This window comes from Mirounga leonina, unplaced genomic scaffold (assembly GCF_011800145.1).
Source record: "Mirounga leonina isolate KUSES-001 unplaced genomic scaffold, KU_Mleo_1.0 Mir_125, whole genome shotgun sequence".
NCBI classification, from domain to species: domain Eukaryota; kingdom Metazoa; phylum Chordata; class Mammalia; order Carnivora; family Phocidae; genus Mirounga; species Mirounga leonina.
In genome coordinates this window covers 64,424,178-64,568,356 of record NW_023270305.1, presented here as the reverse complement: position 1 = coordinate 64,568,356, position 144,179 = coordinate 64,424,178, and the positions used below count along the sequence as shown (strand labels likewise).

Genomic DNA, 144,179 nt, shown 5'->3' with positions numbered 1-144,179 from the left:
ACTAACATCTCATGGATAGAGGCCCCCACAACAAGCAGTGATCCAGCCCCAAATATCAATAGTGCTGAGGTTTGATACATGAATTTTTCAGTATTTTGAGCATGTGGACTTGCCTGCTGCACGATGCTGAGGCTAGAAAATATGCGATCACAGGAGTTGGGGCTCCTAAAGAATGACCCAGAGTAACTGCTTCTAGAAAAATGGATCAACACCAACAGAAAAACAGCTTTATGGTGAACCTGTGACTGTACTATCAGCCTCAACAAATGGACTTGCGGCCCATACCAAGATCTGCTAACACCAACTAGTCCTGAACCATCAACCCCTTTTCCTTGTGCACCTTGCCACACACCACCCACATCACCTCCACCGTCCCCTAGTCTTTGTTCTTCACAGGGGCAGCTCTCCAACTAAAACTCTAATGCTTAAACTGAGTTTTCTTTGCAACTTAATACCATGCCTCACAATGTCTACTTTTCTTTTATCAGGCTATATAACTCAGGACCCAGGCAAAATTTGGACTTAGGTCTATGTGGTCAACTGAGCAATCAGTCCTAGTTCCCCAGAGCAGCCAGGGGTCCGGGAGGGATGCTTTGGGCGACATTTCACCAAATGTTTTTGGCCTCCCTCTAGCCAGAGCAGAAAGTGGCAGTCAGGACATTCTGAACAACAACCCGTCTTCTACCCCCACCGCAGGTTCATGATGAGCCGGCAGGGCCAAGTCCAAGATCATACCCCCTCTTCTTCATAAGGCCTGGGATCCCAGCAGTTCTGGGATCTAAAAGTTCTTCAGGCTCCTAAACTTTCCAATAATGTTTTCCAATAATTTCCAGTGATGTTTTCCTCAAAAAATTTCCCCAATAATAAGCTAAGAAAAAAGGAAAACATGTTATTTTTATTGACTCCGTCAATTCTTGTTTATTCTGGGAGGAATTCTCCCATGTGAGAAATCCCCAGCTTCTCCTTTTCTCCCAGACTGTTCTTCATTCATTCCTTCATACATCTTTATCTGGCATCTACTAGATACCTTGGCATGCGTGTGTAAGGAGCTTGAGAGTAGAGGCTGTATATTTTCCTGTATAACATCACACAGGCTGATTCCCAGATTTACCATCTCAGTCTGGAAAGAAAGAAAAGTGTTTAATGAAATACTTGCCATGCAATTTCACCAGAGTAAAAAAATCCCAGGAAATAATTCCTGATACTTCAGTTATTTGAGGGCTCTGTAAAGGAGTCTTTAAAAAGGTGGTATCGGAGAAAGGAAAGGAAAAGAAGTTTCTGAGAGACTTTTTAAAAGCACCTTCGCTTGGTCTGGTGCTTTTCCTACAAATAAATAGTACACCCATCTTTCAAGATCTGAAAAGTGCTGGTGAGCATCAGTTTTAGGGAGAAATAAAACAAAAGAGCTTCCTTTGTGCTGTAAGAATATATTAGCTTAACTTTTCTTTTCTTTTTTTTTTTTTCACTGACCTTAAAAACATTGAAATCTAAGAAACTGGATTCTGGAGCTTGAGGTGGGGGGAATCCCAGGGTTGTGGGCACACAACCACATCAACAACAAAAACAAAAGGGAAAAGAAAAAGTGGGGGCAGCCGCCCGAAACCCTAGCAAGCCTGGTCCCAGCAGGGAGCCCAGGGGACTGCCAGGAGCTCGGCCCCATTCGAGCCACGTGATTCCCCTCTCGGCCGGTCCCTGGGGCCTGGGGACGCAGGAGGGGCGGAGACTCGGGGACAAAGAGCAGAGCTGTAGAAACCAGCCTGAGGGTGAGGCTGCCACTGTCCCCGGTCGGAGTTTCTGCCTTTGTTTTTTACCTCACCCAAGGGAAGTTTAAAATTCACCCGAGCTTGTAAAAGGACTCCTGCAGTAAAGGTACCTGTAGGGGCCTCTAAGAATACCTGCTCGTCCGGTCTGTTCGCCGTGCTGAGGCTAGAGCACAGAGGGGAGGGCTTTGGCAGAGACCCGAGCCCCCAAACCCCACCCCCCACCCCTCAGGGCCTTCCCCCCCCGGCCCCCCACCCCTTGGCCCCCCTGGGATCTCTGAGCAAACCTCCGGCTTCTGCCTCCATATTAGCAGCTGTGCGTGCCGGCGCCCAGGCCCAAGCCACCTGCCGGGTGGGAGAGGACTCTGTGCACCCCGAGATTGAGGCGCACCCACACAGCCGAGCGGCGTGAACGAGCTTTTTGTTGTTGTTATTGGTGATGTTCCGAGAAACGCAAACAGCACGATGAGGAGGCCAGTCTGGAAGACACTAGGGGTTCGGGTGCTGGCGTGGCTGTGGAGTCCATGTCTTCTGGGCTCAGGGAAACGGGGTCCTCTAGCTTCAGGATTCCCATGATCTCCGTTATTTGAAATGTGTGTGTGTGTCTCTCTCTCACACACACACAATGAGAGCTAGATGAGGGTTTAGAAATCAAATATCTGTTGAATGGTGAATTTAAGTTTTGGAGAAAAGGAAAGAAAATCCCAGCTCTACAGTTCAGCCCTGAGTTTATCTGCCTAGTCTCTTTATTGGGAGTTCTGGCTCCTACTTGCTTCTCTCCTCTGATTTCTCTCCTGGCTGAAGGTGAGGAATGGTGGAGTCGCAGGCTCTGCCAACCTTTTTCCCATCAAAGGGCAAGGATGTGCTTCGATGGGAGTAGTCTCTTGAAAGTGGCCCGGACACAGATATAAGGAAACAGCACGTAATGTTTTCCTTGGTTGCTTATCAGTCTGCCCTTAGCTCTCAGGGCACCATTTTTCTTTACTTTAATTTTGTAAAAAACTGAGATATAACTTACATAAAATAAAATGCACAGATGTTAGGGCGTGGTTCGGAGAGTTTTGACAAGTGCATGTGCTTGTGTAACTTACAGCTCTATCAAAATAGCAAACATTTCCATTACCCCCCACCCCCCAAAATTTCCTTATGCCCTTTGCCAGTCTCTCCCCTCCCAGTCCCACCCCAGCCCCAGGCAACTTTGTTCTGATTTCTATCACCCTAGGTTAGCTGGAATTCCATATAAATGGAATCATACAATAAGTACTCTTTTTATCGGGCTTTTATTGCTTAGCATAATGTTCTTGAGATGCATCCATGTTGTTGCAGGTATCCGTAATTTGTGTCTATCTCCCCGTATATTCCAGGCAAGTGTTGGCTACAAGAGAAATGTGTGTGGTATTTGGAAGATGCACATCAACCATGATTTTAAGGGTCTAAAGGCAGGTGCAGGGCACCAGGCACTGATGCAGTCAGTGTGCTCAGCTAGTTCACCGGCAAGAGGCAGCACCAGGACCCACCGCACTTTCTGCTCCCACCAGAACTCCTTTAGCTTCTCTGTGGGCTGGGTCAAGTGTGTGTGGCTCCCGGGAAAGGTGCCAGGATCTCCTGGAGGGCACCCATAGCATCTAGGTTAGAAGGGGTAAAATATCACCTGGGTTTCAGTTTGTCCTCATGAGTCCCCATCTGTCCTCGCTCTCAGTCAAATCCAGCTTTCTTTCCTGGCAGCCGGTGTGGTGACCTATAGTGACTTCAGGCCAAACATTAGATCCAAAGGCAGCAGCTTTGCTGTGCTGTCTTCTACCAGGTCCCACAGTTGTGTAATTCTAAATAATCCCTGTAATAAATCCTTTATTCTATACCATTCATAAAGTTTCTGCTTCTCTGGGCAAACCCCGACTGATTCAGGAAGGACTAGAAGTCGAGATCCATGTGGACAATGCATCCAACATGAAACCTATGCTCCCAGCTCCTCGGATTTGGAACCCAGCAGTCCACTTCACCAGGCTTCTGCCGTGGACCCTGAGCTCTGAGAGCCCCTGGAATGTGCCACCTCTTCAGCTCCCAGCACACATTCTTGTTCTTCCTGTCTTCTCACTCTCCTTCCCTAACTACACCTGCTCCTGGACCTCATCTAGTCAGCCTGCTCTTGACCCCTCCTTTCTTTTATCTCCAGCCCTCAGCTTCCTCTGACTCCCCTTTTCTCTGCTCCATTCTACACCTCCTAGGACCACCTGGACCACTTTCTTGTCAGCAGCTTCAGTGCTATTAAGAAAAATTATCCAAATGTGGAAATAAAGCAAGACAACGCCTGCCCTTTCAGTGTTTAGCACTGTTTAACAGGCTCACTTAAGATGATTTCTTTATCTAGAAGAAAGAATCCAAGTTCGACTTTGCTATTTACTATTGATTACAGCCCAGACACTGTGAAGTTACATGTTAGCTTACAGATTTTTATCCAATAGAGATGCAAATTATTTCTGTCCAATGGGAAGGATAAACTACAGTTGTGTTGTCCTGTAGGACATCAACCAGTTTTATATCTAACTTAGCAAATGTATTCTAACATTCCTTTTCTTTGCCTATAAATACCCAGTTTCTCAGTGCTCTTGGAACAGGCTTTGCTGTCTTACTGGTTTACTCATTAATTGATGAATCTTTAATGTGTGTTCATTTCATATTTGTATCAGAATCACATTTTTAAATTTTTGAAAATTATACTTTTAAAAAAAGATTTTATTTATTTTATTGGCAGGGGAGGGACAGAGGGAGAGAGAAAATAAGCAGACTCAGTGCAGAGCCCAATGTGGGGCTCGACTCACAAGCCTGAGACCATGCCCTGAGCCAAAATCAAGAGTCAGTGGCTCAACCAACTGAACCACCCAGGCGCCCCGAAAATTATACTTTGACAACACCTTCACCTCTTGCACATTTGGAGCATCAGCTCTACAAACCACCAACCCTGGGTGCATGCAGCCTTTTGTAGCAGGCTGTTCTGTGATGTGGTTTCCTCCAACTGTGTCCAGCAAAGCCAGATGTGGGTGAGGCTAATTATGGTCGCTCTCTAGGAGCTTCATTGACTATGTCTCTTTCCTATATCTTCACCTTCTTTCCTGACTCCTTCCCCTCAGCTGACAAATGGGCTCAAATTTTGCCCACCCTGAAAAACATATCTCCTTTGACCTGAGAACCTGCAAGCACAGGAACAAACATCATGGTTCTGCTTAGGTTATCACACTCTTGAATCACTGGCCCTTCTGCTCCGCCAGAGCGGGAAGAGCCAAGATTCAGGTGAGAAATGAGGAGAGAAGAAGGAAATGCAGGTCTGTTTGGGTTCTTGGCTTTAGGTCTCCCGTACCCCATGCAGAAGTGGTTCCTCATATGGTCTACTTTCCCAAAACCTGGGTTTTGAGGCCAAAGCCTCACTGACAACATATTTATTGTCTACATAAACAATGCATTGCATTACTTACTGAAGATATAATGGACAACAAAGACCTGGTCCTTGCTCTACAGAACTTAGTGTGATAGGAGAGATGGACATTTTTCAAATACTCCCCGAAATACAAAATTACATTGGGAAAAAGTACAACAAAAGATAGCTACTAGGGACTCTAGGAGGATCAGACCTGTCTAGTAGGGTCAGTAGAGGTTTCTTTGAGGAAACAGTGATCATGCTGATGTCTGAAGAATAAGTAGGTATTGATTAGACAAAACGAAGGGGACAGAACATTTCAGACTGGAGGGGTGGGCAAAGCATGGTCAAAGCCCTACAGGGGTTGGGAGGGGCAAGGGGGAGCACAGCGTGCTGGAGGAGCAGAGGGAAGAATAGGACTAGAGCAGCAAGGGCCCCAGGGAGGCTGGACAGGGAGCAGGGACCACACCATGAGGGCCTTGGTGGTGTTAGGAATTAGGGTTTTGTCCTTAGAACAACAGGAAGCCACTGGAAAGGGAATGGGGTAATGGGATTTGGGTTTTGGAAGATTCCTCTGAGTGTTGTGTAAAGAATGAGTTGGAGGGGGACCTGAGTGGAGGTAGGAAGGGGTGGCTCGTTGGGACCAGGATGCAGATGTTGCTGGGTACCCTGATTAAATGCATCTTCATCTCACACCATTCATTCCCATGCACCTTCATCCTTCCTCTGTTCCTCCTTGGTGGTTTCACCCCTACCTCGGTGCTTATTTTAGTGTATTGTTGTTGTCTCATTAGCATGAGCACTTCACCATGGCAGTCTCCTTCACTCCTCTCCCTTCCTCAGCCCCCCAGTGTTTTCAGCCTGATGACTGATGCATAGTAGCTTCTCAAATAAATGTTTGTAGACCTGAAGAGTATCTTCCTCCAGTTTTCACTCCAAGGTGAGGGAGAGGCCGTATTCCCTGCCTCCACCTCTTCATGTCCCACTCATTCCCACCTACTCAGTATTCTGCCCCCAACATTCCACTGAAACTTCTCTCGCTAAGATCACCACAGCCTCCTGGTGGCCAAACACAATGGACAATTTTAGTTCTTGCCTTAGCTTGACCTCTGCCTATCAGTTTCTTTTAACTGTTCCATAGCTCGACTGTCCTCTGCTAGTTTAACCCTCCCATTGTTTCTTCTCGATATTCCTTAAGGGCTCTAGTTCCTCCAAATATCAGTGTTCCCAGAGATCCACTGTCAGCTTTCTTTTCTTGTCTTCCTGGCTGATTAATTCACATGTACTTACAATTCCAATTATGACCTTAGATTCTGAGGACTCTAGTATCTATCCATGTACCTATCCCAAAACTTTCTTCTTAGCCCCAGACATGTGCTTTTAAATATACTAGATATCTGTGCCTACTTGTATAATGAGCACCTCAGACTCAGATATGGACTCATTTTCTCCTTGGTATCTACCACCAAACCTGCTCCCTCCCCTTCACTCCTTGCCTTTGTAAATAGGACAACCATTTACCTCATTACCAAGTCCCCAAGTCCCCAGAGTAGAATCATCCTAAATTGCTCCTCTTTTTTTTTTTTAATCTCCTACATCCTATTGGTTCTACCTCCCAAGCCCCTCACGGGTTTACACTTTCTTCTCCAGGACCTCCTCTCCGCCAACATCAGTTCAGGCCTCTGTTTGCTCTCTACTCTGATAGGGTCTCTCTCGTCTCAGTCCTCTGCCCCTCCAATCTGTCTTCTGTATCGCTAGCAAAGGAATTTCTCCCCATCTCTGACCACATCACTCCCTGGATTACTCATCACTTGGATAAAATCCAAACTCCCCAATCATCTGGCTCTTACCTTCAGCCCTATCCCCACCATCTCCCTGGATGCCCCCTGTGATCTAGCTCTATGCAACTACTTTTGGCTTCCCAAACTTGTCACACAGCTTCCCCATTTTTCAGCCTCTGTGTCAACTGTCCCCTCTGTTCCAAATGCCCTTCCCCACTTGCTTGCCTGACAAATTCCTGTTCGCCTCCTGGACCGTTCGAGTAGCCCCTTCTCTGTAAAGCCATCTCTGCTCTCCTAGCACCCTGACATTTCTATACCATACCCCTTATCTTTCCTGTAGTCCGCTCAACCTGCCCGAGTCCTGAGCTGTGAATTCCCTGAGCAGATTGACCCTGTCTTGTCCCTCTGAAGATCCCCAGTGCCCAGCACTGCAGATAATCCAGTAGACAGTGATTAGAAAGACAGGTGACTAAGTAAAAAGAAACCCTCTTTAGTCAAGAAGTTCACTATTGGGTAAATAAAGCTAATGTATAAATAAAAGGGGGGAAAGAATGTAGAGCTATATACAAGTGAATGGAAATTAATAAAATGCCATTAGACTAAGACCAGAACTTACTGATGAGACAAGTATCATGATTCCTTTTTTTTTTTTTTTAAGATTTTATTTATTTATTTGACAGAGAAAGACACAGCGAGAGAGGGAATACAAGCAGGGGGGAGTGGGAGAGGGAGAAGCAGGCTCCCCGCCGAGCAGGGAGCCCGATGCGGGACTCGATCCAGGGACTCCAGGATCATGACCTGAGCCGAAGGCAGTCGCTTAACCAACTGAGCCACCCATGCGCCCCAAGTATCATGATTCTATTGGAAAGGGATGGATACTTCATTAAATGATATTGGGAAAATGGGTTATTTTTTAATGTATTACTTTAAATCCTGACCTCATGCCATGCCCCAAGATTAAGTCCATATGAATTAAAGAATTACTGCAAATATAATATCATTTTTAAGAACTAGGAGAAAAATTTATCAAATAGTTATGTGCTTTCTGGATGAGAAATCTGTTTCTAAGCATAACAGTCATGGAAGAAAAAACCTTAAAAAGGCTGATAGATGTGACCATATGAAAATAGAAATCTTCTGTAAATCCAAAAAATAAGAATATGAGTCAAACAACAAGCTGGGAAAAACACTTGTCAATAAATATGACAAAGTATTGTCACATAGCTGCTTATAAAAATTGATTTTAAAAACCATTAAGATTTTGGGGCACCTTGGTGGCTCAGTTGGTTAAACGTCTGCCTTCCACTCAGGTCATGATCCCAGGGTCCTGGGATAGAACCCTGCAGGGTGGAGGGGGCCTTCTCAGCAGGGAGCCTGCTTCTCCCTCTGCCTCTGCCCCTCCCCCCACTTGTGCTCTCGCTCACTCTTGATCTATCTCAAATAAATAAATAAAATCTTTTAAAAATAAATAAAAACCATTGAGATTTCAATAGAAAGTAAGCAAAGGACACCTACACATAATTTAAAGGAAAGAAAGTGTCATGATTAATAAAAAATTAACATCATTAATTATCAAGGATATACAAATTATAATAATGGTCAGATAGTTTTGGTTTTTTTTGGTTTTGTTTTGTTTTGTTTTTTTGCCTATCACGCTGACAAAGATTTACAAGATGATAATAGTCAGTGGAAACAAGGGTCCAAGGAGGCACACACTCATGCTGAGCAGGGGGGAGCTTAAACAGAATCACTTTCAGAAGAGCAAAGCACAAATAAGGAACAAAAGGCTAAAAATGCATCCGACTGAGCCACCCAGGTGCCCCTGATTATGGTTTTCTTCTTTACGCTTCTAGATATTCTTCCAAACCGGCACAATTTTTATAATTACAAATCAGTTTTAGGGTTTTTTGATACATGTAGGTTTGAGGGGAACCTGAAGTCCATGTGGAGACGAGGTCCATCCAGTAAAGCTGACTGCCCTGCAGGGGTTTGAGGTGATGCCTTCCCCTGCCCTAGAGATTCATAAGTTACCAGCCTCAGAAAACTGTGCTTCTGGGGTGCCTGGGTGGCTCAGTCCGTGAAGCATCTGCCTTTGGCTCGGGTCATGATCTGAGGGTCCTGGGAGCCCTCTTCTTCATCTGCCTCTGCCTTTGCGCCTGCTCACACTCTCTTGCTCACTTTCTCTCTAAAAAAAAAAAAAAAGAACTTTAAAAAAAGAAAGAAAACTGTGCTTCTACCAACCAGACATGGATTTTGGGTAGAGCTAGCTTTGGGGGGAAGTGGTATTTCTCTACCTACTGCCTCTACTCTTGGGAAACTACCTGACTATCCTCCGTGTATTTATAAAATGGAGGCAATAAGGCTAATACCCATTTCAAAGAATGAAGGTTCCTGTAAAGATGAGCACCCAGTTACAAGCTCCTTTTAGAATTAATTAGAAGTTATTAAGTGCCAGAGTTTATCTGAAACACAAACATTTCTCTCCATTTTCATGACTAAGACAAACACTTTAGGGCTGACAACAGCATTCGATGAGTTAATGCATATATGCTAGTTATGATTTCACAAATTATTGAAATGTTATCGCTTACGGTCCAAATTGTTACCATTTGTTAGAACTGGACTTGCATGAGAAATTAAAATATAATAATAACAAGCTTATTTTTTTTTAAGATTTTATTTATTTATTTGACAGAGAGAGAGACAGCGAGAGAGGGAACACAAGCAGGGGGAGTGGGAGAGGGAGAAGCAGGCTTCCCGCCGAGCAGGGAGCCTGATGCAGGGCTCAATCCCAGGACCCCGAGATCATGACCCGAGCCGAAGGCAGTCGCTTAACCAACTGAGCCACCCAGGCGCCCCAACATGCTTAATTTTTAACCAAAGTGTTCTCTTAGCTAAATGCTTTCTTGTCGGTCTGCCATAAATATGTTCAAATAATAATCATTTTCCTTGGTGTTCAGGAGATCAATATTCAGACATAACTTTGGAGCCTAAAGAAAAGCAATTAACATTCCCTGAAAGATTCTTCTGGAGATTAGTTTATGGACTCCCCAGACCCCAGTCTCATGATGGATTTGGACACCATGACTTATCTTTCTTCTGGAAAGCTCAGTGCTGTACTCTAGTTTTATTGTCTGTTGTTAATATGTAGCCGTTTATTTTTTAACTTCACATGTTTCTGATCTCTCTCAACTGGGCTGGAGTTCTTGAGAACAGAGCCTATGTCTTTTACTTCTTGGATACAAATAATGCTTAGCATAGAGTTGCATAGCTTAAATTAAGTAACTTATAAGTGCTCAGTAAATATGTATTAAGTAAACAAGTCACAAATTAATCCCCAGCCAGCCCTGTGCTTCAGAGGGGTGATCTGACAGGTAGCAAAGGACCCTACTGCCTCAAACACCTCCCTCAAAACCAACTTCTGTGCCTCTTTTGGATGAAACATTGTCTCCAAGAAAACTGTATTAAAATGGAAATATCTAACCTGGGAGGTTTCCATCACTAGTACATTGTCTTTATCATTTCCTAGCAGGGAGCTTGGGCCTAGGATTGAGTCTGGGGAAAGGGCCAGAGAACCTAGGGTCCCGTTTGGGGTTGTGAATTAGGTGGAGCCGTGCAAGGGCATCAGTCACAGATGAGGGAGGGAGCATAGAGCTGGAGTCCACTGGGCTGGGTCTCTGTGGGGTGGGGCAGGGAATACCTAACTGGGTTAGAGTTTATCTCCACACAACCAGAACTGATCTGTAGTAGAGAGCCTTCAATGAGAACCAAAGTGGGGCAACAGAGGAGAAAGAATTTCTGGGGGATCAGAGGGTTTTATTAACTCAAGTTTCCATCTGGAATTGCCCTCAAAAATGATGAGAGGAGGGGCACCTGGCTGGCACAGTCTGTTGAGCCTCTGATTCTTGGTTTCAGCTTAGGTCCTGATCTCAGGATTGGGAGATAGAACCCCACATCAGGCTCTGAGCTCAGAGTAGAGTCTGCTTGGGTTTCTCTCTCCCGTTCCCTCTGCCTCTCTCTCTCTTGAAAATAAATAAATCTTTTTTAAAAATAATGGGGGGGCGCCCTGGGTGGCTCAGTCAGTTAAGCATCTGCTTTCGGCTCAGGTCATGATCTTGAGGTCCTGGGATGGAGCCTCTTGTTGGGCTCCCTGCTCAGCGGGTAGTCTGCTTCTCCCTCTCCCTCTGATCCTCCTCCTCACTTGTGCTCTCTCTCTCTGTCTCAAATAAATAAATAAAATCTTTAAAAAAAAATGGTGGGAGGATGGGTCAATATAGTATGGCTCTTGACCCACAACCAACACAGCTTCTGAATTCTGAGCAATCTGGATGCAAACATACCTACATCCACGCACAACATACCTATGCTTCAGTGCTTCCATGGATATAAATCCAGGATATTTTTTCTATGAATCGTTTGCTAGGAGTCAGAAGTCAGCATCATCCCAAAGTGAGTGGGGAATCATGGATACCAGGCAGGGTCCCCTCTCCACTACCAACCCCCAGTAGGAAGCAGACAGGGAAGGTTCCTATGGTTACAAAGCCTTGGCTGCTTTATTGCTTTCATTCTTCTGGGTGTTTTTACAAGAAGTAAGCAAAGTACAAATATTTTATAGCCCTTTGGTTGGAAAGTATGATATCCCATCTCAAAGAATGAAGGCCCCTATAAAGGTGAGCCCCTAACTACAAGCTTCTTTGGGAATCAATCAGAAATTATTAAGTACCAGAGCTTATCTCATATACAAATAAATATTTCTCTAGGTTTATGACTGCAAAGACCTAACCCTGAGGGCTGATAGCACTGAAACTGTATGGGGAAAGCATATGGGTTTTGGAGCTGTATAGCTTAGGGTCAGGCCTTAGCGCCGCCATTCTCGGATTGATCATTCAGCCCATCTTGGGCATTCCCTTACTGTGCCTAACCAGTCCTCTCGTTTGTAAAATGGAAATAAGAAAAACAGTCTCCGTGAAGATTAAATAAGATAATGTGAAAAAAGCACATTGGGAGTGCTTACCAAATATTCGTTTTCCCTTCTCTTCCTTTCTTAGCTGGTCAGCTGAATGAACTACGTGGTGAGGAAGATCTCTGATCAGTAGCCAAATAAGGCTCTGAAAACCCTCGAGGGTAAGAAGAATCTAAAAAATAAGCTGCAAAAAAGAAAGTAATCTGTTTCATAAACATTTTTAATAATTTAAAGAGAGAGCAGCTAGACCAGTCCTGATTCTATTAATCCTGGGCACTGAGTTCTCTGTGTGGGTATCTGTCTCACCCCTGAAGCTAGACACTCCTCAAGGGAATGCATGAGAACCTTGAACCCTAAGAGCCCTGTCTTGTTGAACCTGAATCTCCACAGAACTAGTGTGGAGCCTCCCAGTTTGATTGTTGATTAAAACGGAATCATTTTATCTCCCCTCCCTGCCAGTTGGTTCTGAAATACGATTCTCCTTAGGTAATTTTGGGGCCCCTTGAGTCTTACTTATAGGCCAGCTTTCACATTTTTGCCCCCATTTTATGCCCAATAACATGCATCAAATAAATTTACCTGTGCTTTTCAACAGATGATTTCTATAGGAGTGAGCCAGCTTGGGTGATGTACAAACCAAGCTATGCCTGTGTTCTCCTATACTCCTATAATTCCACTGCTTAGCCGCTGCCATCCAAAGGGGCCACTGCTTTCCCTTACAAAGCCTTTTGCACCCAAGGATAGAAGCAAAATGTGATGTCCTCCATGTCAAGATGGCTTACTAACCCACTGGTCTGAGATATTCTATGAGTTATTGTAGCATTTAGACCCACATCCTATTTTTTTTCTGGGCTTTTTTTTTTTTTTAAGATTTTATTTATTTATTTGACACAGAGAGAGTATAAGCAGGGGGAGTGGCAGGGAGAGGGAGAAGCAGGCTCCTGCTGAGCAGAGAGCTGGATGTGGGGCTTGATCCCAGGACCCTGGAATCATGACCTGAGCGGAAGGCAGACGCTTAATGACTGAGCCACCCAGGTGCCCCCTGGCTATCTTTTTGACATAATAAATCCTGCATGGAAGTGGAAATGTGATAATTACTTTATTGGTTCATACTCTTCTCTACAGATTTCTGGAAGTTTCCTTTTTTTTTCTTTTTAACAAAGAGGGAACCAAATAAGATATGACATATCCTCCTTCCTCCTCTACTCACATTCCTTTATGTCCTTCTTCTTTCACATTCTTCTACCAATTCATGGCCATAATTCTCCCTCTAATGCACCCAGTCCTCAATGACTGCTGATCCTTAGCACTGCGCCTGGGGACAGCCTGGAATTTCCCAGGAACATTATCAAACTGGGTACATTCTGAGTCAGTATTGTACACGGTGATGTATGTTATGAGAGGTTCATCTGGGCCATGACACTTGATAACCCACTCCCCTGAATAGCAGTGCCAGTGAAATTAAGTTTATGATACTTTTACCTCATTCTTATCACACACCTTGATTTTCTAGGAAATCTCAGGAGGCCCTATGAGGACAGATAATTCCAGAAAGGAAAGCCATGTATTTGTGTATTTTTCCTTTGTTGTTTCTTTCTCGTGCCTTGCAAGCTGCCAGTGTGTTCCTTCTCAACCAGCAATGTGAGAACCCAGGTGGCAGTCCTGTTTGACCCCGTCCAGTTACTGGGACAGGGAACTTCCTCAGAATCATGAATGTACACCTGGTTGCTTTGGAGATGTCATTAAACTTGAACGCTGTCTGAAATAAGCTCTCAGGTTCATCAGGGCTCTTGCATACACTGTATATGACCATCATAAAGATCCCGCCCCTCTCTGATTCTGATAAGGCGAGGGTAAAGGTCCATCTCTGTTTGCCACACTCTAGTTCCTTCCGTCCAGGCCACTCTCAGAACACTGTTGGTGTTGAATGGTTAAGTCATCCACAAAGTAAATGCACGGTACTTATTAATGATCATGACTCAATCATTCAGGTGGTTAGTAAGCTAAGACTGGTCACCCCACAGCCCCTACTTCAACTTTATCCTCCCCGAGAGAGCACCTCCACCCCTCCCTCCAGGATTGCCACCACCTGCCGTGATACTCTTCAGGGCAGGGCAGTCATCCTGAAGTTACTCGACCTTTGTATTAACATTCAAACTCTGCACCTCAGGCTGATTTCCCATCTCCCTCCAACAGCCTGTCAGGCTAGTCAGACCATGCCTTATATCCCATTTGCCTCGGTCACTGCCAGAAGAGCGAGACTTTTAGGTCACCCAACGTCACGTTGGCCATTCATCCCGGGACCACTGAGCTCCTCACCTAATCTTATCCAGTCCCCCTGTGCCCTCCCCACACTCTCCCGTGGCACTCTTACTGACTCCTGCTCTGTCACCATCAAACACCCTGGTAGCCTCCTCTTCCTTGAATATCCCTTCCGCCTCCAGACGGTGAATGAACCTGGCTCCCCCAACACGTGGAAGCTGCTTTTACTTTTCCCCTCACCTCCCAGGCACCTCAGGGCCAGGGGGTGTCCTAGGTGTTCTGCTTGTCATGTCCAAACTATTTCTTTACTCCCGTCCTTCTAAACAGCCAGCTCCTTCAAATCCCCTGCTGTCACCCCTTGTCCTTTCAGCTCCTCGCTTATGAGCCCTGTTGTTGTCGTTCTTCTCTTTTGTCTGACAGACACTTCTGTCACCTCTCGTCCTTACTTCCGAACCCTGCTTAGGTGCCATGGCCCGCCATTGTCATCCCACTTCTGCAAACACCTTCCACACTCATCTGGTCTTTCTCTTATTTGTCCTGTTGGCCTGGAATATCCCATTCTGTTGACCCCAACTCCCTGGCTCTCCGAACTTGTACCTGAGCAACTGGTTATTGCTAGAGGAAGTCGCACAATGTAGCTGATGGATTTCACTTTGTTTTTTTGGTTTTTTTTAAAGATTTTATTTATTTATTTGACAGAGAGAGACACAGTGAGAGAGGGAACACAAGCAGGGGAGTGGGAGAGGGAGAAGCAGGCTTCCTGCTGAGCAGGGAGCCTGACCTGGGGCTGGATCCCGGGATTCTAGGATCATGACCTGAACCGAAGGCAGACACTTAACTGACTGAGCCATCCAGCCCGCAGGGATTTCACTTGGAATTGTGACCTAAAACCTCAGAGGAACACTCACACTGCCTGGCAAATTACTATCACGTTTTCCAGGAAAGTTCACTGTCCCACTCTAAAATGACACTCTCGGGGCGCCTGGGTGGCTCAGATGGTTAAGCGTCTGCCTCCGGCTCAGGTCATGATCCCAGGGTCCTGGGATCGAGCCCCACATCGGGCTCCTGGCTCAGCGGGGAGTCTGCTTCTCCCTCTTCCTCTGCTTCTCCCACTGCTCATGCTCTCTCTGTATATATATCTCTGTGTCTCAAATGAATAAATAAAATCTTTAAAAAATAAATAAATAAAATGACACTCTCAGGGGCACTTGAATGGCTCAGTCTGAAGAGCTTGTGACTCTTAATGTCGAGTTCATGGGTTCAAGCCCCACATTGGGTGTACATTAGTAAAATAAGTAAATAAATTTGTCAGAGATTTTGCTTTAAAAGCTTTTTAGGGCGCCTGGGTGGCTCAGTTGGTTAAGCGACTGCCTTCGGCTCAGGTCATGATCCTGGAGTCCCTGGATCGAGTCCCGCATCGGGCTCCCTGCTCAGCAGGGAGTCTGCTTCTCCCTCTGACCCTCCTCCCTCTCATGCTCTCTGTCTCTCATTCTCTCTCTCTCAAATAAATAAATAAAATCTTTAAAAAAAGAAGTTTTTAAATCATCTTTGTTTAAGTTTTATTTATTTAAGTAATCTCTATACCCAAAATGGGGCTCAAACTCACAACCCCGAGATCAAGAGTCACTTGCTCCTCCAACTGAGCAAATGGGGCACCCCTAAAAAAAGTTTTTTAAATAAAAAAATAAAATGAAGAGGGCGCCTGGGTGGCACAGTAGGTTAAGTAACTGCCTTCAGCTCAGGTTGTGATCCCAGGGTCCTGGGTTCGAGCCCTGCTTTGGGTAGGGAGCCTGCTTCTCCGTCTGCCTCTGCCTCTCCCCCACACTTGTGCACTCCCTCTCTCTCTCTCTCAAATAAGTAAAATCTTAAAAAAAAGAAAAGAAGATATCACACAAACCTCAACTGACGGACATTCCACAAAACTGTACTATACTCAAGAGTACTGGGCGCCTGGGTGGCTCAGTTGGTTGGGCGACTGCCTTCAGCTCAGGTCATGATCCTGGAGTCCCTGGATCGAGTCCCGCATCAGGCTCCCTGCTCGGCAGGGAGTCTGCTTCTCCCTCTGACCCTCCCCCCTCTCATGTGCTCTCTCTCTCATTCTCTCTGTCTCAAATAAATAAATAAAATCTTTAAAAATTAAAAAAAAAAAAGAGTACTGACTAGTAGATTTTTTTTTTAAATGATTTTATTTATTTATTTTTAGAGAGAGAGAGCAGGTGAAAGGGCAGAAAGAGAATCTTGAGCAGGCTCTGCATTGAGAGCAGGGCTGGACACAGGGCTCAATCTCACGACCCTGGGATCATGACCTGAGCCGACCAAAAGTCGGATGCTTAACTGACTGAGCCACCAAGGTGCCCCTGACTAGTAGTACTTTTTATTTTTATTTATTTTTTTTTTTTTAAGATTTTGTTTATTTTTTGACAGAGAGAGACAGCAAGAGAGGGAACACAAGCAGGGGGAGTGTGAGAGGGAGAAGCAGGCTTCCCGCCTAACAGGGAGTCCGACGTGAGCCTTGATCCCAGGACCCTGGAATCATGACCTGAGCCAAAGGCAGACGTTTAATGAGTGAGCCACCCAGGTGCCCCATAGTAGTACTTTTTAAAAGTGTCAAGGTCATGAGAGAAAAGGAAAGACAGAAATGGTCACAGATTGAAGGAGACTAACGACATATGATGATTAAATGCAATATGAGATCTTAGATCAGAACCTGGAACAGTAAAAGATCATTAGTGGAAAACCTGGGAAATCCTGAATAAAGTCTATAGCTTAGCTAATAATATTGTACCAATGTTTAGTTCTTATGGGCCTATAAGGTGTTAACACTAGGAGAAACTGGGTACAGGGCACTGAGGACTCTGTGCTACATCTTCAACTCTTCTGTAAATCTAAAATTATGTCAAAATAAAAACATAAACTAATAATTTTCCCATCTCATCTTCATACCCTTCTTTCAGCCAGTGACCTCACCTCATACATCCGTGATCAAATAGAAGAGTGGGAATGGAACTTTCATTCTCCCACCACCACATTAGCTGGTGTACCTGCATCTGCCTCCATCCTTCTGGAAGAAGAGCAAAGCTGCCCCTGCTCTTCTCCAGGGCTACCCCTTCCTCTCCGGGTCCCATTCCCTTTCCCTTCTCCCTTTCTCAAGGATGCCCCTTCCTCAACTACTCCTCTTCTGTCCTGCATCAGTGACCCCTCCCTCCTGGGTCACTCCCATCACCATGTACATGTGTTGTGCTGTCTCAGATTAAGAAGACCCTTCCCTGTCTCTGTCTCCCATTGTGCTACCCCATTTTCCTCGTCCCCTTGGAAAACATTTTGCAAGACTTATCTGCACATGTTCTCTCCTCAATTGCTATTTTCTGTCAATTTCTCTCCATGCTTGCTGTGACTCTACCAAAATTACCAAAATCCAATGGACTCCTCTATGTCATCTCATTGATTTCTCAGTGGCATTCAGCACAGTTGACCATTAACTGTATTTTGAAAACCCTTCTCTCTTGGCTTCTGTGACGCTCCTTCTCCTAGCTTATTCCTACTTCATTGGCCACTGCTCCTCAATGTTCTTCCCCGGCTCCTCCTCTTCAGCTCAACTTCTAAATGATGGAGTACCTTAAGGTTCCTTCCTCTTTTTTCTACCTACACTCTCCTTAGTTACTTGGTATACTGGCTTAGCTTTAAAATACCATCTTTATACAGATCACTCTGTATGAATTTAGACTTCCATATGCCATGCCCTACTTGACATCTCTGCTTGGATGATTAATGGGCCACTTGGACATTTCCCCCCCAAGTACTCCTCCCCAGTCTTCCCCTTGTCAGCAAATGGCACCATTATCTTCCTCAGCTGCTGAAGCTAAGAGCCAAGGAGTGATCTTTGATTCTTTACTTACCCTCATGTCCTGCATTGGCATTAGTAAGTCCTATCTGCTCTAACTCCAAAAATGCATCCCTTACGTATTGGTACTTCTCTCCACCTTCATGGCCACTAGTCTTGTCCAGGTTAACATAATTTCTCACAGAGACTACTGCAATGGCTTCTAAATTCATCTTCCTTCTTACACTCTACACACCATGTATCTCTACAAAGCATTCAGAAGTGATCTTTCTACAGCATAACCCATGTTTGTCCCCTGCTTCTCTCCCTACAATAGAATAAAATCCTTCCCATGCCTCAAGGCTTTGCCTGAGCTGACTCCTGCCCTCAAGCCTTTCCCCTCTCAACCACAAAATTCTAGTCCCATTGACCTCATTTCTGTTCTTCCAGCATACCTTTTGTGTAGTCCACTTTCTCTTTTGTTGTTGTTTTGCTTTAAAATATTTTATTGGAATCCTTTTGATAAAAACAGGTATTTATGTTAAAGAAGTCGAATTGGTCTAAAAATATTTAAGTGTCTCAAAATTTCTTTTTTTAAAAAGATTTTATTTATTTATTGACAGAGAGAGACAGCCAGAGAGGAAACACAAGCAGGGGGAGTTGGAGAAGCAGGCTCCCCACTGAGCAGGGAGCCTGATGCGGGGCTCGATCCCAGGACCCTGGGACCATGACCTGAGCCGAAGGCAGATGTTCAACGACTGAGCCCCCCAGGCGCCCCCATCTCAAAATTTCTGGGCAGTTTCTTTCCTCCAGTAAGTTGACAGCTGCTCACATATGTTGATGCAGGAAAGCTGGATGGAAAGTCCTAGGATCTGCCCACCAGCAGACAGGAGATATCCTCTGCCTTAACATGGTCTACTTTTTCTATCTTATCTTATAGCAGTACTGAATTAAATAAAATATCTTGCTGAAACCAAGGTGTGCTGTAATTTAAGGCTGTAGCTCTTAGAAGTGGTACTGCCTTGCCCAAAGGGCTGGAAATGTATGGAGGCCTTTTTTGAGTTGTCTAAATGACTGAGTAGATTAAGTGGGTGGAGGCTAATCTCCTTGAAATATTTTGAAGAATATCCCATCCAAAAGTCCAATATAGTGCCTCATGTTAAGACAGCTACTCTAAGGCATTCTTGTGTCCATAAAATACTTGTAACAGTAATGTTTATAGCAACTTTATTCATAATAGCACCAAACTGGAAACATCCCACCTGTCCACCCATAGCAGAATGGATTAAAGAAATTGTGGCATGTTCATACAGTTCAATACTTCTCAGCAATAAAAGAGAACAAATTGTCAACACATGCAGCATGATGAGTTTCAAAAAATTTTTATGCTGAGCAAAAGAAGCTTTGCACAAAAAATGACATATGGTTTGATTCCATTTGTATGACAGTTCTAGTGAGACCAGCTACATAAATTCCAGGGCCCGTTACAAAATGAAAATGTGGACTCCTTGTTAGAATATTGAGAATTTCAAGATTGTTACAGCTCGCATTATGCAAAGTATGTTACCCTTCTAAGCATGGGGTCCTGTGCGATTGTACGGGTTGCATGTCCATGAAGCTGCTCTTCAGTGCTGGAGTAGGCAAACTAATGTATACTGGAAAACAAATCAAAATTGGGATTGCATCTGCAGGGAGCTGGGATTGACTAGGAAAGGAAAAATAGAACTTTTTGGAAATGATGGTTAGTTTTTTTTTTTTTAAGTAGGGTCCTGACCCAGTGTAGAGTTCAATGTGGAGCTTGAGCTCACAACCCTGAGATCAACACCTGAGCTGAGATCAAGAGTCAGATGCTTGGGGCGCCTGGGTGGGCTCAGTGAGTTAAGAATCTGACTCTTGGTTTCAGCTCAAGTCATGATCTCAGGGTTGTGGATTGAGCCCCAAGTCAGGCTCCATGCTCAGTGCAGAGTGTGTTTAAGATTTTGTCTCTCTCTCCCTCTGCCCCTCTCTCCCTCCCTGTCTCTTTCTCTCTCTTAAATGAACAAATATATCTTAAAAAAAAAAAAAAATTAAAGAGTCAGATGTTTAACTGACTGAGCCACCCAGGCACCCCAGTTATATTTATCTTGATAAGAGTCTATATCACAAGTGTATGTATTTGTCAAACTTAAATTTTTTTCTTCTTCTTGTTTTACTGAAAAAAAAGAACAAGCTCTAAGTGAACATTGATCTTCAATTAACGGTACACATATTGAAGCAGTTAGAGAAAAATGTATACAAAGTTTTCAATTAACTTGGAAATGCATCAGAATAATGACAGATGGGCAGATAGATAGATAGGTATGTGATAAAACAAGTACAGTAAAGCATTAATGGTATAATCTAAGTTTGGGTATTTCAATACTCTTCTCTCAATAACTGAAAGTAGTGGACACAAAATCAGAAGGAATAGACAAGACCTGAAAAACACCACCAACCAACTTGAACACTCCACCTAACAAAATTATTTTCAAGAGCACATACAACATTCACCAAGATAGACCACGGGCTGGGTTTTGAAACAAGTCTTGATAAATTTAGAATTGACATCACCCAGAGTTTATTCTCTGACCCCACTAAAATTAAATTAGAAATCAATAATAAAAACGTATCTAGAAAATCTTTAAATATTTGGAAATTAAACAACACACTGCTTAATAATTATGGGCCAATAAAAAAATCATAAGGGAAACTAGAAAATATTTTTAATTGAATGATAATTATAACAGTATAAAATGTGTGGAATGCAGCTGAAGCTGTGCTTAGAAGGGATATTATAGGTTTAAATGCTTATGTTATAAGAGAAGAAAAGTCTAAAATCACTGACCTAAGCTTTTACATTAGGAAGTTAGAAAAGGGAGAGCAAATTAAATCCAAAATAAGTGGAAGAAAGGAGATTATAAAAATAAGAGAGAAAACCAATGAAATAGAAAACAGACAAGCAATAAAGCAACATCAGTAAAAACGAAGTTTGGCTTTTTGAAAATAGCAATATAATTCATAAATCTCTAGCTAGATTGGTCATTTTAAAGAAGGAAGAGGCAAATTACCCATAACAGGAATAAAAGAAAGACATCTCTAAGTATTCTACAAATATTAAAAAGATATAAGGAAATGTTATAAATAACTTTATGCCAATAAATTGGATAATGTAGATGAAACAAAAATTTCTTAAAAGACACAAGTATTAAAACAGACACAAAAAATAGAAGATCTAAATTGCCTTCCATTTATTAAAATACTGAACTTGTAATTAAAATTTTTCCTACTGGGACACCTGGGTGACTCAGTTGGTTAAGCATCTGCCTTTGGCTCAGGTCATGATCCCAGGGTCCTGGAATTGAGCCCCGCATCAGGCTCTTGGCTCAGTGGGGAGCCTGCTTCTCCCACTGCCTGCCATTCCCTCGGCTTGTGCTCTCTCTCTTTCTCTCTGACAAATAAATAAATAAAATCTTTTTTTATTTAAAGATTTTTATTATTATTATTTATTTGTGTACCTGAGCCAAAGGCAGACACCTAACTGACTGAGCCACCAGGCATCCCAAATAAATAAAATATTTTTTAAAAAATTTGTTTTCCTACAAAGAACCTCCAGACCCAGATGGCTTCATTGGTGAATGCCAACAAACATTCAAGAAAGAAATATATGCATCTATAAAAACTCTTTCAGAAATTAGAGGAAGAAAGAATACTTTCCATCTCATTTTAAGAGGCCAGCCTTGGGTGCCTGGCTGGCTCAGTCAGTGGAGCCTGTGACTCTTGATTTGGGGTTTTGAGTTCGAGCCTCACATTGGGTGTGGAGATTACTTAAAAATAAAATCTTTAAGGGGCACCTGGGTGGCTCAGTCAGTTATGCATCTGACTCTTGATTTCGCATCAGGTCATGATCTGAGGGTTGTGAAATCAAGCCCCATGTTGGGAATCCGCACTCAGCAAGGAGTTTGCTTGAGATTCTCTCTCTCCCTCTGCCCTTCCTCCCACTCACATGCATGCTCTCTCTCTCAAATAAATAAATCTTTTAAAAAATAAAATCTTAAAAAAAAGAGGCCAACATTAACCAAAGTGACAGGAAAACTATAGACAAATATCCTTGATGAACATTGTTACAAAACTCTTTAACAAAATATTAGCAAGTAGAATTCTAATTTATAACAAAAATAGTACATTATGATGAAGTGAGATTTATCCCAGGAATGCCAGGTTAGATTAACATTCAAAAATCAATGTAATTTAAAAAAAAAATCAGTGTTGGATGGAGCTGGAGTGTATAATGCTAAGCAAAATAAGTCAGTCAGAGAAAGACAAATACCATATGATTTCACTTATATGTGGAATTTAGGAAACAGAACAGAAGAACATGTTGGGGGGTAATAAAAGGAAAGACAGGGACGCAAACTATAAAAACTCTCAATGATAGAGAACAAACGAGGGTTGATGGAGGGTGGTGGGTGGAGGATGGGTTAAATGGGTGATGGGTATTAAGGAGGACACTTGTTATGATGAGCACTGGGTGTTACATGTAAGTGATGAATCACTCAATTCTACTCCTGAAACCAGTATTAAGTATAATGTTAACTAACTAGAATTTAAATAAAAATTTGAAAGAAAAAAAAATTTTTAATTTAAAAAAAATCTATGTAATTTGCCAAAAAATAGAAAACAGAAGAAAAATCGTATGATTATCTCAATAGAAGCAGAAAAAGCATTTAATGAAATTTAACCCCCCCAAAAAAATAGGGTGCCTGACTGGCTCATTCGGTAGATTGTGCAACTTTTGATCCCAGGGTTGTGAGTTCAAGGCCCCCGTTGGGTGAAGAGATTACTTAAAGTCTTTAAAAAAAAATTTAACACCTGTTTATGATATTCCCAGGAAACTAGAATTTTTTAAAGTGTTTCAACCTGAAAAGGCATCCATAATAAAAAACCTGCAGCTAATATAATACTTATATTTGTTAAGATTCATTTATTTGAGAGAGAGAAAGAGAGATCATGTGGTGGGGGAGTGGGCAAAGGGAGAGGGAGAGAGAATCTCAAGCAGACTCCTCACTGAACACAGAGCCTTACCAACCAAGAATTGGACGATCAACCGACTGCACCACCCAGGCACCCCAATATAATACTTAATAGTAAACAATTGAATGTTTTCTCTCTAGGATCAGGAATAAAGCGAGAAGTCTACTTTCATCACTTCCGTTCAATATTATACTGGAGATTCTAGTCAGTGCAATAAATAAGATTTAAAAGAAAGAAGTAAAACTTTCTTTGACATGATTGTGGGGCTCCCGGGTGACTCAGTTGGTTAAGCATCTGACTCTTAATTTCAGCTCAGGTCATGATTTCAGGGTCCTGGGATCAAGCCCGTTTGGGGCTCCATGCTCAGCAGGGAGTCTGAGGATTTCTCTCCCTCTCTCTCTGTCCCTCCCCCCCAGCATGTGCTCTCTCTCTCTCTCTCTCTAAAATAAATAAATCTTAAAAAGAAAAAGATGACATGATTGTGTACATATCAGATCCTAAGAAATCTTCAAAAAAAAAAAAAAGCTGCTAGAACTACTAATGAATTTAGCAAGTTTGAAGGATATAAGTCAATATATAAAAATGCATTGTATTTATATATACCAGTAATGAACAACTGGAAAATGAATTTACAATACAATTGACCCTTCAATAGTACAAGTATGAACTGCACAGGTCCACTTATAATGTGGATTCTTTTATAGTACAGTACTTTATTATTTTATTTATTTATTTGACAGAGAGAGAGAGCCCAAGCAGGGGGAGCGGCAGGCAGAGGGAGAGGGAGAAGCAGGCTCCCCGGCTGGGCAAGGAGCCCGATACGGGGTTCGGTCCCAGGGTCCTGGGGTCATGACCTGAGCCCAAGACAGATGCTTAACTGACTGAACCACCCAGGCACCCCCCCTTATGACTTTCTTAATAACATTTCTTTCCTCTAGCTTACTTTATTGTGAGAATACAATATCTAATACATATAACACACAAAATTTGGTTAATCAACTGTTTATGCTATTGATAAGGCTTCCTGTCAACAGTAGGCTATTAGTAGTTAAGTTTTGGGGGTGTCAAAAGTTACACGGGGGATTTTTGACTGTTGGGGGTCACACCCCTAAACCTTGTGTTGTTCAAGGGTTAGTCATAGCACCAAAAGCTGAAATGCTTATGGTTAAATTTAACAAAATATGTGTGAGATCGCTACACTGAAAATGAAAAAACACTTTGAGAGAAATTAAAGTGAGATACAAATAAAAGGATAGACCATGAACATAGGCTAGAAAACTCAATATTACTTAAATGTTAATTCTCCCTAAATTTGATATGTAGATTTTTTTTTTAAGGTTTTATTTATTTATTTGACAGAGACACAGCGAGAGAGGGAACACAAAGCATGGGGAGTGGGAGAGGGAGAAGAAGGCTTCCCGTGGAGCAGGGAGCCCGATGCGGGCTCAATCCCAGGACCCTGGGATCATGACCTGAGCCGAAGGCAGACACTTAACATCTGAGCCACCCAGGTGCCCCTGATATGTAGATTTAATATGATCCCAATCAAAGTCCCAGGAGTCTTCTTTATAGAAACTGACAAGCCTACACTAAGATGTATATGGAAATGCAAAGGAGCAAGAGTAGCTGAAACATCTTCATAACATTGGAGGACTTCTGCTTCTTGATGTCAGGATTGCCTTAATTAAGACAGTGCAGTCCTGGAGCAAGGTTGGGCACATAGATCAAGGAAACAGGAGAGTTCAGAAATAGACCCCACTCACTATGGCTAACTGAGTTTTGGTAAGCAGCAGGTAATTCAGGGGAGAAAGAGTAGTTTTTTCACTGTATGATGCTGGAACGGCTAGCCAGACATCGAAGTTAAAAAACAAAACAGGAGCTCCTGGGTGGCTGGGTCGGTTAAGTGTCTGTCTTGGGCTCAAGTCATCTCCAAGGGTCCTGGGATCGATCCCACCATCGATCCCCCCATTGGGCTCCCTGCTCAGTGGGGAGCCTGCTTCTCCCTCTGCCTGCCGCTCCCCCGGCTTGTGCTGTCAAATAAATAAAATATTAAACACACGCACACGTGTGCACACACACACACACACACAAACCTTAACTTTTTTTTTTAAACATAAATTAACCTATTGATTATTGGTTAGCAATGTTTCAAATGGTGTAGCTTCTACTGGTCTTTCAATTCCTTCAGTCTCCTGATAGCAGATTTTACTGTGATGGCAAAAATGGTGTCATAGGTGCAGGCACTACCAGCCACTGTTTTCATGAAAGAACCACAATGCCAGATTCCCCAGAGCTGGTCTTTTCATCTGGGTTTTTCTACAGAAGGAGCAAGTGTACTCAGTGTGCCGGCTTATTTCAATTTTCTTCACCATTTTCCTGAGGGAGGCACTATAATGGGTCTGCTATTTACTGAGGGCTCCGACCTTCTTGGTGCGTTTGGCCATGTCGCCCCAAACTAGGTCCCAGCCCAGGGAGTCAAAAATTTTGACTCTTACATCATACACAAAAATTGACTTGAAACAGATTATAGATCTAAACTTAAAAGCTAAAACTATAGGGCGGCTGGGTGGCTCAGTCGGTTAAGCGTCTGCCTTCGGCTCAGGTCATGATCCCGGGGTCCTGGGATGGAGTCCTTCCCTGGGCTCCCTACTCAGCAGGACGTCAGCTTTTCCCTCACCCTCTGTGCCTCCCCGCCCGCCCGCCCCCACCCCCGCTCATGCACACTCTCTCTCTTGCAAAAATAAAATCTTTCTTTTAAAAAAAGCTAAAACTGGGGCACCTGGTTGGCTCAGTTGGTTAAGCAACTACCTTCAGCTCAGGTCATGATCCCAGGGTCCTGGGATCTAGTCCCACATGGGGCTCCCCCTGCTCAGCAGGGAGCCTGCTTCTCCCTGTCCCTCTGCCTGCCACTCCCCCTGCTTGTGCGCTTTCTGTCAAATAAATAAAATCTTTAAAAAAATAAAATAAAAATAAAAAATAAACAAGCCAAAACTATGAAAGTTCTAGAAGAAAATGATAAGACAACAAAACGTGGGATGATTTCCACATAATAATGGAGAGATGTGGGTAAGGGGCTTTGTAAGAGAGGAATAGTCTTCTACCGTGGAATATGAATAGATACCACATGAAACGGGAGAAAAAGCAGCTAAACAAAGTGGTTGCCTCTAGTGGAACTAGAATCGGGATGGTGAAGGGAGCTCCTATTTTTTATTTTAAATTTGTAGGACTACTTGACCTTTATACTATGTACATGCATTTCTTTGTTAAAAGTAAAAAAATCTACTGTATTATTTTTAATTACAATAGATATCACCTAATAAGCATCTGCATATTAATGTACTAAACAGTGTACTAAGTATTTATTATGTAGCGCTTTATATGTTATAAAAGAATTTCAAGGGTCCAAAGATATGAAAAAGGGTTTTTTTGTGGTTAGGGGTTAAAAGTTTTGCTTTGGAAACAAAGTTAATTTTTTTTAATGACAGATAAAATGACACTTGATAAAAATTATACCCATACATATATGTATATATTAAGGGGGACTCTAAATATACAAATGCAAACTCGTTTTATAAACCTAAACCAAACTAAGTAATATCCTCCATTTTACAAAGAGTAAATCCTATGAACCTGATTCTTTAGGATATGTGAGTAGAATTAATGAACAGGTAGAATGAATACCAAACCATTAACAATGATTATCTGGGATTTCCTTTTCTGGATAGTGGTCAAGAATAACTTTCATTCTTCATTCTTTTTTTTTCTTTTCTTAAAGATTTTATTATTTTCATTTATTTATTTTTTTTAAGATTTTATTTATTTATTTGACAGAGAGAGACACAGCGAGAGATGGAACAGAAGCAGGGGGAGTGGGAGAGGGAGAAGCAGGCTTCCTGCCGAGCAGGGAGCCCGATGAGGGGCTCTATCCCAGGATCCTGGGATCATGACCTGAGCGGAAGGCAGACGCTTAATGACCAAGCCACCAGGCGCCCCTAAAGGTTTTATTTTTTTAAGTAGTCCCTACACCTAACATGGGGCTCAAACTTACAATTCCCAGATCAAGAGTTGCCTGCTCTACTGATTGAGCCAGCCAGGTGCCCCTCATTCTTCATTTTATATAATGTACTTTTGTTTTCTACCAATATATTACTCATGAAATAACAACAAAAAAATTTTTAAGAGAGGGAGGCGAGAAGCAGAGGGAGAGGCAGAGAGAGAGAATCTTAAGCAGGCTCCACCCCCAGTGCAAGCCAGACACTGGGCTCTATCTCACAACCCTAAGATCATGACCTGAGCTGAAATGGAGTCTGACAAACAGACTAAGCTACCCGGGTGCCCCAAAATAAAAAAAAATTTAAGAACTAGCAATCCTTTACAGTAAATGTTTACACATTACACTTCCCTTTAGCCATTTTCAAGAATAACATTTATCCCATTTAAGGTTTCATTAAATTCACATATTGTAAGTACGCACAGGCACGCATGTGCACACACACTCTAAAATCTGTGTGAAGAAACTAACTATAGGATATTAACTAGGTAATTTTCTTTTTTTTTTTTAAGGTTTTATTTATTTATCTGAGAGAGAATGGGAGACAGAGAGCATGAGAGGGGGAGGGTCAGAGGGAGAAGCAGACTCCCTGCCGAGCAGGGAGCCCGATGCAGGACTCGATCCCAGGACTCCAGGATCATGACCTGAGCCGAAGGCAGTCGCTTAACCGACTGAGCCACCCAGGCGCCCCTTAACTAGGTAATTTTCTTAAAGAAAAATTAGGTAGTAGTTAGGTAACTAGGTAATTTTTCTTAAATTTTCTAATTGTTTTTTAAGCAACGTGATTCTTTTCTGCAATGCTGATTATATGTAATATGATATAGTTTTACTTTAGAAGTATCCCTGGGGCGCCTAGGTGGCTCAGTTGATTAAATGTCAGACTCGGATCTCAGCTCAGGTCTTAATCTCATGGTTGTGAGTTCAAGCCCAGTGTTGGGCTCCATGCTGGGCATGGAGTCTACTTAAAAGAAAAAAAAAGTTTCCCTTACATAGTCAAGAAAAAGTCATAACCAAAATCCCTATTCAATCAATATTTTGTACTACCCATATATATACATTGTACTACATATATATATATATTTTAAGATTTTATTTGTCAGAGAGAGACAGAACACAAGCAGGGGGAGTGGCAGGCAGAGGGAGAAGCAGGCTCCCCGCTGAGCAAGGAGCCTGATGCGGGATTGGATCTCAGGACCCTGGGATCATGACCTGAACCACAGGCAGACACTTAACAGACTAAGGCACCCAGGTGTCCCTTTTTTTTTTAAGTGAGCTAAACAGGTGTGACCCTCACGACCCTGAGATCAAGACCTGGGCTGATATCAAGAGTCAGATACTTAACTAACTGAGCCACCAGGTGCCCCTGTACTACCCATTGTATTTTTATTAACTAGTTTCCCTTCATTTCCATCTATTCTTTGGCTTTGATGTTGGTTTTTTAATTTGGTTCTTATTTGATGGCCTGCAGGAGTTTGGTCAGAAAAGTTTGATTTTTAATCTTGTCATATTTCTTTTTTTATTTATTCATTTGAGAGAAAGAGAGAGGGAGAGAGCGAGCATGAGCAAGGGGAGGGGCAAAGGGAGAGGGATAAGTAGACTCCCCAGTGAGCAGGGAGCCAGATGTGGGCTCCATTCCAGGATCCCAGGATCATGACCTGAGCCAAAGGCAGATGCTTAACCGACTGAGCCACCCAGGTGCACCCCCCCTTTTTTTTTTTAAGATTTTTTTTTTTACAGATATTATTTATTCATTTGACAGAGAGAGAGAGAGAAAGCACAAGCAAGGGGAGTAGCAGGCAGAGGGAGAGACAGAAAGGTAGGCTCCCTGCTTAGCAGGGAGCCCGATGTGGGGCTCAATCCCAGGATGCCAGGATCATGACCTGAACCAAAGGCAGCCGTTTATCCAACTAAGCCACCCAGGTCCTTCCGACGTGGACCCTAAAGATTTTATTTATTTGAGAGAGAGAGGGAGAGAGAGAGCACAAGCAGGGGGAGGGGCAGAGGGAGACAGGCTCCCCGCTGAGCAGGGAGTCCAATGTGGGGCTATCTTGTCGTATTTCTTTGTCAAATATTATATAGCAAACTGGCTACTGTCAAATTTTTTTTTAAATTTTATTATGTTATGTTAGTCACCATACATCATTAGTTTTTGATGTGGTGGTCCACGATCCATTGTTTTCGTATAACACCCAGTGCTCCATGCAGTACGTGCCCTCCTTAATATCCATCGCCGGGCTAACCAATCTCCCCTCCCTACTGTCAAAATTTGAAAGCAACATCTGTAAAATTTGAGAATAGTTTTAAGAATATACTTGGGTATGAAAACTTATAAAAATATTAAGATATGTTCTTCAATATGGCACTGGTACCCAAAAAGATTCATAATCAAAGCATAAAATGAGAGTGATTTTGAGCAGTAAGTGACAAGCTGCAGAGGTGTTAAAGCGCTATAAAAATAAACAATATCTTGGATGTATACTCAGATACAGTGAGTCAGAGATTAGTGTGGTATTTTGTCATTTAATAATCATGTTTACTCAATTCACTTTATTGTGATGAACAATTTAATAAACATTCTTCAAGTTGTAAGAAGACAAGAAGACAAGTTTCTTTTTGATTAGGTAATAGACCTGGCAATGGAACATTTTGCAAATAAAGCCACAAAAATCAGTGAGATTATTCTTGGGAAAAGTATGTATGGTTTGGGGGTTGGCAGTGTGTAACATCCAAATGCAAACACAACAAAAATCGGGTTGATAACTTGTTCCTGATTTGATGCTACTATTCTTTTCACTTAAATTGCTGAATAGATTGCCAAGTTCCAAAACCAGGTCTAGCAACTCAGATTTACAGGTTTAAAAGACTGATAGGATTTCCTTACAAAGTCAACCATCAAATAGTTAAATAGCTTATTTAATGTTCAAGTAAAACTCAAATTTTACAGTTACTCACTGTAACGTTACTATTTACATTAATCAACTGGCAACAGGACTACAACTTGTATTATTGCTCAATAATTACTGCTCATAATTTTTTACTTGATATACACTTGTAAAAATTAATCAAATTTAGTTGAATCTTAAAATTGCTTTTTCACCTTTCCTCTTCTGAACTCTTACTGATGATTTCTTTTTCTTTTCTTTAAGATTTTATTTGACAGAGAGAGACACAGTGAGAGAGGGAACACAAGCAGGGGGAGTGGGAGAGGGAGAAGCAGGCTTCCCGCCGAGCAGGGAACCAGATGCGGGGCTCAGTCCCAGGACCCTGGGATCATGACCTGAGCCGAAAGCAGACGCTTAACTCACTGAGCCACCCAGGCGCCCCTTACTGATGATTTCTAAAACAGAAAAAAAAAAAAACCTTTTAAAAACAGGTTATCCTATTACAGCTAGTCAAAATAACATTAAAAACACTTAATACTTAGAAAGCCTCAAGTCATTACAATTATTTTAAGACTGTAATAATAGCGTGTTGTAATTTGAATTCATTTGCACTGAAACAAATTATTGTCCTTCGTTTCTACTTCAAAGGACTCATCAACATTGTTCTGCAATATTAATCGAAGCCCAAATCGTCTCAGTTCTCAGCATTTGGCTCTATGGGAACATCTTTTCTTACATCCTCAAGTGCTGAAAGTGCTTATAAAAAAGGTAGAAGAATGAGAATAATTATAAAGAACATGAATTTGTCATCCCCAGAAAGCCAGGGAGAGTTCTCTTTTTCTAGTTTCAAAGGAGTATGACTGCCAGGTGAAGCTCAAAGGTCTACTTTTTTTTTTTTTAAGATTTTTATCTATTTGAGAGAGAGAGCGCGCGCACAAGCAGGGGCAGAGGGAGAGGGAGAAGCAGACTCCCCGTTGATCAGGGAGCCCAATCCAGGGCTCGATCCCAGGACCTCGGGATCATGACCTCGGCCGAAGGCACTTGCTTAACCGACTGAGCCACCAGGCGCGCCCGTCAACTTTTTTTTTATTGTGGTTTGGACGGTACTCCTGCTTTCCTTGGTATTCCATTTTAGCTTCCACCTTCCTCTTCCCAGACCTCTCACTCTTTCCTTCAGGCCCCATTTCTTCCAGGTTTCAGCATCGTGCTCCCTCTAGTAAAAGGAAGACTCGGTTTTTCTCCGTGGCCACCAAGGGTCCTTGCCAACTGTCACGGCCGCCGCCCACCGCCCTTCCAGCCCGCACGGGCTGCCTCGGGAAGAAGCGCCTGCTGCCGCGCGGGGTTGGGCACCGCCCGCGAACACCTGGGGAGGGGGTGGCGCCCCAGCGGCCGCGCCGGGTGTGGGGGAAGGGCGCTTGCTCCCTCGCGCCCGCCCCCAGGCGGTGACTCACCGCCGGGGACCTGCGGACAGAGGTGAGCCGCCCGGGCAGGGTCCGGGAGGCGGGGCCGCCAGGTCAGGCAGGTCTGCTCCGCCCCGCCGCGCCCGCGGAGTGCGCAGTCCCTCGGCGAGCTCGCGCCGTCCTCCCGCCACACTCGCCGCGGTCCTTCCGACGCGGACCCGCGCGTCCCAGGCCTCGCGTCCCCGGCCGGCCAGCGGGCCCCCGGCGCCCGGCTCCCTCCACGCGCCTTCCCGCGAGCCCCCAGCCCGCCTCGCGCCCCTCTCGCCGACGCGCGCGCACTATGGCGCGCCCCCAGCGCCTCGCGTTCGGGCTCCTGTTCGCGGCGGCCACCTTCGCGGTGGCCGTGGCTCAGAAACGTAAGGAGCAGAGCTGTGGGCTTGGGCCGGGCGGGGGCGTCCCTCGGCGTCCGAGACGGAGATGGTGGTGAAGGGGCTGCCGCAGCCCGGGCCCTCCGCGCAGGAGGCGGCGGGAAAGCGCGAGCGAGCCGCCTCGCTTCGCCGCTTGGCCCCGCTCTCCAGGAAAATGGCCCGGAGCAGCGGCGGGAGGCAGGCGGGGAACGGAGTGGCCACGTCCGGGGACTTTTCGGCCTCGGGACGGGCCAGGAGGGCCTGCGGCGGCGCGGGGGCCGCGTGCCGTCTGGGCGCGCCCACCTCCTCCGGCCGGGCGCGCGCTTGGGGTCCTAGCGTGGCGGAAACTAGTAGCCGCCAGCCGCGGGCCCCCCTCTCCCCCTGGGCACCTGTGGGTCTCGGGCGGGGACAGGTGGCTGCAGGGAGGCCGCCGGGGCCGCCACGCACCTGCGCGCGGGAGCGAGTCCTCCTGGGCCTTCACGACCTCGCGTGTGAGTGTGGGTGTTTCCCCTTTTTTAAGGATCGTGTAGCTAATGCCAAGTTTATTGTAGGGAACCCAGAAATACCGATACCTGTACGGAGTAAAAACAAAACAAATCCACAATCCCAACACTTCCAAGAGAATCCCATTATTAATCCCAGTATATTTTTCTTTTAGACATTGCTGTAAACATTGCCCTAAACCGAAGCACAGTTTTATATCTTGTGTGTGTATATGTGTTTTTACTCCCACATAACATCCAGAGTTTTCCATTTCTTTTAGTCTTGGAAACCGCGATATAAGTGGTGAGGGAACAATCTCTGGTGTGGAAGGTCGCGCCCTTATCCATATATTGGGCATGTGGTTTGATTACAGTTTTCTTAGTTCGGAATAAACATCTTGTCTGCCATCTCTTGATTTTTTGTAAGAAAGTGGCAGTTGGCCAGAGCTTTCTGGAAAGGAAACCTTCACCAACAGCGCATGGGCCAAATTCATTACACTTTCAAAATAATGCAGTTTAATCAGCTCCTGTTTTTCTAGCTCCAGTCCAAGGCTAAGTACTTAATCTTAAATTGCTTTAAAGTGATGAAAGCTGCTATAGGTTCAGAAAAATCTGTACCTGATTGGTCTGTTTTAAATTTCACATCCCTTGGGCACGGAAAGGTGCTTTTGAGCCTCGGTACTCCAAGGCTTTAACTCCTTGAGGACAGCCACTATCCCCTTTTGTGATCCCAATACTGAGTTGAGTGCTGGACGGATTATAGAGGTGGTTCATATTAATTATAACTTAAACAGGGAATAACTAAAGCCAACTTGAGATATGAAGGAGCAATACAGAAATTCTTTGTTTTGTCACTGTTTTTTGTTAATGATTGGGTTCTCTTAGCTAGACAATTAAAAGGAATTAGAGGGGCTTGCCAATTTGAAGTTAAAACAGCTTTTGAGATAGTCAAAGATACAACTGTTTTTTCAAAGATTTATTTATTTGAGAGAGAGCGCACACGGGAGAGAGAGAGAGGAGCAGGCGGAAGGGCAGAGGGAGAGGGAGAAGTAGACTCCCCCCCTGAGCTGGGAGCCTGATGTGTGGGACTCAATCCCAGGACTCAGCCCAAGGCAGTTGCTTAACCAAGTGAGCCACCCAGGTGCCCAAAGATAAAACTATTAAACTGGCATTAATATCCAGGATAAGCTGTGTAATCTCACTTTCAAAGTTGGGTGCTAGAATTTAATTTGGTTAGGAAGGCCACAAACAAAACAGCCCCCAAGTTCATGTGAAAGTATTAATTTTTCCAAGATACAAAATTGTCCAAGGGTTGACTGTGTTACCAGTAAGCTCAAAAGCAAGCATCTCTTTTTAAGAAAATGGGCTGGGAGGAGGGAGGAAATGTGAGTTATTCCAGATCCTAGAATTGGAATTGTTGTTTTTCGGGAAAAGAATCAGTAGCTAACAAGCAAGGTTTTGTCTAGCAGTACCCGGGGAGGGAAGGATCTGAGACTGGGAGTAGTATCATCACGGAGGCAAAGCTGAATATGATGTTTAGAGGGCTGTATTATTGGCTTAAAAAAATCAAAATGGGAATGCATGCAAATTAGACTATGTATAATATATAAACTATTCACCATAGTATCAGCCACTCAAATTACAGCTGAAAAATAAGACAAATTGCAGCTGAAAAATAAAACATTTTAAGGCTTTGTGGCCCTGTAACTTAGGCATTATTGTTAGAGTATGTATAATTTAGCTAAGACACCAGAGTTGCATAGTCGGATTCACATTTTAAAATGGGATTTTGTTTTTTTGATTTATCTAGCATGTGTCTGTGAAAACTACAAACTGACCACAAACTGCTCTTGGAACACAAATGATCAGTGCGAGTGTACTTCACTCGGTGCACAGAATTCCGTCATTTGCTCAAAACGTGAGTAGAATTATCCTCATTGCCTTTAAGTTGTATTTTGACTTAGCCTTCTTTAATTGATGTGTCTCGAGTCGGGAGGTGTTTTTTGGGCTCAAATTTGAATCGTGTTGTTTTGTCAAAATTGTCTCATAGCTGAAGCTTCTTAAAATTTAGAAAGTGAATGTGGGAACACGTAAGTCTGCAATAATCTTTGGCTCTGGGAGTTTGGAGTTAAATTAAAATTTTTTTCCTTAAGCATAAAACTGCAGTTATTTTTCAGTGTGACATTAAGCTTTCTTTACAGTGGCAACCAAATGTTTGGTGATGAAAGCAGAAATGACCCGCTCAAAGTCTGGGAGAAGAGTGAGACCTGAGGGGGCTTTCCAGAATAATGATGGGCTCTATGATCCCGACTGTGATGAGAAGGGGCTCTTTAAAGCCAAGCAGTGCAATGGCACCACCACGTGCTGGTGTGTGAACACTGCGGGGGTCCGAAGAACAGATAAGGATAATGACGATGAAATCTCCTGCTCCGAGCGAGTGAGGACCTAGTGAGTTGGGCTGCCCATGGTCTTGTTTTCATGCTTTTCAGTTTCATTTAAGTACATCTATTTTTGAATCTGTAATACGATTTGGTGGTTTAGAATTCAAAAGAGAGGAAAGGGTATGTAAACAGTGCAAAGTTTCCATTTTATCTCACCCCCCCATACCCAGTTTACCTCCACAGAACTGGTCACCAGTTTATTATAGAACCTTCCAGAGATATCTAATGAATTCACTAGCAATATGTTTTTCTTATTTAAAAAATTTTTCCTTGTGGTAGCATACTAAACATGGTTTTCCTCTTCAGTTTTTCCTTAACACTGATCAGATTTGAAAGTTGGATTAGTGTTGAATGTATATGAAAAATTTAAGTTGTTTATATATTTGCTCATTTATTGTTTTAAAATGAGGTATGGTTACTCCTGAAACCATTATTGCACTCTATGTTAACTAACTAGAATTTAATTAAAAATAAAAATAATAAAACCAAAGTATGGTTGTCTCAGATTTATACAGTAAAAAGGAACAGAAACACACTCAAGCTAGCTTAAGCAAAAGAGGTTTTATTAAAAGTCACTAGAGCTGAAAAGTCATCCAGACCAAGGCAGGCACTCTCTCCTTTGGTCTTCTGGAGCCTCATGGTCACTTTTCTGTTTCTCTCTGCCTTTTTGTCTCTTCCCTTGAATGTGGCCTAGCATGACCAGCTAAGCCTTGGCTTTACATGACCTTGAGTATTGTGGCCCAAAGCCAGAGGTTGACCTGTTGGAAAGGGTGTTTTCTTCTGGATGAGTGCTTTATGAGCAATGTGTGGGGGCCAAAGAAGAAATGAAGGGCAAACCTATTGCATGAATCCTTTTCCGTTGACTGTACTGTAGTTCCACTTGGGAATTTTGCTGTTAGCTTATTAGGAAAATACTGTAAAAGGCTGAGTTATAGTCAGTCATTAAATACTGTCTTTTTACTTTACAGCTGGATAATCATTGAACTAAAGCACAAAACAAGAGAAACACCTTATGATACGGAGAGTTTGAGGACGTACGTACTGTTAAGTGCATTATATTTGCACAGTTGGTACTTAGGTCTTCATTCTAAGCCATTAGAAAAACTAAAACAAGTCTCAATGCTTTTTTATATTTGTAAAAAAATAAAATACTATAATGTTTTAACCTTATTTTGAAGTAGAGTTGCAAGAATAGTAGATTCCTGTTAATACTCTTCACTCAGATTCACCAATGAACATTTTGCCCCATTTTCTTTTTATGTGTGTGTGTACTTTATATATCTACCTGAACATGTATAGATATTTTTTCCCAGAACCATTTGAGAGCAAGATGTAGATGTCATGCCCCTTTACCCCTAAATACTTCAGTCTGTCTTTTCCTAGGAATAAAAGTCATTCTCTTTTTTTCTTTAATTTCTTTCATTCTCTTTCTTGTAATCTCTATGCCCAATGTGGGATTTGAACTCATGACCCCAAGATAAGAATCGCATGCTCTACCAGCTGAGCCAGCCAGGCTCCCCAAAAGGCACTTTGTTGTGTAACCACTCTACAGTTACCAAATTCAGGAAATTTAATGTTACACCATATTGTGCCAGTTTGCCCAATGTTGATCTTTATGGTAATTTTTTTTTCCCCTTTCACCCAGAACCCAATCTAAGATCATGTATTGCATTTAGCTGTTGTGATGCTTTAGTCTCTTTTAAGTGGCTACTTAAAAGACAGTGGAACACTGTCTTGGCCTTTCTTGGTCCTTCATGATGTTGATATTTTTGAAGAGTATAGGCAAATTATTTCATAAAATGTCGCTCAGATTTGGATTTACCTGATGTTTCCTCATAATTAAATCCAGGTTAAGCATTTTTTTTTTTTTTGAAGATTTTATTTGAGAGAGAGAGAGTACACGAGAGGGGGTAGGGTCAGAGGGAGAAGCAAACTCCCTGCTAAGCAGGGAGCCCAATGCAGGACTCGATCCCGGGACTCCAGGATCATGACCTGAGCTGAAGGCAGTCGCTAAACCACCTGAGCCACCCAGGCACCCCAGGTTAAGCATTTTTGACAGAAAAACTACATAAGTGATCCTATGTCCTTCTCAGTACCTCACATCAGGAAGCACATGATGTCTTCTTCTTGTCTCTTTATTAGTGATGTTAACTCTGATTCAGGGGATATCTATCAGGTTTGTAATGTAGAGTTACTGGTTACCTCTTTGTAATAATTCTTTTTTAATTTTTTAAAAAGGTTTTATTTATTTGAGAGAAAGAAAGAGTGCACAAGCAGGGGGAGGGGCAGAGGGAGAAGCAGACACCCCGCTGAGCAGGGAGCCCAACACAGGGGTCAATCCCAGGACCCTGGGATCATGACCCGAACTGAAGGCAGAGGTTTAGCCAACTGAGCCACTCAGGTGCCCCACCTCTTTGTAATTGATAAATATAATCTGTGGGCAGATACTGGGATCCTGCATAAATATCCTGTTTCTAATCAAACTAGAACTGAACAGTTTTAGGATCAATGGATGATTCCAGCATGAATCAATTATTATGATAGTTGCAAAATGGCATAACATTTTTAAAACAAGTTTGATTAATGACAGTTCTAGAGCTTGAACTACCTGCTTAGTTAAAAAGTAGTGCTTCCTAAAAAAATAGTGCTGCTTAATGTTGTGTAGTACACTTCTTTTTTAAACACAGATTTTTAATTATTTACAGTGCACTTAGGAAGACAATCACAACTCGTTATCAGCTGGATCCAAAATATATCACAAATATTCTGGTAAGATTTTTGTTTTTAATAAATGAGCTCTAGCAGAAAGTTAGTGGGATAGAATGGTTTGGGTATGACTTTTGGTAGTGCTTAAACTGCATTTGAATACAGTTTAAACCCTGGACACTTAATAATTCAAATTTCCTTGAATTTTGTTGTTTTCCTTCCATAGCCTTTGAAAACCTCAGTTTTACCCTTAAGGAAAATGTAGTATCTCTGGTTGAAAAATACTTGAATAATGTGATAGAACTTTTTTAAGGCAGAAATTTTTTTTTTTTTTTTTAAGATTTTGTTTATTTATTTGCGAGAGAGAATGAGAGACAGAGAACGTGAGAGGGAGGAGGGTCAGAGGGAGAAGCAGACTCCCCGCTGAGCAGGGAGCCCGATGCGGGACTCGATCCCGGGACTCCAGGATCATGACCTGAGCCGAAGGCAGTCGCTTAACCAACTGAGCCACCCAGGTACCCCTTAAGGCAGAAAATTAATGTCATTTTTAAGGACAGGAGGGAGTATACTTTTTTGCTCCTTAAAAGCAGAACATGGTAAATGCATATTGCATTTTGGATTGCATTTCTTTAGCACTTTTTTTTTTTTAACATTTTATTTATTTTTTGAGAGAGAGAGAGAGTGTGCAGCGAACACAGGGAGAAGCAAGACTCCCCACTAAGCGGGGAGCCCAACGTTGGGCTCCATCCCACGACCCTGAGATCATGACCTAAGCTGAAGGCAGGTGCTTATCCGACTGAGCCACCCAGGTGCCCCTAGCTTTTTATTTTTAAAGTAGTTCTAACCAAATAAGATACATTTTTTTGTGTGTGTTTTCTTTTGTTTTTTTAAAAGTAAGCTCTACAGGGATGCCTGGGTGGCTCAGTTGGTTAAGCATCTGCCTTCGGCTCAGGTCATGATCCCAGGGTCCTGGGATCAAGTCCTGCATCAGGCTCCTTGCTCAGCAGGGAGTCTGCTTCTCCATCTGCCTGCCTCTCTCTCTCTCTCTCTCTCTCTCTCCCTCTGACAAATAAATAAAATCTTTAAAATAAATAAATAAATAAATAAATAAATAAAAATAAAAGTAAGCTCTACAACCGATGTGAGGCTTGAACTCACGACCCTGAGGTCAAGAGTCGTATGCTCTAGGGACTGAGCCAGCCAGGCACCCTCAACTAAAATGTTTGGTTTTTTTTCTAATAAGATACTTTATTTTTAAAAAAAAAAAGATTTTATTATTTATTTGACAGCACAAGCAAGGGGAGTGACAGGCAGAAGAGAGGGAGAAGTAGGCTCCCCGCTTAGTAGGGAGCCCGATGCGGGGGGCTCCATCCCAGGACCCTGGGATCATGACCTGAGCCCAAGGCAGACGCTTACCTGACTGAGCCACCCAGGCACCCTCAAATAAGATATTTTAATACCTTGTTTTAAATTTTTTTTCAAGGGAAGAAAATACTTTTTTGAAAAGAAAATGTACATCATCATTACCTTTAGTTGCATTGCTGTCTTATTTCCCTTGGATAGATTTTAAAACCTCCCAAAGATTTGTAAATTATTTGTACCAAGTGGAAAGGAACACTGACACATGTAGATTACAGAAAATCAAAAACTGAATATTCTGATTTTTGAACCATGATATTTTTACATGATTTTGGTTGTATTGATATTAATTTGTATTTTTTATTTTTCACCCAGTATGAAAATGATCTTATCACTATTGATCTGAAGCAAAATTCATCTCAGAAAACTCAGAATGATGTGGACATAGCTGACGTGGCTTACTATTTTGAAAAAGATGTGAGTATAATCTTCCTCATTTTATTCCTGTGTTTAGAAATGTAATGTCTGTCATGCCTCGATGGATTTAAGATCTTTCATCATCTTTTTCTCCACTTACACATCAACCACACCTCTGTTCTCCAGGTGGTTCTTGTGCTGCAATGAACTTTGTCCTCATCCCTCCCATGCGTCTTTCTCACCCACCTTTCTGACCTGTTTGTTGTATATTTATGCCTTTTTTTCTTTTGTTCTTTTACCTAGAATATTTTCTCTCATAATTCTTACCTATTGCATCCTTGATAGTTACTTAGGGTGTGTGTATAGCCTTCCCCATTATAATGTCCATGAACAAGAAGTTATGTAAGAAATGCTGTGTAACTAGTGTGATTAAAATAATTTGTTTCTACTTTAATATATTATCAAAAAAATAAATAAACTTTAGGGGCGCCTGGGTGGCTCAGTCCATTGGGCATCTGCCTTCGGCTCAGGTCATGATCCCAGGGTCCTGGGATCAAGCCCCACATCGGGCTCCCTGCCCAGCGGGAAGTCTGCTCTCCCTCTCTCACTCCCCCTGCTTGTGTTCCCTCTTTCGCTGTCTCTCTCTCTCTCTCTGTCAAATAAATAAAATCTTTAAAAAACAACAACAAGTAAATAAATAAACTTTAATATGTTCTAGTGAGCCATTTTCTGATGAAGCCTGGAATTTTCTTCAAAATAACTGGCCCAGGGGGAGGGGGAAGGGAGGAAGGATGAAACCAAGAATGGATTGAAGAAGGTTGGCCATGCATTTATATTGTTGAATCCGGGATGATAGGGATAATGGGACTTCATTATACTATTCTTTCTACTTTCATATATGTTTGAAAACTTGCCACAATAAAGTTTTTTTAAAGTTTGAGCGCGTGAGAGTGTTACCATTGAAACCACAAAGATCCTTGACAGCGGTTCTTTCAGTGTACAATTGACAAGTAATTCTGTGTGGCCATGGTGGGTTTTCTTTTTCTTTTTCTTTTTCTTTTTCTTTTTTTTTTAAGATTTTATTTATTCATTTTGAGAGAGAGAGAGACAGAGAGCACAAGCAGAGGGAGAGGGAGAAGCCGATTCCCCGCTGAGCCCTATGTGGGGTTCGATCCCAGGGGATCATGACCTGAGCCGAAGGCAGATGCTTAACTGACTGAGCCACCCAGGCATCCCATGGTGGGTTTTCTTAAATATTTTAAATTGCTTTTCTCCTTCTCAATACAGGTTAAAGACGAATCCTTGTTCCATTCCAATAGAATGGACCTGAGAGTAAATGGGGAACAATTGGATCTGGATCCTGGTCGAACTGCAATTTACTATGTTGATGAAAAACCACCTGAATTTTCAATGCAGGGTCTACAAGCCGGTATTATTGCTGTCATTGTGGTTGTGACCCTAGCAGTTATTGCTGGAATCGTTGTGCTGGTGGGTATAGAACTAGTCAACTTTCCCTTGAGGGCATATTCTTCCAAGAAAAGGCTACAGCATGAGAGAGCTACGTTCTGGAACATATTAATGAAACAAAAGCTTCATTTTTTATAATTCGGTATAGTGAACAAATCTCTTGCATCTGGTCCTTTTTTATAAAACAGTCATTTTCTGAAGCAAGAAAGGATACTAATCTGAGAAAAGCTCGTAGCCAAGCCCCTCAGGTCAGTTACGTGGCCATTAGGCGACAAATGTCCATCAGTTCTCTCGCTGCAAACAGTCTACCAGTCCTGCCAGCGTCAGTGCAAAATCCCTGAACTCCCAAACTATTCAACGAAATGCAACAACAGAACCCAATTAACGTTAGCATGGAAAGGATTGAAAGTGGTAAATGTGAAGAGCAACTCTAAACAAAAGATTCGCAAATCGAATTTAGCAGTGCTTCAGCAGAACAAGGTACTACCTGAACAGACAGGGTTTATTTTAGATGTAAGGATGCTCGAGCATTAGAAATCTTAACAACATAGCAGAATTCAGAAATATATTTGATGGTATGTGGGAACTTAGATTTTCGGTTCAATGGAATTATATTTGACTCTCCATCTGGAAGAAAAAAAATGTTCCATTCCTATTTCACCCCACCACAGTGGGCCATATTGCCCACCTGTGTGAATGGCACGTTACGGAGCTGTGCACCCACTTTCAAACCCAAATTCCAGGTGGATTATAGTCCAAAATGTTAAAAAACTAGAACAAATATCAAAATTAATTTAGGAAATATTTGTACAACCTTGTGGTAAAGGGAACCAAGTAAGGCAAGAAATCTGGAATCCATGAATGAAAAGATACATATTTGACTGAGTTGAAATTAAATATTTCGTATGGCAAAGATACTGTAAAGCGAAAAATGTCAGTGCTCGGCTGGGGGAAAATCTCCATGATACATAAAACAAAAAAGGTTGTTATGTATAATACGTAATTAGTTCTTACAAATTGATGAGAAAATTAAACAGTAGCAAAAGGCATGGATAGATGATTTACAGAAGAAATCCAGATGGGAAATAAGCATGAGAGAATCATAGAAATCAAACTGTTCTGTAGAAACAAAAGCACAGGTTCATAAGAAGCATGGTCAAGGTTATGTACTCTGATGTTGCTGGTAAGGATAAATCTGGAAAACAACTTGTGTACATCTGTAGGAGAACGGATGAGTGGATTGTGGAATATCCATGGTATCGAGTAAAGTTATTAAAAAGAATGAGTACAATCTATAGTTTTTGATCTGGAAAGGTTCCTGTGATGTGGATACAGGCTGTGCAAAGAGAGAAATGATACTGTATTATCCCATTTTTTTAGACTGCCCCCCCTTTCCCAAAACTCATGCACGTATGTTTTTGTGTATATTTGTATGAGGATGGAACAAAATGTGGAAGGCTGCATACCAGGCTGTTAGATTTTATTAAAGATTATTCATGGTTTTCTCAGTGCAACTTTTTTTGTTTCACTGGTTGTGTTAGGCTTTTTGTTGTTGTTCCAAAAGATTTTGGTTTAGCAGGGGAGGAGGTCTTGAAAGTTTTTTTGATTTTTTTTTTTTAATATAATATTCAGTGTTACATTAGTTTCAGGTGTACAACGTAGTGATTCAACAATTCTATACATTACTCAGTGCACCTCAGGATAGGTGTAGGCTTTTTTTTTCTTTTAGTTTAGTAGAGAAATTTTATTTAAGAAATAACATCTGTGGATAGATTTGTAAGTTAAATTTGTTCAGATAGGAATTATGTCCATTAAAAGCATTTATGTGTCAATTTGGATCAGCTTTTTCTTTCGATAGCAGTTCTAAAATAGTAATCATTTTTCTTCCATTCAGGTTATTTCCAGAAAGAACAGAATGGCAAAGTATGAGAAGGCTGAGGTAAATGGATTACTTTATAAAAAGCCCCTCTTTTAATCTCCTACTCCTGATAATCACTGTACCTTCCAAGACACTGATGGGACTCAATTATACTGGAGCCCCTTTATAGCGTAGTTCTTAGGGTCTGTCTTTCAAAGCTCCCTTACTTACATTCCTTTTTTTTTTTTTTTTAAGATTTTATTTATTGAGAGAGCAAACAGTGGAGGGGGAGGGGCAGAGGGAGAAGCAGACTCCCCGCTGAGGGGAGACAGGACGCGGGGCCCGATCCCAGGACCCTGAGATCATGACGTGAACCAAAAGCAGACACTTAACCAGCTGAGCCCCCCAGGCGTCCCTTAAATGCATTCTCTTGCATGAGATCCACAGCAGGCCAGCTGATACTGAGTTCTGTCTCAGAGTAGTGGGATAGGAAGCCTGAGATTTTTGTTTGATGAAGTGTCATCTTTTAGTGGGGTCTTTTAGAGGCATACTCTATAGATTGACGTTAGAGAAACTCCATGGGACTGAAGACCCGATTCACTGTCTCTGTGCCAGTGAAATCATCATTAAAAAAGACCTTAGTTTATGTCCTAGTGGGTCAGTTGCATGCTAACTAGTCATGTACATTAGTGTGGAAACAAACTGTCAGATCGTTAGTGTGTCAGCCACTTGGAATTGGATGTGAAACATAGTTGTTCCTGAACCCTGTCAGTAACATTTTCAGTACACCCACCAATTTTTACATATTTATGTATTTATTTGTAATTGTATATGTACTTTTTACTAATATTTTACCAAGAAACACAGAAATGTAAAAGAATATTGAAAACAACCCAATAGAACTAGAAAGTTGTAAATTTTTTTCCCATACCATAGTTGATTATCTGGCTTACCTGGTTTGGTGACCACAGGTCTAGGGGATAGACTCTCCCTGAACTGAAGCATAACAGAAAGGTGGAATGACAATGTACTATATGGTTAAGAGCAATTTAGATGGGGGTTTGACCACTTGTTAGCTGGGTAGGCAAGTTATTTAACTTCTTTAAGTCTCCATGTTTCCTTATCTATAAACTGGGGATAATATTACAGACCCATTATAAGGATTAAAGTAGAGTGTATAAAGTACTGGTCCCATGCATGCCACATAGTAGAATGTTTGCCAGCGTTGGTAGTTTCCATCATCTTGTCTCAGCTCTGCCCGTAACTAATTGTGTGATCTGGGACAAGTCACTTAATTCTGAACTTCAGTTTCCTCATCTATAAAATTAAAAGATTGATGATAGAAAATAAGATTCTTACTGGATATAAAAATGGCATACATTTAATAAAGACCTTATCCATTCTTACAGATCTAGCTCACCTGCTACTTCCCCCATCACTTTGACCATCTTACCTCCAAATAGCAGTTTGGGTCATGCATTCAGTGTGTGCTTCCTTGTACTACATTTTTTTCTTTTTCCAAATAAGGCTCATAAATGTGGGAGATAATCATCTTGCTTTCCTTTTTTTTTTTTTAACTATTTTCAGGATGAACAAAAGGTTGGAAAATTATTTAAAATTTTTTTCTCTTTTTCTTCTATTGCAGATAAAGGAGATGGGTGAGATGCATAGGGAACTCAATACATAATGACTATAAATTGAAGAGTACTACAAGAAGGGAAATTAGCAGATTGCAAGTGTATGAGCATGGGACAAAGAGATCTTTGAGGACTACTATTTTGTTAGTTAACATCTCCTATTTGTAATAGTGAAACCTGTACTGAATATATAAACAGCTTCAAATTGACTCTACCAGTCTTAAAATGTGACCATAGGGTCCTATCTTTGCAGATCTGATATAAAACCCAGAACTTGGACTGCATAGTTAAAATTTTTTATGCCTAACATTGAGGTTTGTGCCTTAAGTATGCTTCCACAGTAGAGTTTGAATGACGACTGTCTCATCCATTTGTGATTGAAAGCTGCCTGTCTATTTACTTTGAGTCTTGTACATATAAACTTTTTTTACAAACTGTGAAATAAAACATTTTAAAACTGAATTTCCTAACTTTGAACCATTGAATCAAATTTCATAGTATACACATAAGGTTAACAATGTGAACTACAAATTAGAGTTTTGTATGAGTACTTATAATCATGTGTATTTAATAGAAAATGTATAACCTAAAATATGTAACTTCTAACAGGAAAATCAAACAATTTTATTCTGAATGAATCGAAGTTTCTGTTTTAAACAAATCAGCACTTTGGCAAACACTTAAGCCTTGGGGCGGAACTGATGGAGAATGTTGTAAACCATGAATGCTGTGCTTGGTTGAATTAAAGCACCAGTCATTCAACCTCTTACGTAATGAGTAATTGTAGTACAAACACATTTTACATGAAGTTAAGTATCCTGAAGTATTTTGCTTTCAATAGGAAATTCTTTAAAACACTTTGAAAAGAACAACATTAAAGAAAATGTAAAAGCTAGATTGAATAAAAATTTTTATCCCTTCTGTAGTAGGCAGAATTCTAGGATGGCCCACAAGATTTCTTATCTCTGATGAATATGCCCTATATAATCCCCTCCCCTAGAGTGTGGGTAGGGCCTGTGCATGTGATGAACTGCCACTCCCAAGATGAAGTTACCCTTTATGGCAAAGGCCAGGAGATTTTTAGGTGTAGTTGTGATTAAGATCCCTAATAATTCGACTGAATTAAAAGGGAGTTACAAAAGAGTGCCCAAAGGTAGGAGACAAGTAGAAACTGTAGATGTGTTCTGTTAGCCTTAAAGCAAACTGCCATGTTGTGGGAAGGGTCACCTACCAGCAAACCCCAGGCTGGCTGAGGGGAGGGCCTCAGTCCCACAACCTCAAGAACTGAATTCTGCCAACAACGAGGTTAACTTGGAAAAGGACCCCAGCTCCAGGTGAGATCACAGCCCTGGCCAACATCACTGTAATCTCGAGACCCTGAGAAAAGGATCCACTTACATAATGCCTAGGCTCCTGGCCCATGGGAACGGAGATAATAAAGGTTTATGGTCATCAGATGCTAACTTTGTGGTAATTTGTTAGGCAGCAATAGAAATTGATACAGCTAGTAGGAAGTAAAGAGAATGGGAAAAAATAACAAGGAGCAACCATGACCCCTAGGGCTGAGAGAGCACCCAAGGAAGAGCTCTACTTTCTCCTAAACCCCACACCCTGGGCTGAGATCCGGACCTTGTGGGAGGGCACCGGGGCTCCCTGAAGAGCAGGGAAGTGGCAGTGAGGCTTCACTGGAGGGGCTCAGCTGAAAACCTGCTGGCTAGGACAGGAGTCCTCAAACTACAGCCTGGCCCACCACCTGTTTTTACATAGTCTGGGAGGTAAGCATGGTTTTGCATTTTCAAATGTTTGAAAGGAATGTTCCCTGGTATGTGCAAGTGACATGACACAAAAATGTCAGTGTCTATTAACAAAGTTCTGTTGGAGCAGAGCCGCGCTCACTTATTGTGTGTGGCTGGTCTGCGCTACAGCGAGAAGAGTTGAGTCGTGTCAGACCCCGTGGCCGGCGCAACCTAAAATACTCATCCTGGTCCTTTACGGGATGAGCTTGTGACCCTTGCTGTAGGGTGCTGGGGACAAGCTGTTCATGAGGAGGTGTCCTCCCAGACACCAAAGGCCCTCCATAAAGCTGCCTTCTATAACTTGGGCGTGGGAGCAGGTACTCAGGGAAGCTGCTGACTACCGTCCCCTGCAGGAGCAGCTGTGTGCTGGAGAAGCCCTGAGGGCTGTGCACTGCGGAGATAGCAGGTGTTGCCAGGGGAGCGAACTACCCTTTCTTCTTGCACGGTCTGTCCTGCGCCCTCCACTGACAAAGCTTCAGGTGCATTTTTACAGAGCAGGCGAAAAGAGTGAGTTTGCAGGTAAGAGGCAATAAATCGATAAGGACACGTTCTTCAACTCCATGCCCTCAAGTTTCTGTCCTATCTCTTCTGAAGACAACACTGACCTACTAATTGACAATGGCCCTTTTTCCACAGTGTTTAATCATGTGATCTCTCCACAGCTTATCATGATGACTCTCCCATTTCCTACCCCAGTATGTTGTTTACAGATTTTCTTCTTTGGCATGACTGGCATTAGTCTCCCATGATTGTTTCCCTCTTCCACTGACTCTGAAACACTGATGTTCTCAGGATTTGGCCTTATTACTATTTTCTACTACTGTGGATATAGTATTACTAAAAACTGTGCCTTTTCTTCTGTTAATCTGCCTTCTGTCAGTTTAATTCACATACTCCCAGTAACTGAACCTAAGAGGGTAGAGGAAAGTTTGTCCTCTACAAATAAAACACTTCTGTAGATAAAACATAATTTCGTAACTCTTTTCCGTCATCCTAAAACATGCCCCCAAACTCCTCTAAAAATTCCCACTGGGTGCCTGGGTGGCTCAGTTGGTTAAGCGATTGCCTTCGGCTCAGGTCATGATCCTGGAGTCCCTGGATCGAGTCCCGCATCGGGCTCCCTGCTCGGCAGGGAGTCTGCTTCTCCCTCTCCCACTCCCCGTTTGTGTTCCCTCTCTCGCTATGTCTTTCTCTGTCAAATAAATAAATAAAATCTTAAAAAAAAAAAAAAAATTCCCACTGACCTCCCTAACAAACTACCATTCCTTTGTCCTTTCTTATCAAACTTTTAATTTTTTTAAATTTTAATTCCAGTATAGTTCACATACAGTGTTATATTAGTTTCAGGTGTACTATAATTCTGTACATTACTCTGCTCACCACAATAAACGTACTCTTTATTTTTATGTAATCTCCACACCGAACGTGGGGCTCAAACTCACAACTCTGAGATCAAGAGCCACACACTCTTCTGACTGAGCCAGCCAGGTGTCCCATTTCTTGTGTTTTTTATTTTAGCCATTCTGACAGGTGTGAGATGATATCTGATTGTTTTGATTTGCATTTATCTGATGATAAGTGATGTTGAGTATCATTTCCTATGTCTGTTGGCCATCTGTATGTCTTCTTTGGAGAAATAAATGTCTGTTCATGTCTTCTGCCCACTCTTAAATTGGATTGTTTGGTTTTCTGGTGTTGAGTTATATAAGTTCTCTATATATTTTGGATACTAACCCTTTATTGGATATCATTTGCAAATATCTTCTCCTATTCAGTAGGCTGTCTTTTAGTTTTGTTGATAGTTTCCTTTGCTGTGCAGAAGCTTTTTATTTTGAGGTATAGTCCCAATAGTTTATTTTTGCTTTTGTTTACCTTGCCTGAGGAGATGCTTCTAGAAAAATGTTATTACAGCTGATGTCGGAGAAATTACTGCTTGTGTTCTCTTCTGGAATTTTTATGGTTTCAGGTCTCATATTTAGGTTTTTAATCCATCTTGAGTTATTTTTGTGTATAGTGTAAGAAATTGGTCCAGTTTCATTCTTTTGCATATAGCTGTCCAATTTTCCCAATACCATTTGTTGAAGAGACTGTCTTTTTCTCATTGGATATTCTTGCCTCCTTTGTCGAAGATTGACTATATAATTATGGGTTTATTTCTGGACTTTCTATTCTGTTCCACAGATCTATGTGTATTTTTGTGCTAGTACCATACTGTTTTGATTACTATAGCTTTGTAGTATAACTTGAAATCTGGAATTGTGATACCTCCAGCTTTGTTTTTCTTTTTCAAGATTGCTTTGGCTATTCAGGGTTTTTTGTGGTTATATACAAATTTTAGGATTGTTTATTGTAGTTCTGTGAAAAATGATGTTGGTATTTTGTTAGGGATTGCATTAAATTGCTTTGGGTAGTATGGACATTTTAACAATATTTGTTCTTCCAATCCATGAACATGGAATATCCTTCCATTTGTGTTATCTTGAATTTCTTTCATCAGTGTTTGATAGCTTTTTTTTTTTTAAGATTTTATTTATTTATTTGAGAGAGAGAATGAGAGACAGAGAGCATGAGAGGGAAGAGGGTCAGAGGGAGAAGTAGACCCCCCGCCGAGCAGGGAGCCCGATGTGGGACTCGATCCTGGGACTCCAGGATCATGACCTGAGCCGAAGGCAGTCACTTAACCAACTGAGCCACCCAGGCGCCCCTGATAGCTTTTTTAAAAAAAGGTTTTATTTACTTATTTATTTGAGACAGAAGGAGAGAGAGTGAGGGAGCAAACACGAGCAGGAGGGGCAGAGGGAGACAGAGAATCTCGAGCAGACTCTATGCTGAGTGGTGTCCAACAAGGAGCTCAATCTCATGACCCTGAGATCATGACCTGAGCTGAAACCAAGGGTCAGACACTTAACCAACTGAACCACCCAGGTGCCCCCATTCCCTGATAGTTTTTAAAGTACGGGTCTTTCACCTCTTTGGTTAGGTTTATTTCTAAGTATTTTATTATTTTTGGTGTAATTATAAATGGGATTGGTTTCTTAATTTCTCTTTCTGCTGCTTTATTAGGACATAGAAATGCAATGGATTTATGTACATTGATTTTGTATCCTGCAACCTTACTGAATTAATTTATCAGTTCTAGTAGTTATTTTTGGTGGGGTCTTTAGGGTTTTCTGTATGTAGTATTATGCCATCTGCAAATAGTGAAAGTTTTATTTCTTCCTTACCAATTTTGATGCCTTTTATTCCTTTTTCTTGTCCAGTTGCTGTGGCTGGGACTTCTAGTGAGGGAATAAAAGTGGTGACAGTGGACATCCTTGTCTTGTTCCTGACCTTAGGGGAAAAGCTCTCAGTTTTTCACCATTGAGTATGATGTTAGCTATGGGTTTTTTCATATGTGGCCTTTATTGTGTTGAGGTATTTCCCTCTAAGCCTACTTTGTTGAGGGTTTGTATCATGGAATGGATGTTGTACTTTGTCAAACATTTTATCACGCATCTATTCCAATGATCACATGGTTCTTACCCTTTCTCTTATTGATGTGATATATCATGTTGAATGATTTGCAAATATTGAACCACTCTTGCATCCCAAGAATAAATCCACTTGATCATAGTGAATGATTTTTTTTTGAAGATTTTATTTATTTATTTATTTTCCAGAGAGAGAGTGAGCAAGCACAAGCAGGGTGAGTGGCAGGCAGAGGGAGAAGCAGGTTCCCTGCCGAGCAGGGAGCCTGATGTGGTGCTCGACCCCAGGACCCTGGGTTCATGACCTGAGCCAAAGGCAGATGCTTAAGTGAGCCACCCAGGTGTTCTGAATGAATTTTTAAAATGTATTGTTGCATTCTGTTTGCTAGTATTTTGTTGAGGATTTTTTGCATCTATGTTCATCAGAGATACTGGCCTCTAGTTCTCTTTTTTGTAGTGCCTTTATCTGGTTTTGGTTTCTGGGTAATGCTGGCCTCATAGAATGTATTTGGAAGTTTTCCTTCCTCTTCTACTTTTTGGAATAGTTTGAGAAGAATAGGTATTAACTCTTTAAATGTTTTGTAGAATTCACCTGTGAAACTGTATGGTTCTGGACTTTTATTTGTTGGGAGAGTTGTTTTGTTTTGTTTTGTTTTTTAATGTAGGCTCCACATCCAGTGTAAAGCTTTAATTCAAACCCTGAGATCAAGAGTCACATGCTCTGCTCACTGAGCCAGTCAGGTGCCCAAGTTGGGAGTTTTTGATTACTGATTCAATTTCATTGCTGGTAATCAGTCTGTTCAAATTTTCTATCTCGTCCTGATTCAGTCTGGGGAGGTTATATATTTCTAGGAATTTATCTATTTCTTTTAGGTTGTCCAATTTGCTCCCATATAATTTTTCATAATATTCTCTCATAATCCTTTGTATTTCTGTGGTGTCAGTTATTTCTCCTCTCTCATTTCTGATTTTGTTTGAGTTATCTTTCTTTTTCTGATGAGTCTGGCTAATGGTTTATCAATTTTGTTGATCTTTTCATAGAATTAGCTCTTGGTTTCATTAATCCGTTCTATTGTTTTTTTCAGTTTCCATTTCATTTATTTCTGCTCTAATCTTTATTATTTCCTCCGTTCTCCTGGTTTTAGGTTTTGTTTGTTCTTTTTTTTTTTTTTTCTAGCTCCACTAGGTGTAAGGTTAGGTTGTTTGAGATTTTTCTTGCTTCTTGTGATAGGCTTGTATTGCTATAAATATCCCTCTTAGACATCTTTGGCTGCATCCTAAAGATTTTGTACCATTTCATTTCTATTTGTCTCTATGTATTTTTTGGTTTCCTCTTTGATTTCTCGATTTCATTGTTTAGTAATATGTTATTTACCCTCCTTGTATTTGTCCTCTTTCCAGATTTTTTCCTTGTGGTTGATTCCTAGTTTCATGGTATTGTGGTCAGAAAAGATGCATGGGGGGCACCTGGGTGGCTCAGTTGGTTAAGCAGCTGCCTTTGGATCTTAGGAGCCTGGGATTGAGCCCCACATCAGGCTCCCTGCTCAGCGAGGACTCTGCTTCTCCCTCTGCCCCTCATCCCACTCATGCTCTCTCTCTCTCTCTCAAATAAATAAAATCTTAAAGATGCATGGTATAACTTCAATCTTCTTGAATTTGTTGAGTTTGTTTTGTGGCCTAATATTTGATCTACTTTGGAAAATGTTCCATGTTCACTTAAAAAGAATATGTATTCTGCTGTTTTAGGATGGAATGTTCTGAATATATCTGTTAAATCCATCTGGTCCAATGTGTCATTCAAATCCACTGTTTCCTTGTTGATTTTCGTGTGAATGATCAGTCTATTGATGTAAGTGGGGTGTTAAGGTCCACTACTATTGTATTACTATCAATTACTTCCTTTATGTTTGTTACTAGACTATTAAGTACTTTATGTATTTGGGTAATCCCATGTTGGGTGCATAAATGTGTATAATTTTTATATCTTCTTGGATTGTTCTGTTTATGATTATATAATGCCTTCTTTGTCCCTTGTTGTAGTCTTTGTTTTAAAGTCTATTTTGTCCAGTATAAGTATTGCTACCCTGGCTTTCTTTTCACTTCTATTTGCATAACAAACGCATCTCCCTCCCTTCACTTTCAATCTGCATGTGTCTAGATTTCCGATGAGTCCGTTGGAGGCAGCATATACATAGGCCTTACTTTTTTAAAAAAGATTTTATTTATTGGGATGCATGGGTGGCTCAGTCAGTTAAGCGTCTGCCTTCGGCTCAGGTCATGATCCTGGGATCCTAGAATCAGTCCTGCATCAGGTTCCTTGCTCAGCTGTTTACAAAAGATTACAAAATATAAAGATTTTGTTTATTTTATTTTATTTATTTATTTTTAAAAGATTTTATTTATTTATTTGAGAGAGAGAATGAGAGACAGCACGAGAGGGAAGAGGATTAGAGGGAGAAGCAGACCCCCCGCTGAGCAGGGAGCCCAATGCAGGACTTGATCCTGGGACTCCAGGATCATGACCTGAACCGAAGGCAGTCGCTTAACCAACTGAGCCACCCAGGCGCCCTGATTTTGTTTATTTTATAGAGAGAGATGGAGAGACATGCAGGAGGTGGGGGTGGGGAAGGGGCAGAGGGAGAGAAGGAGAGAATCCTGAGCAGACTCTGCACTGAGCATGGAACCTAACACTGGGCTTGATCCCATGACTCGGAGACCATGACCCAAGCAGAAATCAAGAGTCAGACACTTAACCGACTGAGCTACCCAGATGCTCCAAGATTACAAAATATTTTCAAAGCTATTACCTCCTTTAATCCTCACATCAACCCTGGAGGTAGATATTATTATTACCATGCTGCCTTCCTCTGAACTATTTAGAATGTGAACTAGGAAAGGGGAGAGATGAGATGACACTCAAAGCCAAATTATATAGAAGCAGTTATTGTGAGCCATAGTTCATTCATTTATAAACATTTTCTGCACACCCAATAGGTGCCAGGCCTTATGGTATACATGATGTGGGAAACAAAGGCAGAGGGAAACGGAGATAAAATTAAACGTCCTTATAACCTGCAATCCATTGACAGATGCTTGAGATAGACAGATTATAACATTCCTCCAGGATCCTGAGTCTTCTTTAGCATATGAAAAGCCTTTGGGAACTTCCCTTCTCTTTACTCCCTTCAGCCCCGAGGTATATAATCAGTTTCCCGCCACAATCCCTCTTTCTGCCCACGGGTCCTGTCCCGTGCTTTCATAAAACCACCTTTTTGCACCAAAGACATCTCAAGAATTCTTTCTTGGCTGTCAGCTCCAGACCCCACCAACACACCAACATTTAAAAAAATGACATCACACAGATGGTTAAGCATACAGAATCTGGAGCAAGACAGAACTCTAGCTCTACCACTTACTACCAACTCTGTAATCTTGGGCAAGTTCTTCACATCTCCAAGTTTCAATTTCTTCATTGTCGAATAACAATAGTACCTAATACCAAGAGTTTTGAAGATTAAAACAGTAAACACATGTAAAACAAAGGAAAACACCTGACAGTCCATGAATGCTGATGAACAGTAGCCATTATAATTAACTATAAACACCCATTGGTGTCCTCTCCAAGTGCTTAGTCCAAGAGGTGAGCAGGTATCTCTAAAACAATGCAGCAAATATTGTTATAATATGAATATGAATAAGGTGGTACTCCAGAAGATAATGCAACTAATTATACCTGTGGAAACTGGGCAGGTTTGACTGAGGAGACATTTGGGCCTGGAAGACAGAATGATAACTAGCAGTTTGCTAGACAAAGAGCAGGAAAGGGCCATTCCAGAAGAGGGCCAAGTTTGTGTCGGAGCCACAAGTGTTGAAAGGGAAGGGGAATTTATTTTAATTATAATTATTATCTTTCAGTAAGCTCTCGGCCCAGCATGGGGCTTGAACTCAGGACCGGAGATCAATAGTCTTATGCTCTATGGACTGAGCCAGCCAGGTGCCAGGGAAGGGGAATTTACTGGCCCAGATCCCAGAGCTGCAGTGAGAGGCTAGAAGTACTGCAGGCTGCGGGAGCTCTAAGTCTGTTGCAAAGTAGTCTGCAGTTGGATGATCCACTTCCTCTGCTTCCCAAGGTATTTGAATTTTAACTTGCAGGCCAGTGGTTTCAGAGCTGAGCTGATTGTCAGGACTACCCAAGGAGGTTTTTAAAAACATCCCAACACCCCACCCTCAGAAATTCCAAGCCTTTATATGTGGGTGGGGCCCAGGAATACCTTTGAAAAGCCCCCCAGGGTAATTCTGCAGCTGAGTCCAGGTTGCGGCTGCTTCCATGGGTTAAGGGTGAGCTTAACAGGAGCGCACAATACTATTCCTAAGGCAGCTAACTGCAGGACACATCCTCACCTGCAGGTTTTTGCTCAATATTAAAAAAAAAAATTCATCCTACCTTTGTTTTTCACCTGAACAGTTATCTTCTAACAGTTTACTTACTATACATTTACTTACTGTATCATCTGAATTCATTCACTAGAATGCAAACTGAACATTACTAGTGATCCTCAGATTCTAGAAGAGGCTGGCACATAGAAGGCCATATAAATGTTTTTGAATGTGGGCTCCTGGGTGGCTCATTCGTTAAGCATCTGCCTTCCGCTCAGGTCATGATCCCCGCGTCCTAGGATCGAGGCCCACATCAGGCTCCCTGCTCTGCCGGAGGCCTGAGTCTTCCTCTCCCACTCGCCCTGCTTGTGTTCCCTCTCTCTCTGTCAAATAAATAAACAAAATCTTTAAAAAAAAAAGTTTTTGAATGAGTCAGAGTGGAGGAAACGGGAATGTGGCTAGTATAGAGCAATAAGGAGGTTATGGAAAAACCTATAATCCTGATGTTGGCAGTTGGTTAAAAAGGAAAAGGAAAGGCTGTTAGGGAGAGAGGGGTGCAGTTTTATTTTTTTAATTCCAGTATTAACGTACAGTGTTATGTTACTTACAGGGGTACAATATAGTGATTCAACGATTGTATACATTACTCAGTGCTCAGAGAGGAGGTGAAGTTTAAAAAAAAATGTAGTGATGGGGAAAAAGGCTGGTTTTTCCTTGTTCTCGAGGTTCTTTCTGATTTCACTCTCATGCTTCCGAGTACTAAACTCAAAACCGCCAGAGCGGCCCACCTGGCCGCCTTCCCTAACTACCTCTCCACCCGGATTCCACCCGAGCACTGCAGAAACACCTGGACCTGAAATCTTTCAAGGATGTCCGTCTGCCAGGGTCGGCGCGCGACCTAGGTTTACGCGTGCGCAGTAGACAGAATTACCAGCGTGCGCGGGAAGCTGGGCCGCGTCCGCCTATGATTGGCTGCCGAGGCGGACTCCCACCCACCGAAACGCAGCGGTGGTTGTGATTGGGTGTCTCAGCAAAGGCCGGACGCCGCACGGGAGGGAGGGAAGGGAGGCGGGAAACAGCTTAGGGGGTGCGGGGTCGCGCAGTTCCTTGTGGCAGGCGGGGAAGAGGTTCCGAAATGGCGGTGCAGCCGAAGGAAACGCTGCAGCTGGAGAGCGCGGCCGAGGTCGGCTTCGTGCGCTTCTTCCAGGCCATGCCGGAGAAGCCGACCACCACGGTGCGGCTCTTCGACCGGGGCGACTTCTACACGGCGCACCACGAGGACGCGCTGCTGGCTGCCCGAGAAGTGTTCAAGACCCAGGGGGTAGTCAAGTACATAGGGCCGGCAGGTGAGGGCCGGGACGGCGTGGGCTCCCCTCAGGCCGCGGGTGGCGAGCGGGCTCTCGGGCGAGGAGGCACGGGGGCGGGGACGTCGGTGCCTCCCAGGGATGGCGCTTTCGCCGGCCGCTGCCCGGCCAGGTGGGGCGCCATCCGCCCCTGCCCTGCCCCCGCCCTGAGTGTGTCCCTCTGCAGCGGCCCCAGACCTGAACTAACAGCGGACACGGAGGGAGCGTCCACTCTGGCAGGCGTTTTAATATACTGTTCTTTTTAATTGCACAGCAGTCGCGTGGGTGTCTGCCCGCGGCCCCGCCTTGGCCCTGTAGATCTCCCCCGCAAACCCCGGTCCGGGAGTGAGATTTGAAATAGGGGGTTTGGGAGACCATTTCATGTCACCAATGTGGTTTTGCCCACACTCCACTTAACACCTCTGGTTCAGTGTGGGGATCTGGAACGGGTTGCTGTTAGACCTCGGACTTGGAGCCAGATTTCTCGGATTCACGTCGCGGCGCCTCCAGTTAATAGCTGTGTGGCTTTGGGCTACTCACGTGTGTCTTTGCCTCAGCTCGGCATTGCGTGCCCTCCGTAATCCGACCCCATCTCCCCCGCATCATCTCTCCCTGTAAGGCTACAAACTTCTCACCCTAGGTGAGCTAGATGTTCTAGATGTTTTATGTTGATTGCTTTACTGCCCGGCATCGTTGGGATGATGGAAAGAGCATTGTGGGGGGAGTGAGGAGTCGTGGGTCTTAGTCCTGCCTTTGACACATGCAGGTGGAATGTTAATATTTCATTCATCAGACAAAAATTTGTTGAGTGCTGCTGTGTCAGGGTTATGGACACTGGGAAAGACCGTATCCCTGCCTTCACAGAGCTCACTCTAGTGGAGAGCAAGGCAGAAATAAACAATAATTGAAGGTGAAGAACTGTGGAGGTGTGCACCATAGCAAGTTGTTGGAAGAGGCATAGAAACAGGAATGGCAACAATTGGAGACCACAGAAGCAGCATTGGATGAGAAGCTAAATTCCACTTGAGTCTTGAAGGACTAGACGTTTGCTGGGGAGAGGGCCTGAAAGGGGGCAGATTGGTGTCTCTGGAGCAGAGAACCTGGAGGAGGGTAGCCCAGATGGATGGGGTCAGAGGATGAAAGGCTTTTTGTTGTTGTTGTACTGAGTTGAAATTTTATGCTGTAGGCCCAGAGGTTGGATGACAAGGTGGAGTGGTGTGTTGGATGTTTGGCTGTAAGATGGGGGATGGGTTAGAAGGGGCAAGAGGAGAGAGATTAGGATCAGTGAAGACCAGCCAGAAGTAGTGAGGGATGGCTTCATAGTTGATGATGGTCTAAGTTCCTTTCCAGTTTTAAACTTATTCAAGGTTAGTGCACTTAGCTCTCCTATTTTTGTATTATGCAGTTTAGAATAACTTAAGTATTTAATATGATGTAAAAAGTTATAAACGTCCTTGTATGTTTGTGTAAATTGAATCACTGATTTTTCTAAGCACCTGTTAATGATTCTAATGCTTTTATTTTTCTAATTTAGATTATGAAAGGAATAATGGATGCTAAGCATTACACCCATTTATTGGGAAGGAAATTTAGTATGAATATCCAGAATCTTCTATACTGGAGTATAGACTTTTAAAAAACAAAAATTTTCCTTTCATTGCTCTTGAAGGTTAAAATGTAGGTGTTTACTGGGCACATTTCTAAGAATAATCTAGACAGTCACCTCCTATTCATGTTGAGAATAGTGTTAAAGGTGAATTTAACTTTTCAGAGATTAGCAAGTAAATGTGAGTTATTCCTAAGCATGTAGTTCTTAGGTTAGACGTTTATGCCAAACACACATTTTAGGTAGAAGATTGTCCTAATATGTGTTTGGGTAGGATAATAACAGTAAAAAAAATTTTTTTTTTTAAAAGATTTTATTTATTCATTTGAGAGAGAGAGAGCACAAGCAGGGGGAGAAGCAGAGGGAGAGGGAGAAGCAGACTCCCCTGCTGAGCTGGGAGCCCAACATGGGGCTGGATCCCAGGACCTGGTGATCGTGACTTGAGCCGAAGGCAGACACTTAACCATTTGAGCCACCCAGTTGCCCTGGATAATAACAGTTATAAAAAGATTGATCATTTGTTACTAGAAATTGGCTGAAATAAATGAAAGAAGGAGGGACTCAAAAATGTCCCAGGGATTCCCAAAGTGGGTGTCTTGAAGTTTTCACTGTGCAAGGTGCAGTGTAACTGAGCATCTTTTTAAATAATGTAAGGCTGCCAATACTTGTTTCTTGGGAGGAATTTTCCTTCATTTTATTATTTTACCATTTAGGTAAAGGGTTAACAAAACCTTTTCCTGTGCTTCTCTATTCCACCTGGAAACCGTGATCAAGTTAAGAAGGTTAGTTACGTTTCTAGGCAGCATTGCTTATTGCAGAAATGACCCTAGATTGGTAAATTATATCTGGACTGTAGCGCCTGATGAACTATAAATACCTGATGAGGATCCCATGCACTTGCGCTTGAGGCAAATCTCGGAGCCTGTGACCTTTCCAGCATTCTTTAGCATTCAAACTTGTCTCTGACTATAGAAAGCAGAAATTGTTAGAACTCCCTCAGTTTCCTGTCCTCAAACCTATACTTTTTATTTTTTTAATATAACTGGTTTGTTGAGGTATTATTCACATATAATATGATTCACACATTTATTTATTTTTGATTCACACATATAAAGTATACATTTCAGTGTTTTGTTTTATAATTCAGGGGTTTTTAGTATATTCACAAAGTTAAGCAACCATCATCACAGTACATCTTTTTTTTTTAAGATTTTATTTATTTGAGAGAGGGAATGAGCGAGAGAGAGCATGAGAGAGGGGGGAGGGTCAGAGGGAGAAGCAGACTCCTTCCTCAGCAGGGAGCCTGATGTGGGACTCGATCCCGGGACTCTAGGATCATGACCTGAGCCACCAGGCGCCCCATTTTTTTTTTTTTTAAAGTAGGCTCCATGCCCGGTGTGGAGCCCAACATGGGGCTTGAACTCAACGACCCTGAGATCAAGACCTGAGCTGAGATAAGATTTGGACACTCAACTGACTGAGCCACCCAAGTGCCCCACCACAGTGCATCTTATTTATTTATTTTTATTTATTTTTTTAAGTAATCTCTATACCCAACATGGGGCTCAACCTCGACCCTGAGATCAAGAGTTGGATGGATGCTCTACTGACTGAGCCAGCCAGGTACCCCCACAGTAAATTTTTAAAACATTTTTGTCCCCAAAAGAAACCGTGTACCCATTAGCAGTCACCCCCCCCCCCCCCCCGTCCCCCCAATGCTAGGCAACCACTAACTTGCCATCTCTCTAGATTTGCTTATTCTGGACATTTCATAAAAATGGAATCATAAGGGCGCCTGGGTGGCTCAGTTTGTTAAGCATCTGCCTTCGGCTCAGGTCATGATCCCAGGGTCTTGGGATCAAGTCCCACATTGGGCTCCCTGCTCAGCGGGAAGTATGCTTCTCCCTCTACCTCTGCCCCTCCCCCTGCTCATGCGTGCATGCGTGCACTCTCAAATAAATAAAAATTAAAAAAAAAAATGGAATCATAAAATATGTGGTCTTTCATGACTGGCTTCTTTAACTTTTCAAGATTTATCTCTGCTATCAGTACTTTATTCCTTTTTATTGCCAAATAATATTCTACTGTATGGATATACCATATCTTGGTTTTATCCATTTTCCAGTTCACAGACATTTGGGTTATTTCCTGAACCTATACTTTCTAATTTCATCTGTACCCATTCTTTCCTCCCTGTTGTGCCAGTGAAGAGATGAGCCTTTTGCTTTGGTCTGGATCCCAATCCTGTCTTCTCAGAGGTAGCTTTCTGTTTCCTCTATCTATCTGGCTCATTCTGTTCGCATTTAGACTTACATCTTTTTAGCTACTTTTAATCTTCAACTTCTAGTGCTCACAGTGTTATAAAAAAGCCCTGTGAGATGGGTTAGTACCTAGCTCCAATTTATAAATAAGGAATGTGAGTCACTGAAAAAGAAAGTTACTTGGTTTGTGCATCTTTTGTTGTCAAAACTCAACTTAGAAAGCATCTCCATTTGGAAGCCTTTGTTAATTCCCATGTTAAGACTGCCTGGTTAGCTGCCCTGCCCCTCTTAGGTATTCCCTGCTCTTGGATCTTCTCCTTACCTTAGACACAGCATTTATTCTACCTATTGCCTGTCTATCCCAATAGACTGAAAGCTCTTAGAGAGCAGGATCTATGTTTTAACTAATGTCTGCCTCTGAACCCTAGCCCCTGGGACAACGTCCACATGTAGCAGGCACATGGTAATTGTCAGGTGAATGATGTTGGGGTCTCCAAATTATTCTTGAAGAGAAGAATCTTGTATGAACCTGAGGCTATTCCTTCTGCTGTACCCCAGGTGGAGGCTGGGTAGCTTTCTGTTCCTGTTCCCCTTATTTCACACCAGGAGGTCAGTTTTACTTCCTAGCTGGTTAGACAAAGCCTACAATGCCAGTCTCTTCACCAGCAACATAGAGTAGCTATACTTTAGGTGCTTGTCAGTAAATAAGACTTAATGCACTGCCACCCAGTATGTCACAGAAACTCCTTTGAGAGAAATAGTATCTTTGGAGGATAACCTTGGCAGCTGGGCAGCCTGATTGTACATTAGCAATGGAGATAGGGGAGGCCATGGAGGGAGGGGAATCACCTCATTTGTCTCTTCACCCCACCCACTCTTAAGAAATCACCACTGTTATGAATCTGTGTTCCTGTTGTTGAAAGCGTCAGTATTAAAGAGACCAGATTGCTCTGGATTCTTCTATCTAGAACCAGGTAGATAACATTGATGTGCAAAGTAGTTGGGTATAAGAGGGAGTGGTGGGCCTTGTGGATCTGAGAGTGCTTGTTCATCCTGTGATGGCATTCAGTTTCAGGTACTTTAAAAACCATGTGCTGTTAAGACAGTTCTCCAGGCACATCCTACTGGTTTAATGACTTAAGAGCTATTTCAGAATTTTGCCAGACTAATGTTTTTTTTTCCCTCTCAGATTTGTTTTTGCTGAGTTGGACTTTACATTTTGCCTTTTAATTTAAAAGATGATGTGAAAAACAGTGGGGTTTTTTTTGTTTTGTTTTGTTTTTGTTTTTTGTTTTGTTTTGTTTTTAAAGATTTATTTGACAGAGAGAGAGAGCGAGAGAAGGAACACAAGCAGGGGGAGTGGGAGAGGGAGAAGCAGGCTGCCCGCAGCGCAGGGAGCCCGATGTGGGGCTCGATCCCAGGACTCCGGGATCATGACCTGAGCCGAAGGCAGACGCTTAATGAGTGAGCCACCCAGGCGCCCTGTTTTCTTTTTTTAAAGATTTTATTTATTTATTTGATGGAGAGAGACACAGCGAGAGAGGGAACACAAGCAGGGGGAGTGGGAAAGGGAGAAGCAAATTTCTCACAGAGCAGGGAGCCCGATGCGGGGCTCGATCCCAGGACCCTGGGATCATGACCTGAGCCGAAGGCAGACGCTTAACAACTGAGCCACCCAGGTGCCCCTGAGAAACAGTGTTTTTGAACTCTTGTGTTTACTGGAAGTTGCTGGTAATACAGTGGTGTTTATCAGTGCCTTTAGGAGAAATTCTCTGATTTTGTATTAACTCTAGTGTGCTGCTTTTCCTTTCCTTTCCTTTCCTTTCCTTTTCTTTTTCTTTTTTTTTTTTTAAAGATTTTATTTGTTAGACCCCGCCCTAGCAGGGGTAAGGGGCAGAGGGAGAGAGAGAATCTAAAGTGGACTCCACACAGAACCCAGCTTGGGGCTCGATCTCACAACCATGAGATCATGGCCTCAGCCAAAACCAAGAGTTGGAAACTTAACTGACTGAGCCACCCAGGTGCTTCTGCTGCTTTTCTTGAGCAAGTTTTTTTTCCCTTCATTTTTATTTTTATGACATCTTTATAATGAATAATGTTACTCATGTCGAATTCAACTGGATGGATTGGTAGGGTGACCGACCGGTCATTCTGATTTGCTTGGGACCCAGGGGGCTCCTGGGACATTGGACTTTGAGTATTAAAACTAAAAGAGGCTCGGGCAAAATGGGATGAGTGCTAGGCAAAACCAGGAAATTATTTATTAATTATTTTTAAAGATTTTATTTATTTGACAGAGGGAGAGAGCACAAGCAGGGGGAGCGGCAGGCAGAGGAGAAGCAGGCTTCCCGCTGAGCAGGGAGCCTGATGTGGGGCTTGATCCCAGGACCCCGGGATCATGACCCGAGCCGAAAGTAGATGCGTAACCTACTGACCACCCAGGCGCCCCCAAACCAGGAAATAATTTAGATAGGGCCGACCATTCCACTCAGGTTCTGATCCTGAGTGAGTGTTAGTTGGGAGATAAAAGTCTGTTGTAGGCTGGAGGCCTTCGGTCTCGCACATGCTTCTGAGAATGTGAGTACAGGCCTTGTTGAATGGGATTCTAGAGTAAACATAATTTTCATATAACTTGCTTTCTAAATGCAAGCTAAAAAAATAAAAAAAGCTAAAAAAAATGCAAGCTAAAGAAACAGCAGTCTATTCAAGTTTCTAAGAAAATGACTGTTAAACATACTGAGTTGAAAACTGGTGGCCTACATAGTATTTTGCTCTAAGTTTGAACTGATTGCCTGTATTTTAAAGATGGGGAGATTTCAGGGAAAAAATTCATATTTTGAGCTGCTTCTGGAAAATCTGCACAGTTGAAAACTCGGGGTGTAAATATCCCTGCAGTTCAGCAACGGGTTTGGAGCTGAGTGGCTGCTCTCTCTGACATAGTCTAGATTCCTCCTTTACCCTGATGTGCTTTCCTTCTTTTGTCACTGTTTCCACCACTTCATATGGTCTCTTTTGAAGCCACTTGTCATGTCAGCTCTGTTGTTGCTCTTCTTTTGGCTTCCTTTGCTTGTTTGGTACCTGCCCGGTCCCTGTAGATATTTGTTTGCCAGTCCTGGGTGAGGTAATGAGGAATGTTCTAGGGAAGAACCTTAGGCAAGAAGTGAGCCCTTTTTCAGGGTGTCTGACAGTGGGAATTCTTGCTAGTACTTGTAACTAATGAAAGGGATATTGGAAGTCTCAGCTGTCCTTAGCTGTACAAAACAATTGCCTTATGTCATTTATTTATTTATTTATTTATTTATTTATTTATTTATTTATTTAAAGATTTTATTTATTTATTTGAGACAGAATGAGAGGGAGGAGGGTCAGAGGGAGAAGCAGACTCCCTGCCAAGCAGGGAGCCCGATGCGGGACTCGATCCGGGGACTCCAGGATCATGACCTGAGCTGAAGGCAGTCGCCCAACCGACTGAGCCACCCAGGCGCCCCGCCTTATGTCATTTAATTAATCTTTATGCTTGTTTATGTTTGATATGTGTACTTGGCATGATCTGTTATTAAATTTAGGTTACAGGAGCACCTGGGTGACTCAGTTGTTAAACGTCTGCCTTAGGCTCAGGTTATGATCCCGGGTTTCAGGAATCGAGCCCTGCATCGGGCTCCTTGCTTCGTGGGAAGCCTGCTTCTCCCTCTCCCACTCCCACTCCCCCTGCTTGTGTTCCCTTTCTCACTGTGTCTCTTTCTGTCAGATAAATAAATAAAATCTTTTAAAAAATTCAGGTTACATCTTTTTTATTTTTTATTTTTCAAAGATTTATTTATTTGACAGAGAGTATGTGAGCACTCACACAGGTAGGCCAAGCAGCAGGCAGAGGGAGAGGGAGAAGCAGACTCCCTGCAGATCAGGGAGCCCGATGTGGGACTCAATCACAGGACCCTGGGATCATGACCTGAGCCAAAGGCAGATGCTTAACCACCTGAGCCACCCAGACGCCCCTTAGATTAAATCTTTAATAAGATCCAGAATTGTCAGCATAATCTACAAGTATCACCTTTATTTTTATTTATTTTAAAATATTTATTAGAGAACAAGCGAGAGCACAAGCAGGGGGAGAGGGAGAAGCAGGCTCTCCCCGCTGAGCAGAGAGCCCGATGTGGGGCTGGATCCCAGGATCCTGGGATCATGACCGGAACTGAAGGCAGCTACTTAATTGACTGAGCCACCCAGAACCTCCAAGTATTACCTTTAAATGAATAATTGGTATTACCTCTCCTGTATGAAAACTGAGTTTTTATTCCATTTGGTGGTATGGGTGATTTTATTAATTTTGTAGGAAATTGATAATTGCAAATCAAAACTAAGGTGGGACACTTCCCTATCTAATAAGAGTTCTTGACCTTGGCACTATTGATATTTTGGACTGAATAATTTGTTGTTGTAAGGGGCTATCCTGTGCATGTTTAACAGCAACTCTGCCTCACCATTAGATTCCATTAGTACTCCCCTTTCCTCCGTCCCCCAGTTGTGACAACCCAAATGTTCCCAGACATTGGCAAATGTCTGCTCGAGAAGCAAGATTGTTCCCAGTTGAGTAGTGATCTAAGATAAAGACCAGGAAGTTTTAAAACTCTTGTTGATTGGATAGGGGAAATAGATGCACTCATACTTATGGATGATAGTATTAATTGCCACAGCCAACCAAGGAGAATAGTCTGGCAATATTTATCAAAATTACTCATATTCTTTGATAATTTCCAGTTTTGGGGCTTTATCTTACAGATGTACTCACATGTTTGGAGAGTGAAGCATGTACAAGATTATTTATGCAGCATTGTTGTAATAGCAGAGACTGGAAACAACCTATATGTCCATCAGTAAGACTAAATTATAGAACATCCTCAGAGTCATTGGAATGTTTGCAGCTGTAAACAGAAAGGAGCTGATTGTACTGATGAACAACCTCCAGAATATATTAAAATTAAAAAAAGCCAAGATATAGAACAGTGTTTGTAGTATGCATTTACTGATATAAGAGAGGAACAAAGTAATGCTTGTGTGCACAGCTTGTGTTTGGGAATATATTTTATAAACTTGATAGCACTTGGCTGGTGAATTGGATGTGTAGGCTATTGGTGAAAGGGAAGTCTCCTTTGCTGTACTTTTTTGAACCTTTGAATTTTGATCTGTGTTGCTTAGAACATTTTGCAGTGAATAATGACTAATTCATTTTTATGGATTTTTTGGAAAAAGCTTAATTCTGTACAAGTACTAATATAGTTACAAGACTTTTATTCAGACTTCTGAGAAACTAATTATAAGAAAGGACAAGTAAGTTTAGCTATATATGTATATATTCATTCTTTTATCTTTGTATCTTCTTAATTTTTTAATTTGATGTGTAGGTTCCACAGAAGGGGGCCGAGTGGGGTGCTACATCTCTTCACCTTTTTATACCTTTCAACTGGGACGAGTAATAAGTTCTTTTTTTTAAAGATTTTATTTATTTATTTGAGAGAGAGAGAATGAGAGAGAGCGAGTACATGAGAGGGGGGGAGGGTCAGAGGGAGAAGCAGACTCCCTGCCGAGCAGGGAGCCCGATGCGGGACTCAATCCAGGGACTCCAGGATCATGACCTGAGCCGAAGGCAGTTGCTTAACCAACTGAGCCACCCAGGCGCCCCAATAAGTTCTTGATAAATAGTTTATTGAAGGAATGAATTACTGAGAGAAGAATTTAGCTTCAGGGGAGCCATTGTTTTGAGTACTTGAACACTTACTACTTTAAATCCTCAAATCTGTAACATGTATTTTTAATATTTTTCTTTAGGAACAAAGACTCTGGAGAGTGTTGTGCTTAGTAAAATGAATTTTGAATCTTTTGTAAAAGATCTTCTTCTAGTTCGACAGTACAGAGTTGAAGTTTATAAGAATAGAGCTGGAAATAAGGCCTCAAAGGAGAATGATTGGTATTTGGCATTTAAGGTAATTATCTTCCTCTTTAATTTGGTTATGATTTTTAAGAGTAGAAAAAATAATGATGTGGGGGAATTCTATTGTGTGTTTTAATATTTTAACCAGGTTGTGATAATAAAATGTTTTGAGAAATAAATATTCTTTAGCATGTGGTTTTTAAAATCACAGTTTAATAGCAATTTAGAAATTCAGTAAATCCATATTATGAAAATGTGAGCTTAGTCAGTATCCCTGAAACCTAAATAAAATAGACTTTATATAAAATTGAATACCAGCATTAAACAAAGATTTGATTTTACTGTTTTTAAAGTAGTATCACACAGATTTACTGTATCCCAAATATCTCATTTATACACATTTGTTTTTTAAGATTAAAAAAAAAGTTTTTTTGAAGATTTTATTTCTTTATTTGCAAGAGACAGACAGCATGAGTGGGAGGGGCAGAGGGAGAGGGAGAGAGAGAATCTCAAGCAGACTCCACGTTGAGCATGGAGCCAGACGTGGGGCTCTATCCCAGTACCCTTAGATCATGACCTAATCAAGAGTCAGACGCTTAACAGACTGAGCCACCCAGGCACCCTATTTTTATTTTTAAAGGTTTATTTATTTGAGGGGCGCCTGGGTGGCTCAGTCAGTTAAGCGTCTGCCTTCAGCTCAGGACATGATCCCAGGGTCCTGGGATCGAGCCCCACGTTGGGCTCCTGCTTGTGCTTTCTCCCTATCCCGTTCTCTTTCTCTCTCTCTCAAATAAAATCTTTTAAAAAAAAAAAAAGATTTTTTTATTTGAGAAAGAGCTCGAGAGCAAGTTAGGGGAGGGACAGAGGGAGAGATTTTCAAGCAGACTCCCCACTGAGCAGGAGCCCCAAGGCCCCCTCAATCTCATAACCTTGAGATCATGACCTGAGCAGAAATCAAGAGTCTGGCACTTAACCGGCTAAGCCACCCAGGCATCCCCCCTTTTTTATTATCAAATTTTTTTTATTTTTTAAACTTTATTAATTTTTTTTTTAAAGATGTTATTTATTTGAGAGAGAGAGAATGAGAGACAGAGAGCATGAGAGGGAGGAGGGTCAGAGGGAGAAGCAGACTCCCTGCCGAGCAGGGAGCCCAATGCAGGACTCGATCCAGGGACTCCAGGGTCATGACCTGAGCCGAAGGCAGTCGCCCAACCAACTGAGCCACCCAGGTGCCCCTAAACTTTATGAATTTAAAATAATCTCTGCACCCAAGGTGGGGCTTGAATTTACAATCGAGTCACGTGCCAGCCAGGCGCCCCTCATTTGTACACATTTGTAATGTGTTTGTATCTTTGTATGTCCTTTCTCTTCCATTAACTTTATAATTTTTTATAAGTCAGGGACTTTAATGGTGATCATATTTCTTGGTGTCCCTAGAAAGGCTCATTGACATGAATGCTTCTATGCCTTCATGGACCATACTAGTGCTATTTTGTTTTGTATAATGATACCTTCATAGTTAGTCTGTAAGGTCCTGTGTTTGATGTTCAAAGGCAGTGCCTGCAGAGTAGGTTCCCAGTAGTAGGTTCCCAATAATACTGGAATAAATTAATGGTTAGAATGTAGTTGGGGAGGCGAGATTTATTCTCGAAAGGGAGTAAATGTGTGATAAGGGAGACAGTGCTCTGGGCTTATAGTCAGCATATGTTCTTTTCTCAGCTGTCCCTCTGGGTGTCCTTGGCAATTTTCCCAACCTTCTCTTGGATCTGTTTCTCCATAAACAGTAAAATTAGAAGGTTTTTTTTTTTTTTTATGTTTTCCAATTAGAAAGTCCTTTGATTTTTTTTTTTTTTTTCTTGTGAGGTTTAATAGAATACTTAAACATTTGATCTTGGTACTACCCCAAATATAATTTTTATTTCTTTTTTAAGATTTATTTATTTATTTGTCAGAGAGAAAGAATGCAACAGGGGGAACAGCAGGCAGATGGAGAAACAGGCACCCTGCTGAGCAGGGAGCCCGATGCAGGACTCATTCCCAGGACCCTGGGACCATGACCGGAGCTGAAGACAAATGTTTAACCAACTGAGTCACCCAGGCATCCCCAAATATAATCTTCTTCAATCTTTGTTCCATAGTGTGTCCTTCTCCCCTTGCCCACCTTTGTAAATGTGGACATTTACTGAAGATTATATCTGGGTGGGAGAATTTAGCATTTAACATTATAGTTTCCTGGGGATTTTCATTGGTGTTTCCCTGAGAATGGTGGGGCTTTTATTTAGAGTTTTAGCCTATGTCTTTAAAGATTTTAGTAGAAAATTGAGGGTACCACAAAGTGATGTTTTCTATCTCATTCTTCACAGAACTCAGTAACACCAAAATGTGGAATCTTAAGTTTAAGAGATTACCTTGATTATCAGCCCATCACACCTCACTCTGACATATCAGAATCCTTCAAGATGAATTCTCCTTAACCCCTACCTTTTAGGTTGGGGAAATTTTTTCAAATATTTATTTTTATCAGATTAAAAAGGTGGTATCTTCATCCTGACATGTTAAGTTCAGATCTAAAACTGCAAAAACTGATTTATCATTACATTTTTTAGCCTATTGATTCTATGATAAAGTTTAGTGATATTTAAAATAGTTGATCTCTATGATTGGTTTTTTTCTCATGTTCTCAGTGGTATGTTCAGAGCAGGAAAAAATCTTGGATACCATTTAGTTCACAGGTTACCAGTCTTAATCATTTTTAAGCACCCTCAAGAACCCAATTTTATTAGCTACTTGTTCCCTTTTGAGAGTTTTTTAAAGGTGTGCTTCATAATCTGTGCAAATCCAAAGTATACATGTAAAAGTATGATGTTTACATTTGCAATTGAATCTGCTTTTAAAATTTGAGTGCAAGATAATGCTTTTTCCATTTCAGTAAAAAAAAATTTTTTTAAAGGGTGCCTGGCTGGCTCAGTTGGTAGAGCATGCAACTCTTGATCTCAGGATCATGAGTTCAAGCGTTGGGCATGGAGCCTACTTTAAGAAAAAATAATAAAATAAAAAATTTTAAAAAGATTTTAAGTAATTTTTACACCCAACATGGGGCTCAGACTCACGACCCTGAGATCAAGAGTCCCATACTCTTATGACTGAGCCAACCAGGTGCCCCCTTCCATTTCATTTTTGATCCAGATTTTAATCAACAATCCATAGTTATAAGATATTTAGAATCATGTTATAAAAAATAAATGATTGTCATGATTATGACGCTAAACACCTTCAGGAACTATTGAACTGTTGATGGCTGTTGGTTGCTTAAGATTGGCTGTCACCATGGTCATTTGGACAATTTGTGACTATCTCCTGTTTCATAGCATGGGCCGTCAGTTGCCCCCCAAAATGCCATATGCTACCAGCATATTTCAGCTTCTGATCAGGTTGAAATATGTAGTGTCACCCACTGACCTGACACAAGTTCAGCCAAAAGCAAAGAAACTTGAACCTTTAGTTGACTTGTGTAGTCTTAGAAGATTAGTCTTAGGGATTTCTAATCTTTTTGAAATATTGAAAATAGGTCAAGGACCCTGTATTTGGAAATCACTGATATAGAACAATCTCTGCCTTTTACAGATAAATATATTGATAGGGAATTGACTTTCCAAGGTCAGCATTTTTAGCTAATTTTACTGGTCTCCTGTGTGGTATAGTCAGTGAAAATACTGTATGTGCAACTAATAGGTAGATATTTTCACAGGATATAGAAATCTAAGCATACCACTGATAGGATTATCACTTTGGACACCTTAATGATTATGTGTATAAATCCAGTGCCAAATTTCAAATTGAAAATCTCTTTTGATACGTTTATTTTTAGATATGACCAAGTGTCCTGAAAATAATTGGAAAAATAGGGAGGATACTTTATAGAAAATGAGGTAATAATAATTGGAATATATTGTTATAAGCAGTTTTTTGTAAGAGAAAATTTTGTTAATAAAATTGGTCAGGGTTGGGTAATGCTTGTTTACTAGTAAAATTTTAAAGTACAGTCAACAGTTCTTAAAATTTTTCTTTATCTTTGTTAAGGCTTCTCCAGGTAATCTTTCTCAGTTTGAAGACATTCTCTTTGGTAACAATGATATGTCAGCTTCCATTGGTGTCGTGGGTGTTAAAATATCTACAGTTGATGGCCAAAGACAGGTCGGAGTTGGGTATGTTGACTCCATACAGCGGAAGCTAGGACTTTGTGAGTTCCCCGACAATGATCAGTTCTCCAATTTGGAGGCTCTGCTGATTCAGATTGGACCAAAGGAATGTGTTTTACCAGGAGGAGAGACTGCTGGAGACATGGGAAAACTGAGGCAGGTAAGGGAATCAAGTTAGTGATGGAGGAAAATCTAAGCCTAGGAAAGACTAACATGATCGACACTGTTTTATTTAAAAAAAACAACAAAAACTTCAAAAGTCCATTTTTTGTATCTAAATACAGTAACGTATTTTCAGGAAAATCTTTTTTTTTTTTTTAAAGATTTTTATTTATTTATTTGAGAGAGAGAGAATGAGAGACAGCACGAGAGGGAGAGGGCAGAGGGGGAAGCAGACCCCCTGCTGAGCAGGGAGCCCGATGTGGGACTCGATCCCGGGACTCCAGGATCATGACCCGAGCCAAAGGCAGTCGCTTAACCAACTGAGCCACCCAGGCGCCCCGTATTTTCAGGAAAATCTTGATGTTCATCTTTCACAGGAACTTTGTATCTTCCCCCCCCCCCCTTTTTTTTAAGATTTTATTTATTTGACAGAGAGAGACACAGTGAGAGAGGGAATACAAGCAGTGGGAGAGGGAGAAGCAGGCTTCCCGCGGAGCAGGGATCCCAATCCGGGGTTCGATCCCAGGACCCGATGATCATGACCTGAGCTGAAGGCAGACGTTTAATGACTAAGCCACCCAGGCGCCTCCTTTTTTTCCCGAAAAAGATTATATTTATTTATTTGACAGAGAGGGAGAGCAGGAACACAAGCAGGGGGAGTGGGAGAGGGAGAAGCAGGCTTCCTGCGGAGCAGGGAGCCCGATGTGGGGCTCAATCCCAGGACCCTGGGATCATGACCTGAGCCAAAGGCAGATGCCTAATGACTGAGGCACCCAGGCGCCCCAGGAACTTTGTATCTTTAAAAGGACGTTAGAACAGGCTGTTTCTTGTTGAAGACTTGTTCTGCTTCAGATCATTTCCCCCTCTCCTTCCTTCCTTCCTTCCTTCCTAAAAAAGTAACAGAATATCATCTTCAGGGGATCACAACTGATAAAAAGTAATGCTTTCACAGTTGGGGTGGGGGGAGGTTATTCAGGCCCATTAAAAAACCACCAATTTATTACTGTATTTAGCATGGGTTTATCAAATAAATAAGATGTAGGTCTTCAGGGTTGTTATTTGATAGTTCAAGTGGGACGTTTAACCTCTTATTTTACCAAGTCTTTTTAAAAAATTCTGATTATACTGATTGTGTATGTGTGTGCTTTATTTAGGTATTTAAGCAATGTTGTATCCCCTAAGGATTCTTTTCTTTTTGTGGGCCTCAAATGCCATACAGACTGCTTGGGAAAGAACAAATCTATGATGGGCATTGTTAGCATAGATAGTATCTAAGCAACATTCTACAGGTATTATTATTCTGTTAAGAGTTTTTACTATTGGGACTATTTTTTGAAAGCTTTATGTGAACTTAATTTTAAATTTTCATGGAAACTTAGCTTATAGATTTTAAAAATACTTGTTTATATGTTACCAATGTCTTGCACATTATATACAAATTTAATGTGGGTTAATAATTGGTTAAGCTGTTGCTACTGTATTTGTGGTATAGTTTTTTCTCATTTCTTTTTTAAATCCTTTTCTTGAAGTAATTTAAATTATTCCTTGTAAAATAGGTTATTCAGAGAGGAGGAATTCTGATCACAGAAAGAAAAAGAGCTGACTTTTTTACAAAAGATATTTATCAGGACCTCAACCGGTTGTTGAAAGGCAAAAAGGGAGAGCAGGTGAATAGTGCTGTCTTGCCAGAAATGGAGAATCAGGTATGTGGATTACAATACAAATTTACTCTTAAATTGTGGTCATGACTTGTAGAAGGCTGCTTGATTCATCTCTGTGAAGTTCTAAACTGTGGATCACTGATACTAATTAAGTTTATCTTTACTATGATGAAGCTTGTGAAAAATTTAAGGAAATGACTAGAAAAATTGAAACATAACCTTAAATATAATTACATTATATTTATGCAACATATATCCTTAGGGCAAGAAGAGTTTTATTGATTTCACAGGAAAGACCCCAATTACTGTCATTTAAGTGGATGAGATAGCGTAGTGGTTGTAGGGGGAAAAAAGACCTAGCACAGCATTACAATGTAGAAGTTGTGGGTTCCTTAATAAATTACTTCACCTTTATGAGAGGCAGTTTCATTTTTTGTTAAATAATTTTTTTTTAAGACCTTGCAGTTCTTAAAAAATAAATATTTTATTTACTTATTTGTCAGAGAAAGTGCACAAGCAGGGGGAGGTGCAGGCAGAGGGAGAAGCAGGCTCCCACTGAGTAAGGAGCCCGATGTGGGGCTCCATCCCAGCACCCTGGGATCATGACCTGAGCGAAAGGCAGATGCTTAACCCACTGAGCCACCTAGGCCACCCAGACATCCCTAGATCATAAATCTTAAAGGATTGTTGTGAAGAGTAGGAAGTAATAAGGGTGAAAGTATATATAATACGTGTAGTGCATAATAAATACTACATTTTTTTTAAATTAAGAATTTATTTATTTATTTGACAGAGACCAGCGAGAGAGGGAACACAAGCAGGGGGAGGGGGAGAGGAAGAAGCAGGCTCCCCGTGGAGCAGGGAGCCCGATGTGGAGTTAGATCCCAGGACCCTGGGATCGTGACCTGAGCCGAAGGCAGACGCTTAATGACTGAGCCACCCAGGCGCCCCTAAATACTACATTTTAACAGTTTGGCTAAAAAATTGGCACTGGTTATGTATGTTTCGTGGTAGAAATGAATATGGAAACAATGTAATTTTTTATGGGATTTTCACTGGTTGAAGTGTTTCTTTGTTCAAATCTTTGAGGTGAGTATGGCTTGAGATGTATTTTTACATATTTAAAAAATATTGGAAGCTCTTGATATTTGTGGGTCACTGATAAGTAAAATGAAAAATTCTATTGTATACTTAAGCGAGACAGAACAAACTTTATAACTTAGAATTCTCAGAGTAGATTTAGAACTTTATAACTTAGAATTCTCAGAGTAGATTTCAAACTAGAATGAACTGGGACTGTTAAGATTATCATGATTTTGTGGTGATTGCCTGTCACGTAATAGTTTGATTCTTTTTTTTTTTTTAAGGATTTTATTTATTTATTTGACAGAGAGAGACACAGCGAGAGAGGAAACACAAGCAGGGGGAGTGGGAGAGGGAGAAACTTGGGGCTTGATCCCAGGACCCTGGGATTATAACCTGAGCCGAAGGCAGGCGCTTTACGACTGAGCCACTCAGGCACACCCTAGTTTGATTCTTATAAATTGAATAATTATTTTAATGTTTGTGTGTGTGATGTAATCAAAAGCCAGTATATATGAGTAGTAATACTGGTATTAGAAACTTACCTCTTGAGGGTACTAAATGAGAAAAATGTGCAGCCAAGAATACTTTATCCACCTAGGCTGTCATTGAAAATAGAAGGAGAGATAAAAAGTTTCCAGGACAAACAGAAACTAAAAGAATTTACAATCACCAAACCAACCCTACAGAAAATATTGAAAGGGGTCCTCTAAGCAAAGAGAGAGCCCAGAAGTAACATAGACCAGAAAGGAACAGAGACAATATATAGTAACTGTCACCTAACAGGCAATACAATGGCACTAAATTCATATCTTTCAATAGTTACCCTGAATGTAAATGAGCTAAGTCAAAAGACAAAGGGTATCAGATTGGATAGAAAAGCAAGACCCATCAATATGCTATCTGCAAGAGACTCATTTTAGACTGAAGACACTTCCAGATTGAAAGTGAGGGGTGGAAAACCATTTATCATGCTAATGGACATCAAAAGAAAGCTGGGGCGGCAAACCTTATATCAGACAAATTAGATTATAAACCAAAGACTGTAATAAAAGATGAAGAAGGACACTATGTCATACTTAAAGGGTCTATTCAACAAGAAGATCTAACAATTGTAATTATTTATGCCCCTAACAGAGCAGCCAATTATATGAGCCAGTTAATAACAAAATCGAAGAAACACATCAACAGTAATACAATAATAGTAGGGGACTCTAATACTCCCCTCACTGAAATGGACAGATCATCTAAGCAAAAGATCAACAAATAAGGGCCTTAAATGACACACTGGACTACATGGACTACATAGATATATTCAGAACATTCCAAAAGTGCCTGGGTAGCTCAGTCGTTAAGTGTCTTCCTTCAACTCAAGTCATGGTCCCAGCGTCCTGGAATCGAGCCCTGCATCGGGCTCCCTGCTTGGCAGGAAGCCTGCTTCTCCCTCTCCTGCTCCCCCTGCTTGTGTTCCCTCTCTTGCTGTGTCTCTGTCAAATAAATAAATAAAATCTTAAAAAAATAAAAAAAATTAAAAAAAACCATTCCATACCAAAGCTACAGAATACACATTCTTCTCTAGTGCACTTGGAACATTCTCCAGAATAGATTACATCCTGGGTCACAAATCAGGTCTCAACTGGTACCAAAAGATTGGGATTATTCCCTGCATATTTTCAGACCACAGTGCTTTGAAACTCGAACTCAGTCACAAGAGGAAAGGTGGAAAGAACTCAAATACATGAAGGCTAAAGAGCATCCTACTAAAGAGTGAATGGGTCAACCAGGAAATTGAAGAAGAATTAAAAAAAAAAATCATGGAAACAAATGAAAATGAAAACACAGTTGGGGGCGCCTGGGTTGCTTCGTCGTTAAGTGTCTGCCTTCAGCTCAGGTCATGGTCCCAGGGTCCTGGGATCGAGGCCCGCATTGGGCTCCCAGCTCCGAGGGAAGCCTGCTTCTCCCTCTCCCACTCCCCCACTTGTGTTCCCTCTAACTGTGTCTCTCTGTCAAATAAATAAAATCTTTAAAAAAAAAAAAATGAAAACACAACTGTTCAAAATCTTTGGGATGCAGCAATGGTGGTACTAAGATGGAAGTATATAGCAATACAAGCCTTTCTCAAGAAACAAGAAAGGTAAGGTCTCAAATACACAACCTAATCCTACACCAAAAGGATCTGGAGAACGAATGGCAAAGCCTAACCCCAGCCGGAGAAGAGAAATAATATCAGAGCAGAAATCAATGAAAGAGAAACCAAAAGAACAGTAGAACAGATCAACGAAACTAGGAGCTGGCTCTTTGAAAGAATTGATAAGATTGATAAACCCCTGGCCAGACTTAATCAAAAAGAAAAGAGAAAGGACCCAAATAAATAAAATCTTCAGTGAAAAAGGAGAGATCACAACCAATACTGAAGAAATACAATTATAAGAACATGAGCAACTATGTGCCAACAAATTAGACAATGTAGTAGAAATGGATGTATTCCTAGAGACGTATAACCTACCAAAACTGAACCGGGAAGAAATAGAAAACCTGAACAGACCCATAACCAGCAAGGAAATTGAAGCAGTAATCAAAAATCTCCCAACAAACAAGAGCCCAGGGCCAGATGGCTTCCCAGGGGAATTCTACCAAACATTTAAAGAAGAGAATTAAGACCTATTCTTCTGAAACTGTTCCAAAAAATAGAAATTTAAGGTAAGCTTCCACTCATTTTATGAGACCAGCATTGCCTTGATCCCAAAACCAGACAAAGACCCCACCAAAAAGGAGAATTACAGACCAATATCCTTGATGAACATGCATGCAAAAATTCTCACCAAGATACTAGCCAGTAGGATCCAACAGTCCATTAAAAGGATTATTCACCATGACCAAGTGGGATTTATTCCTGGGCTGCAGGGTTGGTTCAACATCCGCAAATTAATCATTGTGATACACTACATTAATAAAAGAAAGGACAAGGGGTGCCTGGGTGGCTCAGTTGGTTAAGCAGCTGCCTTCGGCTCAGGTCACGATCCCAGGGTCCTGGGATCGAGCCCCGCATCAGGCTCCCTGCTCAGCTGGGAGCCTGCTTCTCCCTCTCCCTCTGCCTGCCGCTCTGCCTACTTGTGCTTTCTCTCTCTGTCTCTCTGTCAAATAAATAAATAAAATTTTTTTAAAAAAATAATAAAAGGACAAGAACCATATGATCCTCTCAATAGATGCAGAAAAAGCATTTGACAAAGAACATTCTTTCTTGATTAAAACTTCACAGTGTAGGGATAGAGGGTACATATCTCAATATCAAAAAGCCACCTATGAAAAGCCCACAGTGAATATCATTCTCAATGGGGAAAAACTGAGAGCTTTCCCCCTGAGGTCAGGAGCATGGCAGGGATGTCCACTATTACCACTGTTGTTCAACATAGTACTAGAAGTCCTAGCCTCAGCAGTCAGACAACAACAAGAAATAAAAGGCATCCAAATCGTCAAAGAAGAAGTCAAACTCTCACTCTTTGCTGGTGGTATGATACTTTATGTGGAATACCCAAAAGACTCCACCCCAAAACTGCTAGAACTCATAACAGGAATTCAGTAAAGTGGCAGGATATAAAATATATGCACAGAAATCAGTTGCCTTTCTTTACACTAACAATGAGACAGAAGAAAGAGAAATTAAGGAGTAGATCCCATTTACAATTGCACCAAAAACCATAAGATACCTAGGAATAAATCTAACCAAAGAGGCAAAGGATCTGTACTCAGAAAACTATAGAATACTCATGAAAGAAATTGAAGAAGACACAAAGAAGTGGAAAAACATTCCATGCTCATGGATTGGCAGAAGAAATATTGTTAAAATGTCTATGCTGCTCAGAGCAATCTACATATTTAATGCAATCCCTATCAAAATACCATCAACTTTTTTCACAGAGCTGGAACAAAAAATCCTAAAATTTGTATGGAACCAGAAGAGCCCCCCGAATAGCCAGAGGAATGTTGAAAATGAAAACCAAATCTGGTGGCATCACAATTCTGGACTTTAAGCTCTATTACAATGCTGTAATCATTAAGACAGTATGGTACTGGCACAAACACAGACACATAGATCAATGGAACAGAATAGAGAACCCAGAAATGGACTCTCAACTCTATTGTCAACTGTCTTCGACAAAGCAGGAAAGAATATCCAATGGAAAAAAGACGGTCTCTTCAGCAAATGGTGTTGGGAAAATTAGACAGCCACATGCCGAAGAATGAAACTGGACCATTTCCTTACACCATGCACGAAAATAGACTCAGTGGATGAAAGACCTAAATGTGAGATAGGAATCCATCAAAATCCTTGAGTAGAATACAGGCAGCAACCTCTGTGACCTCGGCCACAACAACTTCTTAGAAGCATCCCCAAAGGCAAGAGAAGCAAGGGCAAATATGAACTATTGAGACTTTAGCAAGATAAAAAGCTTTTGCACAGCAAAGGGAACAGTCAACAAAACCAAAGACAACGACAGAATGGGAAGAGATATCTGCAAATGACATATCAGATAAAGGGCTAGTATCCAAAATCTATAAAGAACTTCTCAAACTCAACACCCCAAGAACAAATAGTCCAATCAAGAAATGGGCAGAAAACATGACAGACATTTCTGCAAAAAAGACATCCAAATGGCCAACAGACACATGAAAAAGGGCTCAACATCACTCAGCATCAGGGAAATACAAATCAAAAACCACAATGAGATAACACCTCACACCAGTCAGAATGACAATCAGGAAGTGACAGATGTTGGCGAGGATGCAGAGAAAGGGGAACCCTTGTATGCTGTTGGTGGGAATGCAAGCTGGTGCAGCCACTCTGGAAAACAGTATGGAGGTTCCTTAAAAAGTTGAAAATAGAGCTACCCTACGACCTAGCAATTTCACTATTGGGTATTTACCCCCAAGACACAAATGTAGTGATCCGAAGGGGCACCTGCACCCCAATGTTTATAGCAGCAATGTCCACAATATCCAAACTATGGAAAGAGCCGAGATGTCCATCGACAGATGAATGGATATAGAAGATGTGGTGTGTACACACACACACACACACACACAGAATATTATGCAACCTTAAAAAAATGAAATCTTGCCATTTGCAATGACGTGGATGGAACTAGAGGGTATTATGCTAAGCGAAATAAGTCAATCAGAGAAAGTCAATTATATGATCTCACTGATATGTGGAATTTGAGAAATAAGGCAGAGGATCATAGGGGAAGAGAGGAAAAAATGAAACAACTCTTAATCTCAGGAAACAAACTGAGGGTTGCTGGAGTGGAGGTTGGTGGGAGAGATGGAGTGGCTGGGTGATGGACATTGGGGAGGATGTGTGTTGTGGTGAGCGCTGTGTTGTGTAAGACTGATGAATCACAGACCTGTTCCCCTGAAACAAAGAATACATTATATGTTAATAATAAAAAAAAGCCTTCCCTCTTGAAAATATCAAGAAGCTTTTAGGGTTACTGAAAAGTGTTTTTATCTGTGTGGTAACATTGTAGGAGGTTCTGACAGTCTTACACATTTGCTAGAGTTTGGCAAGGACACATAGATGACTGTTTTCAATTAGGGAAAATAGGTTACAATTTACAATCTAGTACCAAGTATATCTTATTTATTTATTTGACAGAGAGTGAGCACAAGCAGGGAGAGAGGTAGAGGGAGAGAGACAGGGAGAAGCAGACTCTGCCGAGCAGGGAGCCTGATGCAGGGCTGGATTCCAGGCCCCTGGGGTCATGACCTGAGCTGAAGGCATTTGCTTAACTGACTGAGCCACCCAGGGGCTCTCAAGTATGTTTTAGTATGTAGGATTCGTCTTTGGGCTCTCAGTTTGATGTCCTGAAACTTATGTTATAGTAATAACATAGACAGTTTATTTAAAGTTATTTATGTTCAAAAGATTTTATTTATTTTAGAGAGCGGGTGCTTGAGTGGGGGGAGGGGCAGAGGGAGAGGCAGAATCTCAAGCAGACTCCACACTAAGCACAGACCCCCATGTAGGGCCCTATCTCACGACCCTGAGCCAAAATTAAGAGTCAGACACTTAACTGACTGAGCCACCCAGGCGCGCTGAAACCTCTTATTAAATACACATGTAGATAAGTGCATATATCACAGGTGTATAACTGAATTTTCATAAATTGCAAATAGCCAAATAGCCAGCATCCATGAAATGATGGTACCAGCACTTCAAAGACCTTTTTTATGCTTCCTTCCAATCATTACCCACCAAACGTAACCCTGGTTCTTAACTCTGACAGCACAGATTAGTTTGGCCTGTTTTTATAGTTTATATTAATGAATCCTAGTTTGTAGCCTTTTGTGCCTGGTTTCTTTCGTTTAGTATTATGTTTGTGAGATTTATCCATATTGTTGTGTGTCACTGCATTGTTGGTGCTTCTATCTTTTTGTGCAGTATACCATAGGGGCGAACATACCAAACTTGGTAGGCATTTGAGTCATTTCCACTTTTGGCTATTATAAATAGTGTTACTATTACAGTAAATTTTGACTTTCTAAAAATCATTTTCTAATCTTAAGAGATTTATTTAAACTTTTCTGATTTTCTTGATTTGGATTGGGAAGGAACACCAAGAAAAATGATCATGTTTAGAATTTATTTCCATTTTGCCATTTTTTTTTTTTAATCTCTAGGATTTTAGTCACAGAATCTTTTCTTTTAAATTCTTCATCTTAGGTTGCAGCTTCAGCATTGTCTGCAGTAATCAAGTTTTTAGAACTCTTATCAGATGATTCAAACTTTGGACAGTTTGAACTGACTACTTTTGACTTCAGCCAGTACATGAAGTTGGATATTGCAGCAGTCAGAGCCCTTAACCTTTTCCAGGTAAAAAAAAAAAAAAATACATGGATTAAAAATATTGAATGTTTCCTTTATTATATACTGAAGAATACTATTAAGGAGCTTAAATATTTTGAAATATTATTCTATTATATATGAAATATTATACTTAGATAAGCAGTTTTTAAAAATTTTTCTAGTTGCAAGCTATATAAATGGTATTTGTCTTAGCTTTATAAATAGTTTTATTATATTAATGGCAGTTTTTAAAAAATTACATTAAGTTTTATGTCTAAAACTGTAGTAATTATAAAGTGATTTTGGTTTGAGGAAAAATACACTGCAGAAAATACAGATTAAAAGGTTGGAAGTTTGATTTTTAGGAAGAGTTTGTGTTGTTTTTTTTTTTTTTTTAAGAAAAAATATTTCTTTATACACATTTTGCTTTAATAGCCACCAAAAAGACTGTTGCATTTCCTCTAATGGACCCTGTCTACCAGTTATGTTGGCCTTCAACATATAGCCATGGCAACACATACGAATATGTATCATGCATTTAAACACGCATACATACATTCTAAAGCACCATAAGACACAGGCTAGGCTTTCACACAACTGGGGACCTCTCACATGCTGTTTTCAAATGATCGTGGGTTTGCTTTACTCAAGACTTTCAGTGGGCTTGGTCTGGCCATTAGTACCAGTTCTCCAGAGATGACTTAGGATGACAAAATGGGACAGTATTTTTTTTTTTTTTTTAAAGATTTTTATTTATTTATGTGAGAGAGAGAGAGAGAGCGAGAGCTTGAGCCTGAGCAGGAGAGGGGCAGAGGGAGAGAGAGACAGAATTTCCAGCAGACTCCCCACTGAGCAGGGAGGCCGATGCAGGACTCAGTCCCAGGACCCTGAGCTCATGACCTGAGCTGAAGACAGATGTTTCACCTACTGAGCTACCCAGGCGCCCCCAAATGGGACAGTATTTAAAGTGAGATCACCACACTATGAAGGTCTTAAAAGAATGGAAATGGGAGGTGCTAGATAAACATGAGATGGCATCTGGGAAGCCACCACTTTGACTGTGCATTCAAAATACTCAGGTACTGCAGTATAGACTGCCATCCAGCCTGACAGTGACCCAGCTGAGGAAGAGGAATTTCTGTGTAGATTTCGCATTTAGTATTTAAAGAATATTAAGTGTTCTTGTTTCCAAAATTCTTTAATTATTTTTCATGGCACGGTAAGGTTTTCACTAATGAGCATGCCATTCTTCCTTTTCTTTTTTTTTTTTTGTTTGCTAGGGGTCTGTTGAAGATACTACTGGCTCTCAGTCTCTGGCTGCATTGCTGAATAAATGCAAAACCCCTCAAGGACAAAGACTGGTTAACCAGTGGATTAAGCAGCCTCTCATGGATAAGAACAGAATAGAAGAGAGGTATATTTCTCATGTCCACTTCTGTAAGCTTTGAGTAACTTCTCATTACTCCAGGATTATGCCACTGTAGTATGCAAATTTGCTCCTATATTTTAGCATCTGACTACACAGAGAGCTACCTACACAGTAATAGAGTAGTAATGATTTAGATTGATAGAATAACTTAGTTTATTAATTACTATTTTTTTTCACTATAAGAAAATAAGGTTTTATTATGAAAATGGTTGGATAGTGTTTCAGAGCATGAATTTGGGAGCCTGGGTATCTTGGTTCAAATTATGGCTCTACCACTTATTAGCTGTGTCATCTTGGGCGAGTTACTTAACCTCAGTGTTGTAGTTTCTTCCTTTTAAAATGACAGTAATAACCTACTTCATAGGATTGTTATGAAAACTAGATGATTTAATATATATAATATAAAGTACTTTGAAGAAGGTCTAGTACATAGGAAACACTCAATTATTTTAGAAAGGATTTAAGGCAGTCTAAACATATATTTCAGAAAATCTCTAAAATTGAGAAAAATGAAAGAAAAAGTTTTATAATCCTGCTACCCGAATATGATTAGCATTTGGGTATATTTTATTTTTATCTTTTTTATTTTATTTTATTTTTTTTTAAAGATTTTACTTATTTATTTGACAGAGAGAGACACAGCGAGAGAGAGAACACAAGCAGGGGGAGTGGGAGAGGGAGAAGCAGGCTTCCCGCAGAGCAGGGAGCCAGATGCGGGGCTCGATCCCAGGACCCTGGGATCCTGACCTGAGCCGAAGACAGACGCTTAACGACTGAGCCACCCAGGCACCCCTATCCTTTGTTTTAGATATGAGTTTTAAGACTTTTCAATGAAGTATAATATCCATAAGAGCACAAATTCTAAGTGTGCAGCTTGGTGGATTTTCACAAAGTGAACAACACAGCGGTGTAATAACAATCAGATCAAGAAACAACGTGACTAGCATCCCTAGTAACTTCCCTGGATTCTCCTGCTAGTTACTACCCCTCCTCATTTCAGAAGTGATTATTGTCTTTCTAACATTATAGATTAATTAGTTTTACCCATTTATGAACTTTATTTATTTTTAAGATTTTAAGACAGTGACTACATGGGGCACCTGGGTGGCTCAGTTTGTTAAGTGATTGCCTTTGTTTGGCTCAGGTCATGATCCTGGAATCCTGGGATTGAGTCCCACATCGAGCTCCCAGCTCATCCGGGAGCCTGCTTCTCCCTCTGACCCTCTCCCCTCTCATGCTGTTTCTCTCTCTCTCTCTCTCTCTCTCTCTCTCTCAGATAAATAAATAAAACCTTAAAAAAAAAAAAAGATTTTTAAGACAGTGAGTGCATGTGGGCGTGGGGGGCAGAGGGAGAAGGGAGAGAGCATCCTAAGCAGGCTGCACTAAGCATGGAGCCAGATACTGGGCTCGATCTCAAGACCCTGAGATCATGACCTGAGCTTGAAACCAAGAGTCGGATGTTTAGCCAACTCAGCCACCCAGGTGCTCCATGAACTTTATATAAATGGAGTCATTTTGTATGGTGCACTTTTACATTAGTCCTTTTTTAAAAATCATAGTTGTAGGGGTACCTGGGTGGCTCAGTCAGTTATGGGTCTGGCTCTTGGTTTGGGCTCAGGTCATGATCTCATGGGTCATGGGATTGAGCCCTGCTTCGGATTCTGGTGTTGGGTTCCCGGCTCAGTGGGGAATTGAGGATTCTCTCCCTCTGCCCCTCCCCCAACTTGTGCGTACGTGTTCACTCTCTAAAATGAATACATAAATCTTTAAAAAAAAAAAAATACATTGTAAATCATAATACAGTTTTGTGCCCCAGTTTTTCCCCACTTATGCTTATATTATCATAAGCGTTTTTTTGCCATTGCTGTTTTATCTTTATATTCAACGTTTTTAATTTTTAATAAGTACATAATATTTTATTAACTAGATGAACTTTATTTTACCTTTCTCAATAATTAGGCTATTTCTAAAGGTCCTGTTTTGTACCTAGTGTTTTCCATTTGGCAAATTAAGTTATATTGCCAGAATTGGTAAAAGATTTGTTATTTTTATGGCTATGATGTCCAGTCATTCAAGAATTTGTTGAATACCTACTGAATACTGATGATACACAAAAACATAATGATCTCTTCAATATTTGGGACGTTGCCAGGCAAACATAAAGTAGTTGGTCGGTATTGTAAGACACCCTGCACATAATTACTAAGCTCAGTGTTAATCCTGTGCATTCTAAAGAGCCTTACAATAAAAATAACTCAGAAGGTTAGTGATTTGTGGATATGCTGATATTCTGTTGAAAATGCAGAAGTTGAGATGCTAAGGGGACTTTTCTGAAGTCAGGTTTGTTGGGCAGGAAGAGTGGGATTTAGTAACTTAAGAAATAGGAAGGATTAGGTATTTGCAAATAATCACAAGTTTATAATTTTTAATTATCTGTGAATAATAACATTTATATGTGTCAAAATTCAAACAGAACAGAGGGATACACAGTGATTATTCTCCTGTTCTTGTCCCCTAATTCCTGGGACCTCTTCCTCAGGGCCTCTCTGTTGTACAGCTCCAGGGACACATTTCTTTTTTTCTTAAATGTTTTATTTATTAGAGAGCGAGCTCAAGCGGGGGGAGGGGCAAAAGGAGAGGGACAAGCAGACTCCCTGCTGAGTATATTTCTTATTGTACTCTTTGTGAATTGCCACCATTGCCCTGGGAGCAACCAGTCTTTTTTTTTTTTTTTTTTTTTCTCTAAAGAAAAATTAGGTAATTTAACCCTCAAGCTCTAGGTCACTGGTTATGTTTTTAACTTTGGTCTTGTGGAAACAGAGCAGGTGTCAGTGGTCCCCTTCTGGCTTAACTAGAGCACGTATGTATTTAGACTCTTCTGAAACCTGGGATGTCACTTTTATATTACCAGAGTAACAAATTACTTAGAAGATAAGAGAGCAAAAGTAGATTTTTTTTAGAGGTAAATAAAGGGGTTTTTTTTCCCACAGAGCATAGCAATAATTTCCAAAATCTGGTAGTCTAACAAGACTTGTTAATTAGAAATAACACTTGTGAGGAGAGCTTTATGAATCAGAATATAATCTGGTTTTCTGTACCTGTAAGATGAGAAGACCTGTTTTCTCCTCTTTATCTTGGTGAGAATTTTTTTGATTGCCAGCAAATAGGAAGGCCCTTGGTTTTCAAGACCAAATGGTGAAATTCCACAGAGTAGGGAGAGAAAGTTATACTCCTCAATACAGGTTCTTGTTTGGACAGTCTTCTTGTTTTATTTCCTTTTCTCAGTTCTGCCTGCTGAGATACCTTGGGTTTACACCTTCCAGGGGCCTCAGGGCAAATCTCTTGTCTCCCTCTTTGAGCATTTAGGATTGATCTTTATTCAGGGTAACACTGAAATCATGTTTTCAGTTTCCTACTGTCATTATTATTTTGGGATGATTTCCAGAAGAGTAAGTAGTGGGAATCTGTAAGTGAAGAGTTAATTTTATTTTTTAAGTAAACTCTGATGCCAACATGGGGCTTGAACTCATGACCTTGAGATCAAGAGTCACATGCTCTACTGACTGAGCCAGCCAGTACCCAAGAGTTAATTTTAAATTATGTTGCTGTGGGTGAATTCTGTTAAGAAGAGCAAAGATTTGGGGCGCCTGGGTGGCTCAGTCCGTTAAGCGTCTGCCTTCGGCTCAGGTCGTGATCCCGGGGTCCTGGGATCGAGCCCCCCATTGGGCTCCTGGCTCATCGAGGAGCCTGCTTCTCCCTCTACCTCTCTCCCTGCTCATGCTCTCTCTCTCTCTCTCTCTATCTCTGTGTCTCAAATGAATAAATAAAATCTTTAAAAAAAAAAAAAAGAACAAAGATTTCTCTTTCTTCTGTTTTCATTAGAGCAGAGGTAGAGACAGATGTGACTAGATCTTTGAGTTTGGTGCGTACATCTTATGAAGGACAATAGCCTGGTTGATAACTTCAGGAATAATGATGGAAATGGGATTACCTTTAGATTATTGTCAAGCTATTAGAAGGAGGAGGGTGATAAGACTGGTATCTATTTTGTGCCTGCTTGGCAGTTTGCTAAGCATCTCAAATTCATCAGCTGTAATGTGGTGGAGACTGGATTTAAAGCCAGGCTGGCCTGACTACAGAGCCCATGTGCTTAATTGCTGCACTGTATTTATTACTTCTATCAGTGCTATTTAACTTGATCCAAATTGGACTTTAATACCAGAAATGGAACATATTATTTTGACTTTTATTTAAGTTATATCCATGGAATGGCTGTATCTGTTGTCACGCTGTTTCCATTCACTAAAACCTATTTGCACTGAGACTACAAATACTTTTTATTTTTAGCTAATGGCTTAAATACTTCCATCTTCAATGAGAATGGTAAGTTACTACCTTTTAGGAGTGAGTATCTATGTAATTTCTTCTTTGTACCTGATCTAACAATCAAATTAGAAATTATAATAATAACTGTCCACCTTTTGCTTCATTGCTTGCAAGAGAGCAAGATGGGTAACTTTCTGGAGTCATCTAAAAAAAAATTGGCCAGGGGCACCTGGCTGGCTCAGTCAGTATGTACAACTCTTGATCTCCAGGTCATGAGTTCAGGCCCCATGTTGGGAGTAGAGTTTACTTTAAAAAAAAAAAAAAAGAAAAAGTATTTAAAAAAGAAATTCAGCCGGGATTCTCGTCCTTGCCTCATCAGCATAAACTGGCATGGTCTGATCCAGAAATAGGGCCTCAAAGGAAAAGAAATATGGCCTCAATATGTGCCACTAGTGTTTGTCAGTGCCTGAAGAATATGGGCTTCATTAAGTTGGATTAAGTGAACTGCCTTGAATGGGTCATCCCAAGAGAGACCTACCTTACTACAGATGTCCAAGATACCTACCCTAATGCTAGCTCTTTGTATATAAAATAAAAATACTTGAATTAAAAAAAACAACTTTGTTCATATTACTATTTTTTTTAAAAGATTTTATTTATTTGACAGAGACACAGCAAGAGCAGGAACACAAGCAGGGCTAGTGAGAGAGGGAGAAGCAGGCTTCCCGCCGAGCAGGGAGCCTGATACAGGGCTCGATCCCAGGACCCTGGGATCATGACCTGAGCCAAAGGCAGACACTTAACGACTGAGCCACCCAGGCGCCCCCATATTACTATTTTTAAACTTACTTTCTGATCTGTCCCAAGAGTCCTCATTTTTGCACATATATTAGGACTTTTGCTTTTAATCTTCTAGGTTTTTGTTTTAGATTCATATGAGGCCTTGATAATTTTAAAGTTAGAATTCTCTAAAGAACGTTGAATATATGGTTAGCATATGAAATAGTTCACTCTTACGAAATTACTGTATATGTTGAATTTGGTATTCTTAGTGCCTTCTAGTTTAAAATTGAATTACTTTTTATATAAAAAAATTTTTTTTAAGATTTTCTTTCTTTCTTTTAGAGAAATAGAGTGCGCGTGGTGGGGAGAGGGGCAGAGGGAGAAGGAGAGAGAGAGAGAATAGCAGACTCCACGCTGAGCACAGAGCCAGTGTGGGGCTCGATCCCATGACCCATGAGATCATGACCTGAGCTGAAACCAAGAGTTGGATGTTTAACCAACTGAGACATCCAGGCGCCCCTGTTTTATATAAAATTTAATACAATTAATGTAGCAATCTTTTTTTTTTTTTTTTTTTTTTAAGAATTTATTTGAGAGCACGAGCAGAGGCAGGGGCGAGGGAGAGAGAATCTCAAGCACAGTCTGTGCTGAGCATGGAGCCCAACTTGGGGCTTAATCTCATGACCCTGAGATCATGACCTGAGCTGAAAGCAAGAGTTGGACACTTAACCGACTGAGCCACCGAGGCTCCCTTTATGTAGCAGTCTTTTTTTTTTTTTTTTTTTTTTTACGATTTTATTTATTTGACAGAGAGAGACAGGGAGAGAAGGAACACAAGCAGGGGGAGTGGGAGAGGGAGAAGCAGGCTTCCTGCCGGGCAGGGAACCCAGTGCTGGGCTCGATCCCAGGACTCCGGGATCAGGGCCTGAGATGAAGGCAGATGCCTAACGACTGAGCCACCCAGGTGCCCCATGTAGCAGTTTTAATAGAAACGTAAGTCTCTGAATAAAAGTATGGCTCCTGTAAATTTAGATAAATAGATAAATAGTGGGGGAGCTTCTGTGATAGTATATCCTGCTTTTTGAGGCAGTGGTGTACTCCGACGGCCCCTAGACGTACGTCTCTCCAGGTTATATTATCCTTCTGTGCAAAGATGTCTTTAGTTAATAGTCCAGGCCTGGAGTGTGTCTCCTCTTAACTTTTATTACGTGACAAATTACAGTGACCAATCCAAAATTTTTCCACTTTTCTTGAAAGTCTTCAGCTGCCTCCTGCCTCTAAGCAGATCATCTCCTTCTTAATCCTTATAGTCTCAAAATGTATCTGTATTTTCAGTCTTACTCCCTGGCTCTTACTCCCTGGCTTTTTCCTCTCCAAAGCTAACCTTTTCATTTTTACCTTTGGACGTAGTTTTTTCCTGTTCTTTCTCTGCTTCAGTTTTCCATTGTATCCTCTTACTTTTCTCCCATCAAGTCTCTGCTTGGCCTCCCATCCCAAGTAGTCTCCCCCAAGTCCTATTTCTATAAATACCAACTGTTCAAAATACAGGCAAATGAAATACCCCAAAGTGAAGTTTTCTTGTCCATATCACATTTCATTACATTTTTTATCTCACTTGTTACTCAGCACTAACTGTAAGATGGAGCATGTCCTTCTCCACTAGATTGAATATTCCTTAAAAGCATGTTCCTCTCTTTGTATCTTGTCATACTTTTCCTTTTTTAATCTTCTCAGGCCTAGCAGAATACACATCAGGTGAGTGGTTCTGACCATTTAATCATGCGAGAACAGGTAAAGAAAAGACTCAGAAATTTATGATTGCAGTTTTTTAGGGACCAAATTTGTTCTCAGCCATATAAATATGCTGTCGTGAAATGCCAGTCAGCTGTTCTTACAATCAGAGATCTGAAATGCTAGTTTTTAAAAAAAAAATTTAAGAGTTATTTGAGAGAGTGGGACGCGAGTCAGGGGTGGGGCAGAGGGAGAGAATCCTGTTTCATGCAGACTCCATGCTGAGCACAGAGCCCTACAGGAACCCGTGAGATCATGACCTGAGCTGAAACCAAGAGTCAGATGCTTAACTGACTGAGCCACCCAGGCATCCCCAGAAATGCTAGTTTTAAAGAAAGGACAGAATGTGGCTTTTTTAGGATACCAAACATTTCATGATTAATTTATGGTTTATTCTGTTCCAATTTTAGAGATGAACTGACCCTAAAAAATTCTCTTTTATTCTAGTCAGTTTGCAAATTGCTGTGTCAAATTGTGTACAGCTGAGTAATTTTATTGTGTAGGATTGACAGGTATACTGTGTTATGCCGACAGTGACTTTGGAGCTTCTCAAATTGTGATTTAAGAGTGGCATTGTCATAGAAACAGCAGAGCAATCCTTTTAAAAAACTTGTTAGCCGGTACATAAACTGATACTGTAATTATTTCTGAAATGGCATACTGAACAGACTGTGAAACTAGCAATTTATTGAGCTTTTAATGATACCTGGAGCAAAGATTGAGGCGGCTGTGTAAAGTGCCTTGTACTATATGTTTTAGAAGCTGTTTTATTCCCTTGCTGTCTTCTTAGAGTCCTACTGGAACTTTATGCTCTTGAATGGTGTTGATTATTTTTTAAGGACACAAAGTTTGCTTTAAGTATTTCTTTGGGGGAGGGGACATCACACTTCTACTCAACTAAGAGAAACATTTCTACATTCCAGAGGTCTTTTTTTTTTTTTTTTTTAATGTCTATCATGCCATGAATTCATGGGGAATGGGTTTCCAGCAGCTCAGGCTCTTTTCTGTTAGTTCTTAAAAAGTGTGCTTCTCCGCATGGAGCAGCCTGGTGCTTCACTTGGACCCAGGTATCTTTCTCCTGGCTTCCGTTTTCTCTGATCATTTTCCTTCACAGGTTCGAGAAGTCGAATGCTTAATATGCTCAGTATATACACTAATTCTCTTGGCAAGAATCTTGCCCTTAGTTATCAGCATGCTGGATAACACTGTGTAGACTCTTCGAGTTTTGCCATGGTAACGTTCGTGGGGTGTTACTTTTTGATTAGTGCCATTCCCCTGTTGTCTATACAGTGTCATCATCATCTTGCTTGTAGATGTGCATGTCTACAAGGATGTGCATGGCCAAAAGATGTGCATGGCCAAAGGACCAACTCTGTTTTCTGGAAGACCTAGAGAACATAGTGGGTGCCCCTCTACATTTGTCTTGGTCATTTGGGCGGGTTATAGGGCCGAAAGGTGGTGTTGATGACTTAGGACCTATTCCCTGATCAATTTGAGAGGAAACAGTGATAAAATAGTTGGAATAGGGAAGAAGCATTTTTTTTTTTTTAAAGATTTTATTTATTTATTTGAGACAGAGAGAATGAGATACAGAGAGCATGAGAGGGAGGAGGGTCAGAGGGAGAAGCAGACTCCCTGCCGAGCAGGGAGCCTGATGCGGGACTCGATCCCAGGACTCCGGGATCATGACCTGAGCCGAAGGCAGTCGCTTAACCAACTGAGCCACCCAGGCACCCGCATTTTTTTTTTTTTAAAGAAGATCTTTTGTTTTTTAAGAAGATTTTTTTTTTTTTTAAAGATTTATTTATTAGAGCATGCACAAACAGGGAGGGGGCAGAGGGAGAGAGCGAATCTCCAGGAGACTCTGCTGAGCATGGAACCCCACGCAGGGCTCAATCCCACCACCCTGAGATCGTGACCTGAACCGAAACCAAGAGTCGGACACAACCAACTAAGCCACCCAGGCACCCCTGGAATATTCTTTTTTTTTTTTAAGATTTTATTAATTGACAGCACAAGCAGGGGGAGCGGCAGGCAGAGGGAGAGGGAGAAGCAGGCTTCCTCCGAGTGGGGAGCCCGATGTGGAGCTCTATCCCAGGACCCTGAGATGATGACCTGAGCCAAAGGAGACATTTAACTGACTGAACCACCCAGGCGCCCTACCCCTGGAAGATTCTTGATCAGAAATATCTTCTCTGTAGATTCGTCAATTACCTAAGAGTGGCCTAAGGATACGGGAGTCTTAGGAAAGAAGAGAAAAAGAAAGATCAGGGGTCGGTCAGCCAAGCATCAGGTTTCTTTCATCCTTTCCTCACCCCTTTATGTCACTTTCCCCACTTTATTGTGGGAACTCAGGGATTTCTTGTGATTGTTAGGTTTCAGACTTTATCAAACTGTTGGTCCATGAGAAGCGCATAGAAATTTCACCCCCAGGAATATTGTACTATCCGCCTCCAAGTGACTTCCATGCTGGTGATCTTGAACCGAACTTAGATAGGTGCCCAGTTAGAGCCAGAGGCTTAGGTAGGAAGGCCCAAATTTGCTTTATTGGATTATGGGACTTGACTGCATATGTCTACTCAAGTTCTGTTTCATCTTTTAAATATAGACTACAAGCCGTAGAAGTCTTTTCTGTAGCAGTAAGTGCCTGAAGTGTTCTAGAAGTTTGTTTATAGCCACAGGGACTGGTACACAGTATAATACCAGCTTGGTAGCAGGGCCCCCCCCCCCCCACTAATTTGGCATTTGCCATAGTGTGTATCTGCTGTCAGCTGCCTAGATATTACCTTGACATTTCTATAGGATTTTAGTTATTTTTCCCTTTTCATCTTTTAAAAAGTGATTCAAGTTTCTTTAAGCTGGTGGTTCTCAACCTGAGGCAAGGGGACGTATAGCAGTGCCTGGAGACATTTTGGGTTGTCACCAGAGTGTCAAGTGTAGAACTCAGAGAAGTTGTTAAAGAGCTCAGAAGAGCCTCTCATGACAAGGAATTGTCTAGCCTAGATGTCAGTATTGTCAAGGTTCAGAAATCTTGCTTAGGGGGCAGCATAATTTTCCCCTCATATAATATGCTGGATGAACATTTTGATGATGGAGTAATTATAAATGCTGTTGGAGAGATCAGTGAATAGTTAAGAAACTTAGAAAGCTGATTTGTTTCCTTTCTCTGTCCTTGTGTAATTCAAGGGTTAATTTACTGCTCTTCTAATTTACAAATACAAGGAAATGGTTGCTCATTCATAGCCTTCTGAACCTAGGACCATTTGCTATGCCTGTGGTGATTTTCCTTGCCCCCCCCCCCCACTTTTTTTTTAAAGTAGGCTCCTCACCTAATGTGTGGCTCGAACTCACGACCCCAAGATTAATAAGAGTTGCATGCTCTACCAACTGAGGCAGCCAACCAGGCGCCCCCACCCTACCTTTGATTACTAAAATTTACCTTTCATCTATATATATGTTACTGCAGTAGGATCTATAATACAGCTTTTCACATTGCAAGTTGTGACGCAGTAGTGAGTTACAAAATTAGTGTAGTGGGTGAAAACTAGCATTTTTGGATGAGTTAAATATGAAAGAAAAATAACAGTACATTACATATAGTAAGAGTAGTAAGTATTGTTTGTGTAGCCTATTTTAATTATATATTGTAGGGAAGGAAAATTTCTTTTTTTCTACTACCCTTGTAGGTTCCTTGGCTGAGGCCCTATAAATTAGACTTACAAAAGACAGATTAACAAGAGAAAAACAAGTTTATGCTTTTACACTGGAGCACTCAGATGAGTAACTCCAGGGTTGATGAGAACTTGGGCATATATAGCATCTTAGCAAAGGAACAATAAATTTTCGGAGAAGAGACAAGGGAGAAGGATTTTGAGTTCCTAGGGCTGCAAATTATGGGAAGCTAATGGTAGATAAAGGCTAAAATTTGTTATGTAGATTCCTCTGGTACCATTTCCAGGCTGATAAGGGTCTAGTGTTTTGGTTAACTTTTGTCCTTTCTGGTAAGGAGAGAAGGGAGAGGACATCTAAATTTATGTCCTGCTTTTGGGCAAATAGGGAGAAGGCAGAGGGCTTTTCTTTTTGCTTCTTAATTGTTGTCAGCTCAAAATAGTCCTTAAGGACTCTAAAGTGGCACGTTTTGAGGTGGCATATGATGCCTCCTACAATATCTGTGCATGCATGTGCTGGGTCAGGATGTAAAAACATTTCTTTTTTTCCCTTCCCCTCCCCCCAAAACATTTCTTGCGGTGAGTTACAAGGAAGGAAATGGAAAGCTATGGATTCCAGTAAATTGCAAAAGCAATATGAGCTGCATGTTTTATAGTTCTTCGAACAGGCCAAGATTTTATATATTGATTTAGGGGAAGCAATAAACTTATTTCAGTTGTTTTTTTTTTTTTAAAGATTTTATTTATTCATTCTTAAGAGACAGAGAGAGAGAGAGGCAGAGGGAGAAGCAGGCTCCCCGCTGAGCGGAAAGCCCGATGTGGGACTCGATCCCACGACCCTGGAATCATGACCTGAGCCGAAGGCAGACGCTTAACCATCTGAGCCACCCAGGCACCCTTCAGTATTTTAATTAGAAATTTTTGGCTTTGTACTGTCCTAAGGTAATTTTAGAATGCATTCTGAAAATTTATAAGAACTTCTGATAGAATAAGTATTGGATTTGGCAACATTCTTGAATTGTAATGGTTTTATTGAAGATCATTGTTTACATGTGCACTAATGTGTCAGTAACAGCAGTGTCCCAATAATGAAATTCTTCTATTTAAGAAAAGGCAATTTGATGAAAGGCAAATGAAATTGGGTATATATTAGTATCTTCTGATACTACTTAACTAAACGTTAGTTTGGTTATTAACTAATCAGAAAGTGCTTACATCACAGTATCATGGAGCTTTCCATCCTCTCCTAAGAGGCTGACATTTAAGGGTAGAGTCAAGCTTCCTGCATAGAATTTTTGAGTTCATTTAGTTGATTCTTATGTACCTAGTAGACAGATTTTAATTTTATACCAAAATATTTAAGATTAATACCAGTGCAATTTATTTCAGACTGAATTTAGTGGAAGCTTTTGTAGAAGATGCAGAATTGAGGCAGAGTTTACAAGAAGATTTACTTCGTCGATTCCCAGATCTTAACCGACTTGCCAAGAAATTTCAGAGACAAGCAGCAAACTTACAAGATTGTTACCGACTCTATCAGGGTATAAATCAACTTCCTAATGTTATTCGGGCTCTGGAAAAATATGAAGGTAACAATGATTTTGTTTTTGTTTTCCTTTACTCTTCAATATACTTAGCACATGTGCTGTCCTTATAAAGTTGGGTTTGGTAACTCTTAAGTTTTTCTAATAACAGGTTAGTATTGACCTATAGCTACGTTGCAGAAGTCAGGAATCATTAGACAACTTAGAATTTTTGCTTTTTATTTTTTTATTATTTTATTTTATTTATTTTTAAGATTCATTCATTCATGCATGCATGCATTCATTCATTCATTCATGCATGCATTCATTCATTCATTCATTCAACAGAGCGAGCACACGCGCTCATGAGCAGGGGGAGAAGCAGGCTACCTGCTGAGCAGGGAGCCCAACGTGGGGCTTGATCCCACGACCCTGGCATTATGACCTGAGCTAAAGGCAGACACTTAACAACCAACTGAGCCACCCAGGCGCCCCACATTTTTGCTTTTTAGAAGTGAAATTTAGGGTAACTGGATTTATTGCACTAGCAGTGGCAGTTGACCAGAGTTCAATTGTTAAAGACTCACAGGACCCCAAATGACATTGCTTTCAAATCTATAGTTTATTAAAGGAAAAGGGTACAGTCTAGGAGTAGCACCAGGGGAAGGATAATGCGTCACAGCCAGTCTCACGGCAGGGGCCCAGGGAGGTCAGGTGCAGGCTCCTATTGTCCTTCCTTTTTTTTTTTAAGATTTTATTTATTTGAGAGAGAGCGAGCAAAAGAGCACAAGCTGGGTGGGGGGCAGAGGGAGAGGGAGAAGCAGACTCCCTGCCAAGCAGGAAGCCCCATGCGGGACCCGATCCCAGGACCCTGAGATCATGACCTGAGCTGAAGGCAGATGTTTAACCCCACTGAGCCATCCAGGTGCCCCTTGTCCTTCTTTTTGAAAGGTCCTTGGTGAGGTGCACTTTCTCTCACATCAGGGACCACCAATGTGTGCAGAACACCTTGGAACTAGGGAGCTTAAAATGGAGTCTTGCTGGACTTTCTTAAGTTTTGCTGGTCTTGTGGGCATATTCCTGTTCTGTAACCAGCCTCTAGAGGAGAACCCTCTGGCACTGGAAGGCCTCGCTGAAACCAGGTGCAAATCATCAATCACAAACAGTGCTGACAAGCTGAACAAACCACCCTGATTATCCTCAGATCCATGATTACAAAAAAACATGCCTTGGCCAGGGATCATTGCCTAATTCCAGGCCTGCTGGAGTGAACCTTTCCAGCACACCTATAAAAGAAAGTTAAGACAAAGGGTCTTTTTTTTTTTTTTTTTTTTTTTTTTAAAGATTTGAGAGAGCGAGAAAGTGACAGAGAGCACAAGTGGGGAGGAGAGGGAGAAGCAGGCTCCCTGTGGGGCTTGATCCCAGGACTCAGATCACGACCCAAGCCAAAGGCAGCTGCTTAACCAGGCTAGCCACCCAGGCGCCCCAAGACAAAAGGTCTTGATGATCTGTAACAGTTGACATCAGAATGAAGTTACCAGAATAAAGTGTGCAAAGTCACATATTAATCATTACAGTATTGGTGGATAAAATCAGTTTGCCCTTACAAGTGTAGTTTTTAACTTTTAAGTGAACGTAAGTACTAAATTATTTGTTGTAGAAACTTATGAAGTTATATACGTAATATGTAAAGCATTTTAAGTTTCAGAGTTAAAAATCACCATCCCTTAGAACTGTTAAACCTTTCAGTATTATGAGAAAGCTTTTTCTGCAGACTTAAACTCAACTCTATACTGACAAGATAAAAAATAAGCATAGATTTTTTTTTAAGATTTTATTTATTTATTTGACAGAGAGAGACAACAGAGCGAGAGAGGGAACACAAGCTGGGGGAGTGGGAGAGGGAGAAGCAGGCTTCCCGCCGAGCAGGGAGCTCGATGTGGGGCTTGATCCCAGGACCCTGGGACCATGACCTGAGCTGAAGGCAGACACTTAACCGACTGAGCCACCCAGGAGCCCCAAAATAAGCATAGCTTTAATTTTAATTTTATGGTAACCTTTTCCCTTAATTATGTCACCACGTGTGGAAGATATCTTAAGCACTTATCTTAAAGTACCACTGTATAAAGAGTATTCCCATTCTAGCCAAGGCTCCTCTTTAGACTGATGACACTTTTTTTTTTTAAAGAAAGTCTTTTTTTTTTTTTTAAGATTTTATTTATTTATTTGACAGAGCAAGAGAGCACAAGCTGGGGGAACAGTAGGAGGGTGAGGGAGAAGCAGGCTCCCTGCCAAGCAGGGAGCCTGATGTGGGGCTCAGTCCCAGGACCCTGGGATCATGACCTGAGCCGAAGGCAGACGCTTAACCATCTGAGCCACCCAGGCGCCCCTAGACTGATGACAGTTAAAAGCCCTTGCATTTTGTTCCACCAAAGTGGAATTAAAGAGAATGGGTCTTAAATCTTCCCCGTGCCCACATTTCTCTAGTGTAGCTTACGCTGCCATTTACCGTCCCTGTGCTTCAATTTCCTCATCCAGTAAAGGAAGATCTTTTACTGCTGTGCTTTTCTGATTCCATATCCTATGGCTCCATTTCAGCAGGATTAATTGGGAGCACGAGGAGATTAACCAGTAGCAGGGCTATAATATCAGATTATCACGGAGATAGGATTCTAAATAATTAATTCACTCTTAGCCACTTATATCCGCTGTTTTGAACCTTTTCTCTCCTAGATCTCTTCTTTCCCATAGGAAGAAAAAAGCATCCTTGTTCCTGTGTCCTCTAGTACCTACATCTCTTTTTCACTTTCTGTTCCCAGCCAAGGTTTTAGAAAGCCTACATTTCCACCTTCCATTTGCTCAATTGCCTTCCACCCCTGACCACAGTACTGAAATGGCATTTGCTAAGTTACTTGTTGTTGCTAAATCCAGCAAACACGGTCTAGTCATTATCTTACCAGCTTTCACTGCTGAGTTTGACGGTTTTTTCCCTTCCAGTTTTATTGAGCTATAACTAACATTTAACATAGTATAGGTTTAGGTGTGCACCATGATTTGAAATATGTATGTATTGTGAAATAATTACAATGAGCTCAGTTAACATCTGTCACCTCACAGAGCTTTTATTCTTGTGTTGAGAACTTTAAAGATCTAATCTCTTAGCAGCTTTCAAATACACAATACAGTATTTTTGACTCTAAGTCACCGTGCTATACATTACATCCTCAGAACTTAAATCTTACAACTGGAAGTTTATACCTTTTGACCACCTTCCTCCCATTTCCCCTCACCCCACTGCTGGCAAACACCATTCTTTTCTATTTCTGCGAGATTAATTTTATTAGATTCCACATTTGAGCGAGATCATAAGTGCCTTTCTCTGCCTGACTTAATTCACTTAGCATAATACCCTCAGGGTCCACCATGTTGTCACAAATGGAAGGATTTCCTTCTTTTTTATGGCTGAGTAATATTCCATTGTATATATACACTACATTTTCTTTATCCATTTATCGATGAACGCTTAGATTGTTTCCATATCTTGGCAGTTGTAAATATACTGCAGTGAACAAGGGAGTGCGGGTATCTCTTTGAGATAGTGATTTTCTTTCTTTTAGGTATATACCCAGAAGTAGAATTGCTGGATCCTTTTATAGTTTGCTTTCCCCTTAAGAGTCCTCCACCCCGGTTCTGTTTGGCCCTTTTTTCATTCAGAACCAGTAACTTAAAGCTAGAATTTTTTTTTAAGATTTTATTTATTGGGGCACCTGGGTGGCTTAGTTGGTTAAGCGACTGCTTCGGCTCAGGTCATGATCCCAGGGTCTTGGGATCAAGCCCTGCATCAGGTTTCCTGCTCAGCAGGGAGCCTGCTTCTCCCTCTCTGTCTGCCGCTCCCCCTCTTGTGCTCTCCTGCTGTCTTTCTGTCAAATAAATAAAAAGATATTTATTTAGAGAGCGAAAGCAAGAGAGATCACAGAGAGAGAGAGGGAGAAGCAGACTTGCCACTGAGTGGAGAGCCCGATGTGGGGCTCGATCCCAGGAGATCATGACCTGAGCCAAAGGCAGACACTTAACTGACTAAGCCACCCAGGCGCCCCAAAGCTGGGATTTTTGAATGAGTTCTTAGAAGGGTCTTGACATTTTATACAAGATTCTGTTTATGTGTATTTTTTCTGGGAAAAGGTCTGTAACTTTCATCAGATATTCAAAAGCATATGTAAAACCCCCCTCCCCCAAAGAGAAGAGGTAAAAAAATACTATTGTACACATTCTTTGGGGAATCTTTCTCATTCCCTGGAATAAGCACAGAAGTTAGGAATTGGGCTTAAGAGTAGCTTGGTTCTCTTCCTCCTGCATATGTGTGGCTCAGTGTACTCAAGAGTTTTGCAACAGGTCATTAATTTCTCCTATCTTATGGTGTTTTGGGGGGTTATGCTTAAGTTATATACACCTGTGAGAGAACATAACATTATCTAAATCAAAAGCTTCACATTATCAGTTTGGCAACTGATGTTTGCCCTACGGTGTTTGAAGTCACCCAGCCTAGAGAATGTTAGAGGAGGAAGACTGTTCCAGGTGTTGTGGTGCTAAGAGCTATGTTCTTTTCTTTCTGTAAGAAACTTTGGTAGAGGTACATGGGTGGCTCAGTCAGTTAAGCGTCTGCCTTTGGCTCAAGTCGTGATCCCAGGGTCCTGGAATCAAGCCCTACATCTGGCTCCCTGCTCAGCGGGGAGCCTGCTTCTCCCTCTCCTTCTGTGCCTCCCCTGCTTGTGCAGTCTCTCTCGCTCACCCTTTCTCTCTCTCTCAAATAAATAAATTAAAATCTTAAAAAAGAAAAAAGAAACACTGAAGAGTCCAGGTGTGTCCTAGTCATTAGGAACCTAACTGTTCTGAATTTTGTCTTAAAAAACAACAGAATGGAGGCTCCTGGCTGGCTCAGTCAGTGGAGCATGCGACTCTTGATCTCGGGGTTGTGAGTTTGAGCCCCATGTTGGGTGCAGAGATTGCTTACAAACAAAATCATTAAAAGAAAACAAAAAAACCATGGCATTTTGCTGAGTTCAGCATAGCTCTTTAGCCTATTGATTTCATGGAGAAAGCCAAAACTGAGGCTAACTTACGAGGAAAATAAACCAAATGCACTGTCCTTAAAGATTTTTTTACTTACTTAATTAAGAGAGGGTGAGCGAGAGAGAGAGGAAAGCATGAGCAGGGGGAAGGGGCAGAGGGAGAAGAAGAAGCAGACTCCCCACTGAGCAAGGAGCCCGATGTGGGGCTCAGTCCCAGGACCCTGAGATCATGACCTGAGCTGAAGGCAGATGCTTAACCGACTGAGCCACCCAGGGCCCATGAATTGTCCTTAAAAGGAGAATCATGATACAAAAAAATTATTTCTAGGGATGTCTGGGTGGCTCAGCTGGTTAGGTGTCCAACTCTTGGTTTTGGCTTAGGTCATGAGCTCAGGGTCGTGAGATCGAGCTCGAAGCCAGCTATGTGCTGAGTGTGGAGCCACCTTGAGGTTGTCCTCTCCCTCTACCTCTGCCCCTCCTTGTGCCCATATGCACTCGCTCAAAAAAAATTTTTTTGTGTGTATTAGTATATTGCTTCAGATTATGTTCTCCTATCTTACAGTGTTTTTGGTTTTTGATTAAGTCTAGGTTTAAAGTTACATTAACGTTATTCCTGGAAAAAATAAATAAAAGTAAGTTCAGAGACAGCAGAGGGCAGCAGCAGCTTAGAAAGCAGACTTGCATTGAGTAATGGAAGGTTTACTCTAAATCATCTTCCTCCTCTAAGAAGTAGTTATTTTAAAAATATACTTGGCTTCCCTTATCCCTTGTAGCTTCTTTTTTTCATTTTTAATTTTTTTTAAAGTAAAAATTCAGTTTATTCATCGGTTTATGACACAGTACACAAGAGGCAAAAGTGTTTCACATCATAGATTTCACTCCCAGCTCCTTGGAATGTTCATTTCTTTGGCTAAAAGGAGAGACTAGACACGAGAGGTGGCAATGCTTAAGCAACTGAAATACGGATGGGGAGGGCGATGCTAATGTCATCCTCACAGGGCTATTTTCTAGAACCTTTAGCTGGAAACAAAGGAGCACCACTCCTGGATGCTCATCTGTTGTGGGCCTCAGTCATCCCCACCACACAGGTACTGCAGCACTTCTGATAGTCCACCTTCGTGTCTTGCTGAATGTAGTAGTACAGGAACTTGTACTCTCTCTTGAATTCAGACCTAATTTTCAACATGTCCACTTCACTGAGAGAGACCATGATTCTAATCAGGACTTTATTGCGAGTCCCCTTGCCTTTCATGGAGTCATATAGTCGGTCAGCAAAATACAGCGGCTTGTTCTGAATGCACGGGACAAGGTTCAGGAAAGCATTTTCCAGGTCTCCTTTGACCTCCTTGATGCTCTCCAGCATGTCATAAAGGCTGTAGCTCTTGTACCTATCAAATACTCCACTCAGTCATGATGTTGATCCACTTGGGCACATCAGTTCCTTTCCTCTTCACTCCAGCATCATAGAGATCCCAGGCATCTTGGTCAATCAGTTCATAATCAATGACAGAGCCATCCTCTGCTCTTCTACCCTTTTCGCGGGCAGCCATCAGCTTGAGGAAGTCACCAGATGTGTCAGACACGATGTCCCTCTCCAGATGAGTCTTACACATTTCTTTGTAGACTCTCTTAATTTCCTGAAGCTCTTGGTTGGTCCTTGAGCAGATGATCTCAGTTAGGGAGTCCTCATCAGTCCCCAGCCCCTTCATGGAGGCTTTCAGCTCAGAAGCATCATACTGAGGAGGTGTTTTCAATAGGCCCAAAATCACGGTCTCCAGGTGTCCAGACAAGGCTGACTTCATTGCTGATGCAAGTTCCTTTTTGGTCCTTCTCTGGTAGGCAAAGGCAACATCCTGTCTCTGTTCATTGCTGCGGTTGGTCAAAATGTTGACATTGGTGACCTCATACACATCTTTGGTCTTGATGGCTGTTTCAATGTTCAGAGCATCACGCTCAGCATCAAAATTGGTGTATGCTTTGACCAACCCATATGCACTTGGGGGCATGGAGTGATCACCCTCCAAGCTGAACTTGTAGAGAATTTTGTGAATACTAGACATTTTGAAGGAAGCTGGGCCCGGCGCTGAGAGCTGCAAGCGTCCCCAGTTGTAGAGCCCCCTTGTAGCTTTTAAAATTAAAAAGTTGAGACAAAACCTAGAATAATGGTATTGTGCATTTAGGGCAAATTTCTGATAGTGCTTAAAACAACTCCTCTAAATATCTAGTTTTTCTTTTTTTTTTTTTAAGATTTTGTTTATTTATTTGACAGAGACACAGCGAGAGAGGGAACACAAGCAGGGAGGGTGGGAGAGGGAGAAGCAGGCTTCCTGCCGAGCAGGGAGCCTGATGTGGGGCTCGATCCCAGGATCCTGGGACCATGACATGAGCCGAAGGCAGACGCTTAACGACTGAGCCACACAGGTGCCCCTATCTAGATTATTTTATCGGTAAATTTTATTCTAACAGCCATCACACTGAGGCACATAACTTTTCCCTCTTCCCATATCCAATTATTCATGTTTCTGTTTAATTTCTTCTTAAAAACCTCACATTTGTTATTTTCCCTCCCCTGGTCTGTGCATCCTCCTCAGTGAATTCATAGTAATGTTTCCTAGCTCATCTGATCATGTCATTTCTTCTCCTTCAGTTCAGAACACATTAATTGCTTTCTCTGACCTGTAGGACCAGAGGGGCCTTGTCTGCATTTTAACAGCAAGTAATTATTTACTGACAAATTACTTTTCCAAGAAGGTTGTACTCATTTCCAGTTCTAGTCAAAAGATTTTTTTTTTTTTTTAAGATTTTATCCATTCATTTGACACACAGCACAAGCAGGGGGAGCGGCAGGCAGAAGGAAGGGGAGAAGCAGGCTCCCCGTTGAGCAGGGAGCCCAATGTGGGGCTCCATCCCAGGAGCCTGAGATCGTGACCTGAGCTGAAGGCAGATGCTTAACTGCCTGAGCCACCCAGGCGCCCCTCCAGTCACAAGATTTATAAGAAAATTTCTTTAGGGACGCCTGGTACAGCGTGTGTCTCTTCATCTAGGCACCAGGCAGGCACCCCCTAGAATCACCCTTTTAGAACAAGAGATGCTCCTAGTGCTCTTAACACTTAGGAAATTACAAGCGTTTATAGGAGCTCTGTGCCAGGAACTGGGGGCAGAGACGGATTTGTTTTCTGTTATCTCCCAGGGACTACTAGCACAGGTGTAAAATGATGCTTATAAATAATCAGTGGAATCAGAAGAAAAAGTCATTGTAGAAGAGAAAAGTACTCTTGTCAAAATGACAGTCGTAAGAAAGGAAAATGAGGGGTGGTGTCAGAGAAAGTATTACTAGCAAGTGGGGGAACTGAGACAAGTGGTTGTACTTAAGAAGAGGGATGACGGTGGCTAGAGAAACAGACAAGAGAGGGTGAGTGAAGGAAGCAGGTGGGGGCCATGAGGAAGGATGAGAGGCCATACTGCGGAGTGGCTGACAGCAGGGAAGGAAGAGCAGAGATGACCTTGCACCCAGGGTCATCATTCAGAGTGATTTAATTACTTAGCCATTTTACCATGATTCACCTGCACTTCTACTTCTGTTGGCTTCTTCATTTAATTTGGGAATTTTTGGCTCCAGCCTCATATTTGTGTGAACACTTAAACTTTGATTAGCAGTATCTTGTCCTCATTTTTTCACTTACCTGGACTTTTAAATACATTTCATAAATACATTAAAGGGATCAGGTAAAGTTTAATTATGCTTAATAAAACTTTGAGATTGAAATTAATACAAAGAATTTATGTAAAATTAGTCAAGGAAATGTAGGCATAGAATAAACTTTAAATTTTTGTTAATTGAAACTCATGTCTTTTTATTATCATTTACCAAAATATTTAATAGAATAAAATGTTAGTGCCAGCTTTATAATTAATTTAGACTTCAGATTGATGTTCTCAGTCATGGACTATATGAACACAAGTCTGGTATAGCAGACTTGTGACTAGTGCCAGGCCTTGGCTCTGAGGTTAGTGTCAGTAGGGCATGTGTAAGGAGGCACTTCTATCTGCTGTCCAGAACTAGCCTGTAGTTTGTTTTGATTTTAGTGTTGCTTGCTCATTTAACTTAATTAGACAGTCTCATAGTCATTTTCTTCTTTTTTTTTAAACTTAAAAATTTTTTTGAGTATAGTTGACACACAGTGATATATGAGTTTCAGGTATACAACATAGTAACTCAGCAACTCTGTATGTTATGCTGTGCTCACCACGAGTATAGCCACCATCTGTCACCCTGAACACTATTACGGTACCATTGCCTACATTCCCTATGCTGTACCTTTCATCTCTGTGATTTATTCATTCCATAACTGGACACCTGTATCTCCTATTCCCCTTCACCCATTTTACCCATCCCCCCACTCCCACCCCTCCGGGCACCACCAGTTTGTTCTCTGTATTTATGGGTCTGTTTCTGCTTTTTGCTTGTTTATTCGTTTTGTTTTTTAGATTCCACATATAAGTGAAATCATATATTTGTTTTTTTCAGTCTGACTTGTTTCACTTAGCATAATATCCTCTAGATCCATCCATGTTGTCACAAATGGCAGGATCTCATCCTTTTTTCTTAATGACTGAGTGATAATCCTGTGTGTGTGTGTGTGTGTGTGTGTACACATACGTACCACATCTTTTTTTTTTCTTAACTTTTTTAAGATTTTATTTATTTGGCAGAGAGTGAGAGAGCACAAGCAGGGGGAACAACAGGCAGAGGGAGAAGCAGGCTCCCCGCTGAGCAAGGAGCCCAGTGTGGAGCTGGATCTCAGCACCCTGGGATCAAAGGCAGACGCTTAACCGGCTGAGCCACCCAGGCGTCCCAGTACCACATCATCTTTATTCATTCAGCTGTCAGTGGACACTTAGGTTGCTTCCATATCTTGGCTATTGCAGATAATGCTGTAAACAGAGGGTGCATGTATCTTTTCAAATTAATGTTTTTGTTTTCTTTGGGTAAAAAATACCCAGTAGTGGAATTACTGGATCATATAGTATTTATATTTTAATTTTTTGAGGCGCCTCCATACTGTTTTCCACAATGGCTACACCAGTTTACATTCCCACCAACAGTGCATAAAGGTTCCTTTTTCTCCACATCCTCACCAACATTTGTTACTTCTTGTCTTATTTATTCTAGCCATTCAATAGGTATAAGGTGATATCTGTTGTGGTTTTGATTTGTGTTTCCCTGACGATTAATGATATTGAGCATCTTTTCATGTGTCTCTTGGTCATTTGTATGTCTTCTTTGGAAAAATATCTATTCAGGTCCTCTGCCCATTTTTAATTGGATTGTTTTTTTGGTCTTGAGTTGTAGAAGTTCTTTTTATATATTTTGGATATTAACCCCTTAATGGGTATATCATTTGCAAATATATTCTCCCATTTAGTAGGTTGCCATTTTGTTTTGTTGATGGTTTCCTTCACTGCAAAAGCTTTTTATTTTGGTGTAGTCCCAGTCAACTTTTGCTTTTGCTTCCCTTGCCTTAGGAGACATGTCTAGAAAACAGTTGCTGTAGCCAGTGTCAAAGAAATTACTGCCAATGTTTTCTTCTAGGAGTTTTATGGTTTCATGTTTCACAGTTAGGGCTTTAATCCATTTCGAGTTTATTTTTGTGTATGCTGTCAGCAACTTCAAGAAGTTAAAATAAATCTTTTAGTGGCTGGCAGTGAATTGGAGTTTCTACAGAAATTATTTAATGGGGGTGCCCGGGTGGCTCAGTCGTTAAGCGTCTGCCTTCGGCTCGGGTCGAGAGAGAGACACAGCGAGAGAGAGAACACAAGCACGGGGAGTGGGAGTGGGAGAAGCAGGCTTCCCGCAGAGCAGGGAGCCCAATGTGGGGCTCGATCCCAGGATCCTGGGACCATGACCCGAGCCGAAGGCAGACGCTTAACGACTGAGCCACCCAGGCGCCCCAATAAATAAAATCTTAAAAAAAAAAATTATTTAATGATTTGATTTACTTGGACATTTCATATTTTGGTGCACTTAGGAAGCTAACAGTTATTTCCTTGTGTCATCTTTGGTATGCTTGCTAGATGAGTGTTGTGTGTATCAGAACTAATGACCAGTAATTGCTTCACCAGTCCCTTGCTTCCTTCCTTCAATAAGTCATTCATTCAACAGATAGTTAATTTGTTCCAGGTATTGTTCTAGGAGGTACAACAGTACATGTGACAGTTAATGTCCCTGTTCTTATGGAGGGTCAGCAATAGTGGAAGGATAGAGGGAGACAGACAATAAACATCAGTGAGCAAGAATTTCAAGTAGTAATAAGTACAGTAAAGGAAGTATAACATATTGATATGATAGAGTGACTTGGCTGGGGCCAGGGAGACACTCGATCTTTTGGTCAAGGATGGTCTCTCTGGAATTGCTGTCTGAGTTCCACAACTTGATTGATAAGGAGCCAGCTGTTTAAGATCTGGGGGGAGGCTAGTGGGACCAGCTAGTGCAAGTGCCTAAGGCTTAACTTGTTGACGGAGCGAGGGAAGGCTAGAATGGTCAAGCATAGAGATAGAGAATAAGGGCCATGTTATGAGTAGAGGCCAGAGAGGTAAGGCTTATTTGAGGTTTTTAACTTTTTGTGTGCTGTGGACCCTAAATAAAGTCTATGAACCCCTCTTCAGAATAGTGTTTTTAAATGCATAAAGTAATACAGACTTGCAGAAGAAACCAATTATATTGAAACACTTATCAAAATATAAAACAAACTTGATAAAGAAATAAATCCTTTTTACTAATGCATTAAATAACATGATCTGAGTGAAGCCCTACTAAGGTCTTAAGTTTTGAACTAATAATGAATTTAAATGATACTTAAAATTATCTCCCAAAACTGTAATATGATATGAAAATATATCTGAAATTTTGATTGATGACAAAGACATAGGTCCTGGGAATACTACTGTGGTGTATTGCACACATTAATAATGGAAGGAGGTGTCAGATTGTAGTTAGATGTTAGAGAAAATGAATTTGGAATTTTTTTCTATGTTTATGTAGTACTTTGAATTTAAGGGTCTGTAGTCCTTGCGTGAAGACCCTAAATAGATTGTGTACGGCCTTTTAGGCTGTGATAACTAGTGAAAAATGGAGTTTATAAAAAACCAATTGGTGTCCATCACTTGATGAATGGATAAATAAAATGTGCTAGATCTGTATAATGTGATATATCCGTCAATAAAAAGAAATGAAGTACGGATGCATGGTGCCCCATGGATGAACCTTGAAAACATTATGCTAAGTGAAAAAGGTCAGTCACAGTATCATATGATCCATTTATGTGAAATATGCACAATAGGCAGATCTATAGATACAGAAGTGGATTAGAGGTTGCCTGGGCTTGGAGGAGTGGCCGGAGGTTGGAGGGTAATGGTAAGTTACTGCTAATGGGTACAGGGTTCCCTTTTTCTTTGAGAGCAGTGACAGTGTTCGAAAATGGATCATAGTAGTCGTCACACAAATCTGTGAATAAACTAAAAACCATTGGATTTTACACTTTAAGATGGAGAGTTGTTTGGTATGTGAATTATATCTCAGTAAAGCTATTATTTTTAATTCAAAAAACCATAACCATTTGGGGAAAAAAAAATCCAGTTGGAAATTGACAGCTGGGGCTCAGTACAAATTATAGGTAGGGGAAAGAATTCAAGATGTTAGTGAAAGTTTGCAGGATAGGGAGCAGGTGAGCTCAGAAGGGGCCTATTGACTCTGAGAAGAGCTGCAGCAAGGTGGGCCTATGTGTTTGAGGGACCCGAGGACATGTTGAGGATGACAGGTTCTGAAGGTTTTACAGGTATTTCTGTGATAATACCATGTGTTTATTCTTAGCAAACTTAACTTTCTTCAGTGTCGTGTGCTAGAAAACATAACAGAAAAAATGGAGTTAAGATAGACCTCAAAGTATGTGAAAATTTTTAAATGATAGCAAAAGCATTAGCAAACTTTAATGAAACAGTAGCCTACATACATGTCCATTGCATTTGTACCCAGCACGAGCATCAGGTGACTCTTTGCATGAAGCCTTAAAGTCTAGGGTTCTTGTTCCTCCTTTGAGATGCCCTGTAAGGCTGTTTGCTTCTAATAAAGGTCAGTTTCACAAAAGTTAAACATCCAAACCAGGGTAGAGAATTTAGTTTAAAAAAAAAAAATTCTTTTAAACACCAGCAAATGTTTTGTACTTTTCATCTATACTCTGCTTTTCTTTGTGTCTTAGCATAGTGGTAAGTACACTGGCCAGTAGGCCAACTACTCCGAGGTCTTCACATATTGCTAAGTTTACTCTTTAATTGTGTGAAAGCTTGCCCTTGATCGCTTCAGAACACTAATGGGCTAGGAAAAAATTATTTGTGAACCAGTGCCCCCTCCGCGCCTTGCTTCCATTATTCTCCTGTTTACCAATAGCATATGAACTAGCTAATTCAGAATAAAGAACCAGGTGTTGAAGCACAACAGACATTATGTGGTCAAAGTGTTGTTTACAGACTGTCTAAATGATGTTTCACACATATGTACTATTTTCTAAATATGTGTAGGTGCTGTTGTGATTAATAAAACGTGAATTCTTAATTTTGCTGACTTCATAGTAGCTTTTCATCGTTTTCTCAATTAAGAGCTACTGCTACTTCTAGAAAAGGTTAGGAACTATTGCTTTGGAACAAAGTGCAGTAGGCTAGAGATCATTTGCAGAATACTTGTAAAAGAATTTATTGGAGATCAGAAAAAAAAAAAAATCCTTGCAGTGTAACCAATAACAATACATGGTAACTGTAGCTGAGCTCCTGTTAAGTGTCAAGCATGTTATGTTAAGTGTTATGTAAAGTTAACTCATTTATTCCTCTTCTGGGTTGCTGTTGTCATTACTCCTGTTGACCCGGGAAAGGGGCTCAGAGTAACATGTTCCAGATCACAGAGCCAGTAGGTAGCAGAGTTGGGGTTGGCACCCAGGTCTGTACTCATGCCTTTCACACTATAGGCTCTGCTGCTTCACTTACTCCTCATACAATTCCCTAGCATGTGCTCTTAAATAGCATCAAGTAAAGTGCCAGTGTAAATACTTGGCTTGATTTAACCTCTGTTAATTGGAACACTGTATTATTAATGGAAATTGGGGATATAAGGTAAATTAGAGGCATTTTATTTTAATGACTTGGACTTCGGGTTATTAAATCTGTGAAGAAATACAGTTCATTTAGTTGTAATTAATTTCATGTTTCTGCATCTCTAGTGTTCTTTATGAAGGAGATTACAGACAGGTAGGGAGGCAGTGTTTTATTAGAAAGCTCTGAGTGCCAGATGATCTCCCTTCCTATAAAATAAATACTAAACACATTTGAATTAAAATATGGGAGTAGCGTGCCTGGGTGGCTCAGTCGGTTAAGCGTCTGCCTTCGGCTCAGGTCATGATCCTGGAGTCCCGGGATCGAGTCCCGCATCGGGCTCCCTGCTCAGCAGGGAGTCTGCTTCTCCCTCTGACCTTCCTCCTTCTCATGCTCTCTGTCTCTCATTCTCTCTCTCAAATAAAAAAAAAAAAAAAATGGAGTAAATAGTAACTTTGGAGACCTGCTGCACTACTTGTGCTTTTTGGATCACATGCTGTTTATTATCTCAGATGAATTTTTATGATGTGTGGTCTTCCACTTTTCAAAATAGGACCATTTTATTTTATTATTTTTTGCTTTCTTTTAGGAAAACACCAGAGTTTATTGTTGGCAGTTTTTGTCACTCCTTTTATTGATCTTCGTTCTGATTTCTCCAAATTTCAGGAAATGATAGAAACAACTTTAGATATGGATCAGGTATGTAATCTACTCTTGAATTTAAGCAACGAAGTATTTTTGAAATGCATGTCAGAAAACTTTTCAGATTTTCTTTTTTTCGTATTTAATTTTGGTATTTTTATGAGGCACCTTTGAGATCGTGGACATAAGATTAAATGATGGGGCAAGTTTGTTGTTTTCTTAAAAATAATAATTGTTTTAGTGGATGAAGAAAGATTAACAGGAAATGAATGTTGGGCATAACTGGCCTGATTAAAGGAAATCTCACAAGTAAGAGATTTCACATATGCAGTCTGAATTTTGTTTTAATTTCAAGAGAGAAGGAAAATTGTAGTCACTGAAAAAGAGAAGATAAAGGTAAATTTGGAACACAAGAGAAGGTAACTTCTCCTTTGTTTATTTTCCATGTAGGAAAGTGTTTGGGGGAAGAGGATAGAATATGTGTGTATCTCCTAAATAGTTGTTGATATAACTAAAAAGTTAACCATACTCTAAATAAATACTGTTTAGTTCCAAATTCTTGTTAGTTGAGAAGAGCATTTAGGGTGTAAGTGATCTGTGTCCTCAGGTTTATAACAATATTAAGCAGTTATATATAAATATAAAGAGGGAATAGTTTCTGAAATAGTTGAAAATATCCTTGTATGAAAGTGAAATTGAAAGCAAATTTATCAAATGGTAAAATTCACTGTCAAAAGTTTGTAGAACAAATTTAATATGGGGCCATTGAATGCAGGGTTTTTCAATTTTATGACTTTAAAAATAATACCTTTAAAATTTTCTACACTAAATTTTCTGTCAAAAATGATCATGCAGGGAATAAGTGCTCTCACATCATTCATATTAAAGTAATAGTTTGGTTTGCTAATTGTTAGATTCTTTGCATTCTTAATAACTGGATTTGGGTTAATGTTTGCCCTATGGGATGTCGATTTATTTTGTTTTTACTGGATCGTTAACTGAGGTTTAAAACAGTCAAACTTCATTTACTCTGTGCTCTTTGGGTTTAGAAATCCATGCATATGCATATATAGGATAGATGCTTTACTTTCCTGGTACTGTTTTGTCAGTGATAGGCCCAAGCAGCCAAAAAACTTGCATTGTTTGCCTCTCATTTTGGGAAAACTTGCATTTTAGCTATTGAGACCTCTGTAATGTTGCTCTTAGTGGAATGATTTTAGGTGTACAACTTTCAGATCAGTGGTGGGCAGAAATACTGCTCACAGACATGCTGAAACCGCCTCTGCTACCAGGAGCTGGGGATGTGGCCTTTCCTATGATGGGGCAGAGCTGGATATTTGTAAATGGTCTTTATTTATTTTTTAAAGTTTTTATTTATTTATGGGGGGGGGACAAGCACACTCCTCACTGAGGACCCTGAGATCATGACCTGAGCTGAAACCAAGAGTCAGATGCTTAACTGACTGAGCCACCCAGGCGCCCCTGTAAACATCTTTAAATGAAAGCATGTAGGGGCGCCTGGGTGGCTCAGTCGTTAAGCGTCTGCCTTCGACTCAGGTCATGATCCCAGGGTCCTGGGATCGAGTCCCACATCGGGTTCCCTGCTCAGCAGGAAGCCTGCTTCTCCCTCTCCCACTCCCCCTGCTTGTGTTCCTGCTCTCGCTATCTCTCTCTCTCTGTCAAAATAAATAAATAAATAAATAAATAAATGAAAGCATGTAAAGGTGTAGTTCTTGGTGGTTAATAAAAGCTCTGACTAAAATAGGGAGGTGGGAAGGCAAGAATCAGAACGTTTCATTATCTCTGCAGCTTAGCTTTGCTGAAATGCTGCAGTTGATTTCGCCCTTTGTGGCGAACTTTATTCTAAAAGTTGCCATGCTTTTAATATTGTGGGTCTCAAACGTAAGCATGTATCAGAACCACCTGGTGGGCTTGCTGAAACAGATTGCTGGGCTCCCTCCCCAGAATGAGAATCTTTCAGTCTGGGGTGGGGCTAGAAAATTTGCATTTCTCACATGTACGCAAATGATGCTGCTTGTCTGTGGACCACACTTTGAGAACTACTTGCTAATAAAATAAATTACTCCTAATAAATTAGGAATGCAATCATATTTCAAAGTGAGAATGAGCATGTGATTTCTTTTCACCAGTATGCAGCCTGCTGCAAGCGCTGTGCTCTTGGGCAGTCACTGGGCATTATCTGGCCAGAAGTTGGTGTGTATAAATTGGGAGTGTTTAAGAGTTTCTTAAAATTTGTAGCCCCTCTGTCAGTATACAGATCTTCTATTGAAGAGCCCATGCAGCTGCCTTTTTATCTGGGTCATCACATTCACAGCCTGCCCAATAGATGTGGAGGCCCTGCCTAATAGGACCTCTCTTCTCCCTCTTCCACTCTTGGACAGTAAAAGCTATCTCCTGCAGTAAGCATTTTGTTTGCATTATATACAAGATTATTAGCCATTACTATGATAATTACAAAAAGCAGCAGGATGATAAAGTGTTGGATACTTTTGTTTCATATTATGCCTTTTGATTTACTCCCTCCCTACCTTCTGGCCTTCCATCGCTCCTGTCATGCAGTATTTTGACCACATAGATCCAGCCCTTGGGATACATACCTACTGGCAGCAAATAAGCCAAAATGATGATGGACCAAAATACCAGAATGTAAATTTTTAAAGTGTTTTCTTTATTTGAAGCTTTTCTACTTATGAAGGTAACACATACTATTAGAACAAGTGAAACAAAATGATACAAAGAAGTATAGAGGCAAAAGTGACCATTCTTCCCTCTTCAGATGAACAATGTTGGCAACCTGGTTGGCTTCCTCCAGCTCCATTATACTCTCTTCCTTATTGTGGGTTAAGATTTTTTACTTTGATCTAAAATACTTGACACCTATCTGTTAAGCTAGACTATACTGTGACTTTGAAATAGTGTTAATTCTCGAATAATGCTATGGGATTAGAGTGTTGTAAGATTTTGTGTCTGGGAAGAGTGGATTTTAGGAAGGCAGGCAGTGCAATTATATGGATATAGGCTGGAAAATAAGAGGTCATTTGTCCTAATTTCATTGCTGTCACTTAAGATTATAGCAAACCTTGATTTCTTAATCTGAAAGTAGAACATTAAGTAGTTAACTTTGTAGGGGAGAAAAAACTTTTTTTTCTGTTCTCTTCTGTTCATTGTTTGGAGGTCTGCTAATTAAACTGATAAACAGATTAGCAAGAGAACAGATTTTTGAGTTCACAGAGAAGTGTGAGTCAAGGAGGCTGTTAGAATTTGGGGCTTATATACTGTTGGTTGGGGAATAGAGAGGGAAAAGGGGCACTTAGGGGAAGACAAATGACTTTTAGGAGTGATTTATGAGCCCTTTGGAGAATAGATGGAAGATATGATAATTTTGACTTCCTTGGTTGTGAAACTTCTGGGAGCGGATTTACAACAACTGAGTTCTTTTGGGAAGCTCTGCTTTTAGGGAGATAAGAGGGTTCAGAAACAAAGTCTATTCTCGGATGCTTTCATCTTGGAATAATGTTTATGCCACTATGGCATATTCTGGACCCCTCATCAACATTAAGTACTGTGTCAATAAGATATGAGTTGTGGATTTCCTTTTTTTTTCCCCCTCTGAGTAGACTGTTTGAGGTTAAACTCAGTATCAGTCAGGACTCTTTATTTTGCACATAACTTAAACCTCAGTACACCCTGGCTTATGAAATTAGAAGTCTAGAAATAGGGTAGGCTTTAATGTAGAGTTGCTTGATCCAGCAGCTCAATGATACCATCCAAAGGACCTAATTTCTTGAACTCTTCTATCTTTGTGATTTGAATTTCAGCTAAATGCTGGTTCCTCTTTGGTCCTAGGTTGGCTGCCTACCAGTAGCAATTCATGCAACGTTCCAAGGAAGAGTCCTGGGTGTTGCCTTTTTGGGACCATTTAAGCAGTGATTGTGGCCAGGGATATAGAATGTGATGATGGGCCTAAGATAACTAGGGGTGGGTTATCCCTCTGTTGGAGATACAGAAAATGAGAGCACTACTGGGAAGGGGGAAGAAGGGGAATGACTATGGTATAGACAACCAGTCATGTCTACTAAGATACAGTCCTGTAACTAAAGGCTTTCATGTTTTATAGTGTGATGCTGTCTTTTAAATAAATATGATTCCTAGTTAAAACCTGCTCTAGATTCTCTAGGGAATCAGCTTAATATAATATCTTCTTTATTCCGTTATAAACCTTTAAACTTACCTTGGGTTATAAAGTGAATTCAACCCTTCACTGTCATTGTAGATATTTGTAATGAATTTATGCATTTAAATTACATGACTCAGAACTACTTTGAACAAACCTCAGAGGATAGCAATCATTTCATGTATGATTTCTGAAAGCTTTACTCATGTTTTCCAGCTGTGCACTTAAGGAGCTTAAGTGATGAAGGGAGCAGTCATTTACATGCATGGTTGGGTTAATTTGTCCTTTTTCCTAGGCTTAGCTTTGTATCTAATGCTTCAGGTGTTTGTGTGTCTGCTTTCCATAAATTTTATGGAAAGATTTTCTATTTCTGAAATAAATAGAAACGTAGATTTATACTGCCCCCAGGACAAGGTTCAAAAAGGCAATGAGTTTGCACCAAAAAATAATGTCAGTTAGATTGTGTGATTTAGTGAGATATATTAAATTTTAAAATCTTTCTATACTGTATTTGAGCATTTTATCTTTTAATATTAGTTTTCACATACACTTACTGACATTTCCTCTATTATTGGAAAAGTAGTAATGTTAGATAAATATTTACTGACAATACTGGGACAGAAAAAATTGAAATAGTTTTTAAAAAGCCACAGTTGCATGATCCTAATACAACTATATCATTGTGTGAGTATATGTATGTAAGCTGTAAAGATACTATAGTATATAAATGCTTCAATATTTTTGTTCTTGGAAATGAAAAAAAAATCAAAAAAGGAAGTATTCATATTCTCTCACCTAGAATTATCTCTAAATACATGTTGATATTTTTGCTTATAGTTGTCCTTGTTTTCTATTTTTTATTTTTATTTTTTGATTGAAGTGTAGTTGACACACTATGTTAACATTAGTTTCAGGTGTACAACATGGACAACTCAACGTGTAATGCTGTGCTCACCATACAACGGTCCTACAGTACCATTTACTATGTTCCCTAAGCTGTACCTTTCATCCCTGAGACTTACTCATTTCATAACTGAAAGCCTGTACCTCCCACTCCCCTCAGCTGGTTTTGTTTGTTGGTGGACCTTCAGGTTGTTTCTGACTCTCGGCTATTATGATTAATGCTTTTGTGAGCAGTGATATACAAGTATTTGAGTACCTGGCCACAATCACATTCCTTACTTAGGAATAGAATTGCTGGGTCATATGGTAATGTTATGTTTAACTTTTTGAGGAATCACTAAATTGTTTTTCAAAGTGTCTGCACCATTTTATATTCCCACCAGCAATATAGGAGGATTCCATTTCTTCACATTGTTGCTAATAATTACTTCTTTTTTAAGATTTATTTATTTTAGAGCAAGAGAGTGAGAGAGCGGGCGCTTGTGGGGGGTGGCAGTCAGAGGGAGAGGGAGAGAAATACTCAGGCAGACTCCCTGCTGAGCGCAGAACCCAATGAAGGGCTCAGTCCTGGGACCCAGAGATCATGACCTGAGCCAAAATCAAGAGTCGACTGCTTAACCAACTGATGAGCCATCCAGGTGCCCCTATTCTTTGTTTTTTGGGTATTTGTCTTAATAGCCAATCTAGTGGATGTGAAGTGGTATTTCATTATGGTTTTGATTTGCATTACCCTGGTGGCTAATGATGTTGGGCATGTTTTCATATTTTTGGTGGCTGTTTATTTGTATATCTTTGGAGAAATTTCTATTCAGATCCTTTGCTCATTTTAAAATTGGAGTGTCTTTTTGTTGTTGTTGTAAGAGTTCTATATTTTTCTGGGTACTAGACCCTTGTTCTAAGAAATACATACTTCTCTTTGAGTTTTCCATTTGCCTCAAGTTGTTCATAGTGATGCTTATTATTTTAAAAAACACTGCTGTATTTGCAGATATATTCCCTGCTTATTTTTAATATAATTTGTACCTCCCTCAACATTTCTTCCTTTCCATAGTTTGGGTTTTTTTAGAGAATCAGTTTGTGACTTTTTAAATCCTGTTTTGTGTCTTTGCTTTTTATTTCATTAATTTCAGTTCTTAACGTACGTTTTTCCACCTATTTTTTTTTTTACCTCTTTAGTTGAGTGCTCACTATTTTTCCAGCCTTTTCTTTTTCAGTAAGCATTTAAGATTGCACTTTTCTTTCTATGTGTTGCTTTAGCTGAATGTATCCTATAAGTTTTTAAAGGTACAGTCTCTTACTCAGTTTTCAGACTTTTATTCCTGTTTCATTTCTAAGCTTGGTATGTGTCAGTTTTATAAAAGTTCTCAGTGTAGTTGAGGATCATGTGTGCTCCCTAATTTTGGTTGCAGTTTTCTCTATATCCATTAGATTAGATAAAGCTTTAGTTTTGTTCACGTCTGTATGCCTGCTAATTTTTGATCTGCTGAGTTATTGAAAGAAGTGTGGATTTCTTTATATAGTTCAGTCCATTATTGATTTGTTTTCAATACACAGCTGTACTTTTTTTTTTTTTTTAAAGATTTTATTTATTTATTAGAGAGAGAGCACAAGAGGGGGGAGCGGGAGAGGGAGAAGCAGACTCCCTGCTGAGCAGGGAACCCGATGCGGGACTCAACCCCGGGACTCCAGGATCATGACCTGAGCCGAAGGCAGTCGCTTAACCAACTGAGCCACCCAGGTGCCCTCAGCTATACTTTTCTTTGTGGTGAACTGAACCTTCATCATTCTTTAGGGACAGTATCCTTAGTAATGCTTTTTGCCTTAGATTTTTTTTTTTTTGGTCTGATAGTAAGAGGGCTATGCCAGAGCCCTTCTTTTTAGTTTTTTACATGATGTATATTTTTCCATCCTTTGTGAGACAACAAAGTTTATAGCTGGATTTTATTTATTTTAAATTTCTTTTTTAAGTGGTAATTTGCATTTATTTCTACCATACTACTTTGTGATTCCTAGTCTTCCTGGTTCCCCTTACTCGTTCTGTTTTTCTTTATTATATATTGATTGGGTTTTTAAAATTCCATTTTGCCTTTCCTATCACACCCGCACTGGTTTGGAAGTTATTCACAAATTTTTACAAAATGTGTATACATAACTTACCAAAATCAAGTCTGTCAGTATTTTCTCACTTACCCCCAAAATACTAGGGCATTAGGATATCTGAGATCAGAATACATTTCTTCATTATTGGCAGGTATTTTAGTTCTGTTTCTTTACCCCTTTAGATTTCCATTCTATACAGTCAGTGTTAAGTTTAGATTTGCCCATATGCTTACCAATTTCTTTGCCATTCATTCCTTCTTCCTGAATATTCTTTAGGAGTTCTTTTATTGGCAGTCTGTTTAGTTAGGTTTTGTTTGTTTGAAAAGGTCTATATCACCCTTGTTCTTGAAGGAAATTTTTTGTGGGTGTACAATTCCAGATTGATAGTTATTTTTCCCAAGTATCTGTAATATTGTGTTGTGCTGTCCTTTGGCTTGAATTATTGTTGAGAAGTCTTGGTTCCAGATATTGATTCCTTTTACTGCTCTGAGTCCAAAAGTGGATTTCTTTTTTCTATTTGGATTTGCTGTGTTCTCTTAATCAGAGAATTCATGTCTTTTATCAGTTCTGGAAAATTATCAATCATTATCTCTTTAAATGTGTTCGTTCCTTCATTCTCTTCTCCTAAAACTGTGATTGGACATATGTTAGACTTTCACATTCTTTTTCTGCCATGCGTCTGTGCTGCTCTCTTTGTGATTACTTCAGATGTTCCAATTCACTGAGTGTCTCTTCAGCTCTGATATGTTTAACCAGTCCATAGGGGTTTTTTTTCAATGACTATATTTTTTTATTTATAAAAGTTATTCGGTTCATTTCTAACTCTGCCTAGTCTTTTTTTTTTCTTTTTTAAAGTAGCATCTTGTTCTTTGCTCATGTGTTCCATTCTCTATTATTTCAAACATTTTAATATACTTAATATTCCATATTTAAAATTTCTTGGTTTAAATCTACCCCTTGTTTCTGCTGAGTCTTTTTTTTTTTTTTTTTTTTTTGACTCTTATTGTTGGTGGCTTCTTTCCTTCTCTGTTCTATATGTTTAGATTATGAATTTGCATCTTTCTGGGTTCTCTCCGTGCAAATCATACATCCTCCCCCTGCCCCAGATAAAATTTACTCTTGCCATGTATCCCACAATATAAGCCAGGAACACTTTTTTTTTTTTTTAAGATTTTGTTTGTTTATTTAGAGAGAGATAGCAAGAGGGTGTGTGGGCGGGAGGGAGGGGCAGAGGGAGAGAGATGAGCATGGAGCCCCACGTGGGGTTTGAGATTGTGACCTGAGCTGAAATCAAGAGTCGGACGCTCAACCCACTGAGCCACCTCAGTGCCCCATAAGCCAAGAACACTTTTAAGTTAATTTCTCAGCCTGGAGTTTTTTTGATTTGTTGGAGCAAAGATTTAGCTCCTAAAAAAGAAGCCCCAAATAAATAAATAATGGTGGCTTAACCAAGAATATGGGCTTAATTTTCTGTCAAAGCAGCGTGAGCATAGTAGCACAGGGCTGGTGGGACAGCTGGGCTGGTGGGACAGCCCTGCTGTCTCTGGGACCTGCCTCCTCCTTTATTGCTCCAGAGCAGAACCCTTAGGGTATTGCCTTCAAGGTCCAGGTTGGCTTACTACCTTACCTTTATTCCAGCGAGTGGGAGAGGACAAAAGGAGAAGTGGGGGACACATTATGGAAATGGTACACGTCATTTCTGCTCATGTTGTGTTGGCCAGAATTTAGTCCTATCTCCACACCTAGCTGCATGGGAAGCCGGAGCTGGATTCTTTGTTCTTGATAGTTATGTATCCTGTGAAAAGTGGTCAGATCTACTACTGTAGAAGGAAAGGATAATAAAAATGGCAACAATGAGCAGCCTTTTTCCACTGCCAACAAAAACAGACATTTGAAATCCCAACCCCAGTGAAGCCTGGCTTTTTGTCAGGGAGGAAACTCTCTCTTTTCCTTCCCTTTCCTACGGGCTCAGGCTGAGAGAGGTTTTTTGTTGTTGTTGTTTTTAAGATTTAGTATTTATTTATTTGTTTGAGAGAAAGAGCACAAGTGCGGGGCAGGGGGAGGGCAGAGGGAGAGGGAGAGAAGCAGACTTCCCGCTGAACGTGGAGCCCCACAGCATGGGGCCCAAACAGGCCCAATGCAGGGCCCCATCCCAGGACCCAGAGATAGTGACCCAAGCCAAAACCAAGAGTCAGATGCTTAACTGACTGAACCATCCAGGTGCCGATAAAGATGGCTATTAAAAATGGTCCTTGTGGCCTGGTTTTATGCTGGCAACCCTCCACTTTGCAGGGGCTCTGACGTCTAGTTTTTTTTTTTTAACTCAGCTATACATTTATTTTAATAAATGCTTATAAATATTTAGTATTTCTAGGATAGTGGAGTGCTTTTGTTTGTTTTAAGCTCTCCAGTATCTTCCCTATTTAATTTCTCCTTTCTAATTACTTAAATCTATCTTTCATGTAACTTCTCTGATTAAAAAAAAGCCTTTCTACTATAGTAGTAGTACAGGTAAATTTTTTTTTTTTTTAAGATTTTATTTATTTGAGAGAGAGATCACAAGTGGGGGTGCAGGGAGAGGGAGAAGCAGACTCCCCACTAAGCCCCACTGATCCCACATGGCTCTGCCTCTCTTAAGTTCACTGGAAGAGGCAAATCCTTCAGCAATGTCAGCCCACCATTGCAGTATTATTTTCCCTTGGAATTATCCTAAGTCTTGGTTCTTTTTTCTAGATCATCTTCACTGTCTCTTTGAATCAACTGTATAATATTATTGATGTACCATTGTGCAAATGTGTGATGTTTATCATTTCTGGGTTTTGCTGTAACAGATAAATCTGCAGAGATCTTACTCATCCCTGTGTTGTTTTGCATCTGTTGCATTATTCCTTAGGTTGAATTCCTGGGAGTAGAATTGCTATGTCAAAGAGTATAACAAATATTTCTGAATCTTGTCTCATACTGCCTTTTTTTAAAGGTTATAACAACTTAGATTCTCACCAGAAATGAATGAGTATGCTGATTTCACTGTAGCCTCATCAGTATTTGGTAGTAGGATTTCTTTTCCTTTAAAAAAAAAAAAAATAGCTGTAGAATATCTTAAGGTTACTTAAATATTCATATATTTTATTGAGCTTTAGCATTTTCTTGTGGGTTACTTTGCTACGTGTTTTCTCATCTGTGAGTTGTATGTTTTTATATTTGCCTATTTAATGACCTTGGTATTTTTCAAATACATGCAAACCAAGTTCCTTTATTAAAAAAAAAGTTAATCTTTCCATTTTTACATTTTTTTGTAGCTATTTTTACAAATCTTTTTGGGTTTTTTTTTAAATTTGGTTTATTCAAAAATTTAAATTTTAGTATAGTGAAATCTCTTGTCAGTTTAAATTGAGAAAGTTATTTGATCAATGTTTTATTCTTTTTTTTTTTTTTTGGCTAGCTTTTTGTAATTTTAATGCCTTATTCTTGTGGTGTTCACCTTTGGTATGTGAAGAAGGTGTGCTCTGTATAAGTGGAGAGTAATTGGAAAGAGATTATATTAATCCCATTTATTAAGTTTTAGAAGATCTCCTTGTCTTAGAAAACTGACTCTCCTATATTGTGCTTTTATACATAATTATTTTTAGTAGTTTTTGTTTGTTTGTTTTAATAGGCTCCACACCCAACGTGGGGCTTTAATTTATTAATCCCTGATATTAAGAGTCGCATGCTCTGTGAGCCAGTCAGGCTTCCCTCCCCTGATTCTTTTTAATAGTTCTTAGTGTCTGTAAGGATATGCTACATTCTTTTTTAAAAGATATTCTTTCCTAATTTTGTCTAAGTTTTAATTGTTTTGTTTCAAAAAGGGATTCCTATTGGACGGTCTCTTAGGAATGAGTAGATGTTAATTGATTTGGTTTTCTCTTTTCATAGTTTACCTTTTTGCTTACCAGTTGTTGTAAATATTCCAGTAAGCAGTTATTTTTTTTATAAAAGTCTTAAATAGTTGGGATGCCTGGGTGGCTCAGTCAGTTAAGCGTCTGCCTTCGGCTCGGGTCATGGTCCTGGGATCAAGCCCTGCGTCAGGCTCCTTGCTCAGCGGGGAGCCTGCTTCTCCCTCTCCCTCTGCCTGCCGCTCTGCCTGCTTGTGCGCTCTCTGTCAAATCAGTCAGTCAGTCTTTTTTTAAGAAAGTCCTAAATAGTTAAGACTTGGTTTCTAAATATTTTGTGTATACATTTGCCATTGTAAGTGAGATCTGTCATTATGGCTTCTTGATGGCTGTTGGTAAGAATTTAGGGAGACAGGGCGCCTGGGTGGCTCAGTTGGTTGGGCGACTGCCTTCAGCTCAGGTCATGATCCTGGAGTCCCGGGATCGAGTCCCGCATCCGGCTCCCTGCTCAGCGGGGAGTCTGCTTCTCCCTCTCCCGCTCCCCCCTCTTGTGCTCTTTCTCTCTCTCAAATAAATAAATAAAATCTTTAAAAAAAAAAAAAAAAAGAATTTAGGGAGACAAAGTATTTAAGAGAGATTTTTTTTTTTAAGATTTTATTTATTTTAGAACAAGCCAGAGAGCACGAGCAGGGGGAGGGGCAGCCGGAGTGGGGAGAGAGAGAATCCCAAGCCGACTTCACTCTGAGCATGAAGCGTGACGCCAGCCTTGATCCCAGGACCCTGAGATCATGACCTGAGCCAAAATCAGGATTCAGATACTCCATCGATGGAACCACCCAGGCGCCCCCTTGAAAGATTTTGATTAACTTTCAGTTTGAAGAAATGAAATTCTGTAGCTTTCTTAAAAAAAATTTTGAGATTCCTGAGATGGATCCTTGGTTTGGGTAAAAACTATACATTCTTTTATAGGCTATGAACATTGAACATTCTTTAGTAATGGTTAGGAAGAACATATTGAACATTGTTTAGGGGGAAGTGTAAATAAAAATACTGAATACTACTAGTGACATAAGCTCTGCATCTTTTTCATCTAGTAATTTTTGGATGTCTAGAGCTCTAATAAGCTCCTTATAAACAGAATTTTACATCTAAACTCCTTAATTGTCAGAGTAACTTAAAACATAAGTTTAACTCAAAATACAAGTGAAGTTTAAATGAAGGAAAAGAAAATACATTATTTCCATCTTGACCCATCATTTATAAAATTTAGTTATTCTTTGTTCTGTCTATAGGTGGAAAACCATGAATTCCTTGTGAAACCTTCATTTGATCCCAATCTGAGTGAATTAAGAGAAATTATGGATGACTTGGAAAAGAAGATGCAGTCAACATTAGTAAGTGCAGCGAGAGATTTAGGTAAGAAGGCCTCATTGGCGGTTTGAATAATTCTTTTGTGTATATGGTGTCCCCACTGGTGCCAGAATTACTTGCCTAGAAGACACAGTGAATCATGCCACTTCCTTGTTTAAAGTGCCAGGCCTTTCTTCCACAGAATGAAATTATAAACACTTCCAAATTGAGGTACAGGATACTTTGTGTTTGGAGCCTTACTCTCTTCCAGATTTGTCTCTTACTACTCTCCAACCCCAGGATGATCCCACAAATCAACCAAGAGGCCTTGCATCATTTCCTTGAAATAGGATCTGTATTAAACATACCTCCTCTGTAAGCTTCATTCTACTAGGAATAGTTCATTGATTTGGCTTTGGGGTTCCCAAGCACTGCATTAACATCAGCTTTTTTTAAATGTCTGCCTTCCATACTAGATTTTTTTTTTTTTTTTTTGAGGGAGAGAGGGAGAGAACGCATGCGTGAGTGGGGATAGGGGCAGAGGGAGAAGGAGAGAGAAAATCTTAAGCAGGCTCCTCCTCAGCCAGTGTAGAGCCCAGTGTGGGGCTCGATCTCAGGACCCTGAGATCATGACCTGAGCCGAAATCATGAGTCTGATGCTTAATCAACTGAGCCACCCAGGCGCCCCATACTAGATTATTAATTCCCCAATTAGTCTCATATTATTCACACTAATTTGTTCTGAATTGATGAACCTTTTTGTTTGAGCATCTTTCATGTGTATGTTGAATGAATAAATATATCTTAGCATATTAGAAGACCCCTCAAGCAGTAATTCTTATTAAACTTTTAGAGAATCTGATGAAAGTTATGAATCCTCTTCCCAGAAATATGTCCATACCTACATATACAAAACACTTTGCAAATAGTTACCGTGGAGAATCCATATATGGACTAGACCCTAGGTAAAGAATCTTTGCCTTTCTTTTTTTTTTTTTTTTTAGATTTTTATTTATTTATTTGAGAGAGAGAGAGAATGAGACACAGAGAGCATGAGAGGGAGGAGGGTCAGAGGGAGAAGCAGACTCCCTGCCGAGCAGGGAGCCCGATGCGGGACTCGATCCTGGGACTCCAGGACCATGACCTGAGCCGAAGGCAGTCGCTTAACCAACTGAGCCACCCAGGCGCCCAAGAATCTTTGCCTTTCTTTACCCTTCTCATTTCATAGCTCTTTCTACGTTCTTTCTATGGTCTCTTTCCTCCCCGGCCCAGTGAAGTCTGTCTTTAGTTGTTTGCTGCTACTAATATTTGATAGCCATGCTTTAGCTATCAAATTTGTAGATGATCTCTTTCTTCTGATTTATACTCTAAAGATCACATTGATGAATGAGATGATGGGGACACACTTAAAAAACTCAAAAACCTGGGGCGCCTGGGTGGCTCAGTCGTTAAGCGTCTGCCTTCGGCTCAGGTCATGATCTCAGGGTCCTGGGATCGAGCCCCGCATCGGGCTCCCTGCTCCGTGGGAAACCTGCTTCTCCCTCTCCCACTCCTCCTGCTTGTGTTCCCTCTCTCGCTCTCTGTCTCTCTGTCAGATAAATAAATAAAATCTAGCTGATCGATCATTGCTTATTTTGTGAAGTTTCCTACACTTAACAGAAACTATGTGTCCTAGTTTTATAGAGTTTTATTGTGAGAGTCCTAAGTTTTTGTTTGGAAGGTGTGTTTGTTCCCCTTAATCCTACTCTGTATTAGATCCAGAGATATGCTTCAGTGAAGTAAGAACCCTGGTGCAGAGCTCCTCAAGGGCAGGGGCTGTAGCGTATCCATCCCTGTGCCCATAGCCCACTGTTGTGCTCTACAGCTTTGGTTGGCTGTACCCAGAGAGCACTTCCATGTCAGAAGCTACCATTAATACGAGAGTTGGAGGATTTTATAGATAGCCTTCATTCATGTAGTTGAGTGAAGTAGAGTTTCAGTATTTCCCGGTTAGATCATCTTAATAATTTCCACTGTGTTGTCTTGTAATAAGAGTTAATTATTTTAAACATTTACATTGAAAGATGGCTGTAGACATCTGTGACATACTTTTTCTTTATCTCCATATCATGAAGGTTTGGATCCTGGCAAACAGATTAAATTGGATTCCAGTGCACAGTTTGGTTATTACTTTCGCGTAACATGTAAGGAAGAAAAAGTCCTTCGTAACAATAAAAACTTCAGTACAGTGGACATTCAGAAGAATGGTGTTAAATTTACCAACAGGTTTGTATGCCTGCATTATTTTGTTAAGCCTTCAGTGGCTCCATGGAACTATAAATTATTTTCTGATGAGACATGAATGTTCTATGATAAGGAAGTTTTACCTTACTTGTTAATTGATACGAGGTATCAGGTAAGAATGAAGCTTTATTTTTTTATAAGAGCCTCATTGGGTGTTCCAACACCCCTTGTTAAATAACTCCTCTTTTCCTCATTGACTGAAGGGATACTTTGGGTCTGTTTTTTTTTATTGTTGTTTGTTTTATAAAGATTTTATTTATTTATTTGAGAGAGAGCACAAGCAGGGGGTGGGTGTGGAGAGGGAGAAGCAGGCTCCCTGTCGAGCAGAGAGCCTGACACGGGCTCGATCCCAGGATCCTGGGATTATGACCTGAGCCAAAGGCAGATGCTTAACAAACTGAGCAATCCAGGTGCCCCCTTTGGGTCTGTTTTTAAGATTGTTCTTTCACGGGGCACCTGGGTGGCTGAGTCAGTTAAATGTCTGCCTTTGCCTCAGGTCAGGATCCCAGGGTCCTGGGATTGAGCCCCGCATTGGGCTCCCTGCTCAGTAGGGAGTCTACTTCTGCCTCTTCCTCTGCCCCTTCTCCAGCTTGTGCTCGCGCTCTCTCTCTCTCGCACTTCGCTCTCTCTCAAGTAAATAAATAAATAAAATCTTAAAAAAAAAAAAAAAAAGATTGTTCTTTCATGGGGTGCCTGGGCAGCTCAGTGGAATTAGTGGCTCGCTCTTGATTTCGGCTCAGGTCATGATCCCAGGGTTATGAGATTGAGCCCTGAGTCAGGCTCCCTACTCAGCAAGATTCTCTCTCTCTCCCTCTCTTCCCCTCCTCTGTCACTCTCTCAAATAAATAAATATTTATTTATTTATAAATTTTGAAGTTTGTTCTTGGCCACCTGGGTGGCTCAGTTGGTTAAGCGTCTGCCTTCAGCTCAGGTCATGATCTCAGGGTCCTGGGATCAAGTCCCACATCAGGCTCCTTGCTCATGGGGACCCTGCTTCTCCCTCTGCCTGCCACTCCCCCTGCTTGTGCGTGCTCTCTATCAGATAAATAAATAAATAAAATCTTAAAAAAATAAAATAAAAAAATAAAAAATTGTTCTTTTACATATCTGTCTCACCATTCTTTTGTCAATATGAGATTGTATTATAGTTAGTTTGTATTACGCTTCCATATCAGAGTTTCCCATCATATCTCTGCTTTATAATTATTTTCACGTTTGTTTTTTCTAAGAAAGCTTTGATATCATTTATCAATTTAAAAAATTCTGGTATATCAGTTGGATATAAATTAGTTAGGGAGATGCCTACCATCTTTAGTGAGGCCACTCACTAGATTGTTGCTTTTTCAAAATCCTGTTTCATGTTGAAAAAGATTTTATAAGTTTTTCTTTTCCTTCACTGATGTTAGAAAGTTTCTGAAGCAAATTATGTATAGGTGAAAGACGAATTATTTTGAAATAATCTTCCATGATTTGGGGTGGGGGCATATATCTTTTCCCTTCTGTACTATATTAGAATTTATGGCAGGCCTTACACCCACCCCTCCTGAATATTCCCAGTACTTTACAGGTAGTTTTGTGTATGTGATCCCCTTTTATCATTTATTCAGCAAGTATTTTGAGTGTTTATTATGTGCAGTCATTATTCTGGGTGTTCAGACACCCCAGGAATGAAAACAATCTGTTCGGTTTGTCTCTTGTAACAATTTTGAAATAAATAGGTTTATTTCTTTCATTATTTAGATGAAGAAGCTGAAACTCCCAATTCCCCAGGATTAGACAATTAACATTAGGTACTCAACAGCTAGCTCTCCTATTGCCCAATTTAGTAGTAGTTGTTTTTCCAGCAAACTGTGTCTCTGATTGAAGTTATATTCAATAATGGCTTAACTGAGATAGAACTTTTGGGGTATTAAAACCATCTTCAAATCATCATTGGTTAGGTACAAGTAAAAGAGATTGAGCTGAATGACCACATTTAGTCTAAAAGTTGTGGAAGATTCATTTGTTCATTTTTGTCAACAAATTGAATGCTTGCTGTGTATCTGATTCTTTGATCATACAATTTTCCTTCTTAAAATCCTCCAATGTCTGTCATCCAGGAAAATCTATTGTGACTTGCACATCTGGTCCCGTCCCCATCCACTTTCATCTCTTATTTGCTCTCCTTCACATAGTGGTCTCACTTTCACAATGTCTTTGCCTCTTGCTTGTCTTCCTTTAATTCTTTCTGTTTGCCTGTTTCCTAGCAGTCTTTGCTGCTGCTGCTTGCCCATGCACTGTGCCTGAGCTGCATGTGTGTGTGATGCAGTCAGCTAATCCATCAAGTTCACAATTACTGCCTTGGTCGATGTCCTCCTCCATCTAGTGAATGCTTCCCCCTCTTTCTCTTCTCCTCTGTGCCCCCAATCTTGTCTTTTTGTTTTTTATTTCATTCTCTTTCTTTGACATCAGTGAATATTTTTCCTTTACTTTATTCTCATCCTTCTTCTTTTTTTATTTCAACCTATAGTTTTCATTTTTTTCTTTACTCAATAAGATTTGGTTTTCAAAACATTTTCTTACTTTGACAACCTTCAATATCAAAAGACAGCCATACTACAGTAATGAGAGAAACTGTGTGGTGTGTGTGTGAATTTGAAAAGGGGGGATGGGGATGCCTGGGTGGCTCAGTCGGTTAAGCATCTGCCTTTGGCTTGGGTCATGATCCCAGGGTCCTGGGATCGAGTCCCGCATCAGGGAGCCTGCTTCTCCCTCTGCCTGCCACTCCCCCTGCTTGTGTTCCCTCTCTCGCTGTGTCTCTCTGTCAAATAAATAAATAAAATCTTAAAAAAACGGGGGGGGGGGGGGAATGGCCTCTATCTGAAATGAGGATGAAGACTTATTCCATTTAAATATTTTAGAAAAGGTCACAGATCAGAATTCTACTCAGGGGAATAAATGTTATAGCAAGATTTGTGCCAGTGAGCTCTTCCAAACAGTGTAAATGTTAAATACACTGAATTCCATCCACTTCTGTCCCTAATGAGTTGCCCATTTTCTACTCACATTTTCATTTTAATTATTGTTTTGGTGCTTTATAGTACACATTACTTTAGTAGATGTTTTGATATTTTTAATAATGTCATTATCTTGACTTGCAGTAAACTGACTTCTCTCAATGAAGAGTATACCAAAAATAAAACCGAGTATGAGGAAGCCCAGGATGCCATTGTTAAAGAAATTGTCAATATTTCTTCAGGTAAATTTAATAGAACCAATACATAAAATGTTCTGAATATAACCTGGTGTTTTAGTAATAGAAAAAATATCAGGATGTTTCAAGAGTGGTTTTTTAAAAAGCTGTTACATACTGTGACTATTATGTTAGGCTACCTATTAAATAATGCATGCTGTATTGTGGTGGGAAAAGTAACTGGAAATAACTTAGAAAGAGAAGCTAGTGCAGGCTAAGGAATGGGAATACCCTGAAAAACACACTGCAGAAAAGCACAAAATTTATTGTAGTTGTAACAAGGAACAGAAACACCAAGGACTAAAGGCACTAATAATCTTAGATTATCTATGGGCCCATGCTCTAAGTTTTGGAAATAAATATCACTGAAAAACAAATAGAAAATTACGCATGAAACAAGCCTTTCCAAGTTCTATGTGCCATTTTGTAGATTTTCAGAGTTCTTCTGGAGAGCACTGTTTGAGAAAATTGCATGGCTTGACACTATGGTATTGCCCTTGGCACAGAATGAAGCACAAGGTGAGGCTGATGTGTTAAACTGGAAGGTTTTGCCTGTCATCACGTGTGTATTGACTATAACCGTTATTTTGCCTTTCAAAAATATACCAAAGAACTACTTCAACCAAGGGATCAAAGTTGGCATCCTCAGTAATGGGACAAATGACATATATATGCTTCCGGATGTGATGTAGAGGGAAGAGCACAGTATTGCCCATGTGGTATTCTTGACAAAAATGTTTAACCTGATTGTTAACAAGAAAGGAAAACGGAGATAAATTTAGATTGTGGGACATTTTTTTAAGGCTTGTACTCTTTAAAAATGTCTGTGTCATGGTAGCAAAAAAGGAATGGCCAGGATCTGTTCTAGATTATAGGAGACTTAAGGAGACACGACAAGCAAATCAGTAGGTGGTCCTTGAATGGATCCAGGACTAGGAGTTGGGGATGGGAAAGAGCTATCAAGGACACTCAGGACAAATCGGTGAAGTTTAATAAGAAAGAACATGGTACTGGTGTCGTATTTCTTGAGTTTGTATTGTGAGTAAGTAGGAGGATGTCCTCGTTTCCAGGATACACATGCTGAATTATTGAGTGGTAAAAACTCATTTAATATGTACTTGTGTCATTCTATAAATTATTTTGCTATTATGAATTTTATAGTAAATCAAAATAAACATAAAACTTAAAGGTTTTTTTAAAATTTTGTTTATTTGAGAGAGAGCACAAGTGGGGTGGGGAGAGGGAGAGGGAGAAGCAGACTCCCCACCAAGTAGGGAGCGCGATGCGGGGCTCAGTCCCAGGACCCTGAGATCATGACCCAAGCCAAAGGCAGACACTTAACTGACTGAGCCACCCTGGTGCCCCTAGAGTTACCTTGAATTTAAATGAAACTTTTTCTTGGTCTGTACACATTATCTGTATTTAAAAATGTAATGGGTTATCTTTATGGTTCTTTATCTTGCTATTAAATGAGACTAGGTGATGCTGTTAAGAGCTAGGCAATGTGAGATACCTTAAGAGGCTTCAGTTTTCCTTTTTTAAAGTAGCTACAATAAGTACTCCATTAATGTTTAAGTAATTCTTGCAGGTTCTTGTTCCTACATGATAGGGTAGTGTGAACCATTCCTTTCCTTTTTTTTTTTTTTTTTTTTTAAACAATACCTGTTACGTAAGACAGGAATAAATTTAAAAGTGGTGAGACGGTAACAGAATTATTTGTATTCAGCCATTCATAAGTTAATTTTTATTTTTAAAACATTTTATCACTTCTATGGGGAACAAGGGAGTCAAAGATGAATCCTATATCCTGCCATTTCATTAATTCTTATGAATGTCCTTTGAAGCTTTTGACACATTGATGCCCATGTGATAGTTCTACATAATGTATGGGATGTTTTACCAACCCCTCCTCGCTATTAAAATTTCAGAATCTGTTCTATAAATTTTGACCATTTTTATTGTTGAAACACGAATGCCTGCCACCTGTCAGGGATTTTTTAGTGTACATAATAGCTTTTAGTTTTAATGTTCTAGAAGAGTAGAATCTCATTGAAAGTATTTTAAGTGACAATTATGGATCTAAATTTTGCTAAAATTCAACTGCATGTGGTACTGATGGGGAGGAAAAGCTCAAGTAACACTCATATGGTCAGGTTTATACAGGCACAGGCCTTCATGGTCACAATTTTATATCTTACAACCTGGTGTTTGCATGTATCATGATAAGCAGCTGTGTGTTTTCTATTTTAATGGATTTTGGTAAGGGAGGGCATCACACTTCCTATTTTTGAAGTCTATTCATAGTAGGGGAAGATGTAGTAATACGTTTTAACCTTGGAGGTTTTAGGTGTTCCTTTGAAGTTTAGTTATGGCAAACTTCTGTTAATTTTTTAAGTATATAAATTAGAAAATGGATTTTAAATTCCTAAATAGGGAAATTAAATTTATTCCTCTAACTGCTTATATGTATTTTCTTTATTCAGTATTTCTGTGCACATTTTCTGTTTTTATACAGGCTATGTAGAACCAATGCAGACGCTCAATGATGTGTTAGCTCAGCTAGATGCTGTTGTCAGCTTTGCACATGTGTCAAATGGAGCACCTGTTCCATATGTACGACCGGTCATTTTGGAGAAAGGACAAGGGAAAATTACATTGAAAGCATCCAGACATGCTTGTGTTGAAGTTCAAGATGAAGTTGCATTTATTCCTAATGATGTTCACTTTGAAAAAGATAAACAGATGTTCCACATCATTACTGGTAATATATAAATAAATAAAACAAAAAAAACCCCACCTAATTTATGGGCTTTTTGGGGGGGGGGTAATGTTTCCCCTTTTTTATGTTGGAGTGGAAATATTTAAAACTGATGAAGAAAATCCTAGTTTTTGACGTTAGAAACGGAACATGTTATTCATCCTAGTTAGTAATATGTTCACATTTGGGTTAGAGGGAAGATTTGGAAGGAAGGGGAGGCCTTAGGAGCGAAAGTCATCTTTATATGAAACTTCTGTTCCAGGGGTTTAGTGCATTTAAAAATGAACATGCCTTCAAAGCCAGACCTTTTTGATAGTGCGTCATTGAAGGTCAAGCAGAACTGACTGCTGGAATGACCTCAGCCTAGGGTAGCAATTCTTTTAAAGACATGGGACTGTATTCGTGTGAAATATGAAAAAAAGTTTGCTTATAATAAGACTAATGCAGCCTGTCTCTCAAGCTGAAGTATTTTTAGATCTTAACCAACCAGATTCTAGAGAACAAAAGTGGAGGGGGTAGTCTTTGACCAGATATATTTGGGAAACAGTCAGAGATGATAATCTAGTTCCCCAAATGGATTTTCAAGTTGTTGATATGATCTAACCCAGACAAATAAATTATACTTTAGCGAAAAATAGGGTTGTGTCTTAGGGCTTTAGTGTGGAATTTAAGCGATTTGAAGGATTAGATCATACTGACCCATTCACTAATAGCCTCATTTATTAATGAATTACTGTGTTTAGTTAATCAATTAGATGTGTACTACTTTTCTGGATGACATAAAATTATCGTGCAGGCAGTTGTATGAGCTGTGGGAAAATCTATGGTTCTTCTAGGCAAATTATAGGTAAGGTATATTTTTTATGGTCCTGTCGATGAAGGGTGCAGTGTAGGTTTGTCTGAAGGGAGAATAGCATTACTCTGGCAGTTGATGGTTCTGCTGCTTATATGCCGTATCTGTACGATCAGGTGATTAGTCACCAAAATGCGATTTAGGACTAGCAATTTATTAGTGGCAGAAATAAATGAATAATCTTGCTTTTTGATGTAATTTATTTTAAAGGCCCCAATATGGGAGGTAAATCCACATATATTCGCCAAACTGGGGTGATCGTTCTCATGGCCCAGATTGGGTGTTTTGTGCCATGTGAGTCAGCAGAAGTGTCCATTGTGGACTGCATCCTGGCCCGTGTAGGGGCTGGCGACAGTCAGTTGAAAGGAGTCTCCACATTCATGGCTGAAATGCTAGAAACTGCTTCTATTCTCAGGTGAGTGATTTTCCCAGTCCTCAAAATGGAAATGAATGTCCCTGTCCTGTTAGAAGTACATTTGCAGATTCATCGATAAAACATCGGAGAACCTTTATCTAGTTTAATAGTTTTCTTGTGAACTTTATGCACTTCATATTATCTTAAAAGGGTAATTGTTAATAGTTGAGGAAAGCTTTGATTTTTAAATTTGTCTTAAGGTTTTTGGTAGTTGTTCGCCTTATAACTCCCACCACTGCCATGCTTTTGCTTGAACTGTTCACAATACCTGGAATGTTTACCCATGTCCTTTCCAGTCTTTAAAGGCCTTAGCGACAGAAATTCTACTTCTCTGATGACTTTCCTTGTCACATAAGCCTCAGGTCATGGGTATTTCTTCTCTGAACTCTTTGACATGCCTGTAATTACTCGGTTTTTTGTTTTAGGGGTTACTGAAATCTTTTGTCTTTATTTCATTTTTTAAAGACACTTCTTTAAAGGTAGAGAAGCTATCCCTTCCGTTTCTTGGTGTCTTCTAAAGCACATCACATATAGTAGAGGCCTAGTAAATTACTATTCATTGTTTGTGGGGAATTATAGAAGCAGTACAAATGTTTGGTATAATAATTGGTCAACAAGCTAATATTCATAACTTAAAAATTAAAGAAATAAGCAAAAGATGTCAGTGGCAATTCACAGAAAAAAAATGACCGGTAAGCACATGAAGAACTGTTGCATTCTTGGGGCGCCTGGGGGGCTCAGTCAGATAAACGTGCAACTCTTGATCTCAGCTCATGTCTTTTTTTTTTTTTTAATGTTATGTTAATTCAGCTCACGTCTTGATCTGAGGGTCGTGAGTTCAAGCCCCACATTGGGCTCCATGCTGGGTGTGGAGCCTACTTTAAAAAAAAAAAAAAAGTACTGTTGCATTCTCTAATTGAGGAAAAAAAAAAATCCTCTCCTTAAATTTGGTTAAAGAAGAGAAAAGGAAGAATGCTAATATCTGATTGGTAGGGCTACGGCCATCGTGCACCAGCTGGGTGTCCATAACCTGACACCCTTGTGCCATCTTCATGCGGTATTTTCTAAAATCTGGGCTGGTTTGATTGGCAAGAAATGAATGATAGCTGATTCAGAAATTCTTCGATTACTAGTGAGATTGGTAATTTAAAAAATATTTATTCACTATTTGTTTCCTTTTCCATCAGTTGTTTATGACCATGCCCATTCTCTTTTTTTAATTTACTATTGAATTTTTTATATATTAAGATGATCTGTTATGTTTGTGGCACATCTTTCCCAATGTATTGCCTTAGTTTTGTTTTTTTTTTGTTTTTTTTTGCATTATCACACATCATGGGTGATTTTCATGTAATTATGTGTTTCAGGTCTGCAACCAAAGATTCTTTAATAATTATAGATGAATTGGGGAGAGGAACCTCTACCTATGATGGATTTGGATTAGCGTGGGCTATATCAGAGTACATCGCAACAAAGATTGGTGCTTTTTGCATGTTTGCAACACATTTTCATGAACTTACTGCCTTGGCCAATCAGATACCAACTGTTAATAATCTACATGTCACAGCACTAACTACTGAAGAGACCTTAACTATGCTTTATCAGGTGAAGAAAGGTGAGTGTATACCACTGGTGTACTGTAAACTCAGGTGTGGCAGTGGGAAACTTCTACCCATGACATCATCAGTCATTTCTTGATTCTGAGTAAGAATTATTGATGTTTGTACAGAACACATTTACTCTTAGTTCATAATCTGGCTACAAGGACAGGGGACATTATATTTCTGTGTCTCATAATAGGACCACTCATTATAAGACAGTTGCAGAAAGAATAACTCCTGCTCTTCAACATTACCACAGAGGGTTTTGTACTGCCTCCCATGGCAGCCTGATTTCTTGTCAAAAGTATCTACTAGATAGTAGCAATAATAACCTTTGAAGTTCCAGGACTCTTATGCTGCTTAAGGAACCATTTATTATAATTATCTCATTGTATTTTTAAGGGTGTGTTACATAAACAGGCTCATTTAAAGGTAGGGTTTCCACAGGGGCGCCTGGGTGGCTCAGTCGTTAAGCGTCTGCCTTCAGCTCAGGTCATGATCCCAGGGTCCTGGGATCAAGCCCCGCATCAGGCTCTCTGCTCAGCGGGGAGCCTGCTTCTCCCTCTCCCCCTCTGCCTGCTTGTGTTCCCTCTCTCACTGTCCCTCTCTGTCAAATAAATAAATAAAATCTTTAAAAAAAAATTCAAAAAAAAAAAAAATAAAGGTAGGGTTTCCACAAATCCTGAAATTGTTAGTAGTTCTCACATAGGGAATGACTCATCTTTTCGGAAAAGTTTGTCATTTGTGGGTCTGACAGCTAATGAGATTTACCAAATTGGTGAGATTAACATGCTATAAAGTTTTTGCTGCCTAGACATTTCACCAGTCATTGGAATAACTTTTTCAGATAGCTTTCTGATTTACCAAGAACACATTTTCTTGCAATCACTTGGTTGCACATAAGTACAATATTATTTTTGGTTCTTTTATCCTTTGTTGCTTATGCTTCAGTGGGAATCCTTTTGACTTACTGTGTTTATTATTATTATTGATATAAAACACAGATACTTTTAGTTGGACCTGGCATTTAGCACGAAGTTGAAGTTTTGCTTTTTGTTTTGTGTTTTGTATGATAAATGGGTTCAGAATTTGATTTAATTATTAGAGAGAGTGAGAGCATGCGAGGGGGCGGGGAGGGACAGAGGGAGAGAATCATCCCCGCTGAGCATGGGGACTGCTGTGAGGCTCGATCTCACGACCCCCACAAAATCATGCCTGAGCTGAAACCAAGTCAGACGCTTAACCGACTGAGCCACCCAGGCACCTCAAGAAGTGGGTTCAGAATTTAATTTTTAATTTTTTTTTTTTTTTTTAAGATTCTCTTTATTTATTTGACACAGAGGGAGTGAGAGAGAGAGCATGAGTAGGGGACAGAGGGAGAGGGAGAAGCAGACTCCTCACTGAGCAGGGAGCCCAACGAGGGGCTTGATCCCAGGACCCTGGGATTATGACCTGAGCCAAAGGCAGACGCTTAACCGAATGGGCCACCCAGGCTCCCCTGGGTTCAGAATTTTAAAAGACTAGATGACCTGAGAGAAGATAGGAATAAATCCATCCGTCGCTGTGGATGTTTATCAACATTTGCTTCTATTTTATTTTTGTTTGTTTCTCTTAGTTGTGCAGAGTATCCAGCCCAGAGTGCATGGGATATATAACTAGGCCAAAAAAATTTTTATAGTTGATACATAGTTGAGGCAAAAAATGGAAGCTCCATGATAACTCTGAGCATCATTTGTATTAAATGTCTGGAAGGAATGTTGTAAGTCCATTTATTTTCTGCAAATGGGGATGAAGATAAGCTACCTAGTCTACAAAATTTACTGGTAATATGAGTCTAAAATTCCATTGTCATGTGTTTGCAGTAGTTTAGAATCAGAATAAGATTATGTAAGACTGGTAAGTAACTTTTCTGAGACCGGTATTGTAAATATTTGTATTTATCCAGCCAATTTCCTGAAGTCACTATCTCCAGAAAATGACGTAGGCAGATCTAGAGGATGGACTGTTCAGTAACAAACCATATATTTTGAATAAAATGCTCTTAATTAGTGACACACATTTATCTTGTTGTTTTTTTTTTTTCTTCGTACTTTATTTAATTCCTCCCTTATGAAATGAGAAAACCTCAGAGGGATAATTGAGTTGATTAATTTTTCTTCAGATTCTGATACTTGTCCAGACCTCTGAGGATTCACTATCAAGCTTTTTTGGGGGGTATTTTTATTTTTCCTACTACATTTGTCAAGGATAAAACAAAACACTGTGTGCCAAGTCATAATTACTTTCCACTGAAAGCTTAATTAAAATTCCTTCGTCTAGGGCGCCTGGGTGGCACAGTTGGTTAAGCGACTGCCTTCAGCTCAGGTCATGATCCTGGAGTCCCTGGATCGAGTCCCGCATCGGGCTCCCTGCTCGGCAGGGAGTCTGCTTCTCCCTCTGACCCTCCCCCCTCTCATGTGCTCTCTCTCAAATAAATAAATAAAAATCTTTAAAAAAAAAAAAAAATTCCTTCGTCTAAGTTACTGTGAAACATTTGGCTAATGTATTTGAAATACAAAATTAAGTTTCCAAATGACAAGGTGAGATGGATAAGTTCTATTTACATCAGTTGCTGTCTCTTTCTGCCCTGCTCCTCACAACCCCCAAATTTCTTCTAGGTGTCTGTGATCAGAGTTTTGGGATTCACGTTGCAGAGCTTGCAAATTTCCCTAGGCATGTCATAGAGTGTGCTAGACAGAAAGCTCTGGAACTAGAGGAGTTTCAGAATATCAGAGAATCAGAAGGATATGATGACATGGAACCAGCAGCAAAGAGGTGCTATCTGGAAAGAGAGGTTTGTCGCATTGTGTTTGTAATTATTTAATCCTGTGTTGTTAGATCTGTCAGGTCCCGTGTGATTCTAATACTTACTCATTGTTGCCTTTCACTTAGATTTCTTTGCTTGGCGAAGACTTCATCTATATCGTTTTTGATTTCTGCACTATGTACATGACCAAAAGAGAGCATGTCAGTACCACATTTTAAATGTAGGAGGACAGGAATATTAGTCTAGGTTTAAAGTAAGTAATTCAAAGGAGTTACAGATGTCCAAGCCCTTTTTTGATTACTTCATAAACAAATAGGTCAAGTCCAGTTAATTGCACATTTACTCAGTTAATTGCTTAGTTAAGAGACTAACAAAAAAATAAACACAGTTCTGCCTTCCAGTTGTCTAGAATCTATTTGGGGAGATAATAATGAACATGTCAAGGAGAATAATGCGGTATATGACATGTTTACTCTACAGAGCTCTTTGTGGGCAGGATGTTTCAGTTCTCATGCGAGAAGTGCATCTTAAGTTAGGCCTTCTCTGAGTGATGGGTGAAAATCACACAGAAAGGTACAGCATATGCCTGATGTATATTTTTAAAAGTAAAGGATAATTCTCTGCAATAATGAAAATAAAAGGATCTTAATTCACTGGTGGGTCCTGGCAGCATTTACTGTGGTTATGCATTGTGAGAACTTCTTGTCATGTTTTAGCTTTTAGCCAGTGAGTTTTTTGATGTTCTTACCTGAAGGATAGATAATTGTTACAGTAATAGATGAGCATGTATGATTTTTAAGCTTAAAAGGTATAGTTTTGTCTGTTGTACCTGTGTAGGCAGGAGGAATGTATTCTATCTTGCTCCTAGTTTAAGTTAGGGAGGTTGCTTTGGAATGGTCTTGTTAGGAGCAACACAGTGATCTGGGGCTGGGGTTAGGTAGGCTCTGTTATGTAATCCCTGGTTTCCAACTAGAACAGAAACCATGTACTTTTGATAATATTAATTACATTGTATTTTGAAAAAACTTTAAGCTAAGGGAGATGCATAACTATGAATGTTAAGTCTAGATCCTGTCTGTATTTCAAAAAGAGTACACTTGTTATTTAATAGAGAAATATATCTTCTTTACCTTACCATTTGGATATCTACCTTTCAACCCTTAAGGTACTTGCTACCAACTAGCTCCGTGTATGAAAAGGAGACTTTTTAGTTCTGCTTCATATGTGATGATGAACATTTACATAGTACTTACCCTTTGCCAGGCACTGTTCTAAGCACTTCTGAGCACACATATTCACTCTCCAGTTCTCTCAACAGCCCTGTGAGGTTGGCAATATCATCCCCATGTATGAATGAGGAATGTGGGTTAAAGAATTTCCCCATGATCACATGGCAAGTAATGGCCATGCTCTTTAGAATGCCAGTAACTGGCCAGTAAAATAGTAATTTAAAAATTCTGTGTGTATGCGAGTACTGAATTTTCAGGGACTATCTAGGCATTACAGTATTTATAAACCTTGAGTTCTTTTTCTCCCAGAAGATTAAGTTTATATATCGATTATAAAGGGTGACAGATTTGGGAACTACTAAAATACTGAGCCCCTTTTCATTAGCAGCTGAGAATGTATTTATAAATACCCTTTAATAACTTGCTATGACGAAATGTGGTCAACTAAGGGCTTTCTATATATTCTGGATAGTGCACGCTTAAAATTTAAAGAATGTTCTTTGAATATTGGGTGGTGTGTTTAGATTGAAATTTAATGAAACAATTCATTACAATTTATTGTGACTTTTTAGAGAGATTTTAAAGACTAATGAAGCATTCATATGTCTTTCAGCAAGGTGAAAAAATTATTCAGGAGTTTTTATCCAAGGTGAAGCAAGTGCCTTTTACTGAAATGTCAGAAGAAAACATCACAATGAAGCTAAAACAGCTGAAAGCTGAGGTAATAGCAAAGAATAATAGTTTTGTAAATGAAATCATTTCACGAATCAAAGTTACTACATGAGAAAATCCCACCAAAGGAGCGAAGAGAATACTGATAAGCTGTTATCTGTATCACTTTTGTATTGTTTTATATTAACCCTGTTTTCATAGTGCTGGCAATTTGAGACCCATGGGATATCAACTTAATAAAGTATTTAGTAATACTTGGAGTACATTTTCAAAGATTTTTATTTTGGAAGAATGAGAGCTGTGGCTGAGGAATACTTAAATGGATACGGGCAATAGTAGGTGGTGTGTTGCATTTTATAAATAAAGTCATGTAGTTTGTGGAATTTGAAATGCGTTGTGTTTCTTTGTGATAGGACGTGTATACATCTTTCTTCCCAAATGATATGGAAAAAGCAAGTTGCACCCAAAGACTTTGCAAAAATAAAGGCTCTTAAAGCTAGAAAGAACCATGGAAATCATTTCCATTGATCTCCACAGTGTCCATATGTTGGCAGAAGCCAGGTTGGCTGCATACTCATTAGCCAAGGAATTTACTATAAACCCGAAGTCCTAGTGTGATCCTTCTGCCTGCCTGCTGTTCTCCCACCTCTCTCTGTGGGAGGACTTAGAAGTCTGCATTTTAATAAAACCTTTCAGATTGGGAACCTGATTTAGTCTGCTTCTCTTATTTTACAGGACAGAGATGAAATGGTTAAGCGTTAGTGGCTGGCCCTGCTGAATATGGGTGGGGAGGACCATCTTTCCAATAAATGATGATGGGATAGCTGTATAAGAACAAAATGAAATTGGATCCCTACTCCATATATAAAAATGAACTCCAGTGAATTTTTGACCTAATGTATAAGCAAAACTGGAAAGCTTTTAGTGTTTAGTTTTGTAGTTCTATAGAAAATAATACAGGGAAATATATTTTCATGATTTGGCTTTGGGAAAGATGTTGTTTTTTTTTTTAAAGATTTTATTTATTTGAGAGAGAATGAGAAAGAGGAGGGTCAGAGGGAGAAGCAGACTCCCTGCTGAGCAGGGAGCCCGATGTGGGACTCGATCCCGAGACTCCAGGATCATGACCTGAGCCGAAGGCAGCCACTTAACCAACTGAGCCACCCAGGCGCCCTGGGAAAGATGTCTTAAGTCACAACACCATTCACTCAGCTATTGAAACTTTCTTTTCATTAAAAGGCATCACATAGTGAAAAGACTAGATCCATGATGGGAGAATATATTGGTACTATGTAAGATATCAAAGGATTTATTACCAGAACATATAAAGAACTACTCATTGAGTCCCGCATCAGGCTCCCTGCTCAGCAGGGAGGCTGCTTCTCCCTCTCCCGCTCCCCCCTCTTGTGCTCTTTCTCTCTCTCTCTCAAATAAATAAAAATAAAATCTTAAAAAAAAAAAAAAAAAAAAGAACTACTCTATACAGTTACTAAGAAAATGGGCATTTAAGAGTCTTAGTACAGGGCGCCTGGGTGGCTCAGTTGGTTAAGCAACTGCCTTCGGCTCGGGTCATGATCCTGGAGTCCCGGGATCGAGTCCCGCATCGGGCTCCCGGCTCAGTACATCTCAATAACAAAAAGACAATCCAGTTAAAAGCCAAAGGATCTGAAGAGATACTTTTCCAAGGAAGATGTACACATGGCCAATAAGCACGTGAAAAGGTACAGGATACCATGGGGAGAGGCAAATCAAAACCACAGTGAGCTTCCACTTCACATGCATTAGGACAGCTAAGGTCAAAAGCAGATAACAAGTATTGATGAGGATGTGGAGGAATTGGAGTTTTCATACACTGAGAAAGATAAATGGTACAGTCACTTTGGAAAATAGGCTGGCATTTTCTCAGAGTTACCATATGACTCAGCATTTCCATCCCTAGGTATATATCCAAGAGAAACACACAAAAACTTGTGCACAAAAGTTTATAGCAGGATTATTCATAATAACCAAAAAGTGGAAGCACCCCAATTGGCCAAGGCCAATGGATGAATTAAGGAGCATACAAAATGTGGGATACCTATATGGTGGAATATTATCTTGCCATAAAAGGACTGAAAGACTTCTACGTGCTACAACTTGGATGAGCGTGGATGGACATGAGTGATGAAGCCAGGTACAAGAATTTATGTATTATATGATTCCATTAATAAGAGAGTCCAGAATATAAAAAACTATAGAAAGAGTAGTTTAGCAGTTGCACAGGGCTGGTGTGCAGAAAATGGGTAGCTAAGGAGGTGATACGATAGTTAAAGTTTTGGCTTTTTTTTTTTTTTTCTTAAGATTTTATTTACTTGACAGAAACACAGCAAGAGAGGGAACACAAGCAGGGGGAGTGGGAGAGGGAGAAGCAGGCTTCCTGCCCAGCAGAGAGCCGGATGCGGGGCTTGATCCCGGGACCCTGGGACCATGACCTGAGCTGAAGGCAGACACTTAATGACTGAGCCACGTAGGTGCCCTAAAGTTTCTTTTTGAAATGAAAATGTTCTAAAACTGTTAATCGTTGCATCTGAGTATACCAAAAGCCACTGAATTGTATACTTTAAATGGGTGCATTGTGTGGTGTTTGAATTAGATCTCCATAAAACTTGGTTCAGAAAAAGTTCAGGGACTTTACCCAAGAGAAATCTAAATGGTCTGTGCACATGAAAAGATTTTCAATCACCATTTAGAAAAATGAAAATGAAAACTGTGCTGGGTTACCCCCCCCCCCCCCCCCCCCCCCCCGCCACTAGACTGACAGTCATTTAAAGTGTGACAGCGCCAACTGTTGGTGAGGATGTGACATGACCACACTGCTGGTGGGAATAATTTTCTAGTATGTGGAAAATATGCACAGGACCCAGCAAATCTCCTAGGTGCATACTCTAGAAATGCTTGGACATGTTGTACTACGATGAGTATACAAAAATGTTTGTGATAGACCCTAGCTGGAAACAACCCAGCTGTGGAAATTAACTACAGCTCTACAAAACATCCTGGATGGAATCTTAACAATAAGCAAAAGAAGTGAGAGATAGGAATAATAGTTTTTTCCCCACTCGGTTGAAGTTGAAGAATAGGTAAATACTGTTTGGTGGTGCATTCATAGGGGCTGAGACTAAAGAACAAGAACGTTGAATGTGGAAGTCAGAAGAGTGGTTTGTTTCTGGAGGCCCGGGTACTGAGGGGTAGGCGGCCCCTAGCGGGCTTCTGGAGTGCTATAGCATTCTTTCTTCTGACCCGGGTGGTGGTTGTGCACGCGCTTTATAGTTCCTGTTAAACTGCCATTATGTTTGTTGTGAGAACAAATGAAAATTTAAGACCCAATGGGCCCTTTAAAATGCTCATTTTAATTTACTGTGCTCTTTTTCATCATCGACAGTTTAGGATGAGTTATATATCAGTTTTTTGTTTCTGGATACCAAAAGCTTGGGAAGAAGGTAAACTTAGGAAGAATTTAAATGTGGAAATTTTTATTGGTGACAAAATCATTTAGTCACTTCCAAATGGAAGACTGTCATATAATTCAAAAGCAATTTTAAAATTCCAGTGAAATATTTCGTCCCTTGCTTAGCGGGGAAAGAGTGTTTTTAGATTGCTACACAAAAGCATGCATAAAACAGAAATCAGCCCATGGTTTTAGTTGTTAGCCCTACAAGAAATGGGGGGGAGGGGGTGTTGATGCTAAGAAAACGTAGTCTATCAAGCTCTGATAAATCAGGCGGCTTTCATTTCTCTAAGAGATTTAGTGTTTAGTTGTAAGATGTTTTTGAAAATGACAAATACATAATGGAGCCCTTTGAGATATTTCAGGCCTAAGCTGTGCTTATTACATGAATATGCTAATGAAGCAACCAGGCCTTCAATGAGAGTCTCCTTCCTTTTGGAATGGTGGATGTAAAGCAAAAGACCCTTGCATTTAAAAATTGTAATTGTGATGTGGTTTGGGTTTTCTTCACTCAGACATGAACTTGGATAATACCGGAGTAAAGTCGAATATATATTTTCCAAGATTTAGAACTTAACCATACTGTTACCATGAAATCTGTGGGCCATATAACCACGTTTCTGAGAAAACAGGATTTTGCATTTTTTAAAAGATCGCACTAAAGATCCATCCAAGTTGCAATTGTTTTTGTAATTAATTTGATTTCTTCCCTTAAAATACTGTTGTGAGGATAAAAACTGTAACAGAACAGAAGAAAGATGTTTTAGGATAGATATATTTAAAAAATAACTTTTCCCCCTTAAAATCTCAATGTTCCACATACTAAGCACATCCTGTTAGACTTAAGTATTAAATGCATCTTCTATCCTTGGTCTTTCTGCATTTAGCTTTTTTGGGAAGTATGTTTTTACCCACAGCATATGGTATGAGCTGCTGATTCAGTATTGAGTGGCTCTTTAAGCTTGTTAGTTACATTCTGTTGATCAGAATGGTGCGCTGAACAGTCAGAAGAAAAACCGGTTCCTGGTCTGAAATAAATTAAACACTGTTAATCAGCTTCTGAAGAAGAACAAATGAGTAAAGGGGATTTTGTAAGGAAATCTAACACTGCCTTCCTGGGCGCAGCGTGTTTGGGTCAGGGGGATTTGGTGTGGCCGGGGACGGTGATGAAAAATGCCCAGAGTGATACCCACAGTTTGAGGCTAAACCTGGAAGTGGAGCCCGAATTAAAATAATACTTTTCTGCCTGCTGTTCTCCCCACTCCACTTTCCTTGATAGAGCGAGCTGCAGCTTTCTCTTAATTCTGCTTCAGAATTTATCCATGTGGCCTTCAGATGTCTGAACTCTGTGCTGCCGAGCTTCCGTGTCACAGAGGAGTCCCTTGTAGGAAACGGCTCGTTGCTGGTAGCCATGCCTCCTGCCCGCTGCAGAGGGAAATGGGGAGCCCTCGCCTTGCCTTTGACACAGCAGTTTCCCCACCTCCCTGGAAGCAGTGTTTCATGGTGTCAGACAACATTCAGAACATGGTCCAAATTCAATGTATGTTAGCATATTTTTGCTTTGGCTTGTGGTTTGTCCAACAGAAGTGCCCACACACATCTTTCATCCAGCTCTGTGGGAAATTCAGCAGTGGCACGAACAATATGGGATGTTGGGCAGCCTTCACTGGACCATCCTGCTCTTACTTCTAGGCTTGGTGAATAGAAGACCACACTGCTGTTGCCTTTGGTTCACTTCAAAGAGGTCAAGAGATATTATAAACTCCCTTAAATGGTTAAATTGAGAAGGAAAGGAAAACTCTCAGTGGACAATTCATTAGCTCTAACAAAAGAACAATGGCAATGAGTCCCTTGGTGTTCAGAAGCAATCACTAAGTTTAACCATAGCGGTTAACATGTATCATCACACTATTACTATTATGTTTATTTCCTAGAATCTTGGTGACACTTATAACTGGCAGCCAGTTTAATTTTATAAATAATCTTGAATGGAAATAGTTTAAAACCAAACTAAGCATAGTTAAATCTAGGACAGTGTAACTATTTTCAGTTCAGACACCGATCTGGAATTTTAGTATGCCTTGTCCGTCCAGCAAGATGTATGTTTATTTTCTCTGTCTTTTCTTCACATAATGATCAGGACTTCCTATTTAGTATCAGTTTTAATGTGGTATTTTATTGTTAAAACATTGTGTCTCAGCCAAATCAATCATGACAATGACTTTCCACAATGAATCCTGAATATGACAACCTGGATGAACAGTTTGGCAACATTAAATACTTAGTGAGTATCTGAAAGGACAAGGTCCTGTGCTTGTTCCTCCAGAAGCTCCTAGAGGTAGGCACTTCTGTCTGCGCTCCACAGATGAGGCCACCTGGCCTCAGAGGTTCAGGGACCCGGCCGGGTCACACGGCCAGTAAGTGGCAGAGCTAGGATCTGCACCCCAGGAGCGTGTCTCCAAAATCTGTACTTTTTTCCCCCTTTCCATTTAGAGCCTTAAAATGTAGTTAGGAATCTGAAAGGCACACTTGTGATAAATTTAATCTTTCTAAATATTATTTAGTGTCAAAATGAGTGGTGCAGGCAAAGGAACAGGAGTTAAGGAAAATAGAGGGAGGTGTGGTGCGGATGTTAGGTATTTCTAATTCTGTGGTGGAAGCTGGCACTCCTATGGAAGGCTTCTCTCTTGGCGGCTGGGGACACAGCGAGCGGGGTCTGTCCACGAGGGCCCTGCAGCCCGCCGGCTTTACGGCTGACACACGGCCGCTGTCTAGGGCTTATGAGCCCAAGGACACTGAGCAGCTGAGAAGCTGCTACGTTCTTTCAGGCGCTTACCAATCACCAAATGCTGCCCTCCAATCAAACGGCAGCACTGTACTCTGGACAAAGGATTACGCTGAACTGAAAAGAGATGGTTGGCCAGAAGCCTGCAAAATGGGGGAATGAAATGAAAAGTCAGCGGCGTGTCTAGCAGGACCCTGAAGCTGGCACACTCCGATGTTCTGATCACTCGACTTGGAGGTTATGTATGTTCTTTCTTGAGCCGGGAAGGTTTTACCCAGCCTGTGGGGAATAGCCCTGCCGGTTGTCTCAGGCGCTCTGCTCTAAATCTGTTCCTAGCGAGCAAACTGATGACTCAGCCAGCACAGGCCAGGCCATGCGGCTGAGTGAGAGTGAGCGGCAGAGGGGCGTATCCACACGTATCCACACGTATCCAGGCGGCTGTCGGAGCCGCTCAGCCCTTGCGGCGCCACTGAGTGCGAGTGCGTGACTTGAAACCGCCCCTCCTCGGAGATTCCCCGCCCCCCCGCCCCCGCCCCCTTCTGTAATTTAAAGGGACCAGACTATTAGAGTTCTCAAATGCCACACCCTCGGGGCCGCGCAGGTGCGGGGTACGGAGGGTAGTGCGGTGAAGGCGAACGCCAGCCTAAAAGCATCCAAAAGCTTAGAAATGCTGCTGACCGGGAGAATATGTCTGCGGGTCTGATTTTGCCCAAGGGCCACCAGTGTGTGTCTGTTGGGGTGGTCTCATCTTTCCTGCTTATATGAAATGGTGGTTGTACACCTGCAAGACTCAAGCCTCTGTCGTAGTCAGTCTACGCCGGCACCCCAATTGCTACCCCGACGGGGTCCCGTCCTTCTTGCTCCCTCTCCAAGTACCATGTTTCTGATCCAGCTGGTATTTCTCTCACCAGGAACAGCACACTTGGCTGCTTTATCTCCTATTATCAGCTGTGATCTCAGCACCCAAGTATGTCAAGGTGTAGAAGTACTCATTGATAATGCTTTTCCCTGAAACTCTTTTGGTGGCTCCTTCACTAGAACCAAACATGGAGAAAAAAGACCCAGTGAATCCCAAGGACATAGAATGAGAGAGGACCTCTGGTTACCTGACAAACGAAAGCCTAGCTGGTTGGATCAAAGCAGCACTTCCAACCTGCATACACTTAAGTCCACGTTTTCGGGAGAGTGGGGGTGAGGAGATAAAGCAGGCTGTGACCCTCAGAACTCGCTCTGACTTAAGTAACCTTCAAGATTGAAAAATAGTAGATTGAAGCAAAATCAGATGGCAACCAGGTGGAGGACAGGAATCCCTGGAAGGTTGGACCTGCTGGGTTTGGGTGCAGTGGAGGACTTTGGGGTTCAATGAATAATAGCTACAAAGAAAAAGTGATTGGGAAGAAAGGTGGTGGGATTATTAACTCCGGGGATATAAAAATTTCATTTAAAAAAAGTAAAATATGATCATATACTGCCCACTTCAACTATGGTATCTTGCTCATTTAGTCATAATAATTTACTAGGTTTTTTAAACTTTACTTCCAGTCTAGCTAACATACAGTGTTCTATTAGTTTCAGATGTACAATAGAATGGTTCAGCAATTATATGCATTACTCAGTGTTCATCGTGTCAATTTTATTTAACTTTTAAAAGAACCAGCGTTTGGTTGGTTTCCATGAGTTTTCTCTATTGTTTGTCCATTTCTGTTTCGCTGATTTCCACTCTATTTTATTTTAAAGTTAGTCATAATAATTTAAACACCAACAAGTAATTTAAGGAAAATAGTAAAAAAAAAAAAAAAGTACATATATTTGGGATAAGGAAGTACATGAGAGAGGAAATCTGACGTTCTTTCTGTAAGATAATGTCTCAAATTGCAAAATAAAGACATAGCAGCATGAGCATGTTATAAAAAGCATGGGGACAAATGCCGGAGGATTCTAAGAGCTGAAAGCAGCCCCCTCTGGACAGTGAGCAGGACAGGCAGGGAAGACTGCCGTTTTCTATTATGAATCTCATGATAATACAATTTCATTTTGGAAAACCCTATTTTTCTTTCATGCAAAAGAAATCTGGAGGTAGGCAGTCTCGGTGCTGTGGTTCCTTGAACATCAGGGACCCTGGATTCCTTGAGCTTGTTTCTGCACTGTGTGTGGCATCTCTTCTCAAGGCCCTCATGGCCCAACACGCCACTGGGGCTTCAGCCAACGTACCCACACTTCAAGCAGCAGAAAGAAGGCGCTTGTGAGGTTGTTCTTGCTAGCTTTAAGGAAACAGGGAAGTGGTACACATTGCTTCCACTTGCATCTTCCTGGCTAGAATCGAGGCGGGTGCCTGCACTGAGGGGGCTGGGAAATGCTGTCTTTAGCTATTCACCCTACCTCAT

General features: G+C 40.7%; 2 protein-coding genes, 1 long non-coding RNA gene and 2 pseudogenes across 3 annotated transcripts; 3 read left to right on the top strand and 2 right to left on the bottom strand.

Moving 5' to 3' along the window:
* Positions 1-1,745: 1,745 nt before the first annotated feature.
* LOC118007468 lies at positions 1,746-26,897 on the top strand. The gene is made up of 3 exons (XR_004678420.1): positions 1,746-1,869; positions 12,002-12,077; positions 26,879-26,897. It is a non-coding gene; the product is annotated as an uncharacterized LOC118007468 (long non-coding RNA).
* Positions 25,212-25,491, bottom strand: LOC118007467 (annotated as a pseudogene).
* A 4,590-nt stretch (positions 26,898-31,487) lies between the features above and the next one.
* On the top strand, positions 31,488-44,616 carry EPCAM (epithelial cell adhesion molecule). The gene is made up of 9 exons (XM_035001618.1): positions 31,488-31,796; positions 34,080-34,187; positions 34,471-34,717; positions 35,679-35,744; positions 37,416-37,479; positions 39,151-39,252; positions 40,480-40,680; positions 42,554-42,598; positions 44,163-44,616. The coding sequence occupies exons 1-9, from the start codon at positions 31,721-31,723 to the stop codon at positions 44,202-44,204; spliced, it is 951 nt and encodes a 316-aa protein (XP_034857509.1). The 5' UTR covers positions 31,488-31,720; the 3' UTR covers positions 44,205-44,616.
* A 10,251-nt stretch (positions 44,617-54,867) lies between these two features.
* MSH2 (mutS homolog 2) lies at positions 54,868-135,913 on the top strand. The gene is made up of 16 exons (XM_035001617.1): positions 54,868-55,140; positions 64,831-64,985; positions 69,014-69,292; positions 70,851-70,997; positions 78,763-78,912; positions 80,166-80,299; positions 92,272-92,471; positions 107,202-107,311; positions 119,617-119,740; positions 121,789-121,939; positions 125,098-125,195; positions 127,705-127,950; positions 129,011-129,215; positions 130,583-130,830; positions 133,474-133,649; positions 135,465-135,913. The coding sequence occupies exons 1-16, from the start codon at positions 54,930-54,932 to the stop codon at positions 135,633-135,635; spliced, it is 2,805 nt and encodes a 934-aa protein (XP_034857508.1). The 5' UTR covers positions 54,868-54,929; the 3' UTR covers positions 135,636-135,913.
* On the bottom strand, positions 98,542-99,561 carry LOC118008159 (annotated as a pseudogene).
* Positions 135,914-144,179: the final 8,266 nt, after the last annotated feature.

What these genes read in the sequence shown, in the direction of transcription:
- MSH2 (XM_035001617.1), top strand. Translation starts at nt 54,930, where the DNA reads ATGGCGGTGCAGCCGAAGGAAACGCTGCAGCTGGAGAGCGCGGCCGAG. An exon ending in GGTGTTAAATTTACCAACAG is followed by an intron (nt 121,940 to 125,097) that starts GTTTGTATGCCT and finishes CTTGACTTGCAG; the next exon opens with TAAACTGACTTCTCTCAATG. An exon ending in GGTGCTATCTGGAAAGAGAG is followed by an intron (nt 133,650 to 135,464) that starts GTTTGTCGCATT and finishes TATGTCTTTCAG; the next exon opens with CAAGGTGAAAAAATTATTCA.
- EPCAM (XM_035001618.1), top strand. Translation starts at nt 31,721, where the DNA reads ATGGCGCGCCCCCAGCGCCTCGCGTTCGGGCTCCTGTTCGCGGCGGCC. An exon ending in TTCCGTCATTTGCTCAAAAC is followed by an intron (nt 34,188 to 34,470) that starts GTGAGTAGAATT and finishes CTTTCTTTACAG; the next exon opens with TGGCAACCAAATGTTTGGTG. An exon ending in TCCGAGCGAGTGAGGACCTA is followed by an intron (nt 34,718 to 35,678) that starts GTGAGTTGGGCT and finishes TTTACTTTACAG; the next exon opens with CTGGATAATCATTGAACTAA.